Here is a 144,179-nt window from a genome sequence, read left to right on the forward strand (position 1 = left end):
TAAATGCTTTTATTTAAAGATATCTGAAATGTTCCGGGCACTTACCATGTGACTTTTGATGCTTTGGACTTGATTCCAACTTGCCTCTGTTTCTTCCTAATTGGGAGGACCTCCTAAAGTTGCCATGAGGATTAAATGAGTTAGTATATAGTTAGTGCTTAGAACAGTGCTAAAGGCACATAATATGTATTTGTTAAACATTAGTTATTTTTATCTTATTCCTGGCTACATTTCACTCTTTCTATTCTTTCCAATTTCTTGAATGATTCATGCTTTATAGAATGTGCATCTCTCTGTGTGTGTGTGTGTGTGTGTGTGTGTGTGTATGTGTGTCTAGAAGAAGCCTTTTATAGTTACTAAAATCTCCAGGAATTCTGCTTCCTCAAAACCATTCACCCATTCAGTTATGCAGGAACCTGAAAGCCATGACTGGATTCTGCTTGGGGTTGAAATTTGTTACCTGTAATTGTGACTAAAAGATTTGATTCTTCGTCTGAGTTTTTCTCTTGATTGGAAGAGATGTATAAACTCAGGCATTGTGTAGCGAAGGCCAGTACAGGGAAGAATAGAAGTATGATAGTCACACAGAGACAGAGATGAGAAATGGAGAGAATATTGCCTAGCTTCCTGTAGCTTTCCAGTTCCAGACATGTGTCCGTTTCTGAGGCCAGACTGCATTCCTGACAAATAGTTCTTCAAGACATGGCTATATCCATATCCTTTTCCCTCTTGTGCTTCAATTACTTGAATTGGTTTCTGTTACTTGCATCTAAAAGAGTCCTAAATAATATAATACAACGCATCACAACCACCTTGTTAAGGCTGAAAATTGTCTTTGATGGCTTCTGGGATCAGAAGGTAAAACAGTAATCATTGTTCAACATCTTTTCGTTTACCACATACCTGAAACCACAGATCCCAGAATGGCTGTCAACCTGACCAAAATATGAGAAATAGAGAATGACATCAGTGGAAGTATTCTGAAACTACATCATGCCATCATCCAAAATAGACATCCACCTTAGATCCAGAGTCTTAGTAGGCGCCCACTGTTCTTTTCCTGTTTAGTTCCCCTGCCTTTTTCCATTTCCTACCTAGCTCGTGCAAGCTTACTCCATGGGGCTACACACTTCTCCTTTTACACTCTCTCCAGTGGAAATCCATCAAGTTACATCATCTTCAACTGCCAACTTTATTTACCCATTTAATCACAAACTATTTGTTGGGTAATAGACATTTTCCAGGTTCCATGCTTGAGTCAGATTGTGGATAAAAAATAGAAAAGACATGTTTTCTGAACCACGAAGGTGCATTTCTATGCAGAGTACTGTTTTTTTTTCCTTAATAAATTTATTTATTTATTTATCTATTTATTTATTCTTGGCTGTGTTGGGTCTTCGTTGCTGTGTGCAGGCTCTCTCTAGTTGTGGCGAGCGGGGGCTACTCTTTGTTGTGGTGCGCGGGCTTCTCATCGTGGTGGCTTCTTTTGTTGCAGAGCACGGGATCTAGGCACACGGGCTTCAGTAGTTGTGGCACGAGGGCTTCAGTAGTTGTGGCTCGTGGGCTCTAGAGCGCAGGCTCGGTAGTTGTGACGCACGGGCTTTGTTGCTCCGCTGCATGTGGGATCTTCCCGGACCAGGGCTCGAACCTGTGTCCCCTGCATTAGCAGGCAGATTCTTAACCACTGTGCCACCAGGGAAGCCCTAGAGTACTCTTAAATGTGACAGGGTGGGGAGAAGGAGAGATGATTCTTTCCCACAGCTGATATTTACTTCCATGTAGAAGGCACCATGTTAGGGAGACACTCTTAGCCTCATTCTAGAAGAGTAGTGTCTTAATCTTACTGGTGAGTTTGGAAAGAAAAAAAAAAAAACAACTGTATGTCTTTTCTCTCTTGGGAGCCATCCTGACCTCAGAGGGCATTAATTCTGCTGTGCTGCTCCACGCCTTAAGTCTTACAGGGGCAGAGACCCATGCAAAGAGGCCTGAAATGGTACAAGACTGCCTGCGATGGGGTAAGTAAATCTTTCTAACCCCAGAGTTCAATGTTAGAAAGTCTACTCTATGAATCACATTCTTCTATATTAGCTGTATCAGAAATAAAGGTGATATTTTGTTCTCCTATCTGCCTTACAGTTTCGACTTCTATCTTAATTGATTAATAATTCAAGTAGGGAAGAGAGGTGCTATTTATAAGCCTCCCCAAGAACACTAACGATGTGTATCTAAATTCTCTCCTCTCACCTGAGCTCTTGACCTATAATTTGATGATCAGGGGATGTGTACAGATGGAATTTTCACGACCTCAACTTTAGTACTTCACAAATGAAAATGTGCTGTAATCTCCAATCACCTCATAAAAGGAAATCAGATGTTTACCACCAAACACCTCTGGTCAGTCACATGCTCCTTTATTTATCAGCTCATTCAGGCCTGACACCACAGAGTCACCTATGACTCCTCTTCCTCTTAATCCTCCAGAGTGAGTCAGGCACGATGTCATGTTGGTTTTTTTCTGCAGAATTTCTCATTCATCTGCCCTTTCATTTCCCATCCCAATCTAGACTTCTTCACACCTGTTTACTGCAAAAGCTTGTCAGCTAGATTTTGCTGAACCCAGATTTTTCCTCATCAACTCTAGCAGAGTTGACAACCTTGCTCAGTTGCCACTTTGACCATACGATTCCCTTCCGAAATGTGTTCAGTGGCTTCTATCTTCAGGTCAAACTCATTTTCCTGATATAAAGGCACTGGCATAAGTGGACGTGATACAATCAACTTCTCTGTATTTACTACCCTCAACTCCACTCAGAATTAGCTCTGTTATGAACCAAAAGCATAGTATGCTTCCACCAAATTGCAAACCACACACACATCATCCAAAATCAACATCTACCTCCCGACCCCCTCCTCCAAATATTTAAGAACTAATGCGAAGCCCAACACACATTGTCACAGTTAATCACACACTGTATTCAATGATGTGTTCCTGCAGTTTATTATTAGATTATAGATTCTTCTTTATCCAAGCTGAATTACTGTGAGTTCCTTGGGCTGAAGAATCATGGTACATTTCCCATACCATAAAGTTCATTGTTAAACGCAGAGCAGATACAAGATAAATATTTAATGACTGATTGACGTATAAATATAACAAAGTAATTGTCTTTACCTGAGAGATGGTTTGATCCAAGAGTCAGGAATTTAAGAGTGATTTGATAATCAGAATTTCTACTCTGACCTTTTTGACTTTCTCTGTTGCTTGAGGCAAGGCATTTTAGCTATTTTGGACTCATTTTCTTAAATCCAAAAATGGAAGTAAGACTTGTCATCTCTCTTATTCATAGAGAGTGGTGAGGAGTATCCCAGTCAATGCAAAGCACATGGCTAATACAAAGTTTAATAAAAATGATAAATAACATCTATTACAAAATTGAACCATTGTTCAATTTCTTCTGCCCTTTCAGTCCTTTGATTCAATATTCTCTCACTGAAATCTCAGAGCTTTAATTTGAGAAAGCGTTTTACTAATAATCATAGACTTTCCAGATTAACCTTTTGTTATCATTAGGCACGCCTGGATGGCATCAAATTATTCTTTTAAGGAAATCAATATATCACTATAAGTGTATAGAGAAACACCTGGTAATGGAACTTCAGATTAGGGAGACCTGGGTATGAAAAACTGCTTCAGAGCAAAATGGCAAAATGGATGGCTCCTGACTTCATTCCCCCACACAGAAAGAGCAAATAGCACTGCCCATAGACAAGACGCCTTTGTGAAGATCCCAGAACGTGCAGGTGAGGCTGAAGCACCCTCCTGGACCACAGAAATCAAGAAAAGACACATTAGAAGGGTGAGAGCAATGGTTTCACTTTGACCAAGTCTCCCCTCCCTCAGGTCAGTATGCCATCACACCCAGCAGTTCTCCCCTGGCCTACAATTTCTCCAGGGGGAAAAGGAGAGCCCAAGGCAGACACCCAGCTTCCCCAGCATCCAGGAAGCTTCCCAGGAAACCCACTTAGGTATCTCCTCGTGGGAATAACTGGGGGAACAGCTAGAGATGGAGAAGAGCAGCCTCACAGAAACGAGCGTGTAGATCTCGGCAGACAAATTTCTGCTGGCAGTGATGCCTGATCTTAGATCTCAGCCAGCAGCTCTGCCCATCTGCAGACCCAAGCCGGTGGCCTGTCTGGCCAGAGAGATTAGTAGAAGTTCTGCCCAGTTTGGGTCCACAGCCAGCGGACTGTCCCAGTGGCAGAGCCCCTAGACATAGCCTCCAGCCCTGCCTGACCAGCAAGCCCAGCCGGAGACCTTGGGCAGCTGTGAAGCTCATCCCGGAGCCCAGCTGAGGCAGAGAAGCAAGCTGGCAGCCCCGCCCAAACTGCAGAGCATAACTTCTGGCCCCGTGTGCAAGGGAGCCCAAACCACGACCCTAGGCAGCCTCCAGCCGAGCCCGCAGGACTTGCTGGCCAAGCACAGCAAGCTTCCTCCTACAGGCAGGGAGCCCAAGCCAGCAGCCCTGCCCAGTCATGGAACACAGTCTCACCTGCCCAGCAGGCTTGGACGGCAGCCCCTACTGACCACGCATCACAGCCTCCAGCCCCACCCACTGCAAAGTAAAGCTGGAGGCCCTGCTCCACCAGGGATCCCAGCCAGAGACGCCGCCTAAGAGTGGAGCTCAAGCAGCGGACGGTCCGATCACAGGCTGCAGCCCAGCCTCAAAAGAGTCCATCCAGTGGCATCATCCCTCATGAACACAGATTCGAAAATTCTCAACAAAATACTAGCAAACCAACGTTTAAAGGATTGTACACAATGACCAAGTGGGATTTATTTTGGGGATGTAAAGACGGCACAATATCTGCAAACCAATAAATGCGATTCATCACATTAATAGAATGAAAGGTTAAAATTGTAATCGTAATTAAATTTAATCGTAATTAAATTCCTCAGTGGATGCAGGAAAAGCATTTGACAAAACAGAACATCCTTTCATGATAAAAACTCTCAGCAGATTGGGTATAAAAGGAATATACCTCAACATAATAAAGGTCATACACAGCAAACCCACAGCTGACATCATATGGGGAAAGGTTGGACGCTTTTCCTTCAAGATGAGGAAGAAGACAAAGATGCCCACTCTTACCACTCCTATTCAACATAGTACTGGAAGTCCCAGCCAGAGCAGTTAGGCAAGAAAGAGAAATAACAGGAGTCCAAATCAGAAAGGAAGAAGTAACATTGTCTTCGCTTACTGATGACATGATCATATATTTATTTAGCAAACTCTAAATTTGCCACCAAAAAACTCTTAGACAAATACTCTTTGATCTCACTTATATGTAGAATCTAAAAAGTTGAACTCATAGGAAGGAGACTGGTGGCTACCAGGGGCTAAAGGGTGGGGGTGATGGGGAGATGGTCAAAGGGTACACATTTTCTGTTATAAAATGAATACATTCTGCACATGTAATGTACAACACGGTGACTGTAGTTAACAATACTGTACTGGATACTTGAAATTTGCTAAGAGAATAGATCCTAAATGTTGCCACTACAGAAAAAAGTAGTCACTGTGTGAGGTGATGGACGTGTTAACTAACCTTAATGTGGTAATCATTTCACAATACGTACATGTATCAAGTCATCCCATTGTACTAAACTTAAACAATATTACTTGTCAGTTACATCTTAATAAAGCTGGGGGGCAAACTGTATCAGAGAATTCCCCATTTTCCATGGAAGTGTTCTTTAAATAATCTCAAATAATTTTTCTGACTTTATTTCCTTATTTCCTTAAATGAAATTCTTGTTCTCTTGCTAGAAAAGTCACTTTTCAACCATTGTGAATTATGAAGAGTGGAAAAAAAAAACAAACTAAAAATTCTTCTCTGTGTTTCTACAGAACCAGAACAAATTTCAAATATTTATAGTATTGACATTTTTCACATTGACCCACTAGAGCCGGATGAATGATACCTTTATTCATAAGACAATAACTCTGTTAATAATAGGTCATGCAAGGTAGATTTTTGTTTAATGTTTTCATTTGGGCAAAAAATAAATTTAGAAGAATAGATTTTAAAATTATAGCACCAGAGGAATATCTCTCTCAAAAAAAAATTACAAACCATCCTAGAGATGATAGTTGATGAATGTTCAACATTGTAGATCAGATGTTAATCTAACTTGGAAGAGAGAGGGGAAAACATGCTAAGGAGAGACAACAATAAAATCCCCAGAAAAAAGATTTCCCTCGTATGTTGATTACATATTCCTGTAATTACTTTCTCTTTCAATATTAGATGCTGAGCCTATTGCAGTTTACAAATACCTTTGGCAGTGTGAACTAATTAGATAAAATATAGGAATAATAAGAAAGTGGTAAGACAAATTATCTTTTACTACTGAAAAATTCTATCTAGAATTTAGGAGAATTTAGGAATTTAGGAGAGGGTAAGATTTGAAATTTTGATGAAGTTCAATGTTCATGTTGTGTGTGAATTTCTTTTGTCTGTGACCTCTCCATTATACTGGGTAAAGACCAAAACTTTGAACATTGCCTAATAAGTCCTCTACAATTGCTCCTCTTTTAAAGTGCATTATAAACTTTGTCCTGTGCTCTAGTTGCACTTGTCTTGCATTTATTTCCTTTAACAAGCCTTGCTTTCTGTGGTTCAGGGTCTTTATCACACAGTCCGCTTTGCCTATAACACTCTTCATCCAACTTTCCCTTTACCTGGTTAATGAGCACCCATCTTTCAATATCAATTCATACCACATCCTTAGGAATGCCTTCCCCAACCCCCTAGACCAGATCACATCGGGGTATACTGCCTTCTAGCACTTGAGATTTACCCTAATTCTTAACAAGACATTTGAGCGATCAAGAAAAAGTATCTATGTCTTCAACTTCGTGAAGCACAGGCAATACCAAATGTTAAGTATTGTATTTCTAGCACCCATCTCTTTGCTTGGCATGGGGAGGTTCTTGTGGAATTTTTCTTGAATCAATAAACAAATAAACTTTGACTTTAATGCCTTAGTAACAAATTCTTAAAGGAACATGGCAATGTGGGAGTGAGAAGTAAACATAAGTTTAAGGTGGAATTCAGAACATGAAAAAAAATTTTACGGGATATTTAGATTTTAGGAAATGGAATACATAAAGATAATAATGACATATTGTTATATAATTACAATGTTAATTACTATGAGAAAAGTAAGATTAGTTTCTCTTCTTTTTAAGAGAAGTTAGAATAAGAGGAAAACAACTGGCTTGCTCATACATTTCTTAGGGTTATACTCATTTATACTTATTAATTTAGTTTATTACAGCTAGAGGGGATTTCCATTTTTATAGTAATTTAACCTGAATTAACACCTTTGAAATCCTGTTTCATATCTTTTTTTCAGAGATTAATAAATCTTCAAAGCTAAAAACTTAAAGGGTACTGAATCCTAATTATATTTTTATTTCTAAATTCTTTCAAACACGAAACATTTTAAGAGCATAGTTTTTAGTCAATGTCTGCTGGTGACCAGGTGTTCTTAGGCTTAATACTATAAAAACAGCAAAATCGCCAAGAAGACCTGACCTTCTAAGTCAGATTCCTAGAAAGTCTGCACATATAATTTTTAGGGCATGTGGAGGCAAAAGTAACAGTACAGTTATCCATGACCTGCCCACCCATCCCAGGATACATTATCATCTCAAATTTTTATAAATTAGACACAGCCTAAAAATTCCAGTAGAAAATTATTAGATGTAGTTCAGCTGCAAAAGTCATTGTGAACCTAAACCAGCATGTTTAAGAGCCTAATGAAAGTTTAAAAAAATTATTAGCCATACATATTATCTAATTTTTCCTACACATTTTTGTTACATTTCCATTCATATTCATTAATTTTAAAATAAGTATATCTACATAACACATGGTTTGTATTTCTTTTCGAAAGCGTTTAAATTTAACAGGTGCAAAAGTTACGTTTCCTTTTTTATTGTTCTCCCAAAATATGTCATCAGGAAAAAGCGCTACTTAATCTCCTGTGTCTACTTCAAAGAGAAGTTTGGTCATCAGAAATATAGATTTTCTTCTGCTCTCCATTTCAGACCATTATTTGTTTTCAAGTTAGTATTATGAAAAAAGATACCTTATCAATAACATAGGAGCCCGAATGCATTTTCATGGGAAGAGATCATAGTAGGTCATTTGCTCATTTCCTCTATTCAAGACCCACCTACCAACATGAACTGGGGATGTAGGAGTGGGAGAAACAGAGAACAAACAGGAGAGAAGAGAGTCTGAAACTCTCCAGTTTTCTTATATTCTGAAAGTAAGACATTTCACAGAATTTCACAGAAGCTAACGGGTTGCTTAAATTTAAAGGTACTGTAAACTACTTAGAAAAAAAGTTTATCATGAAACCTAATGAATAAAAGTCATCTGTTCATTTAGTGAATGTATGAACCTAAACCACTGAGCACCTATTACGCTTTAGTCAGTAAAAGACAACTAAAATTTGCAAATGCAGGCAGAGAAAGGAATCGAGCATCTCGATTACAATGGTGTACGGTGAGTTCTACAAAAGAAGTGGATCCCAGAAGATGAAGATGGTCAGGGCTCAGGTCCTGAACCAGCTTGGGGAAAGTTTTTGGAAAAAGTGACTTTTGAATCTCAAACTTGAATGTTGAGTAGAAGTATGCTATGCTGGGTATAGGAGATAGGAATGGTAGAAGAAAATATAATTCCTGTAGGAATCCGCAGTATGTCAAGTGAAGTGATGGCATATTTTCTTTGTTAGACTACTAAAAAGACATTTAATGTTGTGGCAGAGAACATGGAAGTGGTCACTTGTACCTGGAGAAAGAAACATGGCAGATTATGGAAAGCCCAGTATGCTATACAGAAGTATGGATTTTACCCACCCAGAAAAAAATATTAATAATTACTAGATATGAAATCATAGAGGGTTTTTTTAAACATGCACAAATCTTTTTTTTAATAAATTTATTTTATTTATTTATTTTACTTACTTATTTTTGGCTGCGTTGGGTCTTCGTTGCTGTGCGGGTTTTCTTTAGTTGTGGAGAGCGGGGGCTGCTCTTCTTTGCGGTGCGCGGGCTTCTCATTGCGGTGGCTTCTCTTGTTGTGGAGCACGGGCTCTAGGTGCGTGGGCTCAGTAGTTGTGGCTCGCGGGCTCTAGAGCACAGGCTCAGTAGTTGTGACGCACGGGCTTAGTTGCTCTGTGGCATGTGGGATCTTCCCGGACCAGGGCTCGAACCCGTGTCTCCTGCATTGGCAGGCAGATTCTTAACCACTGCGCCATCAGGGAAGTCCCCATAGAGGGTTTTTACCATATGTGTGTTTCAGAAAGAACATTCTGGGGAAACATGTGAAAGCTGAATTATAGAGAGACAAGAAATGAGACTTTTGTTAAGAGGCGGGAAATAAGAAGACCGAATTAGGACACGTGAAAAGAGAAAAGAGAAGTTGCTAGATATTTCAGAGCAGAGGACAGATGGATGTAGGCCATGAGGAAGAAGAATGTCTACAGTGTTTGCTGAATCCGCCACCACTTTCAGTTTTTAGTATAGGAAATTGTTGTGAAGTGGGATACTCCAATAAATTCACATAATGAGTGACAGATAAATCCAATCATTAAAACCAAAGCCTTCAATTTAATGGAACGGACACTGCTAAAAAAACCCCACAAAACAAACAAAAAACAACAAAAAACACAGCATGATTTTTACTAGGTAAACTATCAAATGTTTATTTAACTTCCATTTCAAATGTTTTCTACTAAAAATATGTACAAAAATATATATACAAAGGTTGAAGCAACTAGAAGCATGACAGGTATACATATACATAAATACAATTGAAATTAAATTCAATGCAACATTGAGTGACATCATATTGCACCAAAACCTATTCCATACAAAAACACATGCATCAAGAGTTTCCATCCGATGAAATCACACTTATTTCATAGTATCCTACCACTTACACAAATAGCCTGTAAACACCATCTGGCAGTGTGATCGCTGTACCAGAACTCTCCCCGGAGGGAAATCATTAAGCTGTAGAAAAATCCATTTTATTTCACATATCACATGCTGATATAAGCATCAGTGTCACAGAACCCTAAGAAACAGCACAATCCACAGATGAAAGTCCCTTTGCACCATTTATATTTTCATAGTTAAATATCTTAGTACTTCTAATATGGTTGGAATGCAGATACAGAAAAGAAATTTTGCTCTTTAAGAATTTATCAATATAAGATATGGTGCAAAATTTGTATAAAATAGCACAATCCCATTTACTGAGTGTCATTATCACAATGCTGAGATGAAGAAACCCCACCACAGATGAGGACCATGTAGGATGTCGAGCCTCGCTCTCCCTCAGCTGAACTTCTTGTTCCTGTATTTTAGAGCACCAGCCCAAACGCACCTCGCCCTACTCACAATGAATGGTCCAAGGTCATGATGAACCCATTCCAGATCCAAGTTAATGGATATACCTGGTCTATAAATTACAATCTAAGCACAGATCAAAGAGACAGCTGCCAGCACAGCCCTTCAGAATAACCGGACTACTTTCCCACTGGGCTAAATTGATTGCGTTGGCGCATATTATTGATGCTTACCATAGACTATGAAAAGCATTGAAATACATTCATATATAGTACCTAGTAATATGTTAATGAACATTACAATACATATGGATTTTTCTGCCCCTTGATAGTTGAAAAAGAAATTATTGCTACCAGGTCAAATTTTAACACAAAGCTCACTAAACCCATGTTAATAAAGTCAATACAGATATACAGACAATAAAACAACATGAAAGATTCATCATGAGATGAATTCTGAGTCAATAACTAAAAACCATCTCTACGAGTACATCACTACCATCTAATCTGCTCTATGATAAGTAAAAACCAAGCTCTTTGAAACCCAGAGTCAGATCTTTGTCAGAAAATTAGGACAAATTAAGTTCTCGAAGCATTCAGTACAAGAGGCCATTTGTCTTGCCTCTTTGTGACTTGCACTTATTATAAAACTGCAGGTAGTCAACATTTAGCATCAGTGAAAGAATTCTATCAATACATGTTTATTCACCAGTTTGGCGTAAAGAGAAGACACTGCATTACATGGTAATAAGCAATTTTTGTTTGTTTTTTTTACAACACATCTGATGCTTATGTTCGCAAAGTTTCCCAAATGCTGAAAGGTACCACTGAAAATTCATTACTATTGTGCTGCAGTCCATCTACAAAAAGACAGAAATTTGGGGCAAATGTCTGTGTCCACAGTAAGCAAGAGTAAGGTGATATGCCACTCTCTGAACACAGATGGATACCGTCAAAAGATGAACCCTGTTTTCAAGATAATAAGTGTCAATAGTTAAGTTCTAGATTTAAAGCAGTAGTAACAACATTCACAAGGAAAAACCATAAAGTAAAAAATTTCTCCAAAAAGAGGATCAAAATAATCCCAGACTTAAAAAAAAGAAAAAAAAAAAAAAAAAAAAGAATCCCAGACTAGTTAAAATCTTTGCAGGGGTCTTGTGGTTTGTGTGCTAACCATAGTTATATATACTGTTTTTGCTTCCAGAGCAATTTAAAAGTGCTATGTGGTAGTGTCTGAAGTAATTAGCATACACAGTAGTTTAACGTAGATCATTTCTATTCTGTTATAAGCATACACTCATTTGAAACAATCTGTGTTCTACTTCTCCAAAGTATTTTTAATTTATATTCCATTAGTCAGTAAGTGAAAGTTTGGAATGAAGGAGAAATGCTAGGGAAAACAATAATTCAGACATGCTTTAAAATAAGACAGCTCAAACCTCGGACCAGGGAACCGCATTGCATCGCCTCCTGGTGCGCTACGAATGTGCTTCAGAGCATGCGCAGGAGAATGTTAATCAGTAGGAATAAGCGGGCTCTAACTTCACAATCCTCATTTCAGTCAGGCCCATCACAACCCAACCAGTTATACAGCTGTAACATCCAAAGGCCTAATCTGTTTTCCCACAAGATGCTGTACAAAATACCCTGTTGCACAAAGTACTCAAAATACAGTCACTGCTGCAAAAGAAATTAACTGTGCATGTCTTTTTTTTTTTTTTTTTTTTTTTTTTCCTCTCCAGTTTTCAACATGGCCTTTAGAGGCTTCAACAAGAGGTAATAAGGATTCAGGAGGCAAGTCTTTCAACCAAGAAATTAATTCATTTGAAAGTCATACTTTTAAAAATAAAATCAGTAGTGTATATGTTGAGGGGAAAAAAGTATGCTCACTTTCAAAACAGTGCATCCATCTGTTTGGCTCCTAGATACCTAATGCTCCACAGTTTCTTGAGAGATTATCTATAAAACTGTTAAGGCACTTATTGATACTACAAATGTACCCTTGATCCAAGTAGCCAAAATACACACATGTAACATAACTATTTGGAGATCGTAACCATCCTCCACTGATATTTTAAAGCCAACGGTAACAGAGAGAAGGGAGCAGGGACGCACAAGGGCATAACCGAAGTGGTAGTTTCAGGCTAAGAATATCAAGTAATTGTATAAAATTAAGACTCACTCCTATCTTGAAAATATCATGTCAAAAAAATAAAACATAAAGGGAACCATTTGATTAACTCAAAGGAGACAGAGGACTGGTTCAAAAAGATCAAGTTATTATCCTGACGCGATCGTAGGGAAGGGCAATTATCTCACAACATACGGAAAACCGGTGAACTTTCTCTGAGACCATGACGTACACCTCTGTGAATTTGTATCAGACCTAAAAATAGACCAAGCATTTATTTTGAGACTCCAACTAATTTGAAAATGCGACAAAAAGAAGGATTATCTCCCAAAATTGGCTACTAAAATATCTTTTTAAGTACAGTACTAATAATACCTAGAGGTTACACTTTCAGGTATTATATATATTGAGATAAATTAAAAATACTGTTTATGGGAAAATTAACCTAAAATACATTTATAGGTAATAATTCTTTTACCTATATATAAATAATGTAAACAGAAGCTGCCAAGATGACTCTTATCTACTCTAATTTATATCCACCATGATCTTCTTGTCAGTCACACAATGCCATGCTTTAATTCCTGACTGAATGGTTACGAAAGTAAATGTAGCTCTGTAAACATTATCAGCACCAACATACAGCATATCACGTAGGGTGAAATGAAACAAGGTTTTATTTAACTAAAATCAAATTTCTTGACTTCTCTGCATTCAAATTTCAAATCTCTATATATTTCTTTCCAAACTAAGAAAAGGAGCTACAATTAAAATCCCATTCATTGTTTTTCTATCATTCAGAATTGACACATAAAATATGTCCAAAGTGAAACTCTCTCCTTATATATCACATATAATATGTACTATGAGAAAGCCACTTAGTTATATAGAGATATTTCAATTAACTCACAACTTTATTAATTAAAAATATATCCTACAAATACCCCATGCCTATTTCTAATAGATAAAGTAATGGGAGTACTTTGACCTTTCTCACAGGGACAGATGCAGATTTTTTTAGGGCCAGAAGTATATATAATTTTGCTAACCTTCTTCAAGAAACATAATACAAAATTCCTAATGCAAAATTAGGTACAGGACCTAGGAAAGGGCATGTCTAAGTAAGGGGCACTGAAGCTTACATTTCATTAGCTTTTAGGGGATTCACAAGGGCATAACCGAAGTCCCTGTGTACAGCAGACAGTTAATTTTTAATATTTCTCTGATTATATTGCATAGTAAGTTAGATCAAAATATCGTTCCCTCCAATCACATACTACCTTTCATTTCCTGCTACTCTGACCTTTAGTTTTCTATCTTTTCATAACCCACTCCTCAATTATAAGAAATCAGCTATAGGTCAAAGATGCTCCCTTTCTCAGTTAGCATTACATTCATCTCAAATAGAGATAATAAGTTTCCTGAAGACTGATTCAGTTCAACATAGAATTCTATTGAGTTATGTAATTATACTCATGTTAACCATCTGTTGATATATCAAACAGCAATTGGGGAAACAACTGTACCAGACACATGAAACAATGTAGAAACTTGTTTCAACTTGCATATCTTAGTGTTAGAGAAACTGCCATGAATTGGAAGTGTAATTTAATAATCTGTCCTAATTTTGTGCCAGCAGAGGCAGGGGAGATACGGTATAAGCACGTACGCAAATGTGTGCGTACAGACATCTAACGTTTATGTTTGGCACTGGAGTCAGCCATCTTTTCTAGGGCAAATCTTTAATCTCCTAAAGAAAGATAAGAAGAGGGTCTACACCTAGCTGACCAAGACACCAGTTATAATAGTCAGTTTTCTTCATTCAATCTTAGAAAAATCTCAGAAAACTAGTCTAATATTTTTTAAAAGGGGTCAAAAACGTTTACTGAAATATTCATAATTGTGTAAGGAGAATCATTCCATTTCTCCTAGCAAATTGTTTTAGCTTTGGACGTCTTTACTAGATCTACTAAATTCATATTTAAATACTTGAAAATCTATGTACCAAAAGAGCAGAACATTTGAAAATAGTATATTAGCCATCGCAAACTATATTGGCTACTTTTACCTTTTTGTGTTATAATAAACTGATAAAATGTATTTAAACATTTGAATATGCACACTGGTACAAATGTATCACATCTAATAGTTCGATATATGAGAAAAATATATATGAGAAAAAATTTTCCTAAATATATGAGAAAAAATTACTTAGCATAAAAATATATACACATATAAAAGTGTTTAGGAGAGTTTTCAAACTAGAATCTGCTTGACATAATATCATTCCAAATAAATGTTATGACTATTGAATGGATGATTACAGAAGCCCTGTATCTTGTCATGATGTATCCTAAGGATAAGTAGAAATACAACTTAATCATCATCGCTTTAAAAAAAAAAAATTACTGACTGACTTTCCATCTGGTTAAAATGGTATTACAATGGCATTAGAAATTTAACAATGCAAAAATCATTTTTTAAAATGATGAAAATAATAATGAATATGTAATCTAGTTAGCTTGTATAATGACATATTTAAAGAGAAATTAGAACCAAAACTAAAATAACTAAAATGAGGAGACCTATCTTCCACTTTTGATATAAGCACATTAACCTCATGAATAATCAGTAACTATACAAACTTCTCCATGAGACTTTACCATTTTTTTTTTTCATTAGGGGAAAAAAACAATTCCAGGAGAGTTTGCTGGTTTAGATTACATGGGCCTAGACTGTAAAAAAGAGTATAAAGGAAATCTGTTTTCACCTATAGCAACAATTTAGTGGGGACAGATGTAGACAAATGGATATAAGATGTACAGACTACAGATCAAATTCTGAAAATCCATGGTAAGAGAAAAAGGAAGGAATTTTTATAAATTCACTTAAAGACCCAAACACTACGTTTGGCTCAAAAAATTTCAATCTCAGATATATATTAAATTGAAATTTAATTAACTGAAATTTAATTAACTGAATTAAATTTTGAAATTGAAATTAACGAATTGAAAATTAATTAATTGAAATTGCCTTAAATTATCATCATTTCTACTTTGATCAACTGTCTATGAACTCTGTATTTCTGCTCTTAATGATTTTAATCAGTGTAATTCTTCCAAAAATTCTTCTTTTCAAATGGACAAAAATTACAGAATGAAAAAATTCTGGCCATGACTATTTACTCTGAGACTTAAGTAAATAATGGTTAACAAATTTCATCATTATATTATTCTTTGAAAATTCCACAGTATTTTCTAAACCCAGCATAGTAATACCTGTCTGAATATATACATTTCATGTACAGTTTCTTTCAGTGAATTTGTTATCAGTTATTTCTTTTACTTTGTCAGGAAATTACTGATAAAGCCTAGAGAGAGAAATGGAAACATTCTTAGAAACATGAGTTGTAAATCTTATTTAGCAGTGACATTTCTTCCTTAATTTTTATGTAAATATATGTCTTTTCCTAATTGATCTGGACAGTTTTGTCCAAAGAGATATTTTAACAATATAAAATGTATAAAGAAAACGTAAAACTGTCAAAATTCATCACCATGTAAAAACAGCTATGAGATTTTTTAAAAATGTTCAGAAACACTAACAATGTATGTAGAACTATAGAGTTGGGCATAATATTTTGGGCATTTTCTTTCTTGGTGATTTCCGTCTTCTGTTGATATTGTAACTTGAAGATTTAAAAATGCACATATTTAGATGTATTTATCAAAGAGTAAATTATTAGTGAAACACATGATCATGCTTAAGAGGATTTAATACCAAACTGACTATTGCTTTGCTCTAAGAAAGGCGTTACACCCTTTCCTGATCAATTAGGCTGCCATGAAAACAAATGGCACGTAACTACGGAGCTTCCTGATAATGAGTGAAAAAAATCCTAACATAATAAATTCTCAAGCATTTTTTTTACTTAAACATAATTCCTGGATTTGCCTCATAAACAATAGCCCCTAGAAACTCTTCTTTAATGTATTCATCAAAATTAGGCATACCCCTAATTTTTTTTTCTTTTTCAAAATGCTCTGGGTATAATCCATTAAAACATGAATGATATCTAAGTTGATATCTGTGGGAAGCAATGCAATGCCAATGTAAAATAAATTTCTTTCTTTCCTCTGTCCATAATGACGACATACACCTTTTTTTTTCCCCAGAAGAGTAGAAAACAATTTTCACAGTACAGTTATCTATAGTATATAAAAATTGTTTTTACAAAAACCCATATTAAAGAAAACATCTCAGTTTTCAGTCTGAAGGTTCTTAGCCATAAGATATGTTATAGAGAAAGACCACTAAAGTAATTGCCGTTCTGTAGTCTTTTTCCCTAACCTCAACAGGTAGGTATCAGGGACTCAATGATCATGTGAACTTACGGTATAATTGCATATCAGCGTTCTACAACTACATGGAGTAATAACTAAATTTCTTAGAAACCAGTTTGAATACACTGGAAGACTAAACAGAAATAACCGATTCCTTTAGTCCATCTCCAAAGTTGCAATCCTCTGGATTTTTATAAAAGGAGTGAAGATCCATTTTTTGTTTCAGCCCTTTGGGCAGAAACAAAGCCAAGGATAGATTGCCAAGACTTCAAATGCATTAATTTATAATTTATGACAATCTTCTTCTGGTACAACTTCCAGTATTATTTGTAATGTTCTGGTTGTAATGTCTACAAAGAAATAAAGAAGAGAAATTTAAAATGCACAGAAATCAGAAATGCATAAAAACAGCAAAATGCAAATTATTTGGGATTGAATATTGAAAACTCACAACCGCCTATCTCATAGAGCACTTTCAAGAATTATTTATTTCATTAGAATCCTATCATGCTCAATTAATTTATTAGTCACCTCTGTAACTTCCCATGATGGCTTCTCAGCAAGAATACATTAATACCGGGGCTTCCCTGGTGGCGCAGTGGTTAAGAATCCGCCTGCCAATGCAGGGGACACGGGTTCGAGCCCTGGTCTGGGAAGATCCCACATGCTGTGAAGCAACTAAGCCTGTGCACCACAACTACTGAGCGTGCCCTCTAGAGCCCACAAGCCACAACTACTGAGCCCACATACTGCAACTACTAAAGCCTGTGTGCCTAGAGCCTGTGCTCTGCAACAAGAGAAGCCACAGCAATGAGAAGCCCGTGCACCGCAACGAAGAGTAGCCCCTGCTCACCACAACTAGAGAAAGCCTGCGCACAACAACGAAGACCCGATGCAGCCAAAAATAAAAATAAATAAATAAATAAAATTTATTAAAAAAAAATAATACATTAATATTTTGCGTTCAAATAAGGACTTTTATTCCTGAACCAGGAGGCTGAAAATATTTTGAGACAATAGGACCAAGATATAAATAAATGTTCAAAAATACACTTCATATTGAGTTTAAAATTGGTTTGTTGTTTTCCCACCTATGAGAGTACATCCAACTCCTCAGCAAAATCAGAAGAATCAGAATATAATTTCCAGTCTCAAACTTGTAGTGTATTATTGAGCAAAACATTTTATCTCCTAGGGCCTCATCTGCCTCCTCTATAGAATGGGGGACTTGGGAGTGACGTCAGCAAGACGGAGGGCCGGGAGGTCCCCCACCCCCCCCAAAACAAGCAAACAAAAAAGAAAACCAAGAACAATAAACAGTTACAAATGGAAGAAAACAGCTCAGGGAAAGCTCTAGACAACGAAGAAGCAGCAGCAAAAAAGCTGGCAGAGCTCAAACATCAAGGATGGCCACATACAAAAGCAAAGGAAGCATTTTGCCCCCATCACCCCATCCCCCAGTCGGGAGCTGCTGGGCACCAGGAGGAATCGTCTCAGGAAGGTCACCACGTGGGGAGAAGGAGAGCAGAAGGGCCACAGCAAGCCTCGCCACTGTGGATGTCTGCAGCTTTTGGTGCAAGAGTCTCTCGGTCTTCAATGATGCTGACCCTGGCTGATGGAACAGCCTGTAGTGCCCCCTCTTCTGGATCTACTCCCAGAGGCTGGAGACGTTGCTGAGGTGAGACCTGCCCTCAGGGGTCCCAGCTGTCGCTGTGCCCCACTCTCACACATTGGGTACCACAGCACATCTCCATATAGGACACCAGAGCGGCCATTGCTCTTTGCCCACCCCAGCCCCAGGTTGGGGCCTTGCTCCACCATTACCAAGGCAATCGCCCTGACCTGAGCCGTGCCTCCTGGGTCCCAAGTCATGCTTTGGCTGCCCGAATTGGCTGTTTTCCTGGGCCTCACCCCCCTGCCCCATCCCAGGTCAAGACTCTGAACTGTCATTGCTGAGATGAGTTCTTACTGCCTCCCAGGTTCCAGGTTCTGGCTCTGACTCATCATTGCTAAGGGCAATGCCACTATCCTGAGTCCCACCCCCATGGCAGGTCTGGTCAAGGCTGAGACCCTTCATTGCTGCTGACTCTACCCTGAGCTCTGCCTCTATCCCAGATTGAGGCTCTTGAACCATCTTTGCCAGGGGTGCTACCACTGCCCTGAGCCCCGCCCCTCAGATTTCAGGTCAGGACTCTGACCCATGGAGGCTGGGACCAGGCTACCACTGCCCTGAACTTCACCCCCCATCCCAGGTTGCGGCTCTGAACTGTCATTGCCAGGGCCTTGCTGCCACTACCCTGTACCCAGTTCCCTGAGTCCCAACACACAGCTTTAAGAAACAACTACCGGAGTTGTATTATTGCTATCCTGTGAGCGCTCCCAGCGGGCGGGGGGAGGGCTGGGGGCAGAGGTCAGTCTTTGACCTACCATTCCCAGGCTGTGCTACTACTGCACTCTGCCTTTTCTGCCCAAGCCACCACTGCACCTTGTCACCCCAGGGCCCTCGTCACTGCCGTATTCCCTCTCACCAGCACAAGTCACAGTAGTGAGCCCTTGAGACCCAAGTACCAGTTCCACAGGATATCTGCACATGTCCATGCCCTAGACACCTGTGTCACAGCCACAGCACGTGTGCCTCTGCTCCAGGACCCCGGCACTGTGGTAGTTCCATGTGTGCCTGGTCCCCGGACCTCAGTTCCAATACTGCTCTGAGAACTCCTGAGTGTCAGCACATCAGACCAGGCACCAAGAGGGGTCTCCTCAACTAGAGGCTTCTCCCAAGAGCAAAAAAGTAGAGGAGAGCAGGAAGATGTCAGCAGCCTTAGCCTCTGAAGATACCAATAGCCCTACCTGCCACCTATAGGTCCTCTGCAGCCTTAGCCATATAAGAACCCCACAGTCTGGCCAATTTCAGCCTCAGCCAGTGGAGTGGCATGGAGACTACATCACTGTGCCTTCTCGGGAACCAAAGACACTGCATCTCGGTCAGCAGGAGCTCTAACAGCCACCTCCAGGGGAAAGTCTTTCCCTACTGAAGCCAGTCTGAAAAGACCGGAAGAGGTGACTTCATCCTCAAATGCACAGATATCAACACAAATCCATCAGAAACATGAAAAAGCAAGGAAACATGACACCACCAAAGGAATGCAATACTACTCCATTAACTGCCCCTAAGGAAATGAACATCTGTGACTGATCTGAAAAAGAATTCAAAATAATGATTTGAAGGAAGCTGAGTGATATGTGAGAGAACACAGACAGATCAATGAACTCTGGAATAGTATATGAACAAAATGAGAAATTCAAAAAAGAAATAGAACTCATTAAAAAAAAATCAGAAATTTTGGAGAAGAATACAATGAATGAAATGAAAAATGTAATAGCTTTGACAAGTAGGCTAAATCAGGCAAAAGAAAGAATCTTGGAGCTTCAAGACAGAACTCTTGATATTATCCACTCAGAGGAGAATAAAGAAACTAGAATAAAAAAGAAGAAAGGCTGCATGAACTGTGGAACATGATCAAAAGAAAAATTATCCATATTATGGGAGTCCCAGAAGGAGAAAGATACATAAAACTTATTTAAAAATATAATGGCTGAAAACTTTCAAATCTGGGGAGAGATACAGCCATCAAGTTACAAGAAGCTCAAAGATCCCCAAACAGATTCAACCCAAAGAGGTCTTCACTGAGACACATTATAATCAAACTCTCAAAAATCAAAGACGAAAAGGGAATCTTGAAAGCAGCAAGACATAAAAGAATCATCACATATGAGGGAATCTTGATAAGGCTATCAGCAAATGTCTCAGCAGAAATCTTACAGACCAGGAGAGAATGGGATGATATATTCAAAACACTCAAAGAAAAAAAACTACCACCAAGAATACTTCACCCAGAAAAGCTGTCATATAGAAATGAAGGAGACAAAGACTTTCCCAGGTCTACAAAAGCTAAAGGAATTTGTAATCATTAGACCTGCCCTACAAGAAATGCTAAATGGAGTTCTTTAAGCTGAAACAAAAATATGCTAATTAGTAGCATGAAAATATATGAAAGTATGAAGAAGAGGGAACACTTCCAAACTCATTTTATGAGGCCAGCATTACGCTGATACTAAGTCCAGACAAAGACACTATAAGAAAAGAATATTACTGACCAATATCCCTGACGAATACAGATGCAAAAATTCTCAACAAAATTTTAGGGACCCAAATTCAACAACACATTAAACGGATCATTCACCATGATCAAGTGGGTTTTATCTCTGGAATGCAAGGATGCATTCAACATAGTACTAAGCCAGAGCAATTAGGCAGAAAAATAAATAAAAGGTACCCATATCAAAAAGGAAGAAGTAAAATGATCTCTGTTCACAGATGACATGATCTTATATAGAAAATCCCAAAGACCCCTAAAAAACTGTTAAAAATAATAAATAAATTCAGTAAAATTGCAGGATACAAAACTGACACACAAAATCAGTTGTATTACTATACATTAACAATGAATTATCTGAAAAAGAAATTACAAAGCAATCTCATTGACAATAGCATCAAAAAAATTAAAATACCTAGGAATAAATTTAACCAAGGAGGTGAAAGACCTGTATACTAAAAACTATAAGACTTTAAGGAAAGAAACTGGAGAAGACACAAACCAATGGAAAGATACCCCATGTTCCTAGACTGAAAGAAGTAATATTGTGAAAATGTTCATATGACCCAAAGTGATCTACAGATTCAATGCAATCCCGATCACAATTCCACTGACATTTTTCACAGAAATAGAAAAAAACTATCCTAAAATTTATTTAGAGCCACAAGGTCATCCTAAGAGAGAAGGACAGAGCTGGAGGCACTATAATACCTGATTTCAAGCTATATTATAAAGTTATAGCGATCAAAACATTATGGGGACTTCCCTAGTGGTCCAGTGGTAAAGAATCCACCTTACCATGCAGGGTTCGTGGGTTAAATCCCTGGTCAGGGAACTAAGATCCCACATGCAGTGGGGCAACTAAGCCCATGCACCCCCAACTACTGAGTTCGCGCACCTCAAGGAGAGAGCCCGAGTGCTGCAAACTACAGAGCCCACGCGCTCTGGAGTCTGCGTGCCACAACTAGAGAAGAGAAAACCCGTACGCCACAACTAGAGAGAAGCCTGTGCACAACAGTGAAGAGCCTGCGTGCTGCAACTAAGACCCGATGCAGCCAAAAATAAATAAATAAATAATAAATAAATCTTAAAAACAAAAACCAGTATGGTATTATCATAAAAACAGGCACATAGATCAGTGGAACAGAATGGAGAGCACAGAGGTAAACTCCCACATATACAGTCAACTAATTTTTGACAAGGGTGCCAAGAACACACCATAGAGAAATGACAGTTTCTTCAATAAATGGTATTTGGGACAACTAGATATCCATCTGCAAAAGAATGAAACTGAACCCCTACCTCATGCCAATCACAAAAATTAACTTGAAATGGATCAAAGATTTAAATGTAAGATCTGAAACTATAAAACTCCTAGAAGAAAACATAGGGGAAAAGATCCTTGATATTGGTCTAGGCAATGATTTCTTGGATAAGCCACCAGAAGCACAGGCAACAGAAACTAAAATAAATAAGTGTAATTGCATTAAACTAAAGAGCTTCTGCACAGCAAAGGTAACAATCAATAAACTGAAAAGACAACCTACAGAATGGGAGAAAACATTTGCAAACTATACATCTGATAAGGAACTACTCTCCAAATTATAAAAAGAACTCACAACTCAATAGCAAAAAAGAAAATAATCCAATTTAAAAATTGGCAAAGGACCTGAATAGATATTTTTCCAAAGAAGGTATACAAATGGCCAAGAGGTATATGCAAAGGTGTTCAACATCACTATTCATCATGGAAATGAAAATCAAAATCACGATATCACCTTCACCTTAGCAAAAGGATGGCTTTTATCAAACAGACAAGAGATAACAAATGGTGAGGATGTGGAGGAAAAGGAACCCTTATACACTGTTAACAGGAATGTAAATTAGTATAGCCAGTGTGCAAAACAGTATGGCGGTTCCTCAAAAAATTGAAAATTGAACTACGGTATGATCCAGCAATTCCGCTCCTGGGTATGTACTCAAAGGAATTCAAATCAGTATCTCAAAGGGATGTCTGTACACCCATGTTCACTGCAGCATTATTCACAGTAGCCAAGATAAGGAAATAACTTAAGTGTCCATCAACAGATGAATGGATAAAGAAAATGTGGTATATATATCACATCTGGAATATTATTCAGCCATGAGAAAAAAGGAAATCCTGCATTTGCAACAACATGGGTGGACTTGGAAGACACACGCTAAGTGACATAAGTCAGACAGATAAAGACAATACTGTATGATATCACTTATACGTGGAATCTAAAAAAAACTGAACTTGTGAAAGCAGAGAGTGCTTACCATGGGCTGGAGGGTGGGGAAATTAAAGAGATGTTGTTTAAGGGTACAAACGTACAACTAGTAAATATATAAGTTCTGGAGATTATAGTCAACAATACTGTATTATAAAAGTTGCTAAGAGACTAAATCTTAACTGTTCTCAACAACAACAAACGATAAAGATGTTTACCATGATAAAGACATTGTAAAGGTGCTAGCTAATGCTACTGTTTTATCTACTGCAATATATAAATATATCAAAATCAACACTTCCTACACCTTAAACTAACACAATGTTATAGGTCAATTTTATCTTAATTTAAAAATTAATTAATAAATAAAGAAGAATGAGGGTCTTGGACTAGATCAGTGGCTCTCAAAGTGTAATCCCCAGACCAGCAACATTAGAATCACCTGAGATATTAGAAATACAACTTTTGAAGCCTCATCCTAGACCTACTGAATCAGAAACTGAAGGTAGGGCCCATAAACCTGTGATTCTGATAGACGCTAAAGTGCAGGGGTCACTGGGCTAGGTGATTTCTACGGTCATTTTATCTCGACAGTCTTAGAACTCTGTGACTCCACTTTCCTGAGATATTAGTTCTTGTCTACCTCTTATCTCTGTAATTGGTCTCCACAAAACCTCTTCAAGCTGCTCCTGGTCCTGAAGCCCCTGGTGCCGATTGTCTTGATGGTTTTCAGAGCCACGTCATCTCTCACCCAGACAGGCCATCTTTCTCCTCTTTTATGACTTGTCACCTGTAAGAGTCCCTTCCAAGCAATATTTAATGCCACTAAAAAAGGTATGTTTTTTTCATCCTTTATTTTCTAACAGTGTTCCCCAAAGTTGTTTTCCTCAGCACACTGATTTTTATAATATACATTCATTACAAAGGGTCCAGCATCATTCTGGCAAATGGTAAACTCTACATAAACGTTTCTCGAACGAATTCTATTTTGTCACAGCCCACTCTTGACATTGAGATGTACATGGAGCACAAGGGGGCGCTCAAGAGCAACTGAAGTTCATGTTTACGGAAAAGGGAAATGATAGAATTATCCTAGAAAAATAGACTGTGGAAAAGTAGATATCAGTCAATAGTAAGGGTGATGTCTTCTGCAGGCAGAGATGGAGCTAGGACTAACTGATAGCTTTAAATAACAAGAGTTCTGCCGTGGTCAAATGCAAAGCAGTGGGGTTAAGGTGACATGCTCTGCAGCCCTTCCTCTCTGGAGAAGTCCTGCAGTCGCTACTCAAACTAGTCTCCATGACGACAGCCGTTCTTGAGTGTGTGTGAGTATGCACACGCGTGTGTGTGACTATTTACGCATTTGTCTACTGAGATTTTTTTTTTAACTTTTTTTTTTTTTTTATGCAGCATCTTCTCCTCCATGCCCCAAACGAAAGCCTTTTCCAAAAGTGTGTCTCTGTATTCTGGAGCCCCCAGCCCTCGGCTTTCTTAGACATCTTACTGACCCATGTCACAACACTGCATGGTTTCCAGACAAAGGGAGAGCAACTTAAGAGATCCTGTTGCTTCGCTCGTGTGACATTCTCCTTCCTGAAAGCTCCATTTGGATCTTCTATTCAGTAGCACTTTTGGGGCCAAAGAACCTCTCTCCTGGTTCTACACACCCAGTAGAACCTCCATGCTCAGTCAACCCTGTTGACAGTCCCTCGTGTGGCTTTCTTATGCTCTCTCTTGGGATCTTGAGATTTAAATAATTTTCATCATGATGGAGGTTTGAGCAGAGTGACTGATTTGGGCTCTGGGTGGCTTTTGGAGTCCTACCAACTTTTCCCACCAGGTCATCTACAGCCATGGGGGTCACAGAGCGGTACTCAGCAGACCCAAGTAAGCCTCTGAGGAAGCTTCCTGCTTGCCCAAAAAAGCTGCAGAGCATGTGGTCTCCAACTACATCCCTACCCATATAGGGCCTTTGGCTTTGGGGATAATCAGCCCCCTGACAATATTTCTTTAAATAAAGTTGAGCCATTGAGCCTGCATTTGGTGTTTTTAGCTATGTAAGCTATAAGACCAAATAGCAATTGAAATATTTTTAGCTTTGTCTTCCATGTTCAGTAGTTGTTTCTGAAATCCGTTGAAACAACTACTGCCCTTGCAAAATCTGATTTACCCAATCATACCTGGTACAAGCGTGGGAACTACAGCCAAAATGGAATAAGCTTATGAAACATTAGCACAAAACCAAGCTTCCCCAGAAATCATAACAACAGTATCTACGTTTTTCTTTTCTTTTTTTTGGAAAAGCCTTCGAAACCTTTTCACATGCATGGCCCCATTTTACCCTTACAGTGAAGATGGTTTGGTAAGAAACGCAGGCAAGCTTAACTCATGTAAAACATCGCACCGCAGTCTTCGTGAAGAGTCTGTCAAATGCATGCGGCAGCTTTTAGTGAAGCATCATAAACAAACTGATCACAGCACACCGTATGCAGAACATGCTTTTAGAATTCTGGTCTTGCAAAATCCGTGTCCACCACGACGGACAACAGTCATTTTGCTGGTGCTGCCCGGTATGATTCTTTATAACTAAAGATTTTGTTTAAATACAGCTGTCCTCCACATCTCGCCCGGAGCCAGAGGGACCAACTTCCAGACACCCACTCACTCCCAGCTGTGATGGGGTTGGACGGATAAAGAGAGGCAGCCGAGGAAAACGGCTGCGGGGAGCCCTGGCTGGGGTTTGCCGGCTCCAGCATCCCCATGAATTTGAGTATGTCAGTGGGGTATCTGTCCCCTCTTCCTTGGGTGAGAAGCTTGTGTTTCTATAAATAAATAGATCCAGACGAATTAAGCACTCCATCACAGATGGGGGAGAAAAGCTCTCTGCACATCTGACTATTCCCTTAAGAGCACATTTTCTTTTCATCCCAGGAATGCTATCAAATGAAGCGTGGTTCAACACTGGCATCCTGTGGCCAGAGAAATTCATCAAATCTCTGAAACTCTCAGCTCCTCGGGTTCTGAACGTTCTCTGGCTATCTAAACTCAGCAGCCTGTCTCCGTTTTCTGAACGCTGTTCGGTGACCTTTTTTAATGGATGCCCCCCTGATAAGATGTATTTTGATCAACTATCATTTCACAGGGATGATCTGTTCAGGTATAATCGGGTGAAAATAAGCGATCAGACCAAGGCTAAAGAACGTTCACCAGCAGAACAATTTGATGTTAACTCTAGACACTGCTCCAAGTAGAGGCTCTCTGGCTCCAAGTTTACACTGAATTTCTCCCTAACAACAAGCAGGCAACTGGGAGAAGAGGTGAGGTGATGGCTCAGGACCCTGCTGTGTTGTGTGTCTGTGTGTGAGTGCTTTGTTTTGGCCAAAGGCTAGGAAAATACTTGCTACGGCCGCAATAAATATTATGAATTTTCTCTATTTTACTATAAGAATGCTGCCTAAGAGGAAAATCAAACAAAATTACAGAGGATTGTTGCTTTTCGCAAACTCCCTCGAAAGGCAGCTATAAAGATAAAGGGTTACAACGATCGCGGTTTAAAGGCAGAATTGCCACGCTCCCTGGTAAGACTCAATGGCGTTGTTGAGAACCAAATAACCATTATGGGAATGCTACTTGCTGCTACTTTCACGAATGGCTGACACTACGTTTAGAGTCCTTGGAGTTGTTCAAAACGCCATTGGAGACAGAAAAATAACAGAAAACTTCAAAACTACATGAGCATGGAAAAACATCAAAGAAGGAGCAAGCATGAAACCCAGTAGTTGATATGTACCGGCAAAGAAATGGAAGGAAATATGCACATGTTAGCAGAAGGAAAGCATTTTTAGAGTTGGCTGACTGCAAACAGGAAGGACAAAATGCCTACTAAGTGGGAAAGAACAAGGAATGTATTCTTTCATCATGGTCTCTCACACTGTCTTCCAACTCTAGGGCTACCCACTCTTTCTTCCTAAATTCTCATCGTTTTCCATGCATTCAGGGGTTTTAATTGTCTCTAGCCAGGATCTGAGATGGACACAGACCCCCCCCCCCACCCAGTGGTGAGTACTAATCTACCCTTAACATTGGTAACGAGCAATCCTAATGGTAAATACTGTTTAACAAGACTTGGATTTGTTTTTCAGCAAAGGATCTCTATGTATTGCCTACAACAGAGAAAACGTAACTAAAAATATTCTACCGAAAACCAGTGTGATCTAACAAGACACAGAGATGAAATACCCTGCTAGGCAATCCGTGTGCCTGTGTAAGCCTTGAAGAACCTAACTTTTATAGTAACACTTCTTCTGGGAATAGTGTTGCCAGCTGGGAAACAAAATGCAGGTATAAATAGTAGTATAAGGTCTAAAGATGTCAAACACCAATTAAAAGCTAATAGTAGTAGCAGAAGTCTATTTTAAATGACTAGCTTCTAAATGAGTTTGTGTAGCACACTAGAGATGCAATATATACACAAAGTTGTTTGTTTTTTATTTTTAGTAACACTGACATTATTTATTAATAATTTTACCAGCAATCTCCCTGAACTTTTTACTGGGCTTTAAAAAATTAATGATGGTAAAGTAAGTAAATTAAAATGAATGAGAAGAAAAAAAGTGGATTTCTAATCTCACCAACCTCACCAGCAAGAACCTATCTGCTCCTCTGGATAAAGTTCTCCCTCCCTCTCTTCCCACAGGTATCCAATCTAAAAAGAGCATGAATTTGAAGTCCAGCATATGTGGGTTCAAATCCCAGCTCAATGGTTTAAAATCTATACGCTTAAATTCTCCATCTCCCTGCACCCTGGTTTTCCCATCTGGGTATAGAAATCAACCAGTTCAGACGTGGATCTTGTGGATGATTGAATGAGATGATGTGAGGAAAAGAGCTTCACTGGCAGAGCCCCTGACAGAGGCTGTTCCTAAGCACCCTTCCTACCTACTGATTTTACTGTATTTTCCTCTCCCCCAACTCACCTGGTCACCAAGCTCTGTTGGTTTTTCTCCTTTAATATCTTTCACTTCCTCTTGGACCCTGCCAACATCACCTGCGCTCAGACTCTCCTCAGTTCTGTCAGGATTACTGCGATAACCACCAACCTCTATTTTTGAGAATGTCTTCAGCCTCACGCTCTCTAATCCATCCTCACTGCCCGCAGCCCCCCACCAGGATGTACTTTTATAAAGTACAAAACCGCCTGATTTGGAATTCTAGGTCTTCTACTTAATATCTGCATGACTTGGAACATGGGATTCTCCCATACCATAACTCAAAATCTGTAAAATGGGGATAATTTTTCCTGCCTCACAAAGTTGTTATAAGAATTAAACAAGGTTATATATGTGCTAACACATAGAAATCACTCAGTAATTATCAAGTTTCTTCTCTTGATTCTTTTTTTTTTTTTAATATTTATTTATTTATTTATTTGGCTGCACCGGGTCTTAGTTGCGGCATGCGGGATCTTAGTTGCCTGACCAGGGGTCTAACCTGGGCCCCCTGCATTGGGAACGCGGAGTCTTAACCACTGGACCACCGGGGAAGGCCCCTCTTGATCATTCTTGCTGTTCTTATGACCCTCCATGATTCACCAATAGGGTGGTGTTATAATAATGATATTTAAGCCCTTTGCAGGCTCTACCTAACTCCCCACCAAATCTCATATCACTCATTAAGTAGTATGTTATCATACAGAATCAGTAAACTATGCTCAACCCAGGATAAAAACAATTAAGTTAGTAAGGGATTCGGAAGAACAATTAGGTCGTTTACAGAACTGCTGATAAAATTCTATCGAGAAAAATTTGTTCTCCTAAGAAGTGATTAAAGCAACTGAAACTCAATATCCTCAAAGGATTCAGTGGCTCTACCCTAAACATCCTTCCCGCCTTTTCTTCTACCATTTCTCATTAGAATACAGTAATGTATTCAAACTAGCAATTTCCCCACTTATATTTTCAAACTTTAAGGTATGCATGTTACATATGTACACATAGATGGGTTTTCTACAACATGGTCTCTCAAAAGGTCCCGAAACTGTTTAAAAGTCTTACCTGACATTCTTCTAAACCACCTGGGTTTCTTGTCCCATATAATAAAGAGATAGTAGGCAGGGACCCCGGTCAGAGTGATGGTGAAGCCAATCCCTGTACTAAATGGGTCTGAATAAAGGGAAAGGGCGACCATGAAGAGACACGTGAAGGAAAACAAAGCTGGGATGAAGAGCGGCACCTGGAACACAGCACAGAAGAAAATCACTTCAAAGGTGGTTCAAGAGACAGCAGGTGGATTCAAGATGAGCACATCAGTCATGTGATCAGGTGATAACACCTTGATCACGTGACCGGCACCATCCTACCATACCTTCATACCAAAATCTCTTGCATAGGGCACAGAGACTATATTAAAGACACTCCTTTAAATTAAAAAAAAAAACAAAAAAACAAAAAACTTTGGGTAGAACAAAATCTAAGGATAAATAAGTGTGTTTCATTAGAGATGTTCTGTTTGAACTATTTTACTAGTTAAGCGCTATGTTTTACGACTTATGGTTTTGATTGTAAAAGATTGGTTCTTTGATAATTATGATTAGAATCCACTTTAATGTAGAGCCAAGAGCACGGGCTGCTTGTTACATGTTAAAGCTCTTCCGTGCATATTGATTTTCTGTTGGAGATTCACAATAAGAACTGACAGGGATAAAACAGGCCAACTCCTATTCAACCACTAATAAAGATGTTGCCGGCATTAGGCAATGAATATAACTAGAAACAAGTTCTGACAACATGACGGGCAACATTATCTGTGTTATTTCTTAAAAGCAAATACGTAGTAAGGACAAATCAGTCCATGAACTTTCAAGGCTAGAGGCGATGAGAAGCATATGCGTCAGCCCTCCCAAAAGGAAACACTTAGCTATGGTAAATGGACCTTCTATTAAGTGGTATATTCACACATCTTCGCTTTCGCTATGTATTTCACATTTCTACTCCTTCTGGAGTGTACAATGCAGAAAAGGGGCAATATAACAAGTCATAACATTTAAGAACACTTAAAATGCCTTTTTGTAAAGCAGCATCCTTTTTAAAGTTTTAATTAGTGATGATTTCATACATATCTGCCTCACCCTTTCTCAGTATGGTTGTCCACAACTGTTCAGCATTAAAAAAAAGAAGCAGTCTCTATTTTGAACATATCAGGTCATTAGACACATTCATGAAAAATCAATATAACAAACATTGTATATTAATATCCCCGCTTTTTAACAATGTGACCTACAAAGTTCAGTACATCACAAACAAGCCGATGAGCTATTTTTCCAAAGTAAAATAAATCCCATATGAAGGCATGACCCGCAAGAGTTAAACATTTTATTCCAGAGGATTCTGCCCTCTGCCCAAGCTCCTCCTCATCAACTTATGACAAAGGGAACACCAGGTATTAGGAGGAAGATTTATGTAAACCCATCAAGATTGCTGAGGTTACCTTGAAAGGACGATGCATATCTGGGTGTTTGTATCGAAGATAAATCAGCCCAGCAACCGCCAGCCCAATAAAAAGCCACCTGGCAAAACTGAGGAAATTCAAAAGACTGTAGAGGTCCCCAGAGAAGAGCATTATCATTGTCAAAGGGTGCTGGTGGGGGGGTGGGGAAAGGAGAGAAAAATCATGCACAGTGAGTTAAAAGAGAACACACGTGATAACAAGCAATACCATCACTGCACATTATTATTATCTTTTCCAAACAATTCTTTCTGATAAACGACCACTGCGATTAACACCTATACTCAACTAACCTCCTAGCTATATATCCAGCTTTTCTACTCCCTCTTTACACACACATATGGATGCATTATTTTTAGCTGTTTTTCATTTGAGTTAAGAGAACGTGCTTTCAAAGAGCGAAACCCAGGACACTCAATGACTCAAAATTTACAGACCCAGAGACTGAGATGGTCGGTAAATAACTAACAATAAAAGTCAAAAGCGCATCCAATACACACATTTGCAGAAAGCTCTGCGAATGGTGTCTGATGAGCCCCTGGTTATGCACACACAGGAAAGACAGCCACCTCTAGAGACTGTGTCCTCTCCTGAGTGCAAAACGTTGACCTTTCCTTCCTCCACACTTCCTCTCCCTGGGTGCTTGCCACATGTGACCCTCAAGACCGCAGAAAAGAATGAAGCACGGAGATCAGCATAGCAAGTCTCTACAGCTGCACAGACCAAGGACAGCCTGACCGATAGCGCAGGCTTAAAATGAAAGCCCTCTTCACCAATAATACATTCTGCTCCCACAAAATAATACATTCTGTTCCCACAAGTGAAGTAAATTTCCAGATTCCACACAGAGTACCCCTCCCGCCCACCGGACTTTACAAAGAAATTTCAAGGAAACATTTTGAAACAAATGAAACCCATGGGGGGGTGGAGATGGGGTGGGGGTGGGGGAACAAAAGTGTTCAGTGCATTCTGTGGTGCTCCTGACAGCAGGAGATTGGAAAAAAAAGTTACAAAATAGTAGGTAAAAAGGAATATAACATTGCCAACGGGGATCTGAGGACTTTTACACCTTACACAGTCTTTCATATCCCACGTTTCACAAATACTTTTCTCTGCATAAAGAATCGTACAGCTCAAACTTAAGTTTTGGTGCTTTTATTTCTCCCATTTAGGGTTGCTCTCAAAAGTCTCACTTTCGAGCACAGAATCCCTGCACTGTCTGGGATTCTGTCGACTTTTTCTATAATTTTGTATGCATTTCATTATAAGGGGCCTCTGATGAGACATCTGGGCGTTTTGGGACTGTAGCTTTTAGCTCCACTTTCAATAAGTAGAATTGGGACTTATTACTCGACCTCCTTTTCTGCGAGGCTCTCTTGTCAGTGACAGGAGCCCAGGCAATCATTTCCCTTTGATCTCACAAATTTCTACAAAGATGAAAAAGAATTGACATGTTATTGCTCCAAAGCCTCAAATATGCATCAGATATACTGGAGGAAGGGAAGCGATGGAAAAATATCCTGTCTCTGCAAATCCACCAGGATACACATAGAGCCAATTTAGCAATGAATGAGAACAGAAAGCACGAGCTAAAGTCAAGTCTGAAATCCCCTTTGCTAAGCTGTTCTTTGAGGTTACGTCTAGATACACATGTTACTAGGCATTACCAAAACAATAACAGCTGGTACAGGAGTGTGCTTGCGGATGTGAATCATGGAGAGGATTTCCGGAAGGTGACCCTCCCGAGATGCAACATAGAATAACCTGACAGGAGAAAAACGTAGAATTAATCATTTCCAAGGGAGAAAAATCCAGAAATCTAAGAGAAAGCTTGCATCTTCTTCATACCAAACGGTTTGCCATTTCTTAGGTGATTACTTCCAATTTTATAAAATCTGCCAAAATGTTAACGTTCCTTTGAGGAGAAGCAATAGCAACATCTCACTCAGCATAGCTCACCCCACATACAAACAGCTGATGGTGAATTCAGTTCTAGATTTCTAATACCACACGCGTGTTATCAATCCAGTCCAACTCAACACACACACAACATTCATTTATCTGATTGGGTTTGCATCAAATTAAAACAAAAGGGACTTCTGCATCAAACAAAAGGGATATAGGTAGATGGTGGGATGGTGACGTCTGGTGTCTCTTGCTGTACTTTTTTGCTTGTCACCTTTAGAGAAACAAAAATTTTATTGCCAGAAATAAAATGCTGTTGTTAAACTCTGTAGACATGTGTTAAAACAACAACAACAAAATATCCCTTCATCCCTGGCTTCACAGTAGGCTATGAGCAGACAAGCAGTGCCCTCTAATGGACAGAATAGGACATGCTGTTGATACTTGGAGGAAGATTTCAATCTTGCGTTTCCCTTTAAAAACAGCAGGTTTAGCAACCGCATAGCACAGGGAGATCAGCTTGGTGCTTTGTGACCACCTAGAGGGGTGGGATAGGGAGGGTGGGAGGGAGGGAGATGCAAGAGGGAAGAGGTATGGGGACATATGTATATGTATAGCTGATTCACTTTGTTATAAAGCAGAAACTAACACACCATTGTAAAGCAATTATACTCCAATAAAGACGTTAAAAAACCCCCCCAAAAACAGCAGGTTTAGAGGCACTATTTCTTTTCTTTTTACACTTATCCTTATCACATCCCATCTCAAACACAGAAATGCGTTTCTAGAAATGCTTGAACTCACTCACCTGGAGACAGCAAACACACCACCATTCATGGAACCAAAGCAGGAGAGGGCAACAAAGATTGGAACTGCTACTGAGAAATTTCCCAGGAGCCGCTCAGAAAAAGTCTAGTGAAAGACAGAAGGAAGCAAATTAATGCTTTGCCAGAAAGTGGAATAAAATGAAACAATTTAGGCCAAACTCGCTCTACGACTTTCTGTTCACCTGGTGATATGTGTGTGTTTTATAATCCTTTTTTTGGGTTAGGGTCAGACTAACATCTTAGAACAATAATCAAAGGCAGGTACCATGTCCTTGCTTGTTGCAGAACTATGGGCAATGGTCTAAACAAGCACCTTCTCTCTACTTCCAAAGATCAATGATCCATTGATCAAATCTTTATCAACTATGATATCTACTGTCTCTGACTCTGGTAAATAAAAAAAAACTCAGTACAGAAGTTCTCCTTTTGGAGACAGAAATCCTTCTGTATAATACCTTCTCTTTCGTCTGGAAAGCCACATTTTTACAGCAAAGTACCAAGGTACACTGAGAAGTGTTGCAGATACCTGTTTCATATACCAATCCCACTGTTATGACTTAAAAGCGTGGCAAAAAATAATTGAGGACTTAATCATGGATATTATGGATATGAACAGTTCTGAAAACCTTTTGCCCAGAATAATCACATCAGCTGAATCTCTGTTTACGAAGTCAATCCCGCCCTCTCAGGTATCTGCCAATTCCTTCTGTAGTTTCCTATTAAAAGGCTAGAACACCAACACAAGTCCAAGGAAATCTAGCTACAGAAAATATAAAAGTTAAACAAAACTTCTGACATTTCCTTTTGTTCCATGGCATGTGCAACATTGCAAATTTTCATGAAGGATATATTTTCCAAAAAAAAAAAAATATGTGGGATTCTTTACTTGTCCTTGATGCAGCCGGTGCTATGTAATTAATGGACCACATTACGCTCAAAGACTAAGTGCTGCCCTTTGTCTAGTAAGATGAGATGACGACCTGACATCAGGAAGCTCTGTGCATTTGGTTGTCTGGTAGAAGTTACAGCAGTGGGCAGAGTCTTTTTTAATACAGTGAACTCGTACATAGGTTCACATGAAATGAGATAATTTGTTCCCTGTGGACGTTGCTGATATGAGGTAATAGTGACTATTTTAGAAGGAACTGACATCTAGTGATGGGAAGTTCTTTTTTTTTTCACCCTTCATTGTTATAAGGTCATGAATGAGTGCTCTCTTACTAGCTAAGTTTTTATACCAAAAAGTCTGTGTCACAGAATAGCAGTCCCATAACATGACCTTTGAAAGCAAAAGATGATCCTGAAGTCAAATAAATTTTGGAAAATGCTGTAAAATTATGAGTATCCACGTCTTAGGGAGTTAAAATGCACATTAGCTTCTCTAATATTCTGAGAAGTACTATAGCAATGACATCTGTTTAACTTTGAATAACTCAGTATTTCCTCAAATTAATAATATCCTAGAACTTGTATTCAAAATGATATACATACTAGAAAAAAAAATGTTATGTGGTCCATTTGGAAATTCTAAAGTGGTACTACTTTGGGAAAAAGATTTTAAGTTAGCATTTGAAAAGCGTCTAAACAGGGAGGAGTACAGAATAAATTGCAATTTGCATACCCCAAAATGCATTCATTTAAACTCAGTAACTGCCCACCTGCTTTTAAAGACATGTTGGAAGAATAATGACTTCTTTTCAACATGTATGTGTGGAAATATGTTTTCAAGCAGGCATATGTGGAAATGTTTTACATGAAATTAACAGTACAGAGAAATCATATAGGAGTGTAGCTCTATCAGTTAAATGGAATATGCTAAGGTATGTTCTAAATTTTTAAAATATTCATTATCATTCAGTTAAAAAAAAAATTACTGGATTTCGAAACACTTTCTGCTGGAGGGAACTACTATAAAATTGCATCATTTCATTAACCTAAATTCAAACTGGCATTTTCCCAACTCAGACTTACCACTGCCACTGCCTTTGAAAGCAACAGCTCCTGGGCACTAATGGTCGTAAAGTAGGCCACATTTGTTAGCACATAGCCAACTGTGACGACCGCCATGGATATACATATGGCAAGGGGGATGGTTCTGAAATGCACAAAGGAATCGCTTATCAGTCATCTTTTGTTAGTCATTTCTCTGCAAGCAAAGAAGATAACAGCCTCATTCAAACAAAGAACAAAATGGTATGGATAACTACAGGCTCTGTTGGGTATGTATAAACATTTCATCAGGGTGAAGTACCACATATTCCTTTGTAATTTAATAAAGTCCATAAGGGGAGGTACTACATTTGTCTTGTCTACTGCTCTACCCCAGAACATATGGGTCTGTCCGATTCTTGTGTTCCGTAAGTCCTAGAGCACAAACTTGAGCATGCATCACCCGGAAGGCTTGTTAAAACACAGGTTGCTGAGCCCACCTCAGGAGTTTCTGATTCAGGAGGACTTGCATCTTTAGCAAGTTCCTGGGTGACTCTGATGCTGCTGGCCAGGGGACCACACTTTGAGATCCACTGTCCTATATATATATGCCTTTCAAATACGAATTCACTTGCCTTGACACCTTTCTAATACTAGTTTCCCAAAAGATCTTTCCCATTCAGTGTTTTCCCCTTCAGTAATTCCCCTTGCCATCAAATATGTGTACACTTTTGGAAGCATGACAGCAACATATATCTACCTTTCTAAATGACAGTAATAATAATTTTGTACATAACACAAAAAGCCCAGAAATGCTCCCAATAATGCCTTTGCACTGCCCTGCTGTGAGTTCAAAGGAAGCTCAAGATCATGAGTATTTATTAAAGCAACAGCACAGATAATCCCATGCAATTAGAGGTGACATGCTGGGAAGTACATATGACTGGACAGTGCCGACACTATGTGGCATCAAGAAGTACCCGGCACAAATACAATGTTGTGTCTTCATTTAATGCACTGGGAAAGCCGGGAAGTTACTGACCCACATAATTTGATTCCATGTTACCGATACACATTACTTGCTTAACATAATCACTTCTTCAGACTGTTTCCAGTTCAAGCAACTTAAACCTTCGGCTCCCTGCACAAAGGCTGATGGGTTTTGTGTTTTTGTTTTTTTTTTTTTTAGCCATAGAGCTTATCAGCCTTCATGGAGCCTTAACCCTGCTGGATGCCACTAATGAAGATCTCCATATAATTTCTTCCCAGATGAAAATGCAGGTCCGAACCAGGAGAAAAAAAAAAAAAAAAAGGCACAGCCTGCCTCACTCCCCAAGCTGGGTGTGTTGAGCACCAGCTCATTACGTTGAATTCTCTATCCCCTGTTGAGAACAGGCAAACCCAGCCAGTCAGCAACTGCCATTCATTATGCTGCTTGGAGCCTGACACTTCCCCTGGTCCCCAAAGCCTTAAGCCTTGATGGGGAAACACATTGACCTCTAAAATCCTGACATCCTACTAGAAAAGGAGCAGATGTTCCCCTTCCCCAGTGTGAAGAGGGTCCTGTGGAATTTTCTGTTCACGCCGTACCACGCATTGCTCCTTGTGATTGATAAATGCTAAACGTAAGCAAAGGAAATCACTGGGCCAGTTAAGTACAGAGGGGTAAGTGGCATAAGGCATATTAAAGATGAATTGATGAATTCTGTTTCTTTGAAAGAGAGGTGATAGATCAGTGCAAAGGGGTAAGAAGGGGAGCACAAAAGTATATAGGCAGCTTTTCAACCGCTCACTGTATTATCAATATTTTAAACTTGAATCCTTTAGCTCTTATAACATGCCAAATGGGGTTTTGAGTTCTTTCTATGGAGGAGAGAAGCAGAGAGAAAGAGAGGGAGAAAGACACTCTCTAGAGATCTCCTCGCAAGAGTAGGATTAAGAAATGCAAAGGCTCTGCTAATAAAAAGTGAGTCGATTTATCGTTCAGTGCAGTGAAGTCACCTAACCTGTCCAGGACAGGTAGTATTGTCACGTCACATGATGCTGTCAAAGAGCACAGAGAAGTCACTCTGAAATTTGACTGTGGCCCTGCCAGCAGAGACTCTAGCCTCCCAGCCCAGCTCTTTCAAGGCAGCCTGTGTTTCCTGCCCGGAGATTATGGTCCCTCTGAGGGAGGTTTTCTAAACTGACTTTAGCAGAAGGGACCTTTACAAAATTTGAAACTTCCAGGTTAGTTTTCCTTTTGTTCTTCCTCAGCTTGTCGATAACAAAAAACAGCAGCAGCAGATGCTGCTATGTACCCACCCTTTTATTAGCTGCTTTACATATTTGCCTCATTTTATCCTTGGAAAATCCTGTGAGTTTGCAGCACAATCACCATTTTATAGATGAGGAAATGAAGTCTTAGCTCAAAAAACTGTTCAAGGATACACAGCTGGTAAGTGGAAACCCAGAATTCAGCTGCGGATCTAGCCTACCCTGAAGTCGAAGCATTTACACCACTGAAGTGTATTCTCTCTCATGCATGTGGGTCCTCAAACTCTTAACTATTCATTTTCAGAGAAATTATAATTATTGAACAGAATCTTTATTGGAAAGCTCTTAGCAAGGCTGTATTCCTCATGTATTCACTGAAAACACAGTTTTGTGTAGTATGAAGGAGGGGGAAAGACGTATTCCATGATTTTCATAATTTTTCTGTGTGATATGAACTATCATGTCAAGTGAATGCTTTCAAAAGTTTCAATATTTTGGAAATACTAGTTTATTTTGAATTTACAAAACCACAGAGGCACACTGAATAAACTTCCCTAGACAACTGTTACAGAAAAGGAGGAAAGGTAAGCATACTTATCAGACAATATGAAACAGATTATTAACAGTTTTACTATCAGCCAAGTATACTATATAGATACTAGAGGAAAAAAAAAAAATCAAAGGAGCTTAAAATATAGGATAAAAGAGAAAAGGGGGTCTAACCTTGCAATTCACAGCAAGCCCAGTAATTCCTCTCTAGGTAAAATTAAGCCACGGGAATTGAAGAGGATGTGGCCAGATAGCCAGTAGCTTCTGTCCTTAAGGTTCCGTTTCACTTTAACAAAGGGAAGAAGAAGGTTTTGTGGCTGCCTTGGCATAAACAGCAATCATTTACCGAGGAAATCAGTTGACTTGTTCAGAAGGGCTTGGCACTGTGTGGGTAACTCCTGGATTTCAAGCAGCAAAGCTTAAGAGCCACCGGGTGAGCTGATAAGAGCTATTAGGGCATGCCAGAGCAATCTCTCCGGAGGCTTTAGATGCACAGGGCAGATAAACACGGTTAGTAATCCAAGATTAAGGCAAATGACACATGATAATAAAAGGAATTACGGGAACTGGTAGGCCACTGACATTTCAAAGCCCCCGTGTAATTGCGAGGTATCCACCAATTCTAAGGGCAACGAAAGCATTGTCTTCAAGCCGAATAAAAATGACTCACACCTAGGAGTTGTAATCTTTCGCAAATGTTGTGTATCCTCTTTTTTATGATTAACAAGATACCCATGTATTGGGAAAAGTTACTTAATCCTTAAGAGCTTTTTGTCATTATACATAGTCTTTTCAATTATGTATTGATGAGAAATAAGCATTAAGTAAGTGAGAATCTGATATTTTTATTAATTGCAAATGGTCTTCAATCAAAAGGTCTTGGATAGTCTTCTTTCCTTCTAGGTTTATTTTAAATTGGCATCTGTAACCAGTCTATGCAACACATGGATAAATATTTGTTTTATTGGAAATTATTAAATGGAAGTCTCTGGAACATCTGCTTAGAAGCACTCTCATTCTAAGGATAGAGCTCCCCAGGAATTTAAATGGTCCCAATAGTAATGGCAGGTAGCTTATATTTGTATAATCTACAAAGCACTGGCAAATGCATTTTATCTCTAAATATACACATTTCATTTCAAATCCTTTGTGGAATAAGATAGAATATGAACAAATGACAAAACCCACAACAACCCACTGAAATAGGAGGTAATACCACCATTTTCAAACAATGGAACCAAGGCTCAGAGAGGTTAAGTGACTGGCCAAGGTCACAAAAGTAGTTAAGCGAGAGAGCTGGGTCTTGAATTCAGATCCTCCATCGCTAAGTCCCACATTCCTGAAATATCTTGTCCGTGATATCATGGCTGTTTTGTGCCTACTTTAACTCTAGGTACAAAGGTCCTAGGATCCTTACATGCTGACAAACATGTACTCTATTTTATATATATGACACAAATATCAAAAGGCTGATTGTTACAATGTGACACATTTTTAAGCCAAGTACATTTTACTATGCAGTTAATAGTCATCACAAATAATCTTGCAAATGATGGAGCATGGGATGCATTTTTAATATACTTCGCAACTATATGGTAGAGCATCAGCAATGATCATTGTTTCCAGTGCTTTATGTTGGCTAAAAAGACTCCTGCCATGAAAACAGAATGAGTAAACCTAGCTTCAGAGAGTTGAGGACACATGAAGGTCACAAGGATTTCTGATATTCAGGCCATCCGAGTAACTCTGTAGTCACTTGTATTTAGGACATTCCTAAAATTGTTCTGTAACTGGCGCAAAGTCTTCTGAGATTTATGTGAATCAAAATAAGTTTCATACATTCCCCGGTGTGGATACATCCACTGGAGACCACAGAAATCATTGATCCTGGGGCATCCAAAATTGTCTTTGAGCCATGGGACTGGGCATGATGCCAGTTCTGCTAAAACCTTCTCTTGTGTGTTCTGGAATCTTCTAAGAGAAGTGCTTGATACTTCACATTTTCTATTTAAAAATCATTAATGTTTTAACACATGTATTTTGCATTCAGGAAAAAGGAGGGAGGGGAGAAAAGAGGAATTAAGAAGGGCAAGAAAATGACAAACTTCTTAATGTGTGAGATGCAAATAAAAAGGAAAACAGGGTTTTTCAAAGAACTTTTAAATTTTTTAGTAAACTGTTTATATATAATTGAAACAAAGCCATGATTCATCTCAACATAAAGTATTTAAAATTATAAGTGAGTATTTCTTGATTCTGAGTATTTATTTTAGAATCATACCTATTTCACATTTTCTTTATAATGACCCTGTAGAGGAGACCTTGAAAGCTTTTCTCTAGATCTGACCCAGAAGTGACTCAAGTATCTCTCACTTCTCTCTTTTTGATCTACCAATTTATTTTTGCAGGATTATCCAGTTTCCTTTATTACCACTGCTGTCAATTTTATTGTACTCCTCAAACTTCAGTCATGTGTTACAAACCAAAAGATAAATATTAGTATATCTCAAAGAAAATCTATCTATATTTTTCACTCACGTGATTTTTTTCTTCCATACATTTTTACATAATTTCCCTGATTCTTGCTCACCTCAAGCTTTCCAGAGACACCCCACTGCCCCCGGGCAGGCATGAAACTGTACTATCTGGCTATGTGATTTATGGTATTTCTAGCAGGGACTGAATTACAAATAAGGGTTCTTGATTGTTTTCCGGACTTGAAACAATTAGATTACAGATGACTGGAACCCTATGAACTGCCTTGTATGTTTTCGGTGATTTTGTCCTCTTGTCATTTAGTGCTATCACTGTATCTCTAGTTGTACATCGTGAGTGGGAACTGGACTGTTAATAACACTATAAGAGAAATGCACTTGAGGAGACATGGCAAATTGGGGGGGAAGGTGTGGGTTGTCACTGAAAGAAGAAAATGTAGCAAGAGGAAGAGTACATTCAATAAACCTATTCAGAAACATTCTTAAAGGTCCATGGTTCATGTTCTAACTTAATGACAATTTCTGGGCCAAGGCTGAACACAGTGATGTGACAAGCAGATTGTCACATAAAGGTACACAGTGATCCCACTGATTTCAAGCACTAAACACCTGCCCTCCGCTTCTTACTATACCATGGCAAGACTACGGGTGTTTTCACTGAGACGTTTTAAATTTCAATACCACTGATGTCTAATCTAAATCTCACCATTCTCCATTGTCCACAGATGAAGAACACCATAAACAAAAAGAGAAGACAGAGGGACCTGTAGGGAGATGTAAGAAATGAACAGACACAGATTAAAAGACTGCAGCCTGAAGGAGGCTCATGGAAAAAACGTACACAGTTGCATAAAGGAGATAGAAAAGTGCAGCAAAACCACGTAGAAAAATGAACTGAAATGGAAACTTATAATTCAGAAACATAGGGTCATAAGCAATCAGAAGCATGAGTCTAAGCGTTTTCAGCCCTAATAATACTTCATTTTTTCATCCAACTAGCAGAATAAATTCCTGCCTAAATAAAATTATTCAGCAAAATGTAGCTTGGGGGTAAATTTTCATTTGCTTGAATTTCATACCAATAAAAAATCTGCATTGTCTGCGTCTCATTTGTTCTCATTTTCTCAAGGTTTAGAGTGTGTCTTCCAGATATATTACAGTTATCCATATTTATCATGGATGAACGTAAAGAAATTAGTAGGCAACTTTGAGTGCACAAAAATAGAAACAAAATTGGTTTTTGATAAAATGTTAGCAAGTAAATAACTAAGAAAACAAAATATTTTAATAACAATAAATTACATTTCACACTAATGTTCAGCTCTTATTTTTGTTATATTGTTTTTACAGTATACTTTTTAAAATGCTATCATTTCCCTCAGGATTTTGTCTAAAGTACTCTAAGGTGATGCAACATCTCAGTGAACCTTTTATTGCTTTTTTTTTAATAACAGAGTTCCTGAGATTCAGATATGCGTGGCTGAGAGAATGAAGTACTCACCACAGTTTTGTGTTCCTCTTTCCAAAGTATCAGTCATTTCTGAGAAGAAGCTACCCAGATAGACCACATTTTTCCAGACTCTCTGGTATCTAGGTGGGAGTGTGACTCATTCTTATGTGTCAACTGATGTGGCAGTTTCAGACCAAGGGGGTTAAGAAGTGGGTTGCCTTGTCTGCCCCCGACCCTTACCCTAGTTGTATAGAGGATCTATAGAGAGGCAGAGCCACAATGTGGAAGGAATCTGGGTCACAGAATCCACATGAGGAAGAAAGTCCACCACTCAGCCAGGGACACCAACAGTGGACTACAACATGACCTAAAAACTAAACTTTCGATTGTTTATAGCCATTGAAAATTTGTGGTTTGCTTGGAGCAGCTGGCATTACTCTAATAAAAGAATGAAGGGCCTCATTATATCAAGACTTTTTGTAGATCTCAGTGAATTAGTTTACATGAGACAAAATGGGTCCTCATTAATTTTTATCTCATATTTTTTTGTTTCGTAAGAGACCAGTATATGATATAAAGTTTTTAAAATAATGTCCCAAATGAGATCAAATTGAAACACTTACATTTGCTAAAGTTAGAACAGTGAAAATTCTATTATTCAAACTTCCCAGAAACAGAGCAAACATAGACCCCATTGTTCACTATTTTGAAATATAAAATCTCCTGCACATTTGACAATTGCCTCCGATCCAACAAAGATCAAAGTATAATCGTCTCTTGTTTTGGCCAAAGACACATAATAAAACAATGCAATGTTAAATAAATATACTCTTATGCTAAGAACAAGGCAAGGTAAAATAAATATACCCACTTTGGTATAATAAGTGGGAATTAGAGTCAAAATTCCCTCAGGCCATAAACACGTGTCTTAGAAGGAACTGATAATACTTCTCCTACTATAAACCCATAAATCAAAACCAGTCACATTTCTGACCAGCTGCATGATAAGAAATGGAACAGGTACACATGGAGACATTCAACCCTGACAAATGAACTACTGCTTCTACCATCGAAAACTGCCTTCAATATTTGTGACCAACAATGACAAGTCTAATTATCAGTAGTCATTTTACTCTGCAATATGGTAGTCAAGGAGACACCAGGGTAATATGGGAATCAGAATAGAAGGTGGACAATTGATAAGATTAGCAGCTAACCTGTTCTCACTCACTTGCACCAGATCAGTCCTCTTTTCCTTGTTTTATGTATTGATATACAACTGAAGGGATCCAGTGCTTTCAAACAGTTTTAACATCACTCCTCTAGATGCTACAAGTCAAATTATGTCTTTAAATACTTTTTCTGGACTCAGTGCTGGCTTCCTAAAGTATGGTTTTCAAACTCTATGAACTGGTTTCATAAAATGCCTATCTATGAATGATTATACAGGTATGTATGTATGTATATATATATTTGATCCTACAAAGTTGAAAATAATTTTTCACTGCAACAAATCCTATTTATAGGTAATTGAGGGAAACATTCATAGTAGGAAAGGTATAAGGTTGATAGGGGAGCCAACAGCTATGTCCTGGCTTTAATCAAAGTGGTAAATCCACATGGCTGGGCCCCAGAGAACAAGACACAGGAGCTTAATGGAGCTGCAGAGAAAGGTGAAGATGAAAAGAAATTGAACTGATGGGTTAAATACCTTTCCAGTTGAGAGAGATGATATGTCATTGTCAAGAAAGTGATGATGGTGACTCCTGCTTGGAACAGTTGACAGCTCCCTGCAAAGGTCACAGAGGCCCCCAGAATGGCAGAACTTCCTGTAAGCGCCCCTCTCCTCTCCTCGGGCTGTCCATTTACAAAGATTCATATTCCCAGCAGAAATGGAAATTTCATTATCTTTTATCTTTCGGCTCAAAAGTTAAACCTTTCAAAAAATAAGCTTTTGTGCTTCATTTTATATTTGCTAATGCCTTTTCTTAGACTACAAGGATTCATAGGCAAACTTCTCCCTAAGGATACTTTTGCAAAGTCAAACACAACATGCAATGGTTGAGGGACTACCTGTCCCAGAAAGAGAAGTGATCCCCGCATTCACCCACCCTGTAATTTCCCTTCTCTTTCATATTTTCCCTCAGCCCCATCCCCAAATTCCTATAACCAAGAAAAAAATGTATATGTACCATCCCAAGTGTAAGTTTTCTTTATGCAACATCTTGTCTCCGACGTTTTGCCTTCAGTGTTTGTTTTCATTTCATAGAATTATGAACATTCTCTGGACTCCAATCTGAAAGCTGGGTCCAGTAATGTTCCAGTCACTGGCAGGAACCCAGGAGATCACTAGACCTCTCTAGGCATAAACTTCCTCCTTAGTTAAAGAGGGTGCTGAATTAATGAAATCTAACGTCCATTTCTCTTGGAAGTTCATTATTCAATCACTTTAGCAAAGAAGGCTGATCTTTAAAGACTGTTTAACAGAATACTTTGAAAACTTAGTTAAGTCCTTACTCATGTAACAGAGCATCCTAAGGAAGTGCCTGCCTCTGTCTTGTTCTGTCGCTCAGAGGAAAAAAATAGAACACAGATTTTACCAACTCTTCTCCTGGGTCTTGAGGTTATGATCCTATCCTCAATCACGAATACCAGTACATCATAGTACCTTCATAGTATCAGCCTGGCTGAAAACAGTGATCATTACAGAAGAGCATTTAAAGGACAAGTGGTGAGAGACCTTCAGAAAGGCAGAGGAGTAAGATGTGCAGATCAGCTTCCTCCCCACAAATACATCAGAAATACATTTACATGTGGAACAACTCCTACAGAACACCTACTGAACGCTGGCAGAAGACTTCAGACTTCTCAAAAGGCAAGAAATTCCCCACGTACCTGGCCGTGTGGCTGGCAGGGTCTTGGTGCTCTGGCCAGGTATCAGACCTGTGCCTCGGAGATGGGAGAGCTGAGTTGAGGACACTGGTATGCCAGAGACCTCCTGGCTCTACGTAATATCAAACAGTGAAAGTTCTCCCAGAGATCTCCATCTCAATGCTAAGACCCAGCTCCACTCATCAACCAGCAAGCTACAGGCCTGGACACCCTATGCCAAACAACTAGCAAGACAGGAACACAGCCCCAACCATTAGTAGAGAGGCTGCCTAAAATCATAATAAGGTCACAGACACCCCAAAACACACCACGGGATGCAGTCCTGCCCACCAGAAAGATGAGATCCAGCCTAATCTACCTGACACAGGCACTATTCCCCTCCACCAGGAAGCCTACACAACCCACTGAACCAACCTTAGCCACTGAAGGCAGATACCAAAAACAACAGGAACTACGAACCTGCAGCCTTTGAAAAGGAGACCCCAAACACAGTAAGATAAGCAAAAGGAGAAGAAGAAAAACACATAGCAGATGAAGGAACAAGGCAAAAACCCACCAAACCAAACAAATGAAGAGGAAATAGGCAGTCTACCTGAAAAAGAATTCAGAGTAATGATAGTAAAGATGATCCAAAATCTTGGATATAGACTGAGAAAATACAAGAAACGTTTAACAAGGACCTAGAAGAACTAAAGAGCAAACCAACAATGATGAACAACACAATAAATGAAATTAAAAATTCTCTAGAAGCAATCAATAGCAGAATAACTGAGGCAGAAGAACGGATAAGTGACCTGGAAGATAAAATGGTGGAAATAACTGTCGGGGAGCAGAATAAAGAAAAAAGAATGAAAAGAATTGAGTACAGTCTCAGAGACCTCTGGGACCACATTAAACACACCAACATTCAAATTATAGGGGTCCCAGAAGAAGAAGAGAAAAGAAAGGGACTGAGAAAATATTTGAAGAGACTATAGTTGAAAACTTCCCTAATATGGGAAAGGAAGCAGTCAATCAAGTCCAGGAAGAGCAGAGAGTGCCATACAGGATAAATCCAAGGAGAAACATGCCAAGACACATATTAATCAAGCTATCAAAAATTAAATACAAAGAAAAAATGTTAAAATCAGCAAGGGAAAAACAACAAATAACATACAAGGGAATCCCCATAAGGTTAACAGCTGATCTTTCAGCAGAAACTCTACAAGTCAGAAGGGGGTGGCAGCACATATTTAAAGTGATGAAAGGGAAAAACCTACAACCAAGATTACTCTACCCAGAAAGGATCTCATTCATACTCGACGGAGAAATTAAAACCTTTACAGACAAGCAAAAGCTAAGAGAATTCAGCACCACCAAACCAGCTTTACAACAAATGCTAAAGAAACTTCTCTAGGCAGGAAACACAAGAGGAGGGAAAGACCTACAATAACAAAACCCAAACAATTAAGAAAATGGTAATAGGAACATACATATCGATAACTACCTTAAATGTAAATGGATTAAATGTTCCAACCAAAAGACACAGACTGGCTGAATGGATACAAAAACAAGACCCATCTATATGCTGTCTACAAGAGACCCACTTCAGACCTAGGGACACATACAGACTGAAAGTGAGGGGATGGAAAAAGATATTCCATGCAAATGGAAATCAAAAGAAAGCTGGAGTAGCAATACTCATATCAGATAAAATAGACTTTAAAATAAAGAATGTTACAAGAGACAAGGAAGGACACTATATAATGATCAAGGGATCAATCCAAAAAGATATAACAATTGCAACTATTTATGCATCCAACATAGGAGCACCTCAATACATAAGACAAATGCTAACAGCCATAAAAGGGGAAATCGAGAGTAACACAATCATAGTAGGAGACTTTAACACCCCACTTTCACCAATGGACAGATCATCCAAAATGAAAAATAAATAAGGAAACACAAGCTTTAAATGATATATTAAACAAGATGGACTTAATTGATATTTATAGGACATTCCATCCAAACACAACAGAATACACTTTCTTCTCAAGCGCTCATGGAACATTCTCCAGGATAGATCATATATTGGGTCACAAATCAAGCCTTTGTAAATTTAAGAAAATTGACATCGTATCAAGTATCTTTTCCGACCACAACGCTATGAGACTAGATATCAATTACAGGAAAAAATCTGTAAAAAACTGAAACACATGGAGGCTAAACAATACACTACTTAATAACCAAGAGATCACTGAAGAAATCAAAGAGGAAATCAAAAAATACCTAGAAACAAATGACAATGAAAACATGACGACCCAAAACCTATGGGATGCAGCAAAAGCAGTTCTAAGAGGGAAGTTTATAGCAATACAATCCTACCTCAAGAAACAAGAAACATCTCAAATAAACAACCTAACCTTACACCTAAAGCAATTAGAGAAAGAAGAACAAAAGAACCCCAAAGTTAGCAGAAGAAAAGAAATCATAAAGATCAGATCAGAAATAAATGAAAAAGAAATGAAGAAAACAATAACAAAGATCAATAAAACTAAAAGCTGGTTCTTTGAGAAGATAAACAAAATTGATAAACCATTAGCCAGACTCATCAAGAAAGAAAGGGAGAAGACTCACATCAATAGAATTAGAAATGAAAAAGGAGAAATACCAACTGATACTACAGAAATACAAAGGATTCTGAGAGATTACTACAAGCAACTATATGCCAATGAAATGGACAACCTGGAAGAAGTGGACAAGTTCTTAGAAAAGCATAACCTTCCGAGACTGAACCAGGAAGAAATAGAAAATATAAACAGACCAATCGCAAGCACTAAAATTGAGACTGTGATTAAAAATCTTCCAATAAACAAAAGCCCAGGACCAGAAGGCTTCACAGGTGAATTCTATCAAACATTTAGAGAAGAGCTAACACCTATCCTTCTCAAACTCTTCCAAAATATAGCAGAGGGAGGAACACTCCCAAACTCATTCTACGAGGCCACCATCACCCTGATACCAAAATCAGACAAAGATGTCACAAAGAAAGAAAACTACAGGCTAATATCATTGATGAACATAGATGCAAATATCCTCAGCAAAATACTAGCAAACAGAATCCAACAGCACATTAAAAGGATCATACACCATGATCAAGTGGGGCTTATCCCAGGAATGCAAAGATTCTTCAATATACGGACATCAATCAATGTGATAAACCATATTAACAAACTGAAGGAGAAAAACCATATGAGCATCTCAATAGATGAAGAAAGAGCTTTCAACAAAATTCAACACCCATTTATGATAAAAACCCTCCAGAAAGTAGGCATAGAGGGAACTTACCTCAACATAATAAAGGCCATATATGACAAACCCACAGCCAACATCGTTCTCAATGGGGAAAAACTGAAACCATTTCCACTAAGATCAGGAACAAGACAAGGTTGCCCACTCTCACCACTATTATTCAACATAGTTTTGGAAGTTTCAGCCACAGCAATCAGAGAAGAAAAAGGAAAAAAAGGAATCCAAATCAGAAAAGAAGAAGTAAAACTGTCACTGTTTGCAGATGACACGATACTATACATAGAGAATCCTAAAGGTGCTACCAGAGAACTACTAGAGCCAATCAATGAATTTGGTAAAGTAGCAGGATACAAAATTAATACACAGAAGTCTCTTGCATTCCTACACACTAATGACGAAAAATCTGAAAGAGAAATTAAGGAAACACTCCCATTTACCACTGCAACAAAAAGAATAAAGTACCTAGGAATAAACCTACCTAAGGAGACAAAAGACCTGTATGCAGAAATCTATAAGACACTGATGAAAGAAATTAAAGATGATACCAACAGATGGAGAGATATACCATGTTTTTGGATTGGAAGAATCAGCATTGTGAAAATGACTATATACTACCCAAAGCAATCTACAGATTCAGTGCCATCCCTATCAAACTACCAATGGCATTTTTCACAGAACTAGAACAAAAAATTTCACAATTTGTATGGAAACACAAAAGACACCAAATAGCCAAAGCAGTTTTGAGAAAGAAAAACAGAGCTTGAGGAATCAGGCTCCTGAACTTCAGACTATACTACAGTAATCAAGACAGTATGGTACTGGCTTAAGAACAGAAATATAGATCAATGGAACAGGCTAGAAAGCCCAGAATAAACCCATGCACATATGGTCACCTTATTTTTGATAAAGGAGGCAAGGATATACAAGGGAGAAAAGACAGCCTCTTCAATAAGTGGTGCTGGGAAAACTGGACAGCTACATGTAAAAGAATGAAATTAGAACACTCCCTAACACCACACACAAAAATAAACTCAAAATGGATTAAAGACCTAAATGTAAGGCCAGACACTATCAAACTCTTAGAGGAAAACAGGCAGAACACTCTATGACATAAATCACAGCAAGATCCTTTTTGACCCACCTCCTAGAGAAATGGAAATAAAAGCAAAAATACACAAATGGGACCTAATGAAACTTAAAAGCTTTTGCACAGCAAAGGAAACCATAAACAAGACGAAAAGACAACCCTCAGAATGGGAGAAAATATTTGTAAATGAAGCAACTGACAAAGGATTAATCTCCAAAATACACAAGCAGCTCATGCAGCTCAATATCACAAAAACAAACAACCCAATCCAAAAATGGGTGGAAGACCTAAATAGACATTTCTCCAAAGAAGACATACAGATGCCCAACAAATACATGAAAAGATGCTCAACATCACTAATCATTAGAGAAATGCAAATCAAAACCACAATGAGGTATCAGCTCACACTGGTCCAAATGGCCATCATCAAAAAATCTACAAACAATAAATGCTGGAGAGGGTGTGGAGAAAAGGGAACCCTCTTGCACTGTTGGTGGGAATGTAAATTGATACAGCCACTATGGAGAACAGTATGGAGGTTCCTTAAAAAACTAAAAACAGAACTACCATACAACCCAGCAATCCCACTACTGGGCATATACCCTGAGAAAACCATAATTCAAAAAGAGTCAGGTACCAAAATGTTCACTGCAGCACTATTCACAATAGCCAGGACATGGAAGCAACCTAAGTGTCCATCAACAGATGAATGGATAAAGAAGATGTGGCACATATATACAATGGAATATTACTCAGCCATAAAAAGAAACAAAACTGAGTTATTTGTAGTGAGGTGGATGGACCTAGAGTCTGTCATACAGAGTGAAGTGAGTCAGAAAGAGAAAAACAAATACTGTATGCTAACACATATATATGGAATGTAAAAAAAAAATGGTTATGAAGAACCTAGGAGCAGGACAGGAATGAAGATGCAGACATAGAGAATGGACTTGAGGACATGGGGAGGGGGAAGGGTAAGCTGGGATGAAGTGAGAGAGTGGCATGGACATATATACACGACCAAATGTAAAATAGATAGCTAGTGGGAAGCAGCTGCATAGCACAGGGAGATCAGCTCAGTGCTTTGTGACCACCTAGCGGGCTGGGATAGGGAGGGTGGGAGGGAGACACAAGAGGGAGGAGATATAGGGATATATGTATATGTATAGATGATTCACTTTGTTATAAAGCAGAAACTAACACACCAGTGTAAAGCAAATATACTCCAATAAAGATGTTTAAAAAAAAATAAAAAAATAAAGGATACGTGGTCTGTCCATCCTTCCAGATTCTAAAACAATGTCTGTAGATCAGTTCAGACCTCCGGATGCCATATTACATGGACCATATTATCACAGACACTCATATTTTATGCCTTTAGTTTTTATCAAAACTGTATTGCAAATATATTTTTAAAAATCATATGAATTTTAGGAGGACATCTGTAGTAATATTATTAAGGATATTGTCCTTTATCAGAGTCCTTCATAAAAAGTTCACTTCACCACTGTTTATCAAATATCTTCTTTATGCTAGACATTATTATAAGTAAAGTGATAAAGACATCAACTACAATCAAAAACTCACTCTCTCGTGGAATCTAAAATTCAAACAGGATCAGACACGGAGTTCTCTGCTCTTGTTTTTCACGTGATCATCTCATTCCTGTCACTTAGGCTCAAATCAAAAGTCTCCTCCTCAGAGAAATCTCCCCTCCTTCTCTAAGTATGCCCCCCGAACCCTGTACTCCTCATTCTCTACTATTTTTAATGTGAGGAAAACAAAACCAAACATTTTCTAACTTCAACAGTCTTCTCAAATATCTTTACATATTCATGCTCACCAAATTCTATGGAGAAATTAAGGCTAGTCAACTGAGCACGTAATGTGGCCTGAAAGTATTTCCTCTAAATCTCTAGGGCAAATATTTTTGAGAGGAGTTGTCAGGACTGTTTGCCACCCTTAAGGATAATTTCTGCTTTTTATTAGCTTGTAATCACACATGGAAAGAGTTCCTGACCTCTTCGGCCTCTGTTATTTATTTATCTTTTGCTTTTTTATCAACGCTTTATTTGTAGGACATGTTTTATTTTATTTGTAGGACATGTTCTAAAAGAAATAGTTCATTAAAACAGGGAGAGAAGATAACTACTTTGGAAAATATAACTTGGGATTAAAATAATTAAAATAGAAGTGTGTTTATAATAGTGGTGAAAAGACTCACAAAACTTACCAGATTTAAATTACTTCAACCAAACTAAGCTATCGTTTTGACTCTTCCTTTTACATTATTTTCACAGCTTTGAGATAAATCTGTACAAACCTCCCAAAAGAAGACTTTAAAAAAATAAATAAATGGAAGCAGTGAAGAGGAAAAAGGAAATAAAAGGTTAAGAGGCAGCTTTAACAGAGAAAAGGAATGTTTATTCCACCAAAACCTCATGTGAATTCTAAATTATTAAATCTCTGAGAACACCTGATTTATGAACAGGATAACACGGCCCCTAGCCAAAATCATTTTTAATAAAAAGCAGGAAACCTCCTGAAGTTCATCTCAGATTTAATATCAAACACAGCAGCCATACATGAACATCTCCCCACAAAACACGAACAAACACAACACAGCACAGTCAGCTGGCAGCCAGCGGCAGGGAATCAACAGTACAAACAAACAGGGTGTCCGAACCATGCAAGGGATCAGGCTTCCCAAACTGGGGGGAGAAGCCAGTGGAAATGGAACACAGAGTAAAATGATGTCATTGAGGAAGGAAAAGGGCACAAGGGAGACTCATTTCTAAATACACAATAGCAGCTGACTCACTCTTGGTCAAAGCACTGAGGTTCTTGATTGACTATTAGATTGAGAGAGCAACACAATTGTGTCTTGAGTTGATTTCTGTGCATACATTTGGAATATACCAGATGAATTGGAACCAGCATGAGAAAACAAATGCTAGAAATGACATAATCCAATACTGCCATTCTCATTTTGTAAGAAAAGTAGCAAATGTCTAAGAGATGCATAAAACATGATTCAAATATTTTCCAACAGATGTTTGGTTCAATCATAAGAAGGATATCAAGGAAAAAACTTATTCCGTCTAATGTATGTTGCTTAGGAATTGTGTTTATTACCATGTTAATAATCTATGTGGCAAAGGATTATTTCTCAGGAATATAAACTCAACTATTTGGATACATACATGATAATTAAATTCATTCATGTTTAATCCCTTACAGGGCAGTTTCAACAATTACAAGGATCATAAAGAAATAATTTTTTGCATGTTTCCATTGATATTTCCACTAATATTTTGGCATTTGGCATTTTGTTTAAAAATATTCTGGAAAATAGAAAATCATTATAAAAGGTGCTTCATTAGTAGAGCTCAGAGGTTAAAAAAGAAAGGCTGAAAGGGGAAAAAAGTAAGACTAATATTACCGGAAGATACCTTGTAGGTTACTTTAATTAGTATTTTTAAAATCTGATAGAAGTAAAAGAAGAAACCAATTAACCATAATATAAACAATATACAGAAGTCAACAATTAACCATAGTACATAGCAAAAGAAATTTCTGGACTACAAAGGATTTAGTCATATATGCAGAATATATCTTTATACGGTACAGATTATATTATGAGATAATACTACCAAGATAATTTGAAAAACTATGAGCTTTACATTTCAAAGCACTGTATAGATTCTCTTCCTATGCATGAAAAGCTGAGAGTAAAAACTGCCTTCATACAAATATGTTATACTCAACGTTGATTTATTTAGAGAAAAAGAATAATACTTAAGGCCACCTTTCCCTCCAGATTAGAAAGAGTATTAAAACTTTTAATAATAAAAATTGTATAGTAATTGGCTGATATATCAATAGAAAGATAAGTGGAGCAGAATAGATTACCTTGAAATAAAATCTAGTATATGACATAAAAACTTAATACATAATATGATAAGTGTAGTAAGTATTATAAACTAAGTAAATACCATAAGCTAAGTGGTATTATGACTGTTCAATAAATGATGGGATATTGGGAAATTTAGAGGGGAAATCAAGAGCTTACACACTGGATGCATCACACTCAAAGAAATCCATTCCGGATAAGATTAAAAGTTTAATGGGAAAAGAAATCAGGGGAAAACAAACAAGTAAAATATGAGTGAGATTTAAATGATCTAGGGATGTAGAAAGATTTATGGTATAAAAGCAATATACAGAAAAATTTTAAAATGGTTACATTTAAATGTAGTAGTTAAATTTAAATATCTTACTTATTAATTACTATATTTAAATTCAAAGTTCTATAAGCTGAATCCTAAAGAAAAATTTAGTTACATGAAAAACTGATGAAATGTTTACAAAAAATGTAGGATATAAAGAATAAGTGCCCATAATATACAAAGAATTCTGCTGAATCGTGAATATTCATGCCCCCAAATGGCATCCACACACAGCTACTAGACATGGGAGAAGTATTAAGCCTCATGTGTGATCAAAAACTGCAAATGAGGTACAATTTTTGCTTTCAGTTAACAAAGATTCTTGTCAATAATGACACAGACTGATTAAATATTCTTAATTATCACTATTGGCAGAGGAAACTGATATACCCATTTTGTAAAGCAACTTGGTAATACAAAAAGAGACTTTTTAAAAGTTCATTGCCTTTGACATAGTAATTCTCTTTCATCTATCTTTCTAAGAAAATCATTGAATATGTACAAAGATTTTTATATTAAATGAGTAACACAGCATTATTAGACTAAGAAAAATTGGAAACATTTTCAATGCCTACCAGGAAAACAAGTAAATAATGGTGCACCTACCCGATGAAATATTATACCACCCTTAAAAATGGTGTTTACTTAGATTTTAAAGATCTAGGAAAATCTAATGAAATGACATGAAATGAAAAAAGGATAGATCTAGATTAATAGAAAGAGCTAGAGCTAAGCTCGAGATACAGCAAATCTAGATGGCAGAGCAGACTTTAGGGTACCTTCAAACTGCTGGGGATGCAGTAATGAATGACACAGGAGAAACTGACAATAAATAAGCAAACAAGTAAATACATACTAAATATAATGCCAAGGTTATGAAGAAAAATGCATATCATCTCAAGTAATATAATGCAATACACACATGCGTGGCACAAATACACACATATACACACAAATGTGAAAAAAATCATCAATAACAATGAGTACGTTCATTTGATCTGATTATGAGAACACAGGTGACTTTAATTTTCTTCTACATATTTTTGAATATTCTAAACTTTGATCATCTAGTATTATTAAGAGAAAGGGGGAAAGGCTACACATTGTTATTGAAAATACTGAAAATCATAACGTTTTCCTTTGACTTTTCCTGGTCGGGTACAGAAGCCATAGAAAGTAATTTTCCTTTCTATCTCTCGACTAAATCATTTGACTACAACTAGAGATGGAGAATTGTGTCCTAGCCATTTAAAAAACGGAATAAGCAAGGTGTGTCTGTTAGGAGAAATATGAGAATGAGATAACCAGGATATCTTGTGCTCCTAGGTGCCCCTGGATCAGCCACGTGGAGTTGTGAGGCCAGGCTGAGAGGTGAGGGACTTCTGGGAGGAGTTGCTATAGAAATGGCAACAGCAGGAACAGAACTAACACTACCTTTTAGAGAACAGGAAACTGCCGCTCTGGTTAGTTACTGAGTTGCATCATAAACTTGACGGTTTGAATGCACCTACATATCCAAGAGGAAGCTCTCTCGCTCGCTGCCGTTCAGAGTTCAGGCTGTGGCTTGGCAACAAGACAAACAGCTTCGTGGCCCAGACAGAGACATCACTGAGTTCAATTTGCAGCTGCTTTCCCCCCACCTTTGCTACTTGCTCCACTTCTCCCTCCTCGGCAAGAGTACACAGCATTATGAGGATCAAATAGCTAAACACATACATTTAAAACACATTTAACCTTTCCTCCATCAGACCCTGAGCAGCTACAAAACAGTCTTTTAGAATCATGACCTCCTCTTGCTATCTATCTCATTCATTTCTTTTGTCATTTTCTGGCTAAAAAAAAAATTAATTGCATCTTCTATCTCAATTTCTCTTTTGCCTGCCTCAGGCCAGAATATAGGAAGGGAGATTTTGATTGTTTGACAATATCAAGACAGGGAAATTAAATATTGCTGCCCCCCCCCCAGAGATAGCAGAACTATTTTAAGAAGCAGTCTCTCTGTAAAGATGTTAGAGAAAATAAAAAGCAACTATTTCCTGAGAAGAGCCTAACATTTTAGCATTTCCTAATCATCAAATTTCTGTTTTAATCTTGTAACTAAAAGACCTTCAATAAACGACCTGGAATAGAATACTTAATTCAAGTTAGCCTGGGACCTCTTTCATTATGTGTGTGAATAACAGTTTTAGAAAGTCGAATGCAGGCAAATGTTAATGCTTTTACACATTTTTAAAAGCAGTTTTGTTCTCTTCTCCAATGACGTACAGGTCACTCCTAATGATTACATTCTCCTCCCAGCTAATTTCAAGGCTACGATCTCGCCCTAGCCATCTCTCTTAGAAGTGTATTCAAACAACATTAAGTATTTAGAAATAGTACTGGAAAGGGTTCAGGACTTTAACTCGTAAATATAGACAAATTAATCTATCTCTACGACTTTGATTCTTTTATCTTTACAAAGAAAGGGTTGTAAAATTTGATGGCCACTTCCCTTCCAATTCTAATGCCCCAGGCCTTCGTGATTTATTTTCTCAAGGTCAAGTTCATTGTGTTGTTAACTGTGACAGTCTAATAAACTAGGCCACCCCAATGCCAATGTGTGAATGGAAGAAGGTAAATGGGTGGAGAACTATTTGTACAAAGAGGTAACATGAAAATTGAAACAATTTAGACCTTTAGAGACATTATTACATCCTTGGCGATCTATCCTTGAGGGAATGACCATGATGGTAGACTGTTGGGGAGGAAGAAAAAATGGCATCGTGAAAGGCCAACAGGTGAGACACTTTGGATGAGGTGGGACGTGAGATGCCTATAAAAAGCACTGTGTGATGGGTAACCTACCAGGTTCTAGAAATGACTGTTTATAAAGCCATGAATTATAATCTTTAGTCTCTCTCTCATTTTATGATATATGACTACATATTATAAGCCTTACTTTTTCACATATTATGGAATATTTGAGTGCTATGCTATAGACTTAATTTCATAAACTATCTTCCATATAATATTGTATATCTTACCATGTAAAACAGTGGCCTTTGTATTTCATCACTGCATTCTCAACTAATTTGCATTGGTATTGATTATTGTTAAGCTTTTGGCAGTTCTATTTGTTCCATATTTAAAATTTTAAGAAAGAGAGAGAGAGAGAATACAAGAAAGGAGGAAAATTAGAAGACAGCACAGTAGTGAACAGTCAGTTGGGAAAATCATTTGATTTTTAAAAGCTATGAGCTGGTCTCCTTAGAAAATGAATGAAATACTATATGTTTTTGAAAAACAACCTCCAAATTCAAAGATTAGAACTGCCTAACTCTGAGACTGAGATAATTTCTGCCTCTCATGGCGAAGTGTTTCAGAAAGTGTGTCTTTAACCTTGTGATAATGGATGGAAAACCCAACACTTAGGCAGGACAGAGGAGAAATACTTTGCCCAAGTTTACAAATCCTGATCTGATAATCCCTATTGGATTACAAATGAGCTAATGACATGATGTTTGATGACAACAATAAAAAGTAAGTTGACTACCATTAAATAAGCATCTACTATGAGCAAAATAATGTCAGACACGTCAGTATATTATTTCTAATTCTCACCAAAACTCTGCAAGATAAGCATTAGAATACCCACTTAACAGTTGGGTAAAGGAATGCATATACACTCTTGAAAGTTATTACCAAAATCTCTTTCTCTTTCTTTCTAACTCTCTCTCTCCCTCTCCTTTTCTTTCTCTCTCTCTCTCCCTCTCTCTCTCATTCTTTAGGTAGGCAGTATAAAATTATAAATAAATCAATAATTCTAATTGGATTATTGGAAATGTCTTATGCTTAAAGTAGTAGACCTATCAGAGAAGATACCTTCCTGCATAAGTAATTCCCTCATAATATATGCTTAGACTCTTGAGAAAAATAAACACAGTAAAAGGTTACTAGGAACATCCTGTACCACTTTATAGACCATTTTATACCTTCTGTAGGCATATATGATAAAAATAGTAAACAGGATCTAGGATTCATCATCAGAGATTACTGATCATCCTAACAAGTGTATTAGCATCTATACTCCTCCTGGTACACGCCACATATCATTAAGATCCTGTACTTAAGGTGACCCCACTGCATCAGATTCCACAGCTTGGACTAACCCTTGATCTTCAGATCTAATAATTAAGTTTCCACATAGAGAGGTGCCAATCTGGCTTTATCCCTGCCCCCCCATTTGTCCATCCAAATTTCTTATCATTTTCTGAAATAACTCGAAAAACTTTAGTCCTGTCTAATCTCCAAATCATCATGAAATCTAGAAACTGGTCAAAGAATCCCTTTCTCTGTGTCTGTGTACTTGACACTTTTTCTTCCTGAGATAGATCTTATAAGTTTAATCCCTTCGCCATGCTCCCAAAATATCTTCTACTTGTCAAACTAGGTACTTGTGTGTCAACTACAAGAATCATAGAACATACTAGAGTTGACAGAAAACTCAGAATTTGCTACTCTACCATTCCTTTTCTGCAGATGAAAAATCAGCAGCTCAGAGGGGATAAAGGATGTAGCTAAGGTCACAAAATTAAATATTTTCAGAAGCGGAACTAGAACCTTACTCATTTACTCCAAGTTCAGAGCTCTTTCTACAGCACCAGTGTGAATCTCACTGTGGCTGGCAGTGCCAATTACCTCCCAGCACAACTCTTGTCCTGTACTGGCATAGCTATTTTCCTCACCTCCTTATGCCCCATTCCCCTGGAATATCAAATGTTTGAAGGTCAGCTTTTTTAACACATCTTATTTAAAATATTTTGAAACTCTGACATAGGATTTCTATTTGACCTTAAAAATCTAACTCAGGATTTTTGGATTTCCTTTATCTTCCTAGTATGTGATACCCTCCCCAACACAATATAGACCTATGATGTAGTATATGCTTCCCCACATTGATTCCTATATATTCACTAACCTAAAAAGAGAAACTTTATATTACAGAACTAGAAGCAAACTTAGGCAACGGTCTCTCCCTTTTCAACCTGAATATCTAAAGAACTGTGGCTAAATTATAACCCCTTCTATCTCTATTTTGAGAATTCCAGTGCTTAACCAAATTCTCTTATGTCAACACATTTGAATATAAATTTTATTCTAAAATGAGCTCTCTTGTCATTTAATCTCACTTGCTCTTTTACTGGCATGGAGAATAAATGATACCACCTTCTTCATTCATTCATTCAAAAAAAGACAACTCTCTATATTTTTGGAGAGTTATGTGAAGGCTATGTTGACTTACTCCTTTTCTCTAAGCAGTTTGTTTAGTCCATATCTTTAAGCTAGGACAGTTATTCCTAGCTTAAGAAATTCTAAGAGAATCTTAAGATTCTATGATTCTATTATTATTCTATTATAATTCTATTATTCTATTTCCTAGAATTTTCTGCCACGTAATTTGTCACCGTGTCTGACTCTAGCAATGGTTCAAGTCCAGGAAACAATTATGTTTTCCAAGATACTTGCTTTAATTAAAAATAAACTTATAAAAGATTGAAATGTGGCTTCTTGCACTGTAACTCTCTTTAAACTGTATATACGTCACAAAAAGAAAATCCACTGATTGTGCCATTGGGGTCATCTTCCCCAAGCACTGCTTCACATACCAAAAACATGCAACATACCCGCACCCATCCCATCCCACAGGCTCCTGGATCAGGTCCTAAACTCTTGTAATGGAAGCTAAGGCTCACCCCATGCCAGCACCCACATCTTAACTACCCCCGTGTCTTCTATTCCTCTTCACAATCCTTTGCTTTAGCTACAGCAGTCTACACAGGTTTCCCTGAAACCACTGAACAGCTCCACGGCTTTGTGCATGCCCATCCCCTATCTGAGATGCCTTCACTTCTCTAGTCTACCTTTCTAGGTTCTGCCCTTCTCCCAACTTCCTCTTCCACAGCCAAGTTACTTCCTTAGTCAGCCATTACACCACCTTGCATACCCATGGATCATTTCTCCTCTGCCTCCCAAAGAGAACAACTGGCATTTGAAAAGAGTTCTGATGGATGGATCTAGAGGTGATCGTATCAAGCAAAGTAAGTCTGAAAGAGAAAAGTACCATATGATATCACTTATACTTGGAATCTAAAATATGACACAAACGAACTTCTCTATGAAACAGAAACAGATTCACAGATTTAGAGAACAGACTTTGTGGTTGCCAGGGCAGTGGGGGTGGGTGGCGATTGGAGGGATGGAGTGGGAATTTGGGATTAGCAGGTGCAAACTGTGATATACAGAATGGATAAACATCAAGGTCCTACTGTATAGCACAGGGAACTACATTCAATATCCTATAATAAACCATAATGGAAAAGAATATGAAAAAGAATGTATATACACACACACACACACACATACATATATACATATACATATGTATAAGTGAATCACTTTGTTGTATACCAGAAACTAACACAACATTGTAAATCGATTATACTTTAATAAAAAAAAGAAAAAACAAAGCTCTGGAGCCAAACAGTCCATGCGTTATGTCTAACATGGATTATAATCCTAATCTCCTCACGTACTAATTACATGGCCGTGAGAAGTGAATTCACTTCTATGCACTTCCTCAACTGAAGAATGGGAATAAAACACATCATATTTTCAAAAATAATGAAGTGCTACCCTGTCATCCATCTCTTACTCAGATAACAAGTATCATTTATATTTTTAATAATGCATTTTTAAATTAGACAGAAATTCATTAAAAAAATCATTTGGGCCTAAACTAACACTTGTATTCTCCTGTTTTGTACCAACTCTGTAGCTTCTTTTCTGGAAATAAAAATAAAAATTTCAATACATGATACCAGCCACTCAGGTCAAGACCTTGTTTGTCAGATTTCATAAAGGAGTTTCTTGGTAAGATAGTGAGCCTAAAAATTGGTGACTGAAGTGGAAATACAAATAGTCCATCCATTATAGCAGCACCATTGGCCAACAGTGTGACGAGGGCAGTATGGGTGTGGGTATGCAAATATTGGTTCAGAAGGAAAAAAAACCTGCCAAGAAATTCATTCTGATTATGATGCATGAGCATATTACCACCTGAGGGAGGTTAGAGACTATTAAATAAAAAGCAGTTCTCATCATCTTCTGAACCTTTTAACTACCGATAATTGGGTACTTTGCTGATGGTGCAGAACAACTTTTCAAATTGATTAATAAGTCATGTGTGTTGAAAAGGCACCCCCGTTCATAAAACAATTATGCGAATTCTCCCATTATGCCCAAAGATTATGAAATATTCTAATCTTTGAAGAACATAGGTTTGGGTTGCAGATGGGTTTGCATATTACATGTCAGGCTCATTAACATTTTTGATTTTCACATATTTTATCCTCGCAACCCCATGAGAACTGCAATATAGGGATTATTACCCTGTATTTAAAAGGGGTAAACAAAGATTCAGAAGCAATTTAGAGGTCTGCCCAAGGTCAAACATCTAGTTAAGAGGAGACAGCATTAGAATGTTTATTTTCTGAACAAGTGTTATTTTCAAAGACTCAGTATTTTTATAGTTCACAAAAGTGAAGGAAAATGTTGCTTTACTGGAAAGTCTCAACTTTACTGGGTTCATTTTAGATGTTTACATTATTGGTAATACAGCTTTAGCTTGCACCTATACGAATTCCAAAGTGGCTCATTTTCCTGAGGTGGTCAGTAAACTGAGTCAGTGTTTGAATAAGAATAGAACTAAATTATCAAAATTACTTCAGTGCATGGCGAGCACATAGATAATGGCCTAGACGCATCTTGTCTCTAGAGTCCATAAAGAACAATGTGGGATATTACTCTATTTTTGTGAGAATCTTAAACAACATTGTTTCATGAATGAATGAATACCATGCAGCAGTCCACGAACTAGATATTAGGGGGTCTAAGAAGTTTTCCACCAATTATAACCCGGAATGTAAAATTTAGTTATGAGCCACCTGTTGGGTACAATCATTAACTTTCCAATCCAGGAATAGAGAAGGGTAGCTTATTTGCATAAAGCAGAGTATGGAGGAGGGGACCTACTAAAGTGTGAACTCAAAAGCAAGAGACAATCTAATGACTGACTTATTACTTCTAATTGCAGGAGGTACTTCCGTTCAGATAAGAGGATTCTAACTCTGCAACCTCTGGTGTAGGAGAAATTAAATGGCATTTGGGTTGTACCTATTTAGTCAAGACATTTGGCCCACCCTATTTATGCCAGGCAGCCAACAATTTATCAAAGTTTGAAATGGTCATAGAAATTAGCAGGTTGGGGGGCGGAGTCAAGATGGCGTACTAGGAGGACACGGAATTCGCGTCTCCTCACAACTAGGGCACCCACCAGGCACCGGTGGAGGACCACGGACACCTAAGGGGATGGGAGGAACCCCCAGCGACTGGGTAGGACGTGGGGCATGGGGGGAGTGAAGGGGGAGGAGAAGTGGAGGCGGGACGGGACTGGCGCCCCTGGGGGCGGCTGGGGGAGGGGAAGGGATCCCACGCCCGAAGGGGTAAATTGGGGAACCATTGGGAGGTCAGAGGATCAAAAGGGAGTGTGGCCTGGTTTCCCCTGCCCACTTGGACCCCCAGGAATCTGTGGAGATCCCAGGCCTGATCCTCTGCCCACCGAGGCCCCCTCCAGCCGTGCAGGTACTGAGGGAGTGGGAGGGGGGGAAGGGGGAGCAAAAGTAAAGGCCAGACCTCCAGGACCCACACCCCTGAGGGGCGGCTGGGGGAGGGGAGGAGTTCCTACACTCAGCAGGACCCATGCACGGTTAGGGGTCCAGAGGGGACGGGGAGACCCTGGGGGAGAACTGGGGGTGAGGGGGCATGGAGGAACAGAGGGGAATGCGGCCAGCACTTTCCCTGCCCACTTAGGCACAGGGGAGACTGTTGGGCTCCAGGGCCTAATCCTCTGCCCTCGGAGCCTCCCTTCTACTGAGAGCCCAAGCCCCGCCCCTACACCCCGACCCAGGGCCCCACCTCTACACTTGGAGACCCTCCCCTGAGACCCCCTCCAATGCACTGGGCCTAAACCCCACCCACACAGCCTCACCCAGGGCCTTACCTCCAAACTCTGGAACTCCACACTCCAGAGGTACCCCTTTGGACGTGCTGCCTCTCCACTTCCGGGCAGGTCCTAAGCAGGGGGCCCTGCCCCACGCTTGAACGTCGCCCCTCCTAGGCCCCACCCCCCAGGGCCTTTTCCAGCTACGTGGGTCCTGAGAATACACCCCCCCCACCCCCCCCACCCCCCCACCACCTAGATCCTGTCCCACCCGAAACCCCACCCCTGCCTAACTTCCACCCCTGCCTAAACTCCACCCCCCACAGCCAAGGATTTTTTTTTTCTTTTTTCCTCTTTTAGATTGGGGTTCGGTTTTACCTTGCTATTGATTCATTGTTGTTGATTCATTTATATTTTTATTTTTTCTAATAAATCTTTTATTTTTCTAATTTTATTTCATTCTTTATACTTTGTTATTGTTCTGCTCCTTTTGGCCCGTTCCCCTTTTTCTATTTTCTTTTTTTCTTTTTTCTGTGTGGTTTTGTTTTACCTTGCTGCAGTTGTTTCAATTATATTTTTATTTTTCCTAATATATTTTTTATCTTTCTAATTTTATTTTGTTTTTTATTCTTTGTTATTGTACTGCTCTTTATTTTCTTTTTTCTTTTCCTTTTTGCCATGTCATGTGGCTTGCGGGATCTTGGTTCCCGGGCTGGAGGTCGGGCTCAAGCTCCTGTGGTAGGAGCTCTGAGTCCAAACCACCGGACTAACAGAGAACCTCAGGCCCCTGGGAATATTAATCGGACTGAGGCCTCCCGGAGGTCCTCATCTCAGCACCAAGAAATGGCTCTATCCAACTGCCTGCAAACTCCAGTGCTGGACGCCTCAGGCCAAACAACCAGTAAGACAGGAATACAACCCTACCCACCAAAAAAAAAAAAAGAAACGACAAAAAAAATGTTACAGACTAAAGAGCAAGGTAAAAACCTACAAGACCAAATAAATGAAGATGAAATAGGCAACCTACTTGAAAAAGAATTCAGAGTAATGATAGTAAAGGTGATCCAAAATCTTGGAAACAGAATGGAGAAAATATAAGAAACATTTAACAAGGATCTAGAAGAACTAAAGAGCAAACAAACAATGATGAACAACACAGTAACTGAAATTAAAAATACTCTAGAAGGAATCAGTAGCAGAATAACTGAGGCAGAAGAACAGATAAGTGAGCTGGAAGATAAAATGGTGGAAGTAACTGCTGGGGAGCAGAATAAAGAAAAAAGAATGAAAAGAATTGAGGACAGTCTCAGAGACCTCTGGGACAACAGTAAACACACTAACATTCTAATTATAGGGGTCCCAGAAGAAGAGAAAAAGAAAGGGTCTGAGAAAATATTTGAAGAGATTATAGTGGAAAACTTCCCTAACATGGGAAAGGAAATAGTCAATCAAGTCAGGAAGCACAGAGAGTCCCATACAGGGTAAACCCAAAGAGGAACATGCTGAGATACATATTAATCAAACTATCAAAAATTAAATACAAAGAAAAAATATTCAAAGCAGCAAGGGAAAAGCAACAAATAACATACAAGGGAATCCCCATAAGGTTAACAGATGATCTTTCAGCAGAAGCTCTACAAGTCAGAAGGGAGTGGCAGCACATATTTAAAGTGATGAAAGGGAAAAACCTACAACCAATATTACTCTAGCCGACAAGGATCTCATTCAGATTCAATGGAGAAATCAAAAGCTTTACAGACAAGCAAAAGCTATGAGAATTCAGCACCACCAAACCAGCTTTACAACAAATGCTAAAGGAACTTCTCTAAGCGGGAAACACAAGGGAAGTAGAAGACCCACAAAAACAAACCCAAATCAATTAAGAAAATGGTAATAGAAACATACATATCGATAATCACGTTGAATGTAAATGTATTAAATGCTCCAACCAAAAGACACAGACTGGCTGAATGGATAAAAAACAAGACCCTTATATATGTTGTCTACAAGAGACCCACTTCAGACCTAGGGACACATACAGACTGAAAGTGAGGGGATGGAAAGATATTCTATGCAAATGGAGGTCACAAGAAAGCTGGAGTAGCAATACTCATATCAGATAAAATAGACTTTAAAATAAAGAGATAAGGAAGGACATTACATAATGATCAAGGAACAAATGCAAGAAGAAACCATAACAATTATATATATTTATGCACCCAACAATAGGAGCAACCTCAATACATAAGGCAAATGCTAACAGCCATAAGAGGAGAAATTGACAGTAACATTATAATAGTGGAGGATTTTAATACCCCACTAACACCAAGAGACAGATCATCCAGACAGAAAATAAATAAACACAAGCTTTAAATGACACAATAGATTAGATAGACTTAATTGACATTTTCAGGACATTTCACCCAAAGGTTAAGAATACACTTTCTTCTCAAGTGCACTCAGAACATTGTCCAGGACAGATCACATCTGGGGTCACAAATCAAGCCTTGGAAAATTTAAGAAAACTGAAATCGTATCAAACATCTTTTCCAAACACAACACTACAAGATTAGAAATCAACTACAGGAAAAAAAAGAGTAAAAAACACAAATACATGGAGGCTAAACAGTACACTGCTAAATAACCAAGAGATCACTGAGGAAATCAAAAAATACCTAGAAACAAATGACAACAAAAACACGATGATCCAAAACCTATAGGATACAGCAAAAGCAGTTTTAAGAGGGAAGTTCATAGCAATTCAAGCTCACCTCAAGAAACAAGAAACATCTCAAATAAACAACCTAACCTTATACCTAAAGCAACTAAAAAAAAAAGAACAAAGAAAACCCAAAGTTAGTAGAAGGAAAGAAATCATAAAGATCAGAGCAGAAATAAATGAAATAAAAACAAAGAAGACAATAGCAAAGATCAATAAAACTAAAAGCTGGTTCTTTGAGAAGATAAACAAAATTGATAAACCTTTAGCCACATTCATCAAGAAAAAAAGGGACAGGACTCAAATCAATAAAATTAGAAATGAAAAAGGAGAGATTACAACTGACACCGCAGAAATACAAAAGATGATAAGACACTACTTCAAGCAACTATATGCCAATAAAACACACAACCTGGAAGAAATGAACAAATTCTTGGAAAAGTACAACCTTCCAAGATTGAAACAGGAGGAATTAGAAAATATAAACAGACCAATCACAGGTGATAAAATTGAAACTGTAATTAAAAAACTTCCAACAAACAAAAGTCTAGGACCACATGACTTCACAGGTGAATTCTATCAAACATTTAGAGAAGAGCTAACACCTATCCTTCTCAAATGCTTCCAAAAAATTGCAGAGGGAGGAACACTTTCAAACTCATTCTATGAGGCCACCATCACCCTGATACCAAAACCAGACAAAGATATCACAAAAAAAGAAAATTACAGACCAATATCACTGATGAACATAGATGCAAAAGTCCTCAACAAAATACTAACAAACAGAATCCAACAACACATTAAAAGGATCATACACCATGATCAAGTGGGATTTATCCCAGGGATGCAGGGATTCTTCAATATATGCAAAACAATCAATGTGATACACCATATTAACAAATTAAAGAATAAAAACCATATGATCATCTCAATAGATGCAGAAAAAGCTTTTGATGAAATTCCATACCCATTTATGATAAAAACTCTCCAGAAAGTGGGCATAGAGGGAACCTACCTCAACATAATAAAAGCCATATATGACAAACCCACAGCAAACATCATTCACAATGGTGAAAAACTGAAAGCACTTCCTCTAAGATCAGGAACAAGACAAGGATGTCCACTCTCGCCACTCTTATTCAACATAGTATTGGAAGTCTTAGCCACAGCAATCAGAGAAGAAAGAGAAATTAAATGAATACAAATTGTAAAAAAAGAAGTAAAACTGTCACAGTTTGCTGATGACATGATACTATACATAGAGAATCCTAAAGATGCCACCAGAAAACTACTAGAACTAATTAATTTGGTAAGGTTGCAGGATACAAAATTAATGCACAGAAATCTCTTGCATTCCTATACACTAACAACGAAAGATCAGCAAGAAAAATTAAGGAAACAATCTCACTTACCATCACAACAAAAAGAATAAAATACCTAGGAATAAACCTACCTAAGGAGGCAAAAGACCTGTACTCAGAAAACTATAAAACACTGATGAAAGAAATCAAAGATAACATAAACAGATGGAGAGATATACCATGCTCCTGGGTTGGAAGAATCAATATTGTGAAAACTATACTAGCCAAAGCAATCTACAGGTTCAATGCAATCCCTATCATATTACCAATGGCATTTTTCACAGAACTAGAACAAGAAATTTTACAATTTGTATGGAAACACAAAAGACTCCGAATAGCCAAAGCAATCTTGAGAAAGAAAAACGGAGCTGGAGGAATCAGGCTCCCGGACTTCAGACTATACTGCAAAGCTACAGTAATCAAAATAGTATGGTACTGGCACAAAACCAGAAATATCGATCAATAGAACAGGATAGAAAGCCCAGAGATAAACCCACACACATATGGTCACCTTATCTTTGACAAAGGAGGCAAGAATATACAATGGAGAAAAGACAGCCTCTTCAATAACTGGTAATGGGAAAACTGGACACCTACATGTAAAAGAATGAAATTAGAACACTCCTTAAGACTATACACAAAAATAAACTCAAAATGGATTAAAGACCTAAATGTAAGGCCAGTCACTACAAAACTCTTAGAGGAAAACATAGGCAGAACACCCTATGACATAAATCACAGCAAGATCCTTTTTGACCCACCTCCTAGAGAAATGGAAATAAAAACAAAAATAAACAAATGGGACCTAATGAAACTTAAAAGCTTTTGCACAGCAAAGGAAACCATAAACAAGATGAAAAGACAACCCTCAGGATGGGAGAAAATATTTGCAAATGAAGTAACTGACAAAGGATTAATCTCTAAAATTTATAAGCAGCTCATGCAGCTCAGTATCAAAAAAACAAACAACCCAATCCAAAAATGGGCAGAAGACCTAAATAGACATTTCTCCAAAGAAGATATACAGATTGCCAACATACACATGAAAAGATGCTCAACATCACTAATCATTATAAAAATGCAAATCAAAACTACAATGAGGTTTCACCTCACCAGTCAGAATGGCCATCATCAAAAAATCTACAAACAGTAAATGCTGGAGAGGGTGTGGAGAAAAGGGAACCCTCTTGCACTGTTGGTGGGAATGTAAATTGATACAGCCACTATGGAGAACAGTATGGAGGTTCCTTAAAAAACTAAAAATAGAATTACCATATGATCCAACAATCCCACTACTGGGCATATACCCAGAGAAAACCATAATTCAAAAAGACACATGTACCCCAATGTTCATTGCAGCACTATCTACAATAGCCAGGACATGGAAGCAACCTAAATGTCCATCAACAGATGAATGGATAAAGAAGATGTGGCACATGTATACAATGGAATATTACTCAGCCAAAAAAAGGAATGAAATTGCATTATTTGTAGTGAGGTGGATTGTCCTAGTATGTGTCATACAGAGTGAAGTACATTAGGAAGAGAAAAACAAACACTGTATGCTGACACATATATATGGAATTTTAAAAAGTGGCACTGATGAACCTAGTGGCAGGGCAGGAATAAAGATGTAGACGTAGAGAATGGACTTGAGAGCATGGAGGGAAAGGGGAAGCTGGGATGAAGTGAGAGCGTAGCATTGACATATATACACTACCAAATATAAAATAGATAGCTAGTGGGAAGCTGCTGCATAGCACAGGGAGATCAGCTTGGTGCTTTGTGATGACCTAGAGGGGTGGGATAGGGAGGGTGGGAGGGAGACACAAGAGGGAGGGGATATGGGGATATATGTATACATATAGCTGATTCACTTTGTTATACAGCAGAAACTAACACAATATTGTAAAGCATTTTACACTCCAATAAAGATGTGGAAAGAAAAAGAAATTAGCAGGTTGATAATCAACATATGCAGGTAAAAAATATTGGTAGCCCAGTGAAAGAGGTTATAGTAAGTTTCTCATTGTATTCTACATGAATTATACCTGTTTAAAGATATTATGGAGGAGATTCATGCATTTGGTGAAAAGCTAGATTATACAGTGTCCAAGGTCCTCCTCTAGTTCTGAAGTTCTTTAATTCTACTCACTTGTGGTCTCTTATTTTATGGATAATTAATGGGATCAGAAACACAGGGTAGAATTAAATCAGCCACTATTATTGCTCCTAAAACACGAGTTTATGAGTCTAGACTCAAAACATAAACTTCAATAAAGCTAAAATTCAAATTTAGAAACAACTAATGTGAAAGGACACAAAGCAGTCAAAAGCACTGACCTTCAAATTTTTGCCTCATAATGGGGTTAGAATCCTTAAACTTTTAAAAAAAATATCTAAATGTCTTCCACAAAGCACTTGAAGGATTAATATCTGTCTTCTTTGATTACTGCCTGATAAAATACTATAACATAATCCTGTAATTTCTGCATCACTTATTTGACATTTCAGCCTTACAGGAACAAACCGTGTTTGAGCCAAACGTATTTTTTATGCATATGTGAAGCTGAGAAATGCAAGAATTTTGATCCCAGAGTACATCAACCTCATGTTCCATCAGTGAGAAATTTTTAAACTGCACAAAGGCAGAGTAACTTGGTGACCTTGTTGCCTGAACATAGACTCATTTCTTCTCTGTGTCATCTGGACAAATACTGATCTTTTGTGTGCCTCAGTGGCTCAACCACTATATTTAAAAATGGATTTACCAAACTTTTCATATATATATATATATTTCAGGAAGAAATGCATAAAATAGAGTGATTTTAATTTAGGTTTCAATTACTTCAACAACTGAAGAGAAACACTGTCACATATTAAGATAATCCTAGCAATGCCTTGTTGCCATTAATAAAGAGATGCCTCATTTTGCCAAAGAAATCTTCGTAAATTTTGGTATAAATTCAACAAATTAACCTGGTTAGGAGACGTCATTTCTAAGAAGTTCACTTGGCAAATTCTTTTTGCAAATTAATTCTGCTTAATAACCCCTATTTTTTTCTATCTACATTTATCTACAGTGAGGTAACTGTGAAAATTAGTTAGCATACCTTAAGAACATATATCCCTTGAGTATCTGTAAAAGACACTTTGAAAATATTCTAAGAATGTAGTAGATAACATTACTTTTTAATAAAAAGATCACAAAACATAGTATTACTGTAATCTGCATATATATACATTATATGCTATTTTCTAGCAACTGCTGCATTAGAAAGCTAGAAAGCATATAAAGAGGAAAATTTGCCTCTCATAGAAAACTGCATCCTTAAAATGCCAGTATGCAAGATAAAAGTCTTCAAGTCAACTTTTAATATTCTGTCATGCCACTTTGCTATGGTACATTCGGGCAAGATTTTTAAATTGCTTTGTTTTGCTGTGTTTTTAATCATGTTAACAGTTTTATATGTCCTGTCCTATAAGCAATAGGCCTTATAAAACAGGAAAATATTATTAATAAATGCCTTTACTCTGGCTTAATATAAGTCAGTGAGGATTAAAACATACATGCTATGAATTTAAGACTGCACCATCTGAACTGAATGTAAATAATGTGATAGTGGACCATTTATGAACCCCTCTGAGTGATCACAGACCTTAAAGGTCTTTGGGCATTTTTCCCAAACCAAATTTCTCTCCTTCTAAGTTATCATTGGTGCAAGGTGTGATGACTTTCAGGCATCAATTAATATAAACTGAAAGCAGGCAAAGTATTAATTAAACATGACACTCTGATTATTTAAACCTTCTATTAAAGTTGATTATTCACAGAGTGTTGATAGCCTGCTCTTCAACAATGACGGATGATATCAAGGTTTACTGACTCCCTTCAAGTCTAGTGTTTCCAACTATTCAGAACAGAAGGAATAAATGAAGTGAGAAGAACACTGGAACAAGTCTGATAGACAGACTGAATAATCTCAGACCCCCAAGGTCAAAGTAAAGCAATTCATTTCTTGGCTTTCATCAACACGAGACATGATTTATCCATCTGAGACCAGGATTACAAACATTATACATCTCAATGATATGTTCTTCGCACCGTGTAACTTTTTGAACAGTGATAGATTGCACAGTTGCCACAAACTTAATGTCATAAAGCAAAACTCATTATATTTGCAAATAAAAACACTTTGATTTTTAAGAACAAATGTACACATTAGCAATTATTACCGCTACACACTTCATTTGGGGGGGGAAATAACATTTTAAAATTCATATATTCCTTGGGATTCTATCACCTTCATGGTCCAAACTTTGGATATCTGTGCTCCTCAAAATACTATTCTTACTCTAATATTTATTGTTTGTGGAGCCAGTTACCATGTTATAAATAATTATTAAATGAAATGCTTTTATATTCCTATAAAATTTCAATGATAATCACTGTGTTTTCACATAAAAATGTTAAATACCTCCTAAAGGGTAACTACTCCCATAGATCCAAAGCTACTCTTAGAGAAGAAAACACAAATTATAAGACCGACCATGGGAACATTTTTTAACATTACAAATGTAACCACAGAACAGGAATTTTGCCCAAATTTTTAGGATTAGTGCTTTACAAGCTTTAAAGAATAGATGAAACTTAAGAATAGAAAGAAGCCATGAGCTAGTTATTTGGATTGCATTCATCTCCCAGTTTATCTCCCACTTGTTACGACATTAAGGAACTGTTCTGTAAGTCATACTCATAATAGCACTTCAGAAATGATTCCATAAGGTAATGTTAGCTAATTTGAAAGATTTCCACTGAAATTAAATTATATGTAAAGGGTAGCCAATTGTGATCATGAAACCTTATTCCACATCCTGTATATTTTAACTCACATTGCTATTTTCACTGATCTAAATTAATGATCCCTTTTTCTATCAGGTCACAATTTTAGGGAAATTGTATTGCCTAGGTGGAGGAGGACAGTAAAAAGGGTTGTGTCTCCAGCTGATGATTCATTTCACCAGCTGCTGAGCGCTGCCTGTTACAGCACACCTGGACACATGCACCCGTGACTGATGGGCAAACACATTTATCTTGGCATGTCACAAAGGAGATGGAATTATAATTATTCTCCCTTGTATCTAAAGGTATTTTGGAGCCGTGTCTCCCTACAAAATAATACAAATTACACATCTGGACGAGGTCCACATAATTTTACCGTCTGTTCTCTACATTCGATCATCAATATTTCCCAAAGCATTCTCTGTGTTTAAAAAATAAGATTTAGTTTTAAAAGACCTGGAAAAATTGTCAACATTTCAGGGAAATGCTATTTTTAAAATTAAGACATTGAATAAATTGCTCAAAACCCTGAATTTCTTTGGTTGATAAATACATAGTACAAATTTAACCTGTACTTGCCATTAAGGGGATTTTGGAGATTTCTCATATTCTGATTTTGAGAAAATGAATGTGTTGTCTGAGTTTTACACAGACTTCTCTATGCAAACATTGAATATCTGAGTACCTAACATAAAAGAACCAAAAGGTATCAGAGGTTTCTTTCTTCAAGTTGTCTTGGCAGTTACTCATTATCTTGACCTAAAAATCTAGAGATTTGTACTCTCTCCTGAAAAGTTCCTAAGTTTAAGAGCTTAAAATATAATTTTAAATTAAAAGTATTCTAGGAATATTTAATGAAATTTGCAGAATCATGATTTCCAGAAAATGACAATATTTCATCCAGTGTAACCAGTGATAACAATCTTAGTCTTATACAACAGGCTTCAATATGGTGTGAAAATTTTTTTTGCATTTCTTTCACAAACACTGAAGAAAGAGAATTGCTTAGGATACTGAAACTTAGGAAACACTCTTATGGGAGTAACATTTTACCCTGCTCCTAAAATAAGGATATAATAATAGTAGCAACAACCAATTATGTGAGATTAAAAAGTAACAGTCACTAATCTACGTACTCATTACCACAACCCAATGAAGTAGGTGTTATTATTATTCTCACTTTCTGAGATGAGGAAATTTCTTTGCAACAGCGGACAACAAACCCCGAATCAATACATCACTGTTCTTTAGTATTTGTATATCTTGATCATGAACATTATCAATGTCTGAAACTAAGCCTCTTAAATTAAGAAGAAGAAAGAGGGAGAGAGAGAATCCTTGACTGGCATACCTCTCTAGCAGAATGCATCAGAAATTCAGATCAAGCTAATAATGGCATAGTTTGAATATGCTTAATATGCACAATAGTATAATTGTACATATTGAAAACAAAGTCTATGCTTAAATTATTAAATAGCATTAAATGAGAATATGAACTATCTCCATGCCACTGATGGACCATGTAATAACTGTTACATTATAGGTCACATCCACAGACCTACAGTTTGCCATTCTTTTCATAAGAAATATTCTCTGATATTGGATTTTTTTTTTTTCCTTTTTTTTTTTAAAGGTTTCACATTATTTATTTATTTATTTATTTATGGCTGTGTTGGGTCTTCGTTTCTGCGCGAGGGCTTTCTCTAGTTGCGGCAAGCGGGGGCCACTCTTCATCGCGGTGCGCGGGCCTCTCACCATCGCGGCCTCTCTTGTTGCGGAGCACAGGCTCCAGATGCGCAGGCTCAGTAATTGTGGCGCACGGGCTTAGTTGCTCCGCGGCATGTGGGATCTTCCCAGACCAGGGCTCGAACCCGTGTGCCCTGCATTAGCAGGCAGATTCTCAACCACTGCGCCACCAGGGAAGCCCTCTGATATTGGATTTTAGTAATCGGTCTCTTTAAAATGTTTGTAGACTTAAAAAAGACAGTCATAAACCATAGTAATCTCTTTCACACAATGGAGACTCAAATACTTTACATAAAATCTAGTAAGAGGAGTCTTTCCTCCTCGTTGCCACTTACACACTAATTATTCACAAAAATAAAAAGGCAGGGCAACGCATTTATCTCTGTAATCAGCGGATTTAGAGTCATAATGTAGTTTATCATTTCAGAGCAATGCTAGAAAGAACTAGTTCCTGGTAAATGTATGTTCTCTACCACAATTCCAGGTATAAATATGAAAACATTGCTAGAAATTGATCATATTTCTCAATAAAATAACCATTTCACATGTTTAAATTACACAGTGATTTGCATAATGATTAGATCAGATAGTATGAAACACTATTTGAACCTCAATTACTGGTTTGCGTATTATTCAAAATTCTGACAGCTCTGGTACTTGGCCAGATCTAATCGGCTGCCAATACACTTGCTACCTGAATTTTAGTCTACCTTAATTTGAATTGTCAAACCTTAGGCCTGTTCTCTGAAGTCCAGGCTACTTCATATTGACTCACCTTTGTACTTGTTTCCTTTTCTTGGAAGTTTGTCCCTTCCTCTCTCTTCTCTCTCCCTCTCCCTCCCTCTCTCTCTCTCTCTCTCTCTCTTTCTCTCTTTTATAACTACCTAAGGAACACCTACTCATCATTTGAGTCTCTATATAAGCAACATCTCCCTAGATAAATATTTCCTCCTTTCGTCTCTGTCAAATGGGGAAAATAATCTACTATGGTACCAATCACACCATGTTAGTTATTTGTTTACACATTTGACTCAATGACTAGACAATGGAATCTTGAATACGTCTTATTCATCATGTCAGATGATGCACAATAGTTGGAACATGGTATAGATATTTCATAAAAGTCAGATGAATTAAATAACTCTAAAATTCTGTCTTTATCTTACACTGTACTACTTAAAATTTCCCTTTTGTGGCTATAGATTATGTGATTTTCCTGTAAAAAGTCAAGTTTTTAGACAAATCATAAAAATAATTCATTTTTCTAAGTTCTAGGTTAAAAATAATTCATTCTGAAACATTATATAAATCATCATCAAATCACCTAATCATCAAAAGGATGATCTTTACCAATAACAAAAAGTAAAAGCAGTCATCCAGCTCCCCAAATTTACAAGTTTCTAGATATTCTGCAGTTATTTATAGGCTTTCATAACTACTTGTTCATTAATTACATTATTCTCTTTAATTGGATAGCTCTGAAAAAACTCACATGAATTACAAGAAATAATCAACTTTCGGAGTTCACATCTCATAGCACGTCTGTGAACAGCCAAGAGTCCATTTTAAGTTGTATGTATGTTTTTATGAAATGAGTTACCTAAAATATAACTCTATTCTTTTATGCTTTCAGGTTATCAGACAATTTTATATTGGATGTAGAATATACAATAAAGTTATTTACATCTAATTTATGATAAAATCAAGTAAGTTTTACTGCCCAAGAGAATGATGATGGTGAGAAAGCTAATTAGCCCTCACTGAATTCCTTCTTTAGGTACACTTTTTTAACCATACAACCTTACATTTTATTCCTTATAAATATTTCAGAGTAGTTATGGCTACTTACTTTTCAGGATTTTCCACTTCTTCAGTAACAAAGTTGAGATAAAACCTAAAAAGACACACATGAATTATAAACCATTAATATATTTTATGATCATCACCCAAAGTTTCAAATTTTAAATATTTAAAATCAAACTCAGAATCATAAAAACTTTACAAACAAATAACCTAAGATGAAAATCTCCAGCACCCAAAGCTCCCACAATTCATTTTTCTATTAAGCAGTATTTATGGAGCTCTTTTTTATTTCTTAACTTTTTCATAGAGGTATAGCACACAAACAGTAAAGTGAACAAATCTTAGTATACAATGATAAATTTTTACATATGTATACACCTATGTAACTGACAAAAGGATCGAAAGGTACAACATTTCTAGCACCCTAGAAGGTCCCCTCAAGGCCCTTTGCAATCATTATCATCTCCTCCACCCTCCTGTAAAGGCAACCAATATTCTGATTTCTACCACTATAGATTAGCTTTGATCATTTCATTACAATAGACTAATAATATTTGCTTGTATAACTATTATACAATACTTATTCTTTTGTGTCTGGCTTTTTTGCTGGACTTTATGTCTGTGGGTCTCATCCATGTTGTTTGTTGTATGGAGCAGTAATTCATCATTCTTTATTCTTGCTTTTCATTGTATGAATGTAACACTATACACTCTACCACTGATGGACATTTGAATCATTTCCAATTTACAGCTATTATGAATATAGATACCATAAATATGCGTGTATATGTTCTTTTGGGGACCATGCAATCATTTCTCTTGGGCATATACTCAAGAATACGATCACTGGGTCACAGAGTAGATACATGTTTATAGTCAAACTATTTTCCACCATTTTTGCATTCCTACCAGCAATGTATGAGATTATCACATGTCAGTCACTGGGGAAATAAAAGTAGAAAATCTATAATCTTTCGCGTCAAGGAGCTCATAGTTCATAGAAGGGTCCATAGCGTGGTGTGATACAGCACAGAAGGCAATGTTAGAGCATGCCCAGGTTACCATGGAAGCCAGGGGTGTGGTCTAAACCAGACTGGCAGGTCTTGGAAGGTTTTTGAGAGAAGGTATCACCCAAGCTGAGTCTTCAAAAATGCTTGATGTTTAGTGGCCAAGTGGCGTGAGGACATTCTAGGCAGAGTACAGTACATGAGCACAGGGGTGTGGGAAAGTGCTATATGCACAGGGGTGTGAGCAACAGCTTAGTACGCTGCAGCACAAAGCGTGCCCTGGGAGTGAGAACAGAATGCAAGTACAAGATGGCCTTTGGCTTCTGGGAATCCAGCTTTTAATAGGGGTGATAAAAACCTGCAGGACAATAGAAGCATGATAATAGCATTTCTTAGTTTTAGGGAGTTGGCTTCTGGATATGAACACAGAAGGCACATAGGAAATAAAAATGGGATAACGGATAATAAATTCTCAATTTGCACTTTTTCCTTTCAATTCACTGTTTTCCAATATGCATCCCACCCAAATAACCTCAAGTCATAAGGCAACTATGCCTTATGCATAATAGCAATGGTGAAGTTGCTTTGTGTGTGTGTGTGTGTGTGTGTGTGTGTGTGTATTTAGGCAGCTAATTTTAGGCCCATTGTTAGTCATTACACTAGTAAGTTGATAACGAAAGGGCAGAACACTTTGAATATTTCCCCAGATCCTGAACACTTGTCATCTCTTACATGACAAGAAGCATTGGAGGCACACAATATTTCACTTTCAAGTCCCATAGGATTACACATATTACCCTAAATTTATGGCCCTAGAGAAATTCAGATTCCTTTCCCTCACTTTATGACATTACTTACCTCATCCAGGCATGTCAATTGTCTTGCATCCTTGACTTCTTTTTCTAATCTAAAGTGACTTCTGGAGACCATTTAAAGCCCTTAAAGTTCTCTTTCAAGGTTCCAAGGTGTAAAATTGAGGCAGACTCCTCAAATAAGCACACAGAGATAACTGGATCGTGAAGATGCGAGAACTAAGGGATCATAATGAAGAGAACTAGACATACAAAGACCTTTCTACTTCTCCATTTCAGAGGCTTAGAAACTTTCCACAAAGTAAAAAAGTCACATTTTCATTGTATTCCTCTATGCTCTTATTATTCCTTAGAAGATAAAATAGCTATTATATAGGTCCACAGAAGCATGGTTCTATAGGGACAAATTCTCTATCATCTAAAACCAAGAGGCTGGAATATTAGCCCATCAGCCTTTAATATAATTAAGGTATCTCACACCTTAAAACAAAGATGAGAAAACCTGTCTTATTCCACCTTTATTCACAAATAGGCAGTCGATGTTCATGGTTGTAAAACAAAACAAAACACAAGACAACAGGCCCAAAATGGAGTCGCTTATGCTAAGCCTTGTGTCACCAAACCAAACTGTAATTCACTTAAAGTTTCAGATCTCCCAGAAATGGAATCTGAAACCAGTCTATTAGGAATTGCATTATTAAAGCATTCTGCCTGACAGACCCCTGCCATCCCCTAAATGAAAATAACTTTGTAATAACCAAGCTGTTTTATGGCTTAGTATAACTTCCTTGTTCCCACCGCCTTCTGCCTATAAAAGCCTTCTCTTCTGTGCAGCTCCCTGGAGCTCCTTTCTGTCTGCAAGATGGGATTCTGTCAATTCATATCGATTTTTGCTCAAACTCTTAACATTTTAATATGCCTCAGTTTATCTTTTAATAAAGTTCAGGTGTCTAATACTGTAAGGACCATGTTCTAAGTAGAAACATTTGAATATCTGAGAGAAAACAGTAGCACCAAAGGTGATCTAAAAAGTCAGCAGCCAAGGATATTTTTTAATGACTAGAAAGTAAGTTTCTAAAATTAGAGGTTGTAGTTACACCAGGAATGCAAGCAACAATCAATACTTATATCTGGTATATGCACTCTGAGGGATCTGATGTGTTTGTTATAAGCCCAAGGCAGTGGGAAGTACAGGAAGAAAATGAACAAAACAAAAAACCACCCCCCCCCCCAAAAAAAAAAAACCCCACGCAAAAACCACACACACACTTAGAAATATTTCCAGGCTTCTCACTTCAAAAATAGCCAGTTCCTTCTAAACAGTTATTTTAGAACTGGTCTTTTTCCAACAGTGTTAAGGCGAGAAAGGAAATAGTTATGAAAAAAAGAACGCAATTTCAAATATTTTGCCGTAGAGAAAAGGAAAGGGCTTGGGACAGGGTGGGAGGTGGGAAGGAGAAAGCTTCTGATTTTGGTCCAAACATTCACTCCTGTGGGAAATACACCTTTACGCTCTCTAAGTCTCCAGCCATGCGTCCATAGCCCATCTCCTCAAGTTCTCTAGAGAATGTTCATAAGATCTATTGTTCCAGCTTTTCCATGATTGTGTATAAAAGGCACTGCAAAGCTGGCAATGCATTCTGATACCCAACTATGTGAATTATTTTGAAAAGAAGCTTATTCTTTAGATTCGATTTGACACAATGCTACAAAATAATCCCAGCAGGTGCTTTAGATAGACTAAATCCACTGAGGATAGGATTTAAAAGGGAGAAAAAAGACAGACCAAAAAACTATTTTCTATCACACAATTCAAAAAAAAAAAAAAAAATCCCACCAAGCAATATTTAGCTTTGGATCAGGATATGGGACTGAAATTGATTGAGTTCCCCCGGGGCCACAAGGGAGACTGGCGGACATATTTCTCTGAATGCAGACGTTGGCAATAATATAAAAGTTGTTCTGACCCAACTCTGCGACCTGGCTGGGTTAATGATTTCTTTCCCCCTAATCATGTTTCTGTGAAGGAGTTTTCATCATTCTAAAAAGGTCCAGCACTCCTCATAAACCAACAGCCTGCTCTATTCAGATCCAAGGTTTGGCTGTGTCTTGTTCCTATTCAACACGTAGGGGATGACTTACTAACGGATCAAGGCCTCCCAGACAACAAGGGTCTTGCTGCGTTTACTTACACCCTGGGTGGTTAACTTCTGAGGACAACAGCTGCTTCTGTCTCCTTATTTGCAATGCGCCCTACACCCTTTTTTTTTTTTTTTTTTCTTCCTTTTTTTGCATCAAAGATTGTCAGGGCCGGGCAGCACAGGGAGTGGAGGCTCATTATGGCGCCCAATTTATAATTCCACAACCCAAGTCTTGTAATTCCGTCATGAAAGACAAAAAAAGGTCAGAGAGGCAGGATCACAGTTGGAAAGTGCCTAAACACCCCCTGCTCTGGGAACTCTTTTAGTCTCCATCTTGTTTCATTTATATCCAGATATTAACTTTTTCCTCTGGCACTCCAAACCAACAGACTAGTTCTTCTACACACAGCTCCCTTTTTCTAAGACTGATGGCCACAGATTAACAAGCAGATGATTTCTACCTATCCACAAAGCAGCATTCAGGTAGCAGAACAGCCTGTTGGAGACATAACAGTTACTTATCTGCCCCCTACGTTAACCATTGGTAACACGTAACAGTCCATTTAAAATCCCGGCCTTAATTTTCTACACTATGATTGAACCCTCTAGAATACAAGAAAACCAACAGTTTCCTGTTCTTTAAACTAGGATGTGGACATGAGGATTCGATGGGTAAAAGTATGACCAAAGGTTCATGTAAACCCCGTTTACACTGTAAACAGAGTATTGAAATATATTTCTAGGTCCAAGATGAAGCCACTTAACCTCCAAACGCCAAGCCACCTCTGGGCTCTATAATTATTTCCTTGTTTCATACTTATTTTCTATTTTTCTTTTCTTTGCTCCTTACTCTTCATCCTATAAAAACTTCCTGTCCTCCACCCCATTTTGCAGTTCTTTGGACTCATTTATTATCACCTAAATTGTCATTTTTTAAATCATTTTAACGAGAGTAACATTTGGGGTTCAGCATCAACAAAACTAAAGGTTAAGATAATAAGATCATTCAAAATGAAAAGAGTCTTTATACTTGGAGAAATCTATCAGCCCTCAAAAGCTTACAGAAGTGGAGAAGATTTGCTCTACATAAAGCAGGTAACCTGAATAGTCAGCACTTAGAGTCGGGGAGTGCGTTGGATAGAAGAATATTGTTAAGATTCCGTGGGAACAGATGCATGGTACTCAGGCAAAAGAAACTTCATTCAACAGAATTAATCAAATCTCCCTCGTGACGATCTCCACATTCCGCATTCCTGATTGAATACCGCCAAGCCCCCAACACTTGGCTCTAGCTGAAAGCTTTTGTCACCTCCCCACTTGCTCTGGTGTCTCTCGGTGACCCGCCCAGGGCTTGGCTGGTGCCCCAGGGTGCCAGAGCTGTGATCAGGCTGAATAGCCATAGAATAGATGATTCTGCTGCTAACCCTGGGAGCACAATTCCGTTCTATTTTTTTGTTCAGCACCACGTTGTGCTTTGGACGAAAATAAAAAGACTTCAAAAATACTAAGAGTAATGCTTACACGCAATGGCTATCAAAATATTTCGAGAATACACAAATATTTTACACTAGACTTTTTAGAGCTACAGTCTTCTAAGAACTTCAAACATTTTGCTTCAAATACCATATTAAAATTTTTAGTTCCTGTACTCTCCTAATTCTCCTCTAGTGCTCTATTTCCATAATTCAGTGAGATTAACAGGGTAAAAAATATTTTTATATTCCATGCATTAGCTGGAAGGTAAGATCCTAAAAACCAAAGAAACAAAAGGAAATTGTATTTGTATGTGAAATGCATTTACATAATTTTTGAGCTAGTGTAGTTCGTTATTTTTAGACTCATAGAACAGTCTCACAGCAACTGTACAACTATTAGCTCTATAAATAATAAAGAAGAAATATTGCTAGTAATTATTCCCAAACAATGAAATTTAATTGCATTACAATTATTTTGATGTTTAAGCAGTATTTTTCTACCTAATGGGATTTCTTGCAGCACTCGCTTCAACTAAATCTTATTAGATCAGTAAAATGTAATTAGGAAAAAAATCCCACTCCTGGTCATGATTATTGTTATTCAAGTTCCTGAACAAAGCAAGACATGAATACAAAGCTTTAATGCTTCAACCAGAATGGCATCACAGTTGGACAGGGATTTAAGGAAATATACTTGTGGCACAGTGATTTTATTCATCCTTCCTGCATTTTTTTGTTTTCAAGTGTTGAGGAAATTTTAAGGAATTTGTAAGGTCCTTTAAAATGTAACAGATTATCTAGTACACCTGATTTCACTATCCTGTTTTCTCCTCCCTGCCTTTGCAGTACCATTTTACCTCCTGGGAACATCTTACTTATTTCTGTATCTGAATTATTTCCTTCTCATGGGAAGGTTGAGTAAATCAATTAATCACTATTGGGTACACCTCTGTAGCTTCTGCTGGGAGGCTTTCTGACAAAGTATCAATACTAATCTTTAATTTCTTGGGGCGCCCTTATGCCCTTACTGACCCATACTTATAAGTGATTTCTACTGGTTCTCAAGACCCAGCATTTGTTTCTTTTTTCCATTATCAGGTTAAATCTGGTAGTTGCCTTGACTGGAAACCTCAGTGATGTTTGTGTTAAGTTGTGTGCATGGTAATTGGCCTGGTGAAGGGAGCTACATCATCTTTCTCACTTCAAGTAAAGCATGTCACACTGGATTATGCCTGTTCACATTTGCCTAGCACCTTGCTTGGCACTTAAAGTACTTGAAGGAATTAATGAACCATCCAAATCACCAGTTGATAGCGATATCAACTTACCAGCCAGCGTATGCATACATTCCATAATAAAAAGCCAGTGGCAATCCCATAATACTTGCATCTCTTCCGGAAAAGGCATCTTTAAAGTGTTGTGTTTGCCCTACAATAAGAATAGAAAGATTTAGGACTTTTCAAAGAATTGGTTATTATTCATTCTTTAACCATAAACACGAATGGGGGGGAGGAGGGGGGTTGGGAATGAACTATACAGTTTCAGGTCTAGATTTCTTACTCTCTGCTCATTCCCAACTTTATTAATGCTGTATCCATTCTAGAGAAGGAGTCCCAAAAGTATACTGATTTCCACTAACACTACCTCACATTTATTTTAATAAAATCATGGCAAAGAGGAAAATGGCATTTCAAAAACAATCTCTTTTTTAAGCATGCCTCTACTCGTAACAGAGTTTGACCATGAAAGAAGACTAAAGGATCGTCTGTAAACTATAGTTTTTAGGAGTGTGATATAATTCTTAAAAATGATGATAATATAATGCTTGGGAAGAAATATTCAAGGGTCTATCTTCAATGAGGAGGCATGAAACCCAAGAAACACCTTCTCACATCATTTAACTTACTTTCTGCTTTCTCCCTATAGTTCATTGGATACCAACAGGGATTGGAAAACCCTGTGGAACAAATCTGCTCCGCACCCCCAAGCTTCTTTTGTAAAGAAAGATTTATTGGAGCACAGTTAGGTCCACTTATTTACCTATGACTGATACTATCAGTCTATAGCTAATTTTACTCTCCAGCAGAGCTGATAGTTGTGGCAGAGACCACATGGCACACAAAGTTGAAAACATTTACTATCCGCCCATTTACAGAGAAAGTCTGCAGACCCTTTCCTAGAGAATGGCATGGTTTCCTTCTAGAAACACAAAAGAAACTATACTGAACTCTAAAATAAATAGGTTTAAACAAATTTTTGCATCAACATGTGAACTGAGCACTTTTATTTTTTATTTTTTATAAATTTATTTATTTATTTTTGGCTGCATTGGGTCTTCACTGCTGCGCGCGGGCTTTCTCTAGTTGCGGCCAGCAGGGGCTACTCTTCATTGCGGTGCATGGGCTTCTCATTGCGGTGGTTTCTCTTGTTGCGGAGCATGGACTCTAGGCACACGGTCTTCAGTAGTTGTGGCACGCGGGCTCAGTAGTTGTGGCGCACGGGCTTAGGTGCTCCACGTCATACGGGATCTTCCCGAAGCAGGGCTCGAACCCATGTGCCCTGCATTGGCAGGCAGATTCTTAACCACTGCACCACCAGGGAAGCCCTGGACTGAGCACTTTTATGCATAACCGTTTTCTCTACTTTGTAAATCATAATGGGACTTTTCCTGTATATCTTTTGGATAATTAAAAAATAGAAACTCAGATTTACTTTAGTTAATCAATATTCAAAGTTAAGCATGAAAAGTCTCTATTCCCCAAAGAAAATAGCAAATGAAATGATCTAAATGGGAAATGTGACTTGTTTCAAAACTGGCCTTCCCGTAAGAAAATAAAAGGCGGATGGGAGGTAGATGATATACATAAGACCCTTTCTCGCTTCACTCAAATCTCAGTTTTCACTTGCATTGTCCAGACAACAACACATGTATCAATATAACGTGCAAGTTTTGAGACCCAAAATGGAGAATATTGACTTAGCCACTAAATGACTTTCCCCTCAAAGCATCCAATTCCCAAACACAGTTCATTTTTAAAAATGATACTGTCAATTCAGAAATACCTATTTTACAAAAACATCTCTGTGTCCTCATAGAAGGAAAATATAAATACTGGAAACCCTGTAAAAACATCTGTTGCATATTGCTTTACCATGATCTGTGGTCTACTTGGCCTTAAGGGACAATATTCCTAAGAGTGCAGCACTGAATAATCAATAAAAGATATCAAATTTTGTAAAGACTGAATCCCAAGCACAGATCCTGAAAAGGGCCATTTTGAGAGTATTATGAAAGAGAGGTGTTTCTAAGTTTCAGGAATATTTTGGCTGCATAACAGAAGTCTCACGAAGATGAAAGTTATTATATTCAAAGGAAAGTTTAACAAATCCTCATAAGAGAATACAGAACATACAGCTAGTTTCTGGATCTCATTAGATTAGAATAAATGTACAATCTGTGTAAGTAAAATTTTTCTCTTCTTGAAGTTTCATATTAATGTGAGAAATATGTGATAAGTTAGAGACAAAGAGAATCACTGTTTTATAAGTAATAGAGTAAATAAACCTGCTGAGAATACTCTCCAAAATATTTAATTTACTTTAAATGTAGTAAAATTCTCAGGTCACTTCTCTGTTAAGTGAGATATAAGGAAACATGGTCACATTAAGCACTGATATTGAAACTGAGCAGTACCCTGTGGGGCCTTCCTGGAGACAGACTACTCCCCATGTCCCCTGCCTCTTGTTTGTAGAAAAGCTTTAACTTCTAGGCCTTCCCTGAGTTCCAAAGAGCAATTTTAATCAGAGAAGTGAGAAAATGCAGAAACAAAGGAAAGCAGTCAAACAAGACAAAACAAAATAGTAATAGTTTAGCTGTAAAACAAACTCAAGGTCTTTTAGTTACTCCTCAAGGGCTATAGATAACATCCTGAGTCATACCCTTGAGTTGTTTTCCAGATACTAAAACCCCCACCAGGTGGAAGAAGCTAACTTCATGATCACCACAATCTTGTGGCCCCCAAACTGGCTGCAACCTGAGGATCGATAATGCTGACCTCTGTGACCTTACTTGTTACCTCCTCATCAACCAATCAGAGAATGGTGCATGAGCTGATCATGCACCCTGTGACCCTCTCCCTCACACTGTCTTTAAAAAGCCTTTCCTGAAAGCCATCCGGAGGTTCAGGTCTTTTGAGTATGAGCTGCCCATTCTCCTTGCTTGGCCCTGCAATAAACACTGTACTTTCCTTCACCACAACTCGGTGTCAGTAGATTGGCTTTGCTGTGCATCGGGCAAGCAGACCTAAGTTTGGTTCAGTAACGATATCATAAGTATTAAAGGATCATTCTATTGTAATGTGAAAAAACAAATCTAAACAATCTATCATGACTTTTGCTCTCAAGGAATTTGCAATACACTACCATTTGGGCAACCTCACCTCACCTCACACACATATATAAATAAGTGGTAAAAACTGACTACAGTCTTACATTACATCAAAAAGAAAAAAGAAAAGAAAAAAATCTTTGTTTTAAAGGATAGTATATCATCTTTTGGAACCTAAACTAGAACAAAAGAAGGGTCCATGACCCAGAGTTTCTGCACTTTCCAAAAATGGAAGAAATTCCTTACAGAAGTCTAAAGAGTTAGCTCAGAAAAGGAAAGCAGCAGCAAAACAGATTATTTTCCCTACATTTCTGATGGGTCAGATAAAATATGGGCAGGTCAGCTCTGTGGAGGCCAAGGTGAATTAGAAGAGTGAGCCCACGTCTTCCCTTCAGTGTAAGCTATAATGTTAAACATCTTCACTGTGTTTACGTTGGCTGAGGTTGCTGGATTTGATGCAAACATTTAGCCAGGAGAGCTCTAAGCTCTCCCACAAGGCTTATTAAATGGACAGCAGCAGCTCCCTTTCGCCAGCTACAGAATGACGAATTGTTCCACTTTTATTACTGTTTAATGCCTCTACCATCAGCAATGATTTTTTTTTGCTTAATTTTGGCATTTCCTTTTGTCTTGTGTAATTCTTCTCTTGCCACTTCATTAAATTTCTCTATAAATTCCCTTTCTTGGAACAGACAATATCAATGTCAACATTAAATACTTAACATGTCCAAGTTATATGTCACTCCTTTACAATTTCATCTCACTTTCCTACTTATTTCCTACCATTGTGCCCATTGTTAGTTAAATAACTCACCTGGACCTCCTTCTCATCCAACAACTTCCCCTGAATCCAAGCAATTGCCTGTGCCTTCTTACCTAGAACTGAAACTCTAAATGACATCACCCTCAACCATCTCATCTTTTCTTATTTAATAGGCAAGTCTATAAGGCAAATACTCCCAGAAAATGGTGTTACATTTCCACAGAAATGCAGATTTTACATAAAAATAATGTAACAATAAAACTTACATTTCTACAGCTATCTTTATTGCCAGATAATATTTGTCTTTTTGCGAATGCTATTCCCATATCTGACTCTCCTTCTGTCAAGAATCCATTCTCAAGGTAAAAGGAATAATAACTGTAAAATAATTATTCATCATTTTTCATTATTTTCCAGATATCTTTTTCTCTCTAATCTTTAATACTGTGCTTGAACTACTTTAAGTAAAAATAAGAAGACATATTTATCTGCAGTTAAAACCAATGGCTTATTTTTCTTTCCCCCTTTGTGTTTTCACTACAAATAGTTTAGACCAAGAGAAAATTCACTGATGCCTTATTTTGTTGCTTGGCCCAGTCTTAATCCTCTTGTTGCCATTCAGCTGTAAATACCAACTCAACCCCCAATGTTGCAGGCTTTCAAATCAATTAGATGACAGTACAGAGTCTAAGTTCCATGAACAGAGAGACTAATTAAGGGATTCTGCTAGTACAAGCGAAAGTTAGTGTTAGAAGAGACCAAAAGCAGAAACGTATTTTAAAAAGCATTTACTTTTCAGTCCCTACCTTTAATTAGCTGCATCACTCCAGGGACTATAATGATCAGAATTGCTGTGAGCTTGCAAAAGGTTAGGAAAATCTGGATCCGGGCGCTCCAGCTGACACTCATGCTATTTAGGACCATCACCATAGCTGCAAACAAATAGATGAAGTTAGAAAAGGTGAATCATCACGGGTATGAAGACGTCTTAGGTTGTGGCTCTTCAAAGTGTCATCCGTGAACCAGCAGTGTTGCCATTACCTGGAAGCAGTTGAGAAATGCAGAATCTCAGGCACCACACCAGACCTAAGGACTACAAATCTGTATCTCAGCAAGATCTCTAGGTGATTTTTATGCACACTGAAGTTTCAGAGGCTTGGATGAAACCTGTGAACAGTAAGAAGTTCTCTCTTGTTCTTTGTATATGTCAATAAGAGTGGACAAATACTGTAGCGCCCTAATAATCATATAAAAATACCTCCTAAGCAAATCCCAAAGTCATCACATGCAATGAGGTTGTTGAATGTGACTCTTCAGCTTGATACATCAGGCAACTCTTTCCTCACTCAATGATTGATCTTGTGCATAGTTACCTGCCAGGTCAGCATCACACTCAAGAAGGGGCAATGTGTGAGCTGGGACGTGATTCTTCACCCTCAGGACTAGCTGCAGACAGCACTTTTTGCATTTCCTTTCCACTTTCCAATCAGCACAGTCAGGAGTGACTTTCAACCTACCCTAAATGTATAGGCTTCCCAGATATGTTTTGGAACTTGGAAAAAATGTTACAAGGGATGAATCCAAAAGAGTTCCCAGATGCACATTGGGTCTGAAGCCAGCAGAATTTCCCTTTCTTGGTGATACCGTCCACAGTGTCCTGAGTAGTATTCAACTATTCACTCTCCCCGCACTGTGGACCATGAGAACCTTGAGGGCAGAACAAGCATTATTCATCTCTGTCTTGCTAGTATCCAGCTTCATCCTTGGCCCAGGAAGATCATCAACATGGTTTTGTTGAATCAATGAATGAGCTGGACCCTCAGTTTTAAAAAAACACCTTCGGCCAAGAGGAATGAAATGAATGGCGATATTCTCAAACCGTGCCTCCTATACTCTGCTGGAGTGACTTATGCTAGACAGTGGATTTCAACTTTACACTCTTTCTAAAACCTTATGCTTAGTGTTACTTGCTCCCTCCTCCACTGCCCCAAAAGCTACTTCATACCTGACATTTGTAGTTATTATCTATAAGCTTTATTTTTAAAAAGGTGTATTCTCCCTAAACAAATAACAAAAATGTATGAAAATACTTCTTGGAGGATAAAACCAAACACAGAATTCTTACAGTTCAGGTTGCAATAGGAAGCTTTCCATACGTACAATAATGAGTGATCTTCATAGTTCCAATTGCCTGATACAATCATTAGCTCATTTCAGAATTTAAGAATTGGAGCAAATGTATCAACACAATGTATAATAGCAAAATTTAAAAAATAACCTAGCCCCCTAAAGGAAGGTTAATTAAAGTATACCTTTTTAAGGGTTTACTATGCAGCCATTTAAAATCATGATGCAGTTAAATATTTATTACACGAAAGATTGTTCATGACGTTTTACTGACCAATACAGCAAATTACAGAGAGATGGGTAGATGATAAATTGATAGGTAGATAGGAAGATAGATAAAGACACAAAGACAGAGAGAAAGGAATGGAAAAATTCTGAATGAGTGTTTACCAAAACATTAACAGAAGGTATCTATAGATGATAGAATACTGAATAATTTTCAAGTTTAAAATTTTATTTTTCTACATGATTTAAAATAATTTTTATAATGAAGTATTAGGGCTTCCCTGGTGGCGCAGTGGTTGAGAATCTGCCTGCCAATGCAGGGGACACGGGTTCAAGCCCTGGTCTGGGAAGATCCCACATGCCGCGGAGCAACTGGGCCCGTGAGCCACAATTACTGAGCCTGCGCGTCTGGAGCCTGTGCTCCACAACAAGAGAGGCCGCGATGGTGAGAGGCCCGCGCACCGCGATGAAGAGAGGCCCCCGCTTGCCACAACTAGAGAAAGCCCTCGCACAGAAACGAAGACCCAACACAGCCATAAACAAATAAATAAATAAATAAATTAATTAATTAATAAATTAATTAAAAAAAATAAAAAAAAATAATGAAGTATTAAGTAAAAAAATCAATAAAAGCAATTTTCATTTTTGAAAACAACTCAAAGATGGGAAGAATAAGGGACCATGAAAAGTTAGATAGGAGGTTACTAATGAAGAAATGTTTCAAAGGAATAATGACGAGAATGATTAGAAAGGCTGGAGCCCTGAATAAGCTACATGGGAAGCTAAGAGAAAAATTTTATCTATGTTTGAAGCTGGAAACATGAAGAAATAGACAGGTCGATTGCTAATCACCAAGTGCATTATTTTATCAGTGAAAAGATAAAAGATAATTATTTTCCTCTCCCCTATACAAAGCACTTATATATTGAGAATAATTTAATGCAACTCTGTGCTCATCTTCATCATCCAGTGATTCTTTTCCCTTTTCTATGTAAATTACTCTGTGATAAATGAGTCGTGATAAGAAAGGGATTATTTTTTTAGTTAAGGAGATTCAGCACTGATCTGAAAATAATTGGGTGCATGTTCCCACCAACAACAAAAGAGCACTGTTTTCTTTTAACTAGAGCTCCTAAAACCCCAAACACTATTTTTGAGGGTACTCCACAATAGAAAAGAGCTGTTGTAAAGAGAGGAGGGGAGAAAAATGAGGAAGGAGAAAAAGGAATAGAGGGAAGGAGGATAGGAAGGAAGAAAAAGAAGAAAGGGAGGGAGGGAGGAAGGGGGAGGGAAAAGAGAGAGGCATTCTCATATTTAGAACCTCTATATATTTGGGAAGAGGAAAGAAGGTTTGTTACGTTCATAAAGAGCGTAGGCATTACATTCAATGTCTATTGAAACAGAAAAAAAAATGAGTTTTGGGAATTTTATATTTTGTAAAGTTTTCTTAGAAAAATGGAAGACAAAATCAAACAAATATTATGACTGGATAATCTCACCTTGCTTTCCTCTCAGACAGCTGAAATAAAAATTCTGGTTAAGCCTGATTTCTCTCAAAGTTTTCTCAAAACCCTGCTTTATCTGAGCATCCAGACATTGCCCTCATTACTCCTTATGCCAAATTCCAGCTGAGATGTACCTCTATGACCCTGAAGGGATACAGCTTAACAAGTAACAAGGTAGCCAGTACAGAAGCACTGTGAAGGTCCTCCAGTGGCTAGAACTGCTGTTTCATCATGTGTCTTTACAGAGAAATTTAAGTCTACGTATATTGCTTATCCAACAATACTGAAAAGGGATTTGGGATTCACTAAACGCAAGTTTTCAGACTTTCTGAAACAACATCTACAATACTGTGGTTTTTATACACTATCTTTCCACATTGTAATCATCAAAGAAATCTGAGCAAGCTTTCAGCCTAGCTTTACTTCCTTTGAATAATGATTGCTAATTTCATGCATTAAGAATTACTTGTATCAACTTGGGCTTATTATTATTATTATTATTATTATTATTATTATTGCTTACCTTAAATGTTACCAAAATGAAAACAGAGGGACATATAGTATTTATTTATTTATTAATGATGCCGTTTCCTAAGAAATGAAATGCAGCAACAGCAACGAGGAGTGTTAAATACTGGTACCATGATTTAAGGACTGGCAAGTATTTCTTTCTGCACTTCTGTAATTCAAGTCTGTCTTTTGTTTTGCAGAGTGAGATTACTGAGCCTGGATATATTGGGTTATCTCCCAGGTTCAGGTCCTCCCTGGCTTCTGGCTTCTGACTGCTCTGTGCTAAACTGGTAAAATATACGGACACCATATGGATGCGACATGGTGAGCTAAAGTGAATTGTTCCACTGTTCTTTGTAGCAGCTGCCCGGGTCGCCTCTATCTCTTTGTTTGCATTCGTTTCCTGGATACATTAATTTCAGATAGGTTTTTAGCAATAAACAACCTTTATAAAGCAGAGAGACTATATCTAGGATCTCACTATTGGGAATAAAAATGGTAAGCCTTAAATAAATATATACTGTTGTTATATGACAGACATTGTGCAAGGACCTTACATGGATAATGTTATTTAATCCTATCTCTATGACGTGGTTACCATCACTGGTGTTATTTTTCTGATCAGCAGCTGAGAATCCAGATATTACTTAACTTGCCCGTGTTCACGAAGGTAAGGTGTAAAGATAGGATTGAAGCCAAGTAAGCTGACCCCAGAGTCCACACTTTTACCAGTCGTTCACAGATAACAATGAGGAAGTAGCTCAAAAGACACATTCGATCTCACTAATACACCTAGCTCTTCCAAACTCCCGGTAACTCTTCCTTTCTGCTAAGGTTCATGTTTATCTTGGCTGGGATTTCAGCACACTTTGATTTCACATTTTATTTCTCATCTTCCTGAAGGGTATAGTTGCTGTTCTGCAGTCCTTATATATTTCAATACGACATGTATTTACCTAAGAATTGGTTGTCATGGTATCTAGTTACGGTAGAAAAGGAGTAGGGATAGCCCAATTTCAGGTTTATAAAGAGCCACTCCATGTACAATGTTTGAGAAGCTAGCACAGAACTGGGCCTAGAGTTTCTTTCATGTAATTTAATGATGCCAGGAAAGTACAGTTTTAGAAAAGAAAGTACAGTACTGCATTTGTAGAAATGGCTATTTCTTTTTCTCACGTCGCAATCATTAGTGTTACTTTGTTTGCTTCCCCCAATTACTCCCACAGGTTATGGGAAGAAGGTGGGGCTCTTTACTCACCTACGTAAACTAAACTAGTAAGAAAATTGAGACGGAGAGAGAGGTTGTTACGGATGCATCTGGGACTAGATCCCACATTTTAAGGAAAGTATTTTTATTATAATATTCTGCCATTCGAGTGTATACTTAAACAGGGTCTAGTTTCAGGAGAGCAGAACCAAAAAACTAAATATCATTTCAAATATTGAACATACTTCAATGTTTATTGAAGCTACAAGGAGAGTGAAAATTCATGGAGTTCCATAGAAGTTAAAGGGAGTAATGTCAGTATTGGGCTAGAGGAGAGAAGACAAATGTGAATATATAAGATTTCCCCGTTCAACTTCCATGTGCCTGATATGTTTACCAGAATGGACAAGATTTGGGGTAAGCCAAAACTTTTCATTTTTATTAATTTGACAGAAACGAAGTAGAGTACTTTTAAAAGGGGAGGGGGTGAATTAGTATTTAGTAATGCCCCCCTACCACCCCACTCTCATTTCTAAAGTGGTTGGTTAAGGCACTCTGCTGTCTTAAAAATCTGACTAATTTCATCCTTCCACAGCCATTCAAGACAAATCATCTTTTCACAGGTATTTTACCAATAAATAAAACCGATGCTTAAAGAGGTTTAATATCTAGCCCTAAATCACATAACTAAGAAATTATGACACTAACTTTCAATTCCAGGCAGTTTGCCTCCAGAGCCTGAGTTATCACCACTATGCTAAGATGATTCAAAAATTCAAAAATTCAAAAATTCATGGTGTTAGATCGGAGCAAACTATTTACCTCCATCTTCCTGCTGCCTGAGAGACCTAAAGATGTGTAATCCTCCAAGTTTAACACACAGGCATTCTATTGGCTTCTCTACCAGAGAAAAATTCTTAGACCTCTTCTCGTAAAAATCAGTTGTCAGTAAATATTTACTGAGCACAAACAACATGCTAGGTGCTATGGGAAGGGCTGGAAACCCAGCAGTGAGTAAGCCCCTGGTCTCATGGAATTTGAGGAGATGTTTTCCCACAAGAGTGTAAACAGCTACCATTTGTAACTTCATTCTTAAAAAATTTCTGGCATTCTCCAAAACACTTTATATACATTGTCTCTTTTACTATCGTTTAATCTTCACAAGACACCTGATGAGACTGGGCACGATTTAAAGGTAAGGACACTGAGGTGCAGAAAGTTGAAGTGATGTATCCCCAAGTGTCACATCTGTAGTATGTATCAAGGACAAGATGAATCAAGAACACCATTACCTTTCCAGAACTCAAAAATGTCTAATTTGAGTATCTTTCTTTGTCTCCCTTCAAAGATTTCACCGAACAATTATTTGTGTATGTTCCATGAATTAAGGGGGAGAATCCAGGATGAACCTACTTAAGTTCAGAAATACATGTACCCAGCACTAGAGATATTCTATGTGCAATTCCTAACTCTTTCCTGCTAACTAACCACTCACCCCTCTACTGTCAGATGTTCACCTCTCTCTTCGTTGTTCTATTGAAATACTTCAGCCATGTATAACTACAAATTCTTTCATGGGTATGTAGTTCAATTATTCCTGGGGAGCTCTCTATCGCCAAGTAGGTCAAACTTAATCAAGTGGGATCATATTGATTCTGAAAACAGTGATTCAGTTAGTATCTACAAGTAAGCGATCATCTCCCATCATATTTAAGAGTTTGGAATGTCGACTCTTATAACAGGAAGTTAGAGTCATATTGGGCTTCATATCACTTATATCATGTTGGCCATGTTCCTCTTTTTTAATTTCCTTTTTTAAAAAAAGTTCTAATATCTGTGCCCATTGGTGAAAATGAACAACTTCCTAATTTAGAGACAATAAAGAAGACTCCTAGTTGAGAAACACTACTAATAATCAAATACTGGAAGAAGACTCTTGTGACCATCGATGGACAGCTAAAATCCTAACACTGAGAGTGACAGCTGCTAACACTAGAAAATGCACGAACACTACACACACCCAACACACAAACACCATTCCATGAGGCTAAGTGCGTTAAAATTCAACATGTTATCGGTGAGGAAGGATATTTTCTAATACAGAATCCATTTAAAACTTGGGTTTTCATTTGTAAAATTCTCTTTTTAGGTACAATCCAGTTACTATTTTACTAACAAAGTGGTTTTGTTTGCCTATTTTAAAAACTTAGCCGTCATAGCTACTGACCCAGTGCAAAACGGGCATGTAATGTCATATCAGGCATCACTCCAACTCCTTATTCTTTTCTTTGTTTTCCAACACAAACTTGGCAATGAACTGTAAGCAAGAAGAACACTATGTGGGGAGCAGTCCCACCACATAAAAAGTCTCAAGAAACTTTGTCTCCAATGACTTTTGTAGGGATTTTTTTTTCTTTTTCATATTTACACCTATGATACTCACTTATGCCCACAGCTGTAATGAGCTTGACTGCAAGTTCAGGAATTTCACACTGAATGAAAAATGGTTCCAGAAGGTACCGTCCAAAGGCCAGAGATATCACAGCAGTGGCTGCAGGGCTAGAAAAAAAAAAATATTTAGGTTAACTACAGAAAAAAAAAAAATAGCATCTTCACTAAACTTTTTCTACCTTGAGGTGATATTATTCAGCATATGGAACATATTAAATAGGGAAGTCTGTGATTTTCAGAACTCCATATTTGATTAGGTTGTCATAGACATTCCAAATGAAATATTGTCTACAATTTTGGTGGCTACTTTTTAAACTTCACATCTCCTTGGGTACAAGGCTGGGTACTGTCAGTTTTGCCCCTGCCTTCCCATATTTGACTTTTTCTTAAAAATTTAGTTTATTACTTGAGATCCTGACAGAGGTGGGCCTCACAAGAAGCAATCTTCTTTCTCAGTAAGTCAACAATTAAACTCCAGCACAGTATGAATGCATTAACAGTGCAGGTCTAATGGGTTGGGGCATGGTCAGAAAAGGAACACAAAACTCACCTTAAAAAAATTAGTACTAATAAGTGTTCATTGCAAATATATGCTTATGTGCTTGATATCGTATTAGTCTTGGTTTTCCATACAGACCAAAACTTGAAGACCCAAGTGATTATTCTTAATTCCACAGAAATATTTAGATGCAAAGTATACGTTGAAAAATAAAAGTACTCTTGTAATTTTACAAATGGAGAAAACATGCATGAAATAAGAAAATGCAATAACTTCAGGTATATAGTGAAATAGGTAACAAACCATTCTATCTTAATTTTTCAACTATTTCAATGCAAAAATTACAGATGCCTTTTCAGTTTAAATATATCTATATATGAATGCATATCTGTTAGATACACAGGCAAGTCCATGATATTACCTACTTTGTCCTGCCTGTCTTCCCTTTCAGCTTATCTTCCTTCTCATGGTCATACAACACCCATGTCCAACTCCTAACTGTCAGAAAACCAACCACCATTATGTGTTCCAACCTTGACCTGCCAGTACTAGCACGACAGATTTCTTGATTTTTTTTTTCTTTTCCAAGAGAACCTCCTCCTCACCCCAACAAGATTATTTTTCTCGGTCGCTATCATTTATAAATTTTTGACGTATAAATTAAAATCTGATCATGACATCTTAGTGCTTTCAAAACATGCTCAGGATATGCAAAAACTCTTCAATTCAAGGCTCTATCTGCTCTAAGCTTTTCCTTCCTCTTCAGTGTGCTTCTTCCCACACAAGGATATGAATACCCTTTGCCTGAGGCCCCTGCAACTCACTGACGGTTTCGTGTATCTCAGGTCTTAGTTCAGTCTTTTGCCCAAGGAAGCTTCTCCAGTCCTCTGATTGGGTTAGATCTCCCGGAGTATATTCTCTTCCGGAATCTCATGGCTTCTCTTTCACAGTGTGTATCACAGTAGTAACTTAATATTCTCTTATGTGATGTCTTGATTCATAACTATTTCCCTCATTTGACCCTGAGATCCATGAGTACAAGGCTGTGTCCATCTTAATCATTATTTCATCTTCAGTGTATAGTATAGTGTCTGTCATACAGTAGAAACCCAATGAATATTGAATATATAGTGAATGTGTGAATTCAATCAAATGACCCCTGATGTGTGATTCTTTTTCCTTAAGATTTGTTTTTACAGACTAATTCTGACAAGAGTGACTTAATCTGATGTACAATTTTAATAGTAAGTTTTTAGGTACCATGGGTGTTTTCAATGGAAGAGAAATGTTAAACTACCTAGGTATCTTGTCACCCCTCAAGCCATTCATTACTCTGCCTATCTGAGAAACCAGTTGAGTCACGTGAGTCCATTATTACAAAGAAATATAGGAACCCATTAAAAAAGCTTCTAGAATATATCTAGGTAATTTCTTCTGTAAACACACACACACACACACACACACACACACACACCCCACAAAGTAGCTCTCCTGTGATTAAAGTAACATTTGATTATGAGCTGCTTGAGAATAGGAACCATGGCTCATGCCACTTCAGGTCTCTTTAACTTGCCATTCACCATTCAGTAGCAGTTTGTGGAATGAAAAAGTGAATGCATATGCAACTGTATTGGTGCTACTACTGCAAATGGAATAATCATGCTCATCATACTGCCAATACAATCAGCCAATACATGACTAAAGCAGGACTCAAGTCCAGCTACATCAGGCTCCAAAAGCCTACTGTCCTGACAGGCCAGCACTCTAAATAAGTAGTGTAGTCATCTGAATGCTGAGTATGTTGTATTCAAACTATTATAACCTTAATCTTTCAGTTACTTGTTCAAAAACAATTTAATATCTGATAATCAGGGCACTGAAGTAAGTAGTATAAGGGTTACAAAAAGGTGAGAGACCTGGTCTTATATGCTTGAAATACTTGCAGTTTTAACAGGGAAACAGAGCATGGATTCCTAAAATATTAAGTAAGGTTATATGACTCAATGTCAAATGAGAAGAAGAGACTGCATTTTTTTCAGAAAAATTAAGAGAGGAAAGACATACTATAAACTAGGGTGAACAGGAAATTAACTGTGGAAATGATAGAATTTAAGTTGACCTTTGAAGAGTAATATTCAGATTATCAGAAAAGAGTGGAAGGCACATCCCGGGCAAATCCCAGAGTTTAGAAAAGGAACAAAATACCTCTTTATCATTATTTCATTATAATAAATTTTAAATAATGCAGAATTGTCTAAAATGAGAACAGATTTAACAAAGAAGTAAATACTACTCTAAGCTCTTTGATAAAAAAGAGACTCCTAGAACTATAAAAACCAAGATTAGTGTTAAGTCAATACTTATTAGCTCTGCATTTGCCACTTAGCCCCACATGACAGGATAAAAGCTCACAGGAGCTCTCAGCTGTGTAAGTTTGATAAGTTTACAGTAAGAGCAAGTTTCTCTACTGATTTATGTTAAACTCTGCAATCAGAATGTGCTAGCCACGTTTCATGGATGCCGTTTGCCTTCAGGATACTTTTAAACTTCTCAGGTGACATCATAAGTTTCCCACAAAGTTGGAGGAAATTTGCTGTTCAGAGTGACTTAGCATTATTTGGTTTGATTTTAAACCAGGGCAATCAGGAAGAGGAACGTATTCTTACAACAATAAACTCAAAAAAGCTTTTCGCAACTGTAGTTCACTGATTTGTTTAAGATGAGGACATGAGTCATCTGTGACAGTGAAGTTTTGTTCTTTTATAGAGTATAAAACTTGGTAACGGGCTTCCCTGGTGGTGCAATGGTTAAGAATCCGCCTGCCAATGCAGGGGACATGGGTTCAAGCCCTGGTCCGGGAAGATCCTACATGCTGCGGAGCAACTAAGCCCATGCTCCATAACTACTGAGCCTGCACTCTAGAGCCCGCATGCCACAACTACTGAGCCCACGTGCCACAACTACTGAAGCCCGCATGCCTAGATCTCGTGCTCCACAACAAGAGAAGCCACTGCAATGAGCAGCCCACGCACCGTAATGATGAGTAGCCCCCGCTCGCCACAACTAGAGAAAGCCCGCATGCAGCAATGAAGACCCAATGCAGCCAAAAAAAAAAAAACCAAACTTGGTGACATACTAAATTGTTAGGAACAGAAGTTACCTAGTCACAAAAACTGAGTAAACTAAGATGGCTTAATGGTGTAATCTACAAGAAGAAAAACACAAGTTCCTATAACATAACATTTAATTTTGTCTAATTATGATTTACAATCAAACAAAAGGTCTGATTTATCAAGGTAGATTTTGATGCTTCATATCCTTTTCAAGTCAGCATCTGTCCTGAAAATGTCATGGAGAATAACTGAATATTAACAAAAAGCAGATGCTTTAAAAGTTTGGCAGGGTTGGCAAACTACCGCCAGTGGCAAAATTGCATTAAACACATTAACTGAGAAAGGTATTCCATCACAGATTTTATGTCCTGAAGTAGACATGTTTACCACATAATCACATGACATGTATATTTCTAACTACTTAAAAATAATCAAGGTGATTAAAAAATGGTATAATGAATAGGTTTATTTTTCCTTAATTTTTTTGTGTGTAGATTCTTACCGTATAATGAGCAGTTCTACCCAGACTCGCACAAAAGCTGGTAATGGGCCAAAGACTTCCAGAATGTATGTGTAATGACCACCAGATTTCCTTATAGTTGTTCCCAGTTCAGCATAGGACAAGGCTCCTGTGAAATATTTATAATAAAAAGGTGAAAAGTTAAAATATTACCAAGTCATCCAGCAGTAGAATGGATACAACAATGTTTCTGTTGTGTGAGATGTTACTACATCCTTTGATCTGAATGACATCCTTTTTCAAAATTAATAACAGTCCTCGAATTCCTAAGAGCCTCCAGATTCCTCTTGTAACTTCCTCACATTTGAGATCTAGTTCATTCTATTCAAACAATGTAATTTTACTTGAAATAGTAAGGACAAACTTCTAAAACAATATCATATTATTAAGAATTTTGAATCTCAAACCTGACAACAAGAGAAAAAGAGTAGATGGATGCCAATATCACTAACCTATTTTTCAAAGAACTTCACATCAAGACAAGGAATTATTACAAATTGACCTTATTATATTGAGAATCCTTTAAATAAATGATATTTCTGTGGCATATCAAAATAAGTAAGATTCATCTGTTCTCCAGAGAAGTATGGACTCAAGGCTTTGGAAGGCTTCATTTAATTTGTAGGATATGTTTTGTTTGTCAACAAAATGAATTTTGACACAGATATTCTGTTTTTAGGAAAGTTTTTCTTGCATGTCTTCAAAGTACACACTATGTATGGCTGAAATAACACATACTTTTAAAAAAGAGGTGCTATGACATATTTACATACATTAGGTAAAATTAACTATAGACCAAATTTTAACATTTAGCAATAAACTTCACACAGAGTTGAGCAAGTTATATAATCTCCCCAAACCTCAGCTTCATCCTCTGTAAAATAAAGATCTTAATTCTCACATCACAAGGAGTTTGTGTGTTTAAATATAAAATGGGTGCCAAGGACAGTGCTGGGCCTGACACACAGAAAGCACCTCATGAAATACAGCTATACCTACTAACGTGAGCAATTAATTTCCAAGAAAATGAAAAATATATTTTGACATTATGTGAAAAGTTCTATCCATACTGCTAAGTACTCAAATGTAAGACATAATTTCTGCCTGGCCTGCTCTGGGGACTCAAAGTGTGGGAAATTATTACTAATGAGTAAAGCTTCAGGTAGAACTGTCCAACATGAATGTAATTTGGATATTCAGCAAAATCTTAGTGTCAGTTATTGTATTCCTGTATCACTTATTGTATTCCTGAACCTAGTACTCTATCAGAGTCACCTGGGGAGAATTTTTTATTTAAAAACAAACAAAAAACAAATGCTAAGGCTATACCCCAGACCTACTCTCTAACCAAGAGAAGCCAGACTCTCCAATAGAGGCATCCAAGAAAATCTATTATTTTAAAATTCACACAGATTAATTTTAAAGTAACTAGTCTACACATTGATATTTGGGGATCACTGATACAGCCTGTCTGTTTATAACTAATTGTAACTAGTTGCAATTCACTCTCTGTTGGAAACCAGTCACCATGTTGGTAGGCTGTACAAAAAAGCAGCCAATATAAAATGTTATTGGAAAGTGTCTTAAGTACCTCAGAATTTATCCCCCAAGAATCAATACCTAGACCTTTGTATGCTTTGCTGAAACTCCAGGATAGTTGCCCCAGGTTTAAATTGAGTTCTGGAGAAATGAAATTTTCATTTAAAGGTCTCAAGCTCCATAACCATTTTACCCAGATGAAAAAAGTTCAAAATAGGTTGTAAGAATCCATGTATTGACCCTGGCTTTAAAAAAAAACTGTAAATCCAATATACAGATTCTTTACTCTTAGTCCCAGAGTTCTAGAGTTCTAAGACAAAGGATTTTTTTCCTGATATTTTGCTTTGCTTCCTGTTAAGAAGGCACTCCTATCAAAAGTTCCTAGTAACTTAAGTGATAAATGCAATGCAAATATAGATAAGTAGGTTAGTACAGGAGTACTCTCCCTGCAGTTAGTAATCAAAGAATACCAACTCAGGTATAAACTTAGCTAGTCCCTTTAGCTTTTTTTTTTTTTTTCCCTGAACTTCTTGAAATGATATACTTACGCAGAAGCATATTTTCTTAGTACAGGTCAACATGACTTTCATCACTTTAACTAGTTAATGCTCAGAGCCATCCATTTTATTATATCTGAATAACCTTTTATTGCGTGCAAAAATGGAATCACATAGTGGGAGCTGCATGCACACAGTCTGCAAAATCCAGGAAACTGGTTATGGTTTCTCCTATCAGACACTGATTTGTTCTGAATATACCATGTGTTGGAGAAGATTAAAGGCTGAGGAGGCACAGTCATTTAGAAAGATCAACAGCTAAGTTTCCCTTTGTTCATCTATAAACGTACATGCCACACCATATGAATACCACGAACTCTTTGTAAGCTAAAATAACCCAAAAAGAATTCTTCTGTAGGTCTTTCTATACAGCTTTTGTTTTAACAAGTTTTATTTAAAATACCTTCTTCCTAATAACGGAAGTTTGAGTTCCCTAGATGAATGCTCAAACCAATGCTGAAAACACTGCAAGGCCTTAAGAATAAATAGATTGGTCCGTGTAAGACCAAGAGTTAGTACTTGGTCCTAGAGTTTGGACTAAGAGTTAGTACCTTTAAAGAACAGTATCTTTTGAAATCAGAATACAATGTTTGCCAGAGAAGAGCAAATATGTCTTAGACATTTTTCCCATAACATAAATAAAATTTAATTTTCTTGACCATTCACCAGTTTTTGTCACCTTCACAACTAACCCAGGTAGCTTTCTAGTAATGTGCCCACCTCATGAGGGGACATTTATTACCTCTTTACTATTAATTATCAAGTCAATACAAGAGATCTAGATTTTGAAGAAAAATTAATAATCATACTTCTTCTACCAGTTCTGTTTAGACTAACTCAGCAGACAGGTGGACCAATGACCTGTGTCTCTGAAGACCAAGTGAACTAGAAATGAAGAAAACAGAGCTGGGCAAACACAGCAAACTAACACCCAATTCCGATTTTACAACTTATATTGCAAAGGTTTATGGGTACTGGGGAGAGATGAAAAGTCGAAAAAAAGGTGAAATATGCTCAGACCCTTGCAATAGTCTCATTTACAAAAGGAATTGAGTTATATGCCATCACACTTCTTTCCACAATAAGGACTTTTGAAAGAATACTGGGAACTGACAAGCGCATGAAGTTAAAACATTAAAAAGGAAAAGACTGCCACCCATTTGTTTTGCCAATAAAAAGTCAGTAAAACTTCTGCTGACACTCAGTTCTGTGTCTAAACAGGCCACACCGGCTTTCACTTCACAGGTGTTTCATTCAGTGCTCCAGCTGCCAAGATGCCCCAAACACAGGTAACTGAGCACGAATGCCCGGTACAGAAAGCTTGCCTGTATTTTACTGGGTCATCAAAGCGAGCCTTGACGTTCACTGCCACAGGGAAAAATCAGAAAATTATCTACCTTAGTCAGGAAAAAGCGAGCACAGCCCACAGGTCGCAATTTCAGGGAATTCAGGATTCTGCCAACAGTGGAGAGCGTGCGTGGAGAGTTCGCATACCTCCCCCCAGATCAGAAAATCTGGGGGAGCCTTGGCCATTCATTCCCTCCTTAGAAATCACCCTGTGTCCTCCCAGAGAGCACGGCACCCAGCCCCACAGACACCCCCCCAGAGAAGCAGCAACACTCACCGAACAGCGACAGGACCCCGCAGACGGTCCAGACCACCAGGGACAAGCCCACGCTGCCCGTGTTCTGGAGCACGCCCTTAGGAGAGATGAAGATTCCTGCTCCGATGATGGTGCCGATGATGATGGAGACCCCTCTCAACAGGCTGATTTTCCTCTTCAGCACAACTTTCTCCTGCCCAGGTGGCTCCTTGCCCCCCGGGAAAGACAGCCTCGCCTTAACACTGCCCTGCAGGTAACCCCCATTGGAGATGGTGGATGCCGCAGGCTTTCTGACCATGGTAGTGACCCGCAGGGGAAAAAAAGGAGACAGAGCAAAAGAAAAAAAAAAAATTAAAAGAATAAAACCTCCAAACTTTCAACTTTGGTGTCTCTTGGGGGTGACTGACCGATCTGATCTCTTCCTCTTTGCGTTCAGATCCTTTCTCAGCGCTAGTGTGCTCCCAGGTAAAAACTCTTCAGGTGTATTCTCGCCTTCCGCAATCTAATTACTCCCAGGAACACCTGTGTGTTCGTTCATGGTGTTCTGGTTCCTCTCACCTCCCGGACCACCTCTGCTGCTGCGGCAGCGGCTGCCGCCCTATCATTACAGCCCAGCTCAACTTCCTCATGGGCTGGTATTTAAGCTTCTGCCTGTCACACCAACTTACTCCAGCTACATGATGATGCAAATTCTCCAGGTTTGCATCAGCCACATGAAAAGGCTCCAGCATTACTCAGCTCTTTTTTTTTTTTTTTTTTTTTTTTTACCACGAGCAGCAAGTTGCTCAACTGACCAAAGCTTTCAGAGAACAAAGCACACTCTTAACAGGGATCTTAACCAATCCAGAAGTAGTAAATTCGGAACAGACCTTCCCAGAGATTTCAAGCAACTCCTAGTGAGGGACAAAAGCTCTTCACTCGAAAAGAAAAGGAAAAATGAAACAGGAAATGATCACTGTGTTGAAAGGAGTTTCTTTTCTTGAACGTACAAATAAAATAGTTTATACCAACCTTTTGATCACAGAACAGATCTCAAAGCTGCACTGTTTATAACAACAGAATGTAGATTTTGTGATGCTTCCTGCTTATTTAAATTTCTTTTTATTTTTGGGTTTCCTAGCAACACGGTCAAATCTAATATTTACAAACCTAGAATGATTCTGTATAGCTGCCGTCGGTTTTACTTAACATTAAAAGATAAAAATGATTTCTTACTACCCATAATAACACCAGTACTTAAAATTGCCATCTGAGTGTGACTACTTCAAAAATTACAGTGACTCCAGAAAAGAGTCATTTTCTGATTCTCATAAGTGCTAGGTGATCTCCTAAACTAAGTAAAAGATACACTCTTCATTTGCATGTTGTTCCAACAAATTACACACACACAAAAATCTAATTTCAAAATTAAGCAAAGTTTACAATGATATAAAAACATGCATATAACAAAGGCTTGAAAAGGGATACACAGAATAAAATTGAGGAAAGTGTTAAGATTACGTAGGAATTTTTTCTAAAGTATAGCAACTATTGTTATATTATGATTATAAACTTAGAATTAATTAGAAATATAAGCTAAGATTAAAATGTTTAGTTTGCTAATAAGGACCTACTGTATAGCACAGGGAACTCTACTCAATACTGTGTAATGGCCTATATGGGAAAAGAATCTAAAAAAAGTGGATATATGTATATGTATACCTGATTCACTTTGCTGTACACCTGAAACTAACACAACATTGTAAATCAACTATACTCCAATAAAAATTTTTTTAAAATGTTTAATTTGAAACAGTAAGAAAGGCAAACACTTTAAAACCCTATTAACTTTCTTAACCAAGTGTCCATAAAACAAATACCGAAAGAAAAGAAATCCTAGGTATCACTTTTGGCTGCGGTCATAGGTGGTTTTGGATTCAGTGAGAAGAATTAGATGTTATCATTATCCTGAAGCTACATTTGCAAACGCGATTAAATATGCTTCTGAACATCTGAGCAAAGACAACAGACAGAAAACTTGTGTGTGCAAGGTGGAGGTGGGGATGGAGAGGGGGTCAGGATGACACAAGAACGAAACAGCCACTAGAAAGTAGCATGGAGAAGGTTAGACTGTTTTCTGTTAGGTTGGCACCTGAGGAAATGATACATCAGTGCCCTATCATCCAGATAACTGAGTCTACGTCATTTCTTGTTTGTATTCTGTAGCTAAACCCTACGTAATTTGCTTTGAGTATACCAAGTTAGGGTTTTTATCAAGCCAAAATAAATACTTTTCCCAGCTGTGTGTCTTTCAAAAAATAAAGATGGGTAGTTTTCCTCATTCAACCTTGTTGAAATGCCAAAAAAAAAAAAAAAGCTACAGGAAAAAAAAAAAAGACGCTAAAGGAAGATTCTTCTATTCCTCTTTCTCCTCCTACGGGTCCTTCAATCACACAATTCTCTTGATTAATGCACATAATGAAGAGAGGAGAGGCCTTTGTTTCCCAAAAAGGGGAACAGATTAGCCCTGAAGAAATATGAGTTAAAAGTAGAACGCAAACTAACGCAGAGCCACAGTTCAATTTTAAATTTTGTGCTAAATGACTAAACTCATAAATTGAGAGTAAGAATGCATTCAGACAGAAGTTAGATACATTCTAAAGGAGGAAAAATATTCTTTTAATATCAAATGACATTCTCCTGCTTTGGAGTATTTTTAAAAATTATTTACGAAGAAAAGTTACTGAAGTTAGAACAATGGTCAAAAGGATTGTACTATCTATATTAAACAGAGTCACATTCAAAACCTCTGCAAAGCTGCAAAACAGTTACCGAAGACACCAGTATACCTCACCCAGTCACCCAGAAATTTACAGAAAATGTAGTTTATAAAGAAAATGTTGAGTTACCTTCTGGGTTACCTTATAAATCAACAGTCCTAAACTTATAAATAAAAAAATTGTATGGTCTTCAAATATGTGTGTACCATAAAAATTAGTTCCAAGCAAATGCATTTATATCCTCCGTCCTGCTTTAGGCCTTGTTTTAAGCATTCCTGTCAAATTGGGAAACTATTCGAGTGTTATTTACAAATATTAATTTAGTGCACAAGAAATAGCCCCCGCTCCCTAAAAGGATTTCACGGAAGAAATAGATGTGATATATCATGGTAGCTTCCCTTTTCTGGTAATAATTTCTGTCCCATGATTATAACTATGGGCATATAATGAATGACCTGGCCAAATATAATCATCTCCCCAGCTGCAGGGTGTAGGAATGTGGCCTGAGCTGGGATATTTCTAAACAGAATTAGATTTATTTATTTTTTTCATCTGTCAGAAGTTGTAAAGATGTGACCCTAGAACAACTGGAGGCCATGTCCCCTGCCATATTGAGAAAATCCTTGCAAAATAAAAGAGAATAAGCAGAGAAGAGAGATACTTAGAAAGTCCCAACATCATCAAGCCCTGTTTTCATTCCTAAGGAACCCAGATTGGCTCTGGATCCTGAAGGTCTTCCTTCAATTCTATAAGCTACTTAGTTTCCTGGTTAAGTATGCTACCTCATGCTACACACGAGAAAACAATTGCATTTGGGTGGTAGAGTTAGATGTAAATGGCATATCATTAAAACTTCTAAACTAGGTTAATATGGCATATTGAGAGCCACATATGATAGCCCTTAGGCACATATGGTTATCAGCCCTTGAAATGTGCCTATTCCAAATGGGGATGTGCTGTAAGTGTAAAATATCCACTAGAATTTGAAATCTTCTTTTTTTTTAAAGAACAAAAAATATCTCCTTAATAATTTTGTTATCCCTATTAATTTCTCCAGCTTCATTATATTTTTAATATGGCTACTGAAAAATTTAAATTATATGTGTGGTCCAAATTTGTGGTTCACATTGTTTCTAATGAACAGTGCTGATCTACAAGAAAACATAGATTGTATTTCCCAACTTGGTATAAGTGGGGATTTCTTAAAAGGGACACACGAAGTACTAACCATAAAAGAAAGGTACAGGGCTTCCCTGGTGGTGCAGTGGTTGAGAATCTGCCTGCTAATGCAGGGGACACGGGTTCGGGCCCTGGTCTGGGAGGATCCCACATGCCGCGGAGCGGCTGGGCCCGTGAGCCACAACTGCTGAGCCTGCGCGTCTGGAGCCTGTGCCCCGCAGCGGGAGGGGCCGCGATGGTGAAAGGCCCGCGCACCGCGATGAAGAGCGGTCCCCGCGCCGCGATGAAGAGTGGCCCCCACTTGCCGCAACTGGAGAAAGCCCTCGCACGAACCGAGGACCCAACACAGCCAAAAGTGAATAAATAAATAAATAAAGTAGCTATAAAAAAAAAAAAAATTTAAAAAAAAAAAAAAAAAAAAAAAGAAAGGTACATTGGAATATATTAATATTAATAATTTCAGTTCATCGTAATACACGATCAAGAGATTCATGATACAAAATACATGATCAAAATACATAATCAAAAGTGAACCATAAGGTGGAAGAAGGTATTAGCACCTGGCAAAGGTCCCATATCCAGAATAAATAATACATTTCTACAGATCAATAGGAAAAAGACAGATAACCCAGTAGAAAATGGGCAAGAAATTTGAACATACACTTGATAAATACATTTGATGTGAAAATCTACAGTAAGTGAACATCTTTTTGGAAAACAGATACTGAAATGGCACTGAAAAATAGAAAAATTAAACAGATAGAAAAAATTGAATAACCATTTAAGGTGGTAATCAAGGATATCCTTGACTCAAAAAAACAAAACAAAACAAAACTAAGCTTCATTTGATTTACAGATAAGGCCTACCAAATTTTTATGAACTAAATAATCTTTCTTAGAAAAGTTATTTAAGAGAATGGAAAAAGAAGAAACATTATCCAACTCATTTTTGTGAGTCTAGTGTAGGAGTTGGCAAACTTTTCTGTAAAAGGCCAGGTAGTAAATATTTAGGCTTTAAGGCCACACATAGTCTCTGCCCAGTGTTCTTTGTGTGTGTGTGTGTGTGTGTGTGTGTGAGTGAGTGCATGTGTATGCATTTGTGTTTTACAACACTTTAAAAATGTAAAAATTATTCCTAGCTCCTGTGTAGTTTGCCAACCCTTGGTCTAGTAATACCTTGACTGCAAATAGGATAAGGTCATGTCACTGCACTAGCTTTGACAGATGACTTTGTAAATAATTTTTTATTAAAGCATAGACATGCCCACTTATTTGTATATTGTGTTTGGCTACTTTCACACTACAACGGCAGACATGAGTAATTGCAACAGAGACTGAATGGACCACACATTGGAAAATGCTTACCATCAGTTCTTTACAGAAAGTGTGCTGACCCTGGCCTAAGAGAACAGACAGGAACTGCCAACCCATTTTTTTTTTTATTTTGTCTCTTGCTAGTAACTCTTCTTGAACATTCAGAGCTTGCTAGTCCTACAAGATAGACATGCTGCAGCCTTAGGGCATTTGCAATTGCTATTCCCTCTGCCTGAAATTTGATTTCCTTAATATCTACATGTTTCATTCTCACCTGCTGTACTAACTTCTATCACACATAATCATTTCTTTTTCAGTTAGTTTTATTAATTTTCTCTCTACCTCGTTAGATTGTGAGTGCTCTCATCTTGGACTGAATTTTTACTTCTGCATCTTGAAATGCCTACCCCGTAATGTGTTACAGACTAGTAAGTACTGGATATGTATTTGATAATTATTAACTCCCAGAAACATAAACAATATTATTCTATAGCTCTACTGGGGGAAAAAAGGGGTGGATTAAGGGGAGAGAGGAATAGCCAAAGAGCCAAATCATCATCTTTCATAGCAGAAAGTTGATATATAACATACAAAACAATAACTGTAACCTAACAGGACACACATATTATTTAGAGACATGGACACAAAGAATAGGAGAAAAATCAGGTTCTGGGAGAATGTGTTGTGTCTGGGGAGCACCAAGAAGGGTAGGGGAAGGATGGAAAGGGATATAAAAACAGGAACACCGATTGTGTTATAAGCCTTATAGAATAACTTGAATTTTCAAACTGTCTTCTTATCTTTGATAAAAATAAAACCAAAAAATAAAATAAAATTTAACAAAATATAGCTAGATTTGGATAAGATAACATAAAAATGGGAAGTGGTTAAAGTAAGATTACTAAGGCCTTTTTATTTGAGCATAGGAAGGTAGAGGTATTAATCAATTAGATTATATAAAGTTGTGTATTCATGTGAATAATTTAAGAGTAATTATAAAAAGGGAAGAAAGAAAGGAAGGAATAAATGAGGGAAGGAAAAGAAAGAGAAAAGAAAAAAAGAAGTGATTCATGACTCCCAAATCCAAAGAAAGGAAAAAGAAAATAGAAAAACCTCAGTTATTCCAGATTGCAATCAGGAAAGAGGGAAAAAAGGGCCAAGTAAGGGCAAGCTAAACAAAACACACAAAATTAGATGATAAAATATATCCAAATATATGAATAATATCTATAAATTTAAATGGAGTAAAAGCACCAGTTAAAAGACAAAGATTTAGATTGAATTATTAAAAAATCAACATTCAGTTAGGTTCTATTTACAAAGAGCACATGAAGTTAAAACAAAACAACTTTAAGATAAAAAATTATTACGGATGAAGCCACTGTGCAAATAAAACATATTTATGCACCTGAAATATAGACACAAAATAAGTGAAGCAAATTTGATAGAATTACAAGGAAAATTTGATACACAATTGTTGGCAACATCAACACTCTTATTTTATTTTAATTTTATTTATTTATTTATTTATGGCTGCATTGGGTCTTCATTGCTGCGTGCAGGCCCTCTCCAGTTACAGCGAGTGGGGGCCACTCCCCACTGCAGCATGCGGGCCTCCCACTGCAGCGGCCTCTCCCGCTGCGGAGCACAGGTTCCAGGCACGCGGGCTTCAGCAGCTGTGGCACGCGGGCTCAGTAGCTGTGGCTCGCGGGCTCTAGAGCACAGCCTCAGTAGTTGTAGCGCACGGGCTTAGCTGCTCCACGGCATGTGGGATCTTCCCGGACCAGGGCTTGAACCCATGTCCCCTGCATTGGGAGGTGGATTCTCAACCACTGCACCACCAGGGAAGCCCAACACTCTTATTTTAACATTTGTTGAATGAATAAGAAAGTTTTATCCATTGTAGCCAATTATTGATGTTCTATCCAAATTTCCTCATGTCACTATTTTTGTGTACCCATCTCCTGGCTTGTGATTTTACTTTATAAAGCCATAGCTGTGACTCTTCTCAGAGGACTGCCCACGGACTAATGGAGTCATTTCCCAGGTTCATAGAACAGGAAATACCTGGGAGTTTACATCCTTTACGAGATGTCAGCCAATGACCCACTGATCTGATTATATGAAAGTCCAATATCCTTGCCTTGAGTTGAGGAAAACTCTAAGGTATAGTTTACCCTCAAGAAGTTCTTACTGCAGAATCAGGCTGGAATGTTACCTGAAAAGTTGTATAACGAAAGTTGTATGTTTGCTTGTCTTCTTCCCCCTCCTTGCCCTGCTTTCTGTATTCCCTTACAAGTTTTCATGAAAGCATTTCTTTAGAAAATCACTTGCATATGATTCCTCATCTCATGATCTTTTTCTAGAGAATCTGAACTAAGATGGTTGATATTGAATATAGTCTAGAATGTAAACTCTAAGAAAGTGATAGTGTAGTTTACTCACTCATCTGTCAAATGGCAGTAAGGACCCCATAACTAACAGCAAGTAGAGCAGTCATAGCCCCTTTCAGGCTGTTGTATTGCAATTACTAAGACTTTCACCTGAGGTGAACTGGAAAAAAACACAGCTGGAAAGGGATGCACTGCCTTGTGCAAGTTCTTTGGTATCTGAGAACACGAGAAGCATTCCTCTTAATGTCAAGAATAACTCAAAGAAAATTTTTGTTACCATTATTTAATATTATCTATGAGGTACTAGCCACTGCAATTAGACAAGAAAAAGAACTTAAGTATTTAAAAATAAAAAAGAGGAGGCAAAAATGCTGACTATTTTATGATTAATTACCTGTAAAAAACAGAACATTCAACAATAACAATAAAAAATTCCTACCAGAATCAAAGAATTTATAAGGTAATTAATAAAAACAAATAAATACAGAAAATCAGTAGATAATAAATATATATATCTACAAAGAAGTTAAATGAAATAATGAAATCAGTTATGCCATTTATAATAACAATGATAAATTTGAAATCAAAGAATGAACTTAATAAGAGATTTGTAAAACCTATATTTTAAAAAGATCAGCTTCACCACATGGAAAGCTATGTCGTGTTCTTGGATAGGAAGACTAATATCATAAAGCTGTCAATTTCTTAAATTAATTTATAAATAGAACATGATCCAGAGGAAAATGCCAAGAGTTTGTTTGTTGGTTTTTAAGTGATTCTGCACTTATACAAGAATACTGTTTTTAATTCTGAAAAATAAGAGCATTAAGGGAATACTAGGTTATCAAAATATACTACAGTTATTCATTAGTTAAAATTTGTGGCATCAGTACATTAAAAACCGAGTAATAGAAGAAAATACAAAGCCCAGTATTGACCTAAATACATTCAGGACTTTATGATAAAAGTGTCATCTCAAACTACAGAGGAAAATATGGACTATTCAATAATGATGTGGGGGAAGCTGGATAACCATTTAGAAAAACATAAAATTTTATGTTTTACACACCAGTTCTACACACCATATAAGAGGAATAAAATCCTAATAGGTCACAGGTATAAATGTAAAAATAGAATCATAAAAGTCCTATAACAAAACATGTTATAGAATTCCTTTAGAATCTAGGAGTGCAGAAGGTTTATCTAACTGACACAAACTCCAGAAGTCATTAAACAAAATGACAATGTTAAGAGGATACAAATTTTAAAATCCATGTAGCAATAAAACCCCCCCAAAACTCAAAAAATAAAATGGGAATGATATATTTAATATTACAATCAAAGATCTAGCCTCTTTAAATTTAATAGTTTTATACAAGTAAATAAGAAAAAAGACAATCCAACAGAAAATGAGCAAAGCATATGAATAAATTCTTCACAGAAAAGGAAATACAAATGACTTTCATAAATATGACCAGATTTTCAACCTTACTCATGTTGAGAGAAATGCAATTCCATAAATCAAGAGTGTGCTCAATAATGAATAGAGCTGGTTGAAAGAGACTCTTTCTTGAAGCAGCTCTTATAGTCCAAATTTGGTAATTTGAGCATCAGGAAAGATAATGATTGCAATGGATTATAGCATACTTTCGTAAGGGTGTGTATGGTTTACTTAGGAAAGGCAGGGAGAAGGAAAAGGAGAAGAAAAGGAAAGTTCTGTAAAGAATCACCACTAATGCATGTAAAATGATTCATGGATAAACAGAAATTTTGAATGCTTCAATAGTTAGAAATTAATCAGCAGTTTAAAAATCATGTATAACAAATGGACAAAAAGCATACTGGTAGTATTATAGGAAAGATCTATAAATATTCAAAGAACACATAATTCATGTCTTAAGCAAACTGTCACCCAAAGTAGTAAAAGAGAAAAAACTCCCAACTCTTTAATTATACTCCCAATGTATTTAATAATTCATAATTATCATCAGGCTATCTCAGTAATATATAGTAGTTACCCTGTTTTATTTTTCATCATAACAATTTATTTTTTGGCACTGCTGAGATAGGGAATTTCCCAAGACCTAGTACCTAGCACATAGAATTCCCTTGATAACATATGTAGAATTATAAAAATACCAAAAGAATTTAAGTATTTATAAATTTATCACATTAAATTGACATTTTTCTGTACATTAAAAATCACCATAAACATAGAAATAGGCCATATCTGAAAGTTAATATTTATATTTCCAATAAGAGAAATACTTAAAGTCTAGAATATATAAATTTGCAAATCTATGAGAAAAGATAATCCAACACAGAAAGGATTTAATCAAACTATTCCAGAGAAGAAAACCCATTTGGCAGAAAACATAAAAATGTGTACCTCACTAGGTACACAATCACTTTATTGACAAATGGTAGTAATAAATTTGACTGCAAGACCAGCACCACTTAGGAAAATCAAATGAGGTTTATATACCTAAAGCACAGAGAAGGAAGCAAATGCACTCAAGATATACCTCAAAGTTCTCAGCTACATTCTTCAGTACAGACAGAAGTTCAAGTTTACCAGTTGTAGACCATAAGATATGAATGAGATGAGTGAGGTCCCTCTGGCTTTCTGTTAGCATGATATCTACTCTCCAGATCTAGCCTGACATAATCCTGGAGCAATTCTGCATGTAAACCAATCTGAGTAAGTGCCAGGATCACCTTATCTGGGCCAGGTTTACCTCATCAATCTCAGAAGTGTACAATCTACAGTTTGATTACAACTTACCCTACGTTTTATTCCTAGACATGAACAAACCTTCTCATCCAGCCTCATAAGCCTTCCTGGGGTCAACATAGTCTCATCCAAGACAGAATCAGAAGAAAAAAACACATTCTTCTCAAATACACATGGAACAGTTATCACAGTTGACCATACACTAGGTCTTAATACAAATCTCACAACTTTTCTGAGAAAAGATATCATACAGATTATGTTTTCTGACCACAACACAATCAAGTTAGAAGGTGGAAATAAGAAAATTAAAATCCACATGAAAAAAAAAATTATTGGTCAAAAAATAAATGGTAAGCAATTTAAAAATCCTTAGAGATTAATAAAAATGAAAGTACTATACCTAGATTTGTGGAGAATAGTTAAGGCCTTTCGAAGAGGGGAATGTATAGCCTTAACTACTCACATTAGAAGAGAAGAAAGATTAAAAATTAAAGAATAAATGTCCAACATAAGAAATTAGAAACAAACAATAAGCCCAAAGAAAGTAAAGAAAGGAAATAATTAAAAGTATGAAATGGAAGATGAAGATGAAATACAGAAGTCAATAAACTCTAAGTTGGATCTTTGACAAGTGACAAAATAAAAGCTAGCCTCTGGTAACACAGATGGATGAAAAGGGAGAATGCACACATAATTTTATGAGTCATAATGGAGACATAATGCTAATGATGCAAGTGAACTTGAAAAAGATAGTAAGTAAACATTATCAGCAACTTTATTCAAGTTTAATTGAAAACCTAGGTGAAATGGAAAAATTTTTAATAGAAAGGTAACCTAACAAAACTAACCTGTGAAGACAGAGAACACCTGAACGGCAATATAATTTTGATTAAAGAAACTGAAGAGTTGTAATATGTTAACAGAGCAACACAGATGGTTTTACAGGTGAATCTTACCAAAACTTCCAAGATTAGTACAGTTGGAAATTTGCTCACCCTACAACCCACTGATTCTCCCCATAGCAATTTAACTAAGAGAAAGGCTGACACGTACACTGTGAGAGGTCCACAGGAACAACTAGAAAGCAAAAATTACAAACAACCCAAATTCCCTTCGACTGCAGAATTGTTAAATTATGTTTTATCCACACAATGGAGTGTGAAAAAAAACAACAACATAGCTGCATATAACAACACGGCTGAATCTTACATAATGTTAAGTAAAATAAAGTCTCCAAACCCTTCAATAGGATACTCTTTTCATGAAGTTTAAAAACAAGCAAAAGCAAACACACACACACACACACACACACACACACACACACACACACACAATTCCTAAATGGCAAGGAAATGATAAACACTTTAAAATTCAGGGTTATGGGATGCAAAGGGAGAGGATTTGAGAGTTCAGATGTGTCCATGACATTATTTATAAACAAACAAACAGGTAAATAACAATATGGCCATGCATGGTCTAACATGGTTTTGCATCTTGAACCTAGGAATATAATGAATGTAACGCTTGAGATCCTAAAGGAAATAAAAGAAGTAGTTGTACCTTCTGGTCTCCTAGTAACAAACCTTAACCAGCTAATTTACACAGGGAAATGAAAGAAAAACTAACATTTTACCCCTCTCAGGTTGACAAATATTTAAGATGGGTAACATCCACATTTGGTGAGGATATGGGGAAAAAGAAACCTAAATATTGATCTGAGAGTGTAAATTTACACAACTTTAGAGAGCAATTTAGAAATATCTAGAAAATGTAAAGTTGCACTTGCCCTATGAGTTATGAATTTCACTTCCAGAAATCTACCATAAAGAAATTCCCATACAAGTGTTCAAAGGAGACGTGCACAAGATCTCTCATTGCAGCAATGTTTATAACATCAAAAATGTGGAAACGACCTAACTATTCATCATAGAGGAATGGATAAACTGGCTTATTCCTATAAAATGCGATACAACTGGTAAAATGTATGAACCAAATTTGCATGTATCAACATCTCAGTGAAAAAAAGCAAGTTGCAGCAGGATACACACCGTATGATTCCACTTATGTAAAGTTTAAAAGCACACAGTATGCTTTTGCATAGCGTTCATGAATCCATTCCATATGTAATAAAAGAACAAAAAACACAAAGGGATATAACCAACTCCAGAAGAGTGGTTACCCTTGAAGAGGAAAGAGAGGGAAGGGTTACAGGAATGAAGCTTTGTTGGGATCTTTAATGTTGTATTTCTTTGAAATAAACTGTGATCTCCAGGAAACACCACATCTGTTAAATAACGTCTGTTAAGTCCAAATTGTGCACCCTGCGTTTGTTATATTATTTTCTAATTTTTCTGTATGTTTGAATGATTTCATCAATAAAATTTGATTGAAGTATATGACAAAATAATCTGACATTTTAAACTTTACCTGAAGTCCCGGTGAGCACCGTCACCTCCAGGAAGGATTCATAGTACACACCAGTAAGGGAATCACTGGAATCTTTGGAATGGTAGGATGTGTCTACTCTTGCTTGTAATTATTTTACTTAACTAAGCCTAAATTGTGACTTGAAAGAGATTTGGGGAAGAGTACTTAGCCTTCTGTAACATACATTTTTATCAGCCATCAGGGAATGCCTGAAAGTACTCTTTTGTAACAGATGATTGAGGTTATATTAAACCTAAACAAACTAAAATCATTCGTAAATGAGCAATTTCAAAACACCTAGAGTAATTAAGAGCTTTAATTTCTTGTACTGTGATTTTTTTGGAAAAGGTGTGAACTCCAGAGGAAATATTCAGAAGCAATGCAGGAAAATTATAAATATAAGTTATAAATATAAATATGTACAACTGAAATATCATGATTCTTATGGTATTTCCATTTCAAAAACTCAGGCTATAAATGAATCATGTGCTTTAATTTCAATCGTAGCATAGAGTCATCACAATATAAGTACAGGCAAGTCTCAACTTGGATTTCTACTCTTCGTGCTTTTAAGAAGCAGGAAATCTTATAATCTCTGAAAAGGATACACCCATCACCACTACTGACAGCACACCTACAATACAATTTATGTCAACATTCAGTATAATTTGTTAGAGGTCCTGTACTTCATACCTTGTACCAGGAATTAGCTTATTAAAGGAATTTTCCAAAAGATACAAACAAAATAATTGCTGAATGGAAGGGAGGGTGGAATCTTTGTCTCTAACATAAACCAATTCACACATTTTATCTATTAAACAAAGTAAGTTAAAAACTGTGAATTGAACCCTAGTTAATTCAGTCATGAGTTATATGAAAATCTCACTGTGAAATTCAGGGCCAGAATTCACCAAAATAATTTCTATAAAATGGCTAACTCACTCTCACAGGTGTCATAAAGAATGATAAATAAATTGTAAAATCAAAAAATAATAATATAAACTTATTTTGCTGAAATTGGGTTCTTTTCAAATCTGTTTATTATTTGAATTAATTTTGCTAAGCAAATTCTCTTTCCACTTGAACATCCTGTGAAAGCATAAAAATGAGATATGAAGTCATATACCTGACTGTATGTAGCCCTTAGACGAGAACATCCACTTTGGAAGAACCAACCCAATTCATTGACCTCTTTAATCTATGCTTCTCCCCTGTGCATCTGTCCATTTACTCCTTCCTTTAGCAAACATTTAATGAATATTTACTAGGGGCCAGGCATTATATTATACAAGGTGGGAATATTTAGTAGTTAATAATAATAATAGTAATAATAATGTGTGTTATGTACTTGGAACTGAATAACCACTTTACAATCCTTTCCTTCATGAAGTTTACAGTCTAGTAGGGAAGAAGCAGCTAGTGAATCTCTTTCAATTATAATAAACAATTAGAAGGAATCCTACGGGAATCTAAATGACAGGGAGATGGTCTGAAAGTCAAGGATGATATTTGTGAGAAAGCACAGGAACAGAAAGCACACCACACATCCTTGTCTTGCCCCACTTGTCCAATACTGCTTTTCTCTGAACACCAATGCTGCACCCTATGGACCTCACTCAGCCTCTTCCTACCGCTTCCCCTTTCTCTTCCCCATGTCCTGACTTGCCCTTGATAATAAGCTCATACTTGGCCTCCATCTCCATATTTAGGCAAATATCCTTCATCCCACTGAATATGCAAAGACTCACATGAGCACACATGTGCAGTTATTTCCCTGCATCAAATAAGCAAACCCAAAGAGAATTCAGGAATTGCTGATTCAAAGCTACCTTTTCCCCAAGTTCTTACATCACTCCTAATTCGCAATCCATTCTCTTTCCTTACAAGGAAGAAAATGAGAGCAAGAGGGCAGGAAGGAGGAAGGAATAAAAGAAGAGAAAAAAAGAACAGAAAGAAAAACTGGAAGAGAAGAAGGAAAGGAGGAGGAGAGAAGGGCAGCAGCAGAAAGTTCATGATCAATTTTGAAAGCATAGGAGAACTCTGACATGCCTTTTTCCTCCCTCCCTTTTTCCTTCTTCCTCTTCTTTCTTTCACCTTTCTCCTTATGTTCCTTTTTATCTCCTTTGGCCATCAATACACACAAATGCACTAATTACATAACCTACATCATGCGATTAATATAGCCACAGTTCCTTCCTACATGCAGATGACATTGCAATGCAAGTCAGTCCCTGGATATGAGGGCTGCATAGTATTGAGGTCACCTTTCTGACATTGGAGAGTTTTGCTTGGTCATCTTCCTTCCAGAGAGAATGCCAACCATTGGAAAGTTATCTAGTAGCTAGTTATCCCTTAGCTACTTTCATCTTCTCTCTCATTCTCAGGCTGCCTAGAGAACCTCAAACTTCTTATTTTACCACCAGAGCAATTGGTTTGCCTTTGCCTCACTCCTAGCCCAGCCTGTTCTTACACCAAGAGACATCATTCCACAAACCAAATGGTCCATCACAACACTTGTCTCAAGAAGGTGTTTGCTTCACCAAAGAGGAATTCTTTCCTATTTTTTAAACTAACAGGTTCTTTTTTCTTCCTGTCTATAATTTTGAAAGCATAATTGTGAATTAAAATAAAAAATAAAGCAAAAGCAAACAGAACAAATCAGTCTCAAACGAATAATATTGAAAGGTAAAATAAGCTGTCGTAAGTATGTTTAAAAATTCTGGCTAGTACCTTATAGAAACAGTACTTCACGGTAGCAATTATAATGGAATTCTCTCCAACAAATACAAGTTTTGTTCAGTTTGTATACATATGTGTGTGTGTGTCTATGTATCCAAAAGTCTCTAAGATAGTAAGAAACAGTCTACTATGTGGCATACCACACTGTGAGGACAAAGAAGAAAAGAATTAAGACTTCGGTGAACAGTCAAGCAGTAGCAGAAACCTCAGGAATATAGGCACAGATATTGTTACCGAGTCCAAGCTTGCACTATTTGCTGCAAGACAGGCCAATCAATTGAGAGATGAGTTTTGGGGGCAAGAAATAGTGAATTTATTCAGAAAGCCAGCAGACTGAGAAGATGGTGGACGAGCATTCCAAAGAACCATCTTGCCAGGATTTGGATGCTAGTTTCTTTTATAGAACAAAGAAGAGGGGGTGAGGAAGTAAAGTAAAAAGGTGATAAGTTATTGCAAATATTTCCTGGTTCCAGCGAGAGTGCAGAGGGAATCTGTTAATATCTTCTTTCCTACAGCCATTCTCAAGTCGGTCTGGTCAGGATGTTTCCTGTGAGCTAAACAAAAGGTATTTTAGCTTAGCACTCAGGCATGGGGGGCAGGGTTCCTGGAGAGGGGCCATTATGTATCCTTTAAACTATAAGCAGCAACCCTTTAGCGATTAACTTGTAGCCAAAGCAATAGAATACAAAGGTTAAAGTGAAAAAAACAGATTCAATATGGTGTCAGATTTGTTCTTCCCTATTACATTATGACTCTGAAAGTCAAATAGGTTGTGCAAATCAGTGTGTATATGTATGGTGTCGGTTGAAAAGGTGGGTAGGGAAACGTGAGAACTGCTAAAGCAGCCACTCAAATGACAACCATACACCACATATCCAGATGGTCCATTTGTTCTGCCTTCCCATGAAACTCTGAGTTGATCAATCTGCCAAGTTAATGAGCAAACTGCAGCTTAGCAGTCTGTCCCATCCAAGCCTGTGATGATCAAACACCACACTTGTGAAAGAACCAAAGAGGAAAGCCAGGCTAGAGCTAACCAAAAACATATATCACATCCTGGGAAAGTGTCAATGAATCTGGAACGAACACTTCAAAAAAAAAAAAAGTAAAGGAAGAAAGTATCAAGACTTGACAGGTGTTCATGACAAAGCTGAAAACGATGGGGAAGATGGTAAGTGAAGCTGATGCAGAGAGAGTGTGTTGAATATTTTGAAGTAATGCAGGTAGTTACGCTTTGCTTGGGGATGACAGACTCCAATACAGCATGATTGACAATAACTTAACTTTGCAAAGCTCTAAGTTGGAAGTGAGTTTTAATTTGACAAAGCAGGCTTTTCCTTCCGTGAACGTCAAGTCAGAATGCAGCCATTTCAGTTAAATAGCCAGCTGCAACATTCAGTGCCCTTGTCATAACTAGGTATTTGACCACATTATTGTGGCTTCGATTTCTTAACAGGAATGGTAGGAAATTGGACTAATTATAGCTTTGAAGTTTGGCTATTCAATATGCCAATGAAGTAAGGGTTCGAACTGTACCTATTAGTGTCAGGTATCATTTCCTAGCAAACTGAGTCAACACTGGTTTGCATTTTAAGAAAAGGAAGGAAAGGAAGGAAGGAGGGAGGGATGAGGGAGAGAGGAAGTCATCTTTTAAATATATGTACGTGGCTAGGTGTTTTATGGTCATCTTAATTGAGAATGCCATATGAGAAAAGCATCCAATTACAATAGCTCATGTTTCTCTGACACATTTTAAATATGAGAGAAAGAAATTGAAGTCAGCCATTTTTATGGGTTTGAGAGAATCAAAATATTTTTGCTGTTTTAAAAGATGAAGGTCAGGCAATCTATGGCGTGCAAAGTCTTTCAAGGAGAACATGTTCAGTGGCACACTTAGGAAAATGGTAAATCAGGATAAATTTATTGCTGCTCTCTTTCAATCATCCTTTTCCCTCCTTTCAGCTGAATATATTTGTTGTGTTTTTGGTCTATTGAAATCCACTTTTCACTAAAGTGCCCCATAACACAAAATAATCCTTTCTTCAATGAAAATGCCTTTTCTTATACATATAACAATAAAAAAGCAATTCTATTGGAGAAATTCATATTAAGTGTGAACGGCTGATGTAAGCCCAATCCTCAAAGGGGAATTTTCTAATTAAAATCAATCGATGGTACAGATAGGAAGGTTTGTTTGTTTGTTTTGGTGTTTTTCTTTATTTGCTTGGCATGCAAGCATTCAAAGCACTCACTCTGACAGAGTAGACTTTTATCCCATGTGTTTTCAAAATAATTACACAATAATTCAATAGATTTTTCTATTGGTTGCTGGCCCTTGCAAAAAACTGGCAACCTATCCTTCTGTTTGTAGCATAGTGGCATCTTCCTGATTTCACGGTACTCCTCCCCTATTACTCAACCCAGGTGCTACTGAAGACAGGTATTGATACCGAGCAGGGCCCTATGGGGCTCCTGGGTGCAAAGCCTTTCTGTGTCCCCCGTTTCTTTGATTACAGGAAATAGCCTTCATTCAGCCTTCATGACCTTCCCTGAGTTCCAACGGGCAGATTCAAGCAGTTGTTAATTAGGGAAGGGAGGGGACGCCAGACCAGGGAGAAACAAACAGTCAAGAGAAACAATAGTGCAGCCTTGGGGCAAGGTCCTGGTTCCCCAACAACAGATACACACAACAATATCTTTGAGCTGTTCTGCAGGTACTGAAACCCCCTCCAGGTGGGAGAAGTTAATAACGATGGTACGCTGTCCACAAGCACGTAGACCCCAGACCAGTCGGAACCTGAAGGTTGGTGATGCCGACTCCTGCTTACCTCACCGCCAACCCATCAGAATAATGTCCGTGAGCTGATCACGCCCTCTTTGAACCATTACTATAAAACTTCTTACTATCTCCCCCAAGTGGGGACACATAGTTTTTCGAGGAAGGAGCCCGCTGTATCCCCCTTTGCCTGGCAAAGTAATAAAGCTCTCGTTTTCTACTTCACCCAAAACTCTGTCTCCGAGATTCGATTTGGCACGGGTGTACAGAGAAGCTGAGCTTTCGGCACCAGTAGTGAAATTTCAGCCTCCGTCACTGGGAGTTATGACGAGCAAGTCTTGTCACCATTTCCCCCACAGTCAAGAATGAGATCACCCCGGTCATCCACCAGCCCAGACTGCTCCAACTGTTCCAAACCCACAACATGCGAGCCCAGATCATGTGAGTGATTTTCTGCCTCAGTTTCTCCACATATGCTCTTCAGCTGTAACTAGACCCCTACCCTGACTGTATCTCTCTGTGAGCCCTTGACTTTCCATCCCCCGCGGGAGCCAGAGCTCGGTAAACATCCCACCTACCACCTCCCGCAAACCAACACACTCAGCCCGAGTTGTTACCTGCCGCATGGAGCTAACATATCCTCATAAGGCCATGAGGAACAAGTGACCTTATGGACACAAATGACTCAGAACAGTGTCTAACAGATTATGTAAAATGCCTTTGATTTCCTTTCTAAAGACAAGAAGTCATAGGAAAACACTAAGTATACATTTGTACCGGGCCCATGGTTTATTTAGTAAGTGTCAATTAAAAATTTTGATTTTAAATCCCTGAATAAGGTATTTTTGTCTTTTTGGGGCTCCTCCAAAATCTCTTGAAGAAAACAAAAACAAGGAAGAAAAAGCTCCATTTTGAGAGTTGTGAATATTTACATTGATATTAAAAGATTCTGGGAAGATATGACAGTGAAGGCGTACTTTGGGATCTCCCTGAATCCCCCATATAAGCAGCAATCAAAGACCCAAAAGCCACAGATGATATCTACAACAAAATGAAGTGACAGAATCTCCTTACAAACCCCCAAATATGAGTCAGTGGCCACAAGCCATCCAAAGCAGAAAGAAGCAGAGTATCAGCAACTGTTAAGGAGAAAGTAATGGAAAGGTAAAGGGCCCTGACAGCTGGAGAAGCCAAATATTGCCAAGAGGTACTCACTGAAAAGCTGAGTAGGGCCGGCTGTAAGCAGCATGGAAACTGCAGGTGGGGACTTCCCGGGTGGTCCAGTGGTTTACACTCCGCACTTCCACTGCAGAGGGCACGGGTTCAATCCCTGGTCGGAGAAGTTCTGCATGCCATGTGGCGTAGCCAAAAAAAAAGAACTGCAGGAGGTGGGCTTTGCTGCTCCAGTTCATAGGTGAGCGCCAAGGGACCACAGAAAGATGTGTCTGTGCTGGAGGATTCGGACCCCCCACCCCCACCCCGGACTCCTGAAATTAACCAAATGAAGCTGCCTTCCGGGATGAAGCGCCCACTAAGGAGAGCCTCTTGAGAGCAGAATGTAAAATGAAGGGACTAGATTAGAGGGGGCAGGTTGGGAGGAAGAGCATTGTGGTTTTACATCAGGAGTTCAGAGACAGACCCACCTGTAACATGACATTGGAGCAGAAATCGGAGGGAAATACGGAGTGTGTTAGTTTCCTATTGCCGCCGTAGTAAATTACCATAGACTTAGCGGCTCCAAGCAGCAGAAATTTATTATCTTGCACTTCTAGAGGTGAGAAGTTCAAGATCAGCCTCACTGGGCTAAGGTCAAGGTGGCAGCAGGGCTGGTTCCTCCCGGAGGCTCTAGGGGACAACCCCTTTCCTTGCCTTCTTCAGCTTCTAGAGGCTCCCTGCTTTCCATGATTCATGGCTCCTCCTTAATCCAAGTTCTTTTCTCCTATTCTTCTCTCTGATCTCCTGCCCCTATCAGAAGACCCTTGTGATTACACTGGGCTCACCTAGATAATCCAGTATAATCTTCCCATTTTAAGATCCCTAAACACATCTTCAAAATTTTTTTTGCAATATAAGATGACGTCATCACAAGTTTCAGAGATTAGGATATGGATGTCTTTGAGGGGACATTATTATGGATGTCTTTGAGGGGATATTAGTCAGGAAGCAAGCCTAGCAAGACTAGCCTTTCTTATGAAATGCAAAGTAAGAAACACCTTCACTTAGGTAAAGCTGTGATGGGTCATTATTTTCGCAATTCTACTGGCACTTTAAACAAGTTCCTCGGGCCTGTCAATTGTTTTAAAACAATCACTGCCCTCTGGGTTTTAACTGTGTCCCTGGAACCTGAACAGAAAACGTTTCAAAGATGAGAAAGAAGGTTTAGATTTAAGGCAAATATCTATTCATTTCAATCTGTTTCAAAATCTGCGATTTCGCTAGAGAGACTTAGGAGGATGCCAAATTGTACATCAAAATGAAAAAAAAAAGGAAGATATATACTGTACATCAACTTTTCACTGTGAAGTATGATGTTAGCTGTGTGTTTGTCATATATGGCCTTTATTATGTTGAGGTAGGTTCCCTCTGTGCCCATTTTCTGGAGACTTTTTATCATAAATGGATGTTGAATTTTATCAAAAGCTTTTTCTGCATCTACTGAGATGAACATATGGTTTTTATTCTTCAATTTGTTAATGTGGTGTATCGCACTGATTGACCTGAGGATACTGAAAAGTCCTTGCGTCCCTGGGATAAATCCCACTTGATCATGGTGTATGATCCTTTTAATGGTGTTGTTGGATTCTGTTTGCTAGTATTTTGTTGAGGATTTTTGTGTCTATGTTCATCAGTGATACTGGCCTGTAGTTTTCTTTTTCTGTGGTATCTTTGTCTGGTTTTGGTATCAGGGTGATGGTGGCCTCATAGAATGAGTCAAGATGTAAAGAGAACACATTTATGAATCAATGTTTTAAATGGCCTGCCAATGCTGAGCATTGATATGTTAATTTAAGTAATTTCTGGTATGATTTACAGAAAACTGTTTGCTGCCCTTTGGCCCTGCTACAAAGTACAGTAGGTGGAAATGTGAAGAAATTTTCATTCACTCATGGTCATTAATACAAAAGGCAATGCAGGGGCTTCCCTGGTGGCGCAGTGGTTGAGAATCTGCCTGCCAATGCAGGGGACACGGGTTCGAGCCCTGGTCTGGGAAGATCCCACATGCCGCGGAGCGACTAAGCCCGTGAGCCACAATTGCTGAGCCTGCGCGTCTGGAGCCTGTGCCCCACAACGGGAGAGGCCACGATAGTGAGAGGCCCGCGCACCGCGATGAAGAGTGGTCCCCACTTGCCGCAACTAGAGAAAGCCCTCACACAGAAACGAAGACCCAGCACAGCCATAAATAAATAAATAAATAAATAAATAAAATTAAAAAAAAAAAGGCAATGCATTTTATTAAAAACTAATAATTAGCCTTCATAGTATAAAAAAAGAAAGAAAAAAATTTTAAACACATACACACATATAAAGTGTTTAAATCTCACCTAATATCCTAGGAAGGAAGACATATTAGAATCTGGACTCTGGAATCAGCCCTTCTCAACGAGACTCACTAGCCCTATGAGCTTAGACAAGTTGCTTCAACTCTGTAAACGCATTTTCCTACCTATAAAATGGGGATAAGTGATGGACTACCTCTTAGATTAGTTGTGCGGAATAGATGAGGTTATGTAATGTTAACTCTATCCAGGGCTTATCCACTGGGTAAAGCTTTCAGTAAATACATGCTATTCCTCTTTTCATTTACTTTTCCATTTCACATTTTAAGATTTTAAAGAAAATCATGTTCTCTACCTCACAGATCACTGAGAACGTGAAACACAGAGTGATTGTTGTTCTAAAATGTTGAGTCCCATCCGGTCACTCCCTTGGTTTTTTTTTTTTTTTTTTTTTTTGAAGACCCTCCACTTTTTTCCATAGTGGCCACACCAATTTACACTCCCACCAACAGTGGGCAAGTGTTCTCTTTTCTTCACATCCTCTGATGATTAGTGATATTGAGCATCTTTTTTTTTTTTTAATTAATTAATTTATTTATTTATTTTGGCTGTGTTGGGTCTTCGTTTCTGTGCGAGGGCTTTCTCTAGTTGCGGCAAGCGGGGGCCACTCTTCATCGCGGTGTGCGGGCCTCTCACTATCGTGGCCTCTCTTGTTGCAAAGCACAGGCTCCAGATGCGCAGGCTCAGTAGTTGTGGCTCACGGGCTTTGTTGCTCCACGGCATGTGGCATCTTCCCGACCAGGGCTAGAACCCGTGTCCCCTGCATTGGCAGGCAGACTCTCAACCACTGCGCCACCAGGGAAGCCCGCTCCCTTGGTTTTTAACTGATGGTCTGTGAAAGCAGTTGTCCTTATGATGGCCTGGAAGTTCCCTCAGTCCTCTCTGACAGCATTTATTACTCCTCCCCTCAGTCCATTCCTGTATCGCATTTCCTGCCAGTCTTGGGGAATGCCAGCTCCTCCCTGCCTCCGGGCATTTACCCTTGCTCTCTACTCTGTCTGGAACATTTGAGCCCCATGAATCTGCCAGCTCCTTCCTTCTTTCCAGTCTTGAGCAGGGAGGCCATTCCTGACCACGCTGGATGTAATAGCTCTTTTTCCCACACAGCGCTCCCAATCATTTTCTGCTTGATATTTCTCCAAAGCACTTACTCCCTTTCTGTTATATGTCATAAATTACCTATTTATCTTACCTATTATTTGTCTTTCCTTCCTACCTATAGACTCTTAAGACATCAGGAAATTTTGTGTCATTTTTTCATTGCTCCATTCCCTTTGCCTAGAACAATGCCACAGAGGTATACGATATTCTGGTGCCCTTACTTAAATTGATGCCTTCACTTTTTTTTTCCATCAAGGGAGAGCCAGACCAGGGCCCTGTCATTCATTGCACACTTCTAACATCATCTGAACAGCATGTTCCGCTCTCTTATTCTCAATTGTCAGGCACAGTTTATGGGGCTTCCCTTACAATAATTTTTACACATACCTAGCTAATATACTTTACCTCTTAATTCTCACAGAGCAAAACCAAATAGGACTGAAGTATCTTCTATAATGGGAAAAGCTCCAAACTTCCTATTATAATTTAATGAAATGTTTCTCTCCCTTGTAACAGCCATCTCCTCCTACTGATGCTTTACTCTGCTAATCATATATTATCCCACTTAATGCTCACAATAACTCTATGGGGTATATACTACAATCCCTATTTTAGAGATGAGGGAACAGAGCCTCAGAGAGCTTAAGAAACCTGACACAAGGTTAGTAGGTCTCATGAGGAGTGATTTCAACTTAGAGACGTCTTTCTCCAAAGTCTCTGTTCTTGGCACTTTGCTATACTGCCTCTTCAACTGTGGAAGATCTGACATCATTTTCAAAGAGTCTTGAAGTCTAAAACCACATTCTTTTCTTGTACCCTTAGAGACAAATTAGTATTTGAAGTTTATGCGCAAGTATTTCTACTCTGTACAATTTCCAATAAAGATAAATGCTTTCCTTTTATGTTTCTGATAATATGTGAAATGCCAAATATAGCTTTTCAGCAAAACCTCCTCTGTATCCTTGTGGAAGGCAGTCATCACTTCTGCTGATAAAGGGATGGCATAAGAATAATCAGGATATCCATTTAAGATTTAAGTTGGATCCAAGTAGAAACTCATTTATAAAGTTGACTAAGCAATAGAGCAAACCACTGGAAGCGACCCACTTTCAAAAGAATCTAGACAAAACTAAAAACAAAAAAAGGAAGGGAAAAAAAAACACTTGGGTCAACACAGATTCTCTGTACTATGAAAGAAATTAAAATAAAGGCGGAGAAAACATCCCACATGTGTAAAAAATTCTTCTGCATGAGTAATATCAGATAGCATATAATGCTCACAGAGTTAACGTTGAATTGCCGTCAATGGATTCTAGAGGGGCTCATTTTCCCGACAAATCAATGTGCATATTGCATCTTCCTAAAGAAAAAATGCTCAATCTGAAAAAGGATTACTTGGAGCCCTACCAGGGAGATTACCAGTTTATTGGAGCACAGCCTGTATTTTATTCCTGCATTTTATTGAGACTGTTATTTTAGCCTCACAAATATTTTTCAAAATCTATTCCCACCTCTTTCTCTTTTGGCTTTCTGAAAAGTATCAGAGCTCAGCTTCTTCACTTTTAGGATACACTCACTCTTCAGTTTAGCATATTACCTTTAACAATTATGTCTAAAATGTTGCAGCCTAATCATAACAGAAAAATACTATCGTTTTGAGTTGAATGTCTTGCATAAATTACTTCCAACAATCTCCGAGGATAATTTTTAGCTGGAGAGTTGAATCATTCTCCTATTTAAAAAAATTACATCGAAAATATACCCCTAATATTTGTCCAATTATCATTTGCCTGATGAAAGTAATCTTGTGCCTAACTGGCAAATCACTTTATTGTGTATTTCATTACTGCACTTGTTGATTAATAACTGTTTCAATTGACTAAATTGCAATGTACAAATATAATATTTGAAAACTAGGAAAAGCTAGATATTTTAAGGTCACTTTATTCAAAACCACAAAATCTACTATGAAAGACCCTTCTATTTCCTCATTATCTAGGGTTAATATTCAAAGGCATTGACTTTTTGCTCTTTTCTTCATTTATGATTGATACAGGCACCAGTTTATGCTTGTTATAGAGAATCAGTATCCCAATCTTACTTAACTCACATTGCTCCATGTCACAGATCAGGGAGATGGGAAAGCAAGTTTTAGCTTTAGCAAAAGTCATTAACTTCCAGACCCTTAGAAACAGTGCTTGTTCCAGCTTGTTAGAGAACCTTGCTTCCAACTATTTCTGCAAAGCTCTGTTGTAAAAGATAAGATTTTTGGTGGCCCTTGGCACAGTGAGAAAAGACATTCAAAACTACAGTGGACGAGGGACGAAAATTCTTAAAGGATCAATTAAATTCAACCAGAATCTGAAATTTTACTACACCCAATGGATATTCTTATATTTTGAGCAGAATTGGGTGGCCAAACACAAAAAATGTCTTCATTAGGACCCCATTCTCAAGGCATATCTGTGTGCAGTAAACATAGGCACCTCCCGAAAGACAAGGAACAAATAAAAATAGTTGACCTACAAATGTAAAGCATCACAACATTGGCAGGATGATTTATTCTGATCTTCAGATACTATAATGTGTCTCAGATTCACAAATAATTCCAGCTGCAACTGTTCATTTACTCTCTTGACATTGGTGATGTCACTACCAACAATGACTTAACTAGATCTTGATTAAACTTACCTTCATTTTCATAGGCAAAACATTCTCTGACATAAATTGTACCAATGTTTTCTTAGATCAGTCTCCCAAGGCAACAGAAATAAAAGCAAAAATAAACAAATGGGACCTAATCAAACTTACAAGCTTTTGCACAGCAAAGGAAACCATAAACAAAACAAAAAGACAACCTACAGAATGGGAGAAAATATTTGCAAATGATACAACCAACAAGGGCTTAATTTCCAAAATATACAAACAGCTCATACAACTCAACAACAAACAAACCCAATAGAAAAATGGGCAGAAGACCTAAATAGACATTTCTCCAAAAAAGACATACTGATGGCCAACAGGCACATGAAAAGATGCTCAAAATCACTAATTATCAGAGAAATGCAAATCAAAACTACAGTGAGGTGCCACCTCACACTGGTCAGAATGGCCACCATTAAAAAGTCTACAAATAACAAATGCTGGAGAGGGTGTGGAGAAAAGGGAACCCTCCTACACTGTTGGTGGGAATGTAAGTTGGTGCAGACACTATGGAGAACAGCATGGAGGTTCCTCAGAAAACTAAAACTAGACTTGCCATATGATCCAGCAATCCCACTCCTGGGCATATACCCAGACAAAACTATAATTCAAGAAGATACACGTACCCCTATGCTCATAGCAGCACTAATCACAATAGCCAAGACACGGAAACAACCTAAATGTCCATCGACAGATGAATGGATAAAGAAGACGTAGTACATATATGCTATGGAATACTACTCAGCCACAAAAAAAGAAAGAAGTAATGCCATTTGCAGCAACGTGGGTGGAATTAGAGATTATCATATTAAGAGAAATAATTCAGAAAGGGAAAGACAAATACCATATGACATCACTTACATGTGGAATCTAAAATATGACACAAATGAACTTATCTATGAAACAGAAACAGACTCACAGACATAGAGAACAGACTTGTGGTTGCCAAGGGCAGGGGGATGGAGTGGGAGTTTGGGATTAGCAGCTGCAAACTATTAAACAGAGAATGGATAAACAACAAGATCCTACTGTATAGCACAGGGAACTATATTCAATATCCTGTGATAAACCATAATGGAAAAGACTATTTAAAAGGAATGTGTGTATATATATATACATATATATATATATATATATATATATGTATATATATACACATGTATACACACACACGTATGTATATATATATGTATAACTGAATCACTTTGCTGTACAGCAGAAATGAACACAACATTGTAAATCAACTATACTTTAATAAAAATAAATAAACTTACATTCATTCTAATTTAAGGACCATCGCATTAAGGTGATCCTAATTGCTAAATTTTTAGAGATTTTGCTATGTTCATTTAAGTGCTGGGCATTTATTTGTCCATTTAATCCTCATAACAAGAGTATGAGAATTTGTTTCAAGGGGTTATCCTAAGGTCTAATGAGTTGATATATGCAAAGTGTTTAGTTCCTGGTTCCTATAAGAATTCCAAAAGTGCTAACCATTTAGTAAATAAAATTATTATCTACATTTTACAATTAGAGAGAACCCTTAAGTTTGTAGCCAGGCCCTTGTCCACAATTCTGTATTCAGTATGAACTGCATGAAATTAGAAATCATATGCAGAAGAAAGGATACACCTGTCTTTGGAGTCAGATTCTCTTCCCATACGATTCTACTCCCTTGATCTCATTTCTCACTAACCTCCATTTCATGCCCTCTCTGACAGTATGTTGCTACAGAGTGAACTTTGAGCCCCTAAACAGGCAATGTCTTATTTCTGAAACAAATTCCAGGAAACAATATTGTATCTTATGTCTAATTGTTTGTTTCAAGGTCTCTATTTTCTGAAGCATTCTAGGGTTTACTCCATCTCTTTTCAATCTCTAACCCACCTCATAATCCCTGACCTCTCAATATTCTTCATTTTTTTCTTTATATTGAGGGGTATGCTTAGAAACACATTTTTCATTCCCCCTATTGGATTCTTAGGAAGTAGCAACGTTGTCTGAAGGCTTGGTTGTTTTCTACAAAAGCCCAATTTATTAAAATTGTAAGCTTCTAAGGGTGCCTGTATCAAGAAGCTGCACCTTTGGCTGACATGCTCCAAAAAAATGATACTTATCAAAATTATTTTAAAATGTTGATTACAATATTCAAATTCCTAAGTATACCAAATATGGCCCAATTGTGAAGCATAGTCCAAGATTCAATCTACTTCTTTTTCCTCCATTTAATGGGTCTGAAATGTAAAATCAAAAGCACAACCTCTATCATTAATAAATTGTATGCTTTGTCTAATAAATGAAGTAGAGTGTGCAATTACACAAGGAGTGCACAGTGTTCAAATAATAAATCACCTTGGTATTTAGAAAATATTGTGCCATGAATCAAAACCTTTATTAGAATCATAAGGTATTTTATTTATGTTACATCAGAGTGACTGTGAAATATTACACAAATTTTCAATATGAAGTTATGTAAAATTTTCCTGATACTAGATTCACAACTGATACACATTACTATGACAGTCTTACAACCTAGAAGGGTCCCTACACTGCAGAGTGAGTGTGACAGATCAACAATAGACCTTGTAGCCCATTCTACACAGAGTACTAACAGGATGTCAGGCAAATGATTTGCCTTATCTCCCATTGCAATTTTTTCATTTACAAAATGGGTGAGTTAACACAGCCTTGTTTCTAAATTCTATCAAAAAATCTCTAAATATGTCATATAATTTTCAAAAAATTGATAACATATTATTCATAAGAATGATTTAATTTAGTCACCATGTCTACATTTAATATCTATGGTGTTCCTACTTCATAATTGAACATTAATGCTACAGTGCCACACTTCTGACAAAATTAAATCATATTCTAGGCTACTTTAAGCAGTTTTGTAATTTATCCTACTTAGAATGTCTCTGTAATAAATGTTTCCTTGATCTTTATAGAAAAATAATATCTATATTAGGAAAGCTTTAGGGAGAACATTGATAATATATAAATGTTGCACGTAACTTTTCAATTGGGCGCTTTTGAAAAATTCACTGTCTCTTTAAAGTAATTACAAAACTTAAATATATTTCAGAGGGGCAGGAATGTTTCTTTCTATTATTAGGATGCAAATTTTCCTCCTAAATTCTCTCTCTCTCCCCTTTGCCTCTGGGCCTCTTTTTTTACTCTCAAGTTAAAAATGCTGTGTGAGCTAGCAAACACATCAGAAAGCAAACACAAATGGATCACTGTAAATCACACCCATTTTCCAAGCATGGACATTGGTGCAGTTTTTATGAAGGGTATGTTTCTTTCTTATGATCTCTCCCATCAGCTCTGCTTGCCCATGGCCTTAGAAAATATATTCAGACAGGAGACACATGCAACACCGAAGACCAGGATGCCGGTGGAGGGGGGGGGATTGGGGGGGGGAGGCAGGGGATAATGACTTATTACAAATAACTCATTTTGGATAATACCAGAGATGTATTCAACTAGATGTTCCTGGGTTCTGATGTCTGATAGCTGTGCAAGAATGCAAACATGGTATATGCCTTTGCAGTGGCTGTCAGAAACAAGAGCTTTGAAACATATTGTTTTTTTCAAGTGGACTTTTGTAATGGAAGGGAAAACATCAGGGAGAGTGGAAATCAAATTACTTTTTGCTCTTCCCTTCTAACCACTTTAAAACGGATTCAGAGGTTGTTTTACTAAGGAATTTGCTAGCATCACACAGCTCCATTTTCAAAATAAAATGAACAGGGATGGTATGACTATAAACACATCAGCTACCTTTCTGGATTTATCCTGGTTTATCTCATCACTAACTTTTTGCTGGATGTAAGACTGATGATTCCTTTTTAGAATACTTATTATATTGAAAAGCAAAAACAAAAACATCATTTGAAAGGGAAAGCCAGAAAAAAAGATCCAAGTTACGGAGTATCAAAAGAAAACCTCCATTTGGCTCTACTGCTTTTCTTTTTAAGGTATTGATCTTTATTGTTTATTTAGATGTTCAGAGCTAGGAAAAAACAATACAATTATCTAACTCACCTCCCCATTCTCAAGTAACTTTTATTAATGAAATGCAAAAATTATTTCTGCACCATAATAATTCAATATTTCCTATTATGAATGCTCCTTGATTCTGTCCCTAACATTGCTATTTATTCCAAAGAACATTCTTTTCAACAAAGTAAACCTTAAAAGTGCATAGCAACTGGAAACTTTATTTTTGAATATATTTGCGAGTAATACTGTCCAACTTTAAAGCCCTGGACTTAGGACTCAGTGCAAATCTTTTAATAGTTTCCCAGTGACCTCGGGATAGGTCACACCTCATCAAACTGATGGTATTACTTGCTGTTCAGTGTCAGGCCTGCTGAATAAATTAGAAGAAGTGTAAACTGAAATATGGGCTATGTCTTGCTAGAATGAAAATTCAGATGTTAGGTCTGTTTTTTAGTTTGATATGTACCCTTGATCTTCAGCTGCCAGAGCAACTTTGGGTGTTATGTTTTTTGTGGTTTAAAAAGTATTTACAGGTGTGAGACAACAATTCTTTTAAGCAAAATGTTAGTTTTTCACAATTCAAATAATCTAATAAATAAAATACTTTGTTTATAGACAAAGTATTGTTTTCACTGGGATATAACATCATAAAATAGTAAAAGAAGTCTGGTCTTTTATGGTCCAATGTTTAAAAATATGTACATATATATTTATTGTTTATGTATATATCCACCCACATAATGTACATTAATTGTAAGTCACACAACCAAAAATTAATACATTGAGTGTAATTTTTAATTTTTATTCAAAGTCTGTAAACTAAACACAAAGTTTGACAACCTGCAGACTTGCAAACCACAAACAGACATTTACAATAATCAGAAATGGAGAAGTTTTTTCTCCTTTTTTCTGGTATTAATTCTGTGGAATCCCTTTAGAATATCAGAGTAATGTTTGGAGAGAAAAAGGAACCAGGAAGTACATCTGTGATCATTTTCTCCACTGCATGGGGAAAAAAAGTTTTAATAGAAATTTGTGGGAAAATATCATTGTCGATATAACAAACAGGCAGGTAAGAATAAGGAGAAGAAAGGTAAAACATAAACTAACGCTGTGTTGAGATAAATCTTTATCTTGTATCACATTCCACTGGATTCACTCAAGGCTACCCAGGATTATGTCTTTATTGGCCTTCTTAATTTTTTCCCAGTAAAAACTCCCAACATATGATTTGCTAAAACCTGCATTGCTCCAAAGAAAACTATTTTTAGAAAACTACATTCAATTTAATGGGAACAATTAGAACCACAAGGCTTCCAAGAGAATTTTAGAAAACTAGTTAAACCTTTGTGAATTTTTAAAATAAGAACTCCTGTTATGCACAGACCATTGGGTCAATATTTATTTTTAAAAAGAAATATATTTGTAAAACACAAACATAATTATGCTTGGCTACAGCATTTTACATTTTCCAAAATGTTTTAATGTACTTCACCTTATTTAGTTGTCACACCCCTATTTCATAGGTTAATCAGTCATTATTATACACCCTGAGCATTTGCTGTACCAATTTCTCTCCCTGCTTTCAACCAGCAGCCTCTTTTATTCTTTTCCATGACAACAAAAGAAAGAACCTGAGCTTAACCTGGTAGGGGAGTCATAATTCATTTTCTATGCATCTGTTTCCTAAATCCTAATCGAAATATTAGCTATCTAACTTTGGTCCCTATTTAAATATCTGAACACTGGTATCTTCAGTTGTAGGGGAAGACTATTCACTGTTGGTAGGGACCTATTGTTTTTGTTAAAATGCTTTAAAAAATGAGACTACTTTATGTACATACTATATGTGCCACAAACATCTGTATTTATATATATATTTACACAATATACTATATATATATATATATATATATATACGATCACTATTTAAATTACAAATTCAAAAGTGTAATAGGGAAGAACAAATCTGACTCCATATTAGATCTGTTCCTTCTGCTTTAATCTTTGTGCTTTGTTGCCTGTGCTTAGTCATGCTGGCTCTGCACCTTTTGTAAAAGAATGTTGCCTATAGCCTGAAATATACAGGATAGCTTATTCTCAAGACTCTGACCTTTAAGCATCCATTCACATAGAGATAAAAAGTTCCAGAACAGAGAATAACATTTGTTTTGTTGGAGGTTTGTAGGAACATTGTGACTTGACTTAGGCAGACAGCTTTAAGAACGAAGGATTCTGACACCAAGAAGTTTGCAACAACTAACCACGCCTCTCCCTCACCTTGCCTTTAAAAGTGCTTTGCTGAAACCCTTTGGGGAGTTCGAGATTTGGGGGGCATGAGCCCCTGTCTCCTTGCATGGCCCTACAATAAACTTTTCTCTGCTCCAAATTCTGACCTTTTAGTTTGGCCTCACTGAGGCCAAGTTCATCGGGCACATGAACTTGCACTTGGTAACAAAAGTGCAAAATGGGCAGTAGCAGAATTCAACGTGATGAAGAATATTTTATTCCCAGGCTTGGAAAGATGACTTCTTGACTTTGGTATTCTACCCATAACTTGGCAGAGAGACAAAAAAAGAATTTTCATCTGAGATTCCTCAGATGCTGGCCTTATTTAAAATTATAAGCATTATCAGCTGTTTTAAATACCTAGACAAAAAAATCATCAACAGTGCAAAAGTGATTTTAAGATTTAATTCTTCACCTGGATGACTAAAAACGAAATGAACGTAAAGATGTTCCGTATATAAACAATACTGGCCAATATTATTCTAAGGGTATTACTGATGGTTGGTTGTCAAGTGAGCGAAGAGACTGTCCCAGGCATCCTGGTCCCCATCATCCTCAGGTTTCTCACAGTTAATCATGTGTCTGGGTTTCCTAGCCAACAGAAAGTAGGGACTCAAAATTTGTAATATATAGGTGACCTTACCCCAACTATCAAGCTGTACCTGTTGGTTTGCCTGAGAGCTGAAATATCTCCCAGAGGAAAAAATGAAACTCACAACTTTGTCTTTCTAAGTATCTACTAAAGCCTCTGGGACTGGGAGAGGGTAAGCAAAGGGATCCATATTCACAGATGCTCATACCCTGAGAGAGCATATCTTACAAAGGCTCAAGGAGACGGCACACGATGCTGGATTTCATAGGAGGACCTGAGCATCAGAGGAGAACCCATCCACATTCAATGACACAGGAAAGCACTTTGTGTGCTCCAGGCAGCAAATGAAGTTTAAGTTTCGAAGACTCTCAGTGTGCTTAAGAGAGTTGAAAGAAGTGTTCAGATGGTCATGAAGTTTTGGAAATTCAGCAAACATAAGATGTCTTAACCTCAACCACTAAAGACTACTAACTCCCTCCATCCCAACCTCTGCTCCAGTTGGAATGGTTGCAAAAGCATGTTTGGGATCCAGTAAAGTAGAAGTTGAGTTGGGGATACATTTATATTGAGTTTAATGAGATATATTCCTGTGGTTCTCAGTCATGTATGTGTGTGGTTAGGTTACTGCCAGCTGGGTGAAGCTTCCGTGAACATGCTACCTCATAAATACAGCCAGTTTCATGACACAAACAGGCAGATCCAGAGATTATATCACAGTGGGAGCAAATGCTATAGCACCTGGGACCAGAGCATGTGGGGAGGAACCTGAGATGTGAGATGTAGAGAGCCAGAAGCTAGACTGTGGAAAAGTGTTCCAATTATTAGATAAGTTAAAATTTTAAGCAGAGAATTTGATTCACATTGACATCTACTCAAAAGGAATTGATCCTGTCAAAAATACACCTGATAAATAAATGTATACAATTACAAACACACTATAGCGATTTTCTTAAATTTTACAATCCCCCAAAATGGACATGATGGCATTAATAGCAAGAGTTGAAAACATCAATAAAAACAAATTTTAATCAACCATCTCAGAGGAAGGGTGGAATTATCATTCTATACTTTATAGAAAATGTTATAAAATCTTTCTTCTATGAAAAGGTGTTCAAAGAGTATTTAGCCCAAAAGTGGAGGAGGAAAGTATTTTAGTGGTGTGGGGATTTTTTGATGTCCTCAGCATTAGTCAACTTTTTAAAATGTGTTGTGGTTTTCTAATTCTGTATCAATAGTCTCTTTCATACCTAAATTTGTACTCATACTATTGTATCCTTTTCTTAAAGAGTTTCTACAAAATTGTGTAAGTACCAGGCTCAACGAGACCTATATCTTTCCCTAAGTGGGGCATTAATAATAATTTTCCCTCATTTATATCTGAATCAGGATGCTAAAAGGACTCTACCAATAGTTTGAGATTGCTATAAAATCCCAAAGCTGAGGACTATCGGTGCTAAATATCACACACACTCTTGAAGGCCAACCGACACATCTCCACAGGACCTACCAAGGGTTCTAGCTGCTACCCTAAACATCACACACCCTACCCCAGCCTTCTAGCCTTACATAAAAGCAGACTACAACATTCAAAGAGAATGCATAAGAATCGAGAGTCATTAGTCTAGGGAGAGAATGTTACATGCCCTTCTCCTCCCCTGCAGGTTTGCCTTCCAAGCCTTCTCCATATACCCCTGCCCTGAAAGGCAGCCTGTATGGGCTGCATCAATGGATTCTCATGCTCTCTGGCTGTCCTTGGGTGCCACTCTTGGGGAGAATGGGCAGGAGATGGTGGAGAGAAAGGAGAGCTGTAGCGTTAACAAGAGTTGGCTGTACCTAGTGGGTGAAGAACACAACTCCTGCTGAGTGACCTTCTCTCCACACAGCTCTGTCTCCAGCTTCAGCAACCATCCTCTTCCTAGTATTTCAGTCTTAGGGGTAGTGGCTGCAAGAGGTCAAGTGTATTGAATTCTCCTTTTGGTATTCCTATATCTTTCCCACACCTTTTAAAATAGTCATTTTTTAATGCATAAAAAAATTTATTGTTTTACTTTGATCACTTTATCACAAGTTAGATTTTCATTTTCTCACCCATAGGCTTTTCCAGGTGAGTTTTTCCTCCCAATTTTTTTCTGGGAAAATGTACCGACATTGACTATATGAACTACTTCTAAGTGTACAGTTCAGTGGTATGAAGTATATTCATCCTGTTGCACAACAATCACCACCGTCCATCTCCAGAACTGTCTATCTTGCAAACTTAAAACTCTGTACCCATTAAACAGTAACTCCCTATTCTTCTCTCCCCCCAGTCCCTGGCAAACACTATTCCACTTTCTGCCTCTAAAAAGACAACCCACAGAATGGGAGAAAGTATTTATAAATCATATATCTGATAAGGGATTAATATCCACAATATATGGAGAACTACTAAAACTCACCAACAAAAACACAATCTGATTTTTTTTTAAATGGCAAAAGCCTTGAATAGACATTTCTCCAAAGAAGATATACAAATGGCCAATAAGCACATGAAAAGATGCTCAACATCACTAATCATTAACAAAATGCAAATCAAAACCACAATGAGATACCACATCATAACCCACTAGGAGAAACACACACACACACACACACACACACACACACACAGAAGATAACAATACAGGTGAAGATGTGGAGAAATTGGAACTCTAGTGCACTATTGGTAGGAATGTAAAATGGTGCAACTGCTGTGGAAAACAGTATGGTAGTTCCTAAAAAAAAAAAAAAAGCAATTATATGCTCTACCAATTCTACTTCTAAATATGTATGCAAAAGAATTGAAAAAAGGGACTCAAAGAGATATTTTGGACATCCATGTTTATAACAGCACTGTTCACAAAGCTAAAACATAGCAGCAACCCATGTCCATCAACAGATGAATGGATAAACAGAATGTAGTACATACACACACTGGAATATCACTCAGCCTTAACTAGGAAGTAAATAGTCTCTTTGTCCCTTTAAAATTTTTTTTTAAAACTCTCCTTATTTTGACCCATTTCAAATGTGGTATCTATTTCTTACTGTCACTCAAACCAAATATATCTACACAAACTATGTAAGGGAGTTCTCAAGAAAACCACTCAAAGAGGTTAGATATCAACCCAAAGGGGAAACAGCCTTTCAAATACCTTTAGACTTCTGCTTATTCAGAGGACTTGCTGATCTTCCCTCTATGCTCTGGGGTCTCCTGCTAGAGGCAGGAGCTGAGGGGACCCAGAAGAGGTCAAACAGGAACACAGTCTCCCAGGTCAGGGACTTGAGCACAGGGAGGTCACCTGCAGAGCCTCCTAAGAGTATGCATGTGCCCCATGAGATGGCCCCCATTGGAGCTCCTGCAACTCAGGGCAGCAGAGCAGAACCCTGGAATCAGTCAAGAGGAAATGGCTTAGTATCATGTGCTCAGTTACACAAAAGACATTTTTCTCTTTCTTTTCCCCTTTTCCAAGCTCCAATGCCCTGGAGGATCCAAAGGATGTAAGAGTAGGGTTACCAGATAAAAAACAGGATGCCCAGAGAAATTTGAATTTCAGATCAACAGCAGCAACAAAAAACATTAGTGTAAGTATGCACCATGGAATATTTGGAATATACTATACTAAAAATAATTTGTTGGGGAGACTTCCCTGGCAATCCAGTGGTTAAGACTCCGTGCTTCCAATGCAGGGGGTGTGGTCTTGATCCCTGGTCAGGGAGCTAAGATCCCACATACCTCGCAGCTAAAATAACCCAGAAACATAAAACAGAAGCAATATTGTAACAAATTCAATAAAGACTTTAAAAATGGTCCACATCAAAAAAAAAAAACTTAAAAAATATTTTTTACAAAATAAAAATAGTTTGTTTATCTGAAATTCCAATTTAACTCGGACTTTGTTTTTTGTTGTTGTTTTTGTTCTTTATTTTTTGTTTTCTAAATATGACAACCTAACATAAGAGGAAGGAGACAGTGTCTCAGGGTTAGAACTTTCCCCACCTGGACCGCCACATACACAGTTTAAGGCTGATCATTAAAGGGGAGGAGAAGAGAGTGTTTTAGATCAGAAATGAGATTGAATTCTAAAGTATTCTAGACCAGACTGGACTGTTTTCCATAGAAAAGGAACAGGAAAGTCCTAGAGTCTGTCATAAGTCCCTTTAAAGGGTGACAAGGAGAAAAAGGAAGACAAGTTCACGTTCTTGTGCCCCACCAATTTCAGATTTGTTCAATAAGACTACAATAAGAAAATTAAATGTCCAGAATTTGATAAAATATCTAAATGCAACCCTGGATTGTCATTAATTCTAATGTGGAGCGTATCTATCCACACACAGATGACTACCATCCCTAGAAATAGATGCAATGAGTTTTTGGAATAGTGGCCATGCCTTTCTTTGAGGACAGATGCAAGAATTTTGATGAGGATTCTCAGAGATCAGTTCAGGCTTGAGAAATACCAGAAAACTGGGATGGGGATGAAAATGAGGACTTTCCACCCTCTTAGGTAAAGCCCCTGTGCAGACATAAAGTGCTCGGCTAGAAGTTCAAATGGGAACAGCATGGATGCAGCCTTGATAGAGCTTGCTGAGGAAGCTGATTCCTCTGCCACCTCTGGGGACCCCTCATGAAAAAGGGATGTCTAGAAAATGATACTTAAACACCACCTCAGATACTCAGTTTTTTCAAAAGACTGAATCTCTTCTTTTTTTAATTTATTTTAAAATTTAATTCGTGGGGCTTCCCTGGTGGTGCAGTGGTTGAGAGTCTGCTTGCCAATGCAGGGGACACGGGTTCGAGCCCTGGTCTGGGAAGATCCACATGCCGCGGAGCGACTGGGCCCGTGAGCCACAACTACTGAGCCTGCGAGTCTGGAGCCTGTGCTCCGCAACAAGAGAGGCCGCGATAGTGAGAGGCCCGCACACCGCGATGAAGAGTGGCCCCCGCTTGCCGCAACTAGAGAAAGCCCTCGCACAGAAACGAAGACCCAACACAGCCAAAAATAAAATAAATTAATTTAAAAAAATTTAATTCTTATTTTATACTGAACCTCTTCTTAAAGAAAGAAAAAAAATACTGTGTAAGAATGGCCCACATCTTATGACCTGACATCCCTCCCTAAAGTGCTTGGGCACACCATCAGAGAAGCAGGTTCATGTAATAGAATGGACAGAAAAGTGTGCTCTCAAGCCTTTTAGGGAAACCAGGAAGGCACAAAAATACAGGGAATTCTGGACCCGTCCTGGGGGAAGAAACTTTGGAGCCCTAGTTAGAAATGATTGAGATGCAAGCTATGGTTCTCCTGAAGTTAATGAAGCTAATTTGGGAAAAGGAGGAGAGGGAGGTCAAAGTCATTGAAGACAGAAAGAGAGAAAAGATGAGAAATTGTTATCAGTCATGAAGATCCCTGGCAGGGCTTTAAGTGGAACAGATGATTCCTTGGAACATTGTTCAGTGATAACTTTAAAGGCCTGAGACTCAGTAAATCAGACAGGCCAACCCTGCTTTCTAGACTGAATGCTCAAAATAGTAGATCTTCTTCTCTTGAACTAATGGACTACTCTTCCAAGGTGAAAAATAATATAGAAGGCCTACCTCGTAGGGATAGAGATAAATTAGCCTGCATAAAACTGTTGGAGAATCCCTTTCTGAGAAAGCAGCATCTAAGATGAGGAGTCAGCCCTGCAAACAGCAAAAGGGAAGAGCAACTCAGACTGAACAGCACGTGGTATGGCTTCAAAGTGAAAAGCAGCTTTGCCTGTTTGAGGTACTGAATAGAAATCCATTTGGCTGGAGCACAGTGAGAGAGCAAAAGGCACCAAGGAGTTAGGGAGGCATGTTAGAACTTGAATAGGAAAGTGAAGAAATAAGTGAATAAATGTGTGATTACTATGGAGGATGTTTGCCTTTCACCTGTCAGTCAGATTTGTGAAGAAAGGATGCTCTGGGTACAAAATGAGTCGTGGCTGTTTTATACAGGAAAGAAAAGTAAAATGAATCCCTAGAATCTACAGACAGAAAAGAATTTAAAGTCTTGGGGAAAGACAGCATGAATGTAAAAAGTAGATACTGGTTCCATGGTAGAGAGACACCCTTCTCCCCTTGCTCCAAGAAGGCTGATGAGGAGGGATTTCCCACCCCAGAAGCCCCGCATTTGGAAAGCATCAGTGCAAACAAAAGCTCCCTTGTTTCTTTCCACGAAACTGCAAGAAGACCATCACTCAAAACAGGTGTTAACAGATAGACTGTATGCTCAGGATTTCCTTAACTGGCAAAGAACAGCTCCTGGATGACTGGTTTTTGAGAAGATGGTAGTCATTGCCATTGACAATTAGTAAGTGTCATATAGTCAATAGTGAGAAGAATTATCTAGATAACTATGACCGTAACTGTCAGCTTCTTGAGACTAAGTAGAATTAAGTCATGAAAATAGATCTTTAAATCATAAAATTTTGAAACTGGAAGATAACTTGAAGTACAAGTCATCAATCAATCTATGTCGCAAATTAGGAAAGTGAAACAAACATAAGGCAAGTGATTTACATATAGCTATAACAGGTTCAATGACTGCTAATTTAGACTCAGTAAGAGACTCAGAGACCAAGGTCTATAACAATTCTTGGCCAGCAACATGTAATTCAGAAAAAGTGAATACTAGTTTTGAATGACCCTTTTATTTCAAGGACAAACATGTCTACATTTTTAGTATAAATCGTAACAGATACATTTTTATACTATAAATTGTTTAAAGAGGGGCAGCAATTCAGGAATAAATACTAAAATGAATAATTCTAGAGTTTGGGATTACGAAAATTTGGGGATGTCAAAATTTCCAAGCACATTTTTTAAATCCTATATCTCAAAGTATATTGAATATCTTTATAAATACTCAGCTCTCGTATTTCAATTGTTTTTGTTCCACAATCAGGAACACATTTTTCTCCCTTGAGGGTGAAGTTGTTGAAAATATATACAAACTGCTGATTTAGATAATGCGATCCTAGTAAAAAAATTTATCACCTCTCTGAATCTGCCTAAACCATTTCAATCTGTAGTTCCTTTTGCAACAAAATGATGTTGTAGAGAGAATGTGGCCCCCTGAATATTAGTTTACATGGCAAAGGGGAATTTACTGTACAGATGGGATTAAGTTGTTAAACAGCTGACATTTAAACAGTGAGATTAGCCTGGAATATCCACATGGGCCCAATTAATCACAAGGGTCCTTAAATATGAAAGAGGGGGACAGAATATTCAATGTCACAATTACACAACAATTACACAATGCGAGAAGGACTTGAATGGCCATTGCTGGCTTTAAAGATGGAAGGGGGCTAGAGTCAAGTAATGTGGGCAAGCTGGAAAAGGCAAGAAAACACATTTTCTTCTAAAGCCTCCAGAGAGGAATGCAGCCCTGCCCTCATCTTGATTTTAGCCCAGTGAGATCCATTTTGGACTTCTGACCTCCAGAAGTCCAAACAATTGGACTGTAAGATGATAAATTTGTATTGTTTTAAACTACCAAGTATGGTAATTTGTTACAGCAGTCACAGAAAACTAGTATGCATGACAAAGGAGTACATATAAAATGATTCAGCTTTACGAACAATATTAAATAAGCGGAGTTAAGAAAGATAACTGAATTTGGAAATTAACTTCTCAACAATTTCATGCCACACTTTCCCAAAGAGAAATCAATAACTTTAGCTTCTAAAAGAGCATGAAAGAAGCAGTATTGTAGGCACAGAATATACAACTTGTTTAATGTTATTTTACACTAACCACATTCTCTACTCTTCAGAACAATTACTTCTTTTAAACTTCTGCACTGCCTATTATAAATTTAAAAATAAAATTAATCTGTACCATTTTAGTTATTTAAGTATTCACATCAGTCACTCAATATTTATTGAGCTTTCTCTGCCCAGCTGTTCTCATAGAATTTATAATCCATATTAAGAGGCTCGTTTTTATTTTTTCAACATAAAAAGAGTGGTACAATAAAAGTAGGAATTGTACAAATAAATCATATGGAGTGATTTGAGAATATTCTAATAAATATTCATGGAAACATTATTAAAATGATGTTTATATTCAAGACTTTAAGGAATAGGATTAAATTAGTCTGACATATTTGCAAACCTTCAAAAACCGAAAATACAGTAACAGTGCTTTTAGGCACATGATACAAATGTAAGTGCTTACTTTTTAGAAAAATAGTTTGATATATATTTGTTTTGTATAATAATAAATGCCAATCATTATTAATAAATGATTGACATTTATTACTGCTCACAATTTGAATAGTGTTACTCATAAGAGAAAACCATCATTACTCATTACATATTACAAAATCTCTGATTACTTGGGAATTTTTGCCTTCACATATATTGCATTTATTACTGGTATGCTTTATTAGAATTTACTTTGAAACTACAAAAGCAACAAATGTTTGTTTAACACACAGAGTAACAGAAATATAGTAAAGAAAAACATGACAAATCTTGTCTTCTACCACTTTCTCAATTAAGGTACCAATTTTAAAAGCCTGACAAATGTTTTTCTTAGATTTTCGCTATGCTAATACAAACTAACAGAAATGTATTTCTAAGTATTAGAATGTGTTGTTTTTACAAAAGTGTGATCTTTTGTTATGCAAAGTAGTATTTTTCTTGCATTCATTTTCCTCTCAGTAATATTTCATGGATGTCAATATTTTCACTGGCCACATAATATTCTATAGTTTGGAGAGTAACTACACCATAATTTCTTCAACATTTCTCTATTAATGAATATTTTAGATTGCTTCCACAGAACACAGTGCCAATTCACACATCTTTTTAACTGTATCCTTACATATTTATGGTTTATATCCTTAAGATAGATGCCCCAAATCATACTGCTGTTAAATGGAATGTACAAGTAATATTAGTAGATATTATCAGATTACATTCCAAAAGTTGTGCAATGTAACTCACAAGAGGAATGCAGGAAAACATCCATTTTCCTATCATCTAAATAAGTGCATGTTCAGTCTTCTAATTTTCAACAATCTTATAGGTGAAAATGGAATATTGCTGACCTTTCACCTGGAAGTCTCTCAGATGAAGCATCTTTACATACATTTCTTTTCTATTTGCCTTTCTGTTTCTGTGGATGACCTGCTTTTGTCTTTTGTTCAGTTTTTGTACTGAGCAGTCTTACCTTTCATTTCCTTCTTAACTGGTAAGAGCTTTTTATATTTAGGGATATTCACACTTATTCTACCATATGTGTTGCAAATATCTTCTCAGAAATGATTTTTTATATTTTGATGTTTTTTTGTTTTCTTTTGTTTTTATTTTATTTTATTTTTTCTTTTTATTTCGATGTTTTGCAAGCATCTTTTGCTATGTAGAAAATTTTAATTTCTATATACTCAGATTTGTCATTTTCTACTTCTGTGGTACCATAATAATTTTTAATGCAAGGAAAGTACTGATTAAGTACATTGCAATGGTCCTTCTAGTTTACCATTTATTGATTCAATACTTAAAATATCCTGAAACTGACTTAAGTACCAAATTGTCTAACATTCTATTTTACTGAAAATTATTTTCAAAACACAACAGTTCTGCTTTAAAATTCCTAAATAATTTCTAAAATTGCATGCTTCTGTAGAATTTGAATTTAGAGAATAGATTTTTATTTGATTATTGAGATTTACTTGAGAGTTGACATCTGCTGAGGCAACAGTGGTGTCACTGACTAAATTGCTCCCTAAAATATTACGAATATTCTGTTGTTATCAGTAGGAAATGTTGTGCTGAAAATAAACAAACAAATGCACCCATGTGTTTGCCTGTAAACAAATGAAGAACTGTAGACATAGATCACTAGTTTGGGAGACAGGTAAATTAACAGGCAGGGATAAT

The 144,179-nt window shown here is 37.6% G+C and overlaps 1 protein-coding gene across 1 annotated transcript; it reads right to left on the reverse strand.

Moving 5' to 3' along the window:
* Positions 1-14,371: 14,371 nt before the first annotated feature.
* SLC7A11 (solute carrier family 7 member 11) lies at positions 14,372-102,333 on the reverse strand. Its single transcript, XM_007172361.2, has 12 exons — positions 101,697-102,333; positions 97,959-98,085; positions 93,837-93,952; positions 86,626-86,751; positions 81,998-82,097; positions 75,281-75,325; positions 35,519-35,642; positions 33,529-33,632; positions 32,483-32,579; positions 30,798-30,947; positions 29,366-29,543; positions 14,372-17,253 (listed from the first exon to the last, which is right to left on the reverse strand). Exons 1-12 carry the CDS (start codon positions 101,971-101,973, stop codon positions 17,186-17,188), a joined length of 1,512 nt encoding a protein of 503 aa, XP_007172423.1. The 5' UTR covers positions 101,974-102,333; the 3' UTR covers positions 14,372-17,185.
* Positions 102,334-144,179: the final 41,846 nt, after the last annotated feature.

This window comes from Balaenoptera acutorostrata, chromosome 5 (assembly GCF_949987535.1).
Source record: "Balaenoptera acutorostrata chromosome 5, mBalAcu1.1, whole genome shotgun sequence".
In the NCBI taxonomy this organism is placed as follows: domain Eukaryota; kingdom Metazoa; phylum Chordata; class Mammalia; order Artiodactyla; family Balaenopteridae; genus Balaenoptera; species Balaenoptera acutorostrata.

What these genes read in the sequence shown, in the direction of transcription:
- SLC7A11 (XM_007172361.2), bottom strand. Translation starts at nt 101,973, where the DNA reads ATGGTCAGAAAGCCTGCGGCATCCACCATCTCCAATGGGGGTTACCTG. An exon ending in CGGGGTCCTGTCGCTGTTCG is followed by an intron (nt 98,086 to 101,696) that starts GTGAGTGTTGCT and finishes AATATTTCACAG; the next exon opens with GAGCCTTGTCCTATGCTGAA. An exon ending in GTAGAACTGCTCATTATACG is followed by an intron (nt 93,953 to 97,958) that starts GTAAGAATCTAC and finishes TTTTTTTTCTAG; the next exon opens with CCCTGCAGCCACTGCTGTGA.